The sequence below is a fragment of the Calypte anna genome, chromosome 5, assembly GCF_003957555.1.
Source record: "Calypte anna isolate BGI_N300 chromosome 5, bCalAnn1_v1.p, whole genome shotgun sequence".
In the NCBI taxonomy this organism is placed as follows: Eukaryota; Metazoa; Chordata; class Aves; order Apodiformes; family Trochilidae; genus Calypte; species Calypte anna.
Window position 1 is genome coordinate 5,351,453 of NC_044250.1, and position 144,179 is coordinate 5,495,631.

Genomic DNA, 144,179 nt, shown 5'->3' on the forward strand with positions numbered 1-144,179 from the left:
TTCTCCTCTTACCTCCAGCCACTGCATCAAATCTAAACTTCTCAGGACCCTCTATTTGCCTATCAGCTTTCACTCACTGAAGATATACCTGCTGCCATTAACCAGGTATATTCTTTTTCAGGATGCCTACAGAACCAGAAGGTATGCTACTGCTGGGCTTAACCTGGCCAGCACTGCCTTGCTTCTTGGGAGATGCATGATGCCATCTCACCTCAAAAGCATTTTAGGGTGGTGGTGGGGGTTTCTCGCCATTATTATATTTATACTGGTTTTGTTCTGGCTCTATGTTTAAAGCTCCTAGGGCACTACAATCATATAAAATATATGTAATAACCTTAAATAATTTAAGGGAGTCTACCGTTAAGTAACTGGAGACTTCCAGAACACAAACTGATGCAGTAATGTGATAATAGGTAATGCTCTGTCGTTTACTGGAGGCTGGGGCAGGATGCAGCTCTGATATCATCACTCTGACCCAGAGTGAGCATAAGCAGCTTTATGCAATAATGCTTGTAAATCTTTTAAAATCCTTGTAGAGGGTTCTGTAAAAGCACAAATACTTGGTGCTTACTAAGAAGGGGTAACAGTGGGAAATGATTAGTTTTATGCCTAGAAATCCCCACCCCTTCAGAATGCCAGAGCAGGATATATTGGGCTGCCCTCTCCCTGAGACACCCAAACTCTGCACAGTTGCAGATTCTGTCCAGCAATTACTAATTTGCCAAAATGAATGAACATGGTCGTTAAAACATTCATAATTGTGCCTACAAATCCATAATGAGGTTTTGACACTAAATTATTTTCTAAATGTACATTTAGTGGTTATCCTCCAATGCTTAGAGCATGCCTGTTTTGGCTGAAAGTTTTTCATAAACATTAGAAGGAAAGAAAAATAAAAGAAATCACATTGGTAAAGAAGTGCATGTTTTTGTGACTAGTACAAAGCTGAGAGGCACCAACACTTTCAAATCCTTTAGTTTAAATTTAGTTATGCTTTTACTGGATGGAAATAATCTTATATTTAACACTTTATCATTTTTACCCTTTTTTGATTCTCTGGTGCTCATGAAATTGACTCCATTACTCTGAGTGTTCATTTGAAAAGAAAAAAAAGAAGCAAAAAGAAAAAGTGCAGCACAAAGCTAGAAAAAGCAGAGGGTGAAGTTCTCAAGACTCTGAGGACTCAGGCTCATCTTTAGCTTCTTAGCTTACATTTAGGCTTCAAACATTCACCATAGTTCTGGGTTATTTGAACCCTGGGATTACAATCAGTTAAAATTCTGAAGGATCTGAGAGCAATTTCCCCTTTAAACACATTTACCTCAAGGAGTACTCCCTCCTAGGATGGGATGTTTGGTTGAGCTGCTTTCTTCAGCCTTGCCAAATTGGAACTTGAGCAATGCTGTGATGATATGGAGATGATGCTTTAACTTAAATCCAGTTAGGGTAAATTAAACTTGAAAGGAGAGAACTGTAGGATGCTGAGCCAAGTACTTTGCTGGAGGCACTAAGCAGCTAAATGAAGCACCTGTGAAAAAACTTCTGCATTCTCATCCTTGATTGGTCTTCATGGATGTGCCATTACCTCCCCCACACCCTCAGGTGAAGATACATGCTGTTCAGGGGACAAGGTAAGAAAACTATAGCTCCATTTCATGGAGCAGAACTGTCACCTCACATACTTTATTAAACCACTTCCTACACGAGTGCCCAAATAAGAGCAGATTTTGGGAATCTCGTTAAGCAATGGGAATGCTTGGAACCTGTACCTGCTGCACAAGGTGACAGACACCTGAGGTACGTAGGCTTGTGGGTATTGTGGCAGCTTGAGATGGAGAGGATGTAGTAGACAAGGGGGTACAGAGTGTGCCAGCTCCTGCTGCAGAGAAAACACAATCCTGACCTGGGGCTTCAAGCTCCATCAGGACATGTTAGGCAGAAGGCCAGAATAAGACCCCAGGTCCTGCTAAACAAGAGTCAATCAAATCTCAGACAAAGGCAATGTGTATCCATGCTCCCCTACAGGTGACGAACAAAATTTAATCCCATGCTAGGAAATAAGCTACAGAAGTTTTGTACTAAGAGAATATCAGATTACAGGATAGCAGACACATAGGAGTGAATAACTATGACTATTTTTTGTAATGTTTCTTAAAATGATTATTATATGTGAAGCACAGCATTAAGTCTTGCTTGCACAGAGACTTTTTCCTACACACAAACAGGATTTGCAGAAACACTTTATACTTCCCTAAAATAAGTATCAGTGCAGTCATATTCCCTCATGTTCCATGTCATGAGTTTAGGAATTTGTCAGAAGATGAAATACTTTACAAAGAAGCTATCCAGTGCCTCAGGGCACTGGGCAGATGTTAAACCATGGCCCAGACCATCCATACAGCCTGTGACAGCACTTTCAGCAGTGGGAACTTGCTTAGAAACCCATTTGCCTATGCACCATTTGCCCTGACTGATCACCTAATAATTATTACAAGGAATCTTTTGTCTTGTACTGCTTCATTCATGTTATATTACCTAACTTACTAAATTATTACTTTAACAAAAATCAGGCTTCTCTCCCTTTCATTATTTACAGAAGTCCAATCTACAGGAAAAAAAAACAAACCCAAACACAAAATTTCCTTGAGAATCCCAAGGCCTGAACCTTAAAGAGGACATTAGTGACACCTAATGTAAGGCCCACCTCATCTTAATGTCCCTTCAGATTCATCCTCTATAGGACACAGCCAGAGAGATGCTAGCAGAAAATAGGTAGTACTTCATTATCCCTTTGATGTCCTGTAATTATGTAAACCATAGCAAATGGTCCAGCAGCAGCAGAACTGCAGCAGATGATGTTCAAGGGAAGTCTTTTCTTGGAAGCAGAGGGAAGGGTGACATCCCACAGTGGTATGTTGTCACAGTGCCAGTCCAGCAAGGATGGCAGCAGGTGCAGGGATGAACACATCCCTCCTGCCTGACAGATTATTGTCTTGGGATATGGTGCAAAGCAAAAGGACCATGGGAGTATTTGGAGCACTCCCATCATCGAGCTGTGCTGTGCCTGTGAGTAGCAAAAACAGTGTTTGCTGTTTTGAAACAGTACACCAAGAAGCAGGCATGTCTGTCATTGTAGAGATAACCAGAGCCTCATCCCAGTAATGGGGACCTCAGCTCACTTTCCCTATGCTGGGCAGGGGTGACAGCTAAAAGCTGGTGAGCAAAGCTACTGCACAACCAAGCATGCAGCTTCCACCCACTGCCAAGGTCAACACTTGTGTCCTGGTGACTCCAGGCTCTGATTACAGACACATCTGAGCTCAGAAATGGCAGGTGGGGAAGGGGGGCAGGGGGGAGGGAAGGGAATTTTCAGAGTGTAAACCAGACAGACAGGTTACAGGTTGCCTGAAAGTATTTCATGGACTGAACGTCTCATCTAAACAAGAGTCTAATGTTGAGAAATATTTCTGTCCTCTGCTTTTGTGAAGAACTGCTCTACCACCAGACTCCTACACAGTGGTGCTCTGCTATTATGCATCACTGCTGGAAGAAAAAAAAAACCCATGCCATAAAGTCAGGTATGTCACCATGAAAAGAAGAGAAAAACATTTTTAAGGCATATCCTTGCACAGGAGTTATTTTGAACAAAATCCTCTGATATTTCTCTTACCTGTGTGTGAGTTCTGCCACTTTGCAGGGGTAGGGCCCTATCCATGCTCCCAAGCTGCACAGCTTCCAAGTCCACACTTCCCCCTGTTCCCCCCCACCAAATCAAGACTAGCTCAGAGCCGCTCATCATGGCTTTCCTTCATGACAATAGGGATAAACTGGACAGAAACACTTGCACTGCATGAAAATATGGAATTGAGAACTTCCCTTAAGGCCACCAGGAAGACCACACTCGTCAGGCCAACCAAGGATGTAGCAGGTACCATCAGACACTGGGCTGACCCCAGAGAGACAATCTGTTGGCACAGCAAAATTGGTCTTCACAGGCTGGGGTGTCTACACTGGGGAAGAGTAATTAATCAGCCAGTATTTATTTGAGAGAGTCAGTGCACACAACCATAATTTTAATGGTAAGTATTATTTAAATAATAATAACCTTCTAAAGACAGTCCTTGCACTAGTACCTTATTAAATGTTGCTAGTCAGCACTCCTTCACCTTGCCTGCATTAAAATAGAAAATAAATTTGCTGTTGAATACTAATCCTAAAAGAAATGAGATAGTGCCTCTGTAGCCACCTCGAGAGTGTCAGATGCTAAGGTGCTGTAACTGGCAACCAATACCTGTCATTTGATGAGAGTGAAACTAAATTCTTGCTCATCCTCTGGGGGAAAAGTTTTGAAAATTCTAGAAAAATAAATAACAGTTATTTTCAAAATGGCCAGTCTAGGAACTTCAACTGCAAAATGCTACTACTACATAAGCTTAATTTCTGGCAATTTGTTGCAGATTAACAATATCTTACACAAAGAAAGCAAGAAATAAATGGCTTAACAGAAAATGCCACTTATTAGTAGGAATGCTAACTAGAATGGTTTGCATTGATTAAATTTTAGTAGGAGTGTGTACAGTAATTGAAAACCACTAAGGATTTATTCCACTAATTGTTCTGCATTTGTTTTTTCTCTATTTGATAGGCTATGTTAATTACCTGTGCATGGTTTCAATTAGGCACATAAATTACGTTTTTTTTCAATTCCTGTTGGCCATTCTGCTGGCAAGCAGAGAGCTTCAAATACTGCAACTGTCCTTCCTTTGGCCATTTAATAATACCAGATAAAATGAACATCCCAGAATCTGGGAAACTCAGTCTCCAAATGAGGGAGCCAAGACATTCTCAAGTGAAGAAAGAATGAATCTTTATTTGGCTGTTGAATCTAAGTTAGCAGTAAACTCATACTGGATTAGCACTTCAGAAAGTTTTTTAATAATTAATTAGGACACTGGAAATGAAGGATTACCTGCATTATGCTTTTACACAGACTGCTTGAGAGAAGACTTGGGTTTTACAAATCTCCAAGCTGTATGAGAAATTTAAGGATAAGCAGGCCTGTCTTACCTGTCTTACACAAGTTAGAAAGACTGAATTTATATCATGCCCAAAAGTTAATCATGCCTTTCCCAGCATTGTAAAGGCATTGCAAAAGTTTTCCTCAGCTCAGATGTTTCTCATTTTTGTCTCCAAATTGACAACTAAAGGATACACTAGGTTTTACTTTTGAAGAGCAATATGGGCAATTAATACTTATATAGAGTATTGGCTTAAATAAGAAAAAACATAATAAAAAAATTAAAAAAACATATAACCCTACAATAACCAAGCAGAGTAAATTGTATATTGATGAACACCAAAGATGTCAGAATAATTTTTATAAAACTAGTTCAGGTAACTGCCCACAACAATTGGCAGTATTTACCAAGAAGAGACTGCTTAAAATGACAAATTTGTATAGTTGCTATTCTGGAATGTAGCCTACTTTTGAATACAGGCAAAGAGACTATGGTGGTAAAAGCCAGTATAAATGTGTTGTCTAACCCAAAATGTAAATTTCATTTCCTATGATTTGTAGTGATAGATCTTATCAGAAAATTCATGTTACTGTATGCCCAATTAATAACAGGGAATATTTCAGCTGGTGTAAGTAGTTTGATTGACTGAAAAGCTACTCGTAAAACTGAACATTTCAAAAGGCTTCCTGTCTATGAACATGCTCATGGTAAATGCTGTGGGCAATGCACAATGCATTCTCTTTTATAGGCATACATTATGAGCTGGTCAAAAAAGCAAAAAGTAATTTCTGAAAAGCTATTTAAATTCAAAGCATCCCAAATGTTTGCATTCTATGCTATTTTGGCCTTAATTTTTATGCCCTTACAAAGTTATATTTATAAATATTATAAAATAATTTTATAAATGTTGCCATATTGAAAATATATTTTTGGGAGATTATTTTCATTTGAATAAAAATTTTAGGAATGAGTATTTGAAATACTGACAAATTAGAATTCTACCTTCGTACAAACCATGGAAAAGGCGACCACTAATCTGTACACCCTCCTTTTGTTGTACTTTTTTGAATAGGCCCATATATTATTTAATGGGTTTTGTAGAGATACATTTACATGAGTTATAGATCACATTACAACTGATGAATGCTCAACACACAGGTATGTTATGAAAGGTCATCAGTTACAAGAGAAAATGCATAATGTATGCTTGGTGAACGCATTTGCAAGTTCTGTATGCTCATACAGAGTAGCTACGTGGGCAACACTGAGCACTGAAACTCTGAGCAACCTCCAAACATTATTTAACTTTGTGGAGTTAGTTGAAGGTCTGTTGGATTGGAGTTCCCATTCAGCACAGGCAAGCTGAGGTGTGCCATGCATCTGGGCTCTGCTGGAGAGGACTCCATGAAAAGAAAACCCAGGTATCTTGATGCTGCACCTAAAGAAACCCCTAGGGAAATGCCAAAGGTTTTCACAAATATTTTTAAAACTTCACAATTTCTAAATCTTTCATATTTTCTTAAAATAAAATAAATAAAATAATTAAATAAAATAAATAATAAGAGACCATTTTAGAAGCAAATGAGAATGACAGCCTGCAACTTCTGCTTCACAATTCTGTTCTGCAACAATTTTTTCATATTCAGACTAGGAGAGGCTCAAAGATGTTGGAGGACACTTTATCTTGTTTCTGATATTAGTGACAGTGTCTCTTTAGCTGTCCAACTTTGTTATGAACAAAAAGCCTGTGCCTGTGCCCTCTCCCTTCTTCTTCCTACTGCTAACATTCACCCAAGTGTTTTCCAGTGTGAGTCACTATTTCAAGAAACTCCTGAAACACAAGAGATCACTGGGAGCTGCAGATACTCCTGTTTCAGTTGAGAACTAACTTCCACATGCCAAGAAGCATAAAAATATGCAAGTAAAAACACCTTCCATCATTCAATAGAAGATCATGGCTATGCACACTGTTTAAAGACTGAAATTTGATTCTGAATAAAAGCCTACGTTTTGGAGAATTTTGGATGAGAACAAGTGTTGTGTAAGCTTCTCTCTGTTGTCAGAGTCTATGTGCTTGTGCAGCCCTCCTCAAAGCTGAGGCTGGAGAGTACAAGTGAGGTCAAGCAAGGCTGAGTGTGTGGGGAGAAGGTGAGGTTGTATGGCAAAACCAGCCCGGCTGCCTGAGCTCATCTTACCTGTGAAATTCAGCAGCCCTGGAGGGTGCAAGTTGCTCTTTTTCCAGCCTCTGTAGGCTTCAATCCCATTAGGACTGTGAGAGCCTACTTCATTATCCAGACATCTATTTCATTATGAATATCTGTCTAGACCTAAGAGAGATCAGAATACAGCATTGCTCATGGCCCAACACACACTGTGACAGCAGCAAGCAAAAAGCTGCACAGTGGCCTTAACTAACCTCTGTTAGCTTGTGGCTACAGAGGAAAGCAAGTGAGCAGCAGAGCAGCTGAGGACTCCGAATTCCTCGCATGAAGAAGTTCCCCCCAAGAGGCTGAAATGAGGATTTGACAGCACACCTTTGATTTATTAAGCAAGAGCAGGAATTTAAGATGTTTTCTCCCACTTACAATCAATACGTTTTTCGAACGGAAAAAACTAAAGTCTATTTAAAGAAGAAAGCAGAGTCTGCTGCCACAATATGTCAGAGCCTCCTGTGAATTTCCAAAGGAAGAAGTATGGGTTAATAGTTTAGCATATGCCTGAAAGCATTAACACCTTCTCATAGTAGTATCTGTCACTGGCAGTAACATTGTCAGCATCAGTGTACACTGTGTGGCTGGAGGAACAGTTGTGCAGTTTATCACCTCCATTCTTCCCAGAAGCCCCATCCAACTGTTTGTGTTATTTCTTTGTTTTACCACCCATGCTTTTCAAAAATTGAGCTGAAAAAAAAATATTCAGCGATAGTCTGGCAGTCTTTTTTAATCTCTTGCTTCATTACCTTGTGGATATAATTGAATCAAGTAATTATATACTTACTTCTCTCCCATATGAATTTCAGAAGCAGATTGTCGTTGTTCCAACTCTACTCTTAAAGTTCTAACTAAAGATTTCCAGTAGTGCCTACCTATGGATAGCCACTAATTTATTGCATGTAGTTTCAAACAATACAATTTCATTCTCTGATTGTTATCTCTTACTAAATTTTATTTACTTTTTCAGTTAATTTATCAGGCATTATATTTTGGTGCTTATTTGTTAATCAGACTTTGCACAAATTATGTAAAGACTAATCTTAAAAATAGTCTCTGGGTAACTAAGAAATTGTCTAGTGTGGGGAAACCAGACATTAAAACATTTTTAGAAATGGTGATGATGATGAGAGCAGTACGACTACTTGTGCAAGAGCCTGTAGGGGCAGCCTTACATGATTTTCTTTGTAAAGGCAAACAGCATCTAGAAATCATGTTACTTTTCTGCTCCAAAGTTACCTTAGTAACTAAAAGGGTTAGGAGCTTTTTTTTTTTGACTGGGCTTTTTGTAAAATAAGTTAGCAAAAATTAATTTAAATAAAAATGTAAGCCCCCGACAAGGAATTTAAATTAAAAACTCATTTTGACTCTCAATTCTACTCATCTATTCTATACTCAGCGGTGATTTCTGGCAGGGATGCATTATACAGTTATTATTCTTGCTGAGTATACAATTTAAAAGAACATCTGCTTTGTCTTCACAATAAAAAACTTGAATCTATCAAAAATAAATACTGCAACAACAAAAAACTGCTCTTAGTTTCAAGTTTTTCTTTTTTTTTACAACTCAGTCACAGGAAATTGGCAGATACAAATATCATTCCTCCCAGCCCTTAGTGCCTGCCTTACAGATGAAAAATGTGCTTGTTCTGCCCACAGTATAGCACAGTCCACACAAGATTACTTTTTCTGATGATTCCATGTTCACAAACACACAGAAGTACTTGAATGTCTCAGAATGTGCCCAGTAAATGCATATTTCCTGAATTCTCAAGTCACTTTCAAGCATCTAATTGGATAGATCACCTCAATGTTGTAGTGCAAGAAATTAACCTTAAATTTCTGTTTGAATGACTGTTTTGATGTCTTCATTTCATTGACAAACGAATGGGTGTTTTGGTTTGGTTTTGCTTTGAGATTAATTAGCAATTCCTGCACTTATTCTTGTGTCTTATTCTCTCTTACCTATCTTCCAAAAGACTCCCTGAAGTGCCAGATACTGTGGCATACATTTCATCACCTTTATCCCAGTAAACATATTTTCTTAACAACTCAGCTGGCTTCACGTTACCACCATGGGCTCAAATACAATGTTTTAGGCTCATAAAAGCATAGAGCTGCTTTTAGGACCACATAAACAAGGTTCTCTCAGTGGGTCATGAAGCAGACATTTCTCTATTTTCAGCTGCTTGACAACACGTAGTAACAGAATTCAGTAATTTTTACAAAAAGGGAGTGTCTGAAGGTCAGCTCAAAAGTATGTTTTTAAGGCTGCCTGTGTGACATGAATTATTCTTCAAGCACCAATTCCCCTCTAGTACAGATGCCTTTTCCCCACAGCTTCATTCCTGTTTTCTGCACAGATCCTGGGATGCTGAGTGCCTTGGATGGTCAGCATTCATTGAAGTATCATACTGATACCCTTCTCATCCACTAATATAATCTTCTGTCTTACTAACTTACCACCACCCAAAGCCTACAATAAGTAGAGAATTATTAATTTCCTTGTGGGATATTGTATGGTGCTTCCACTACAGGATCTGAATTCTTTCAAAACATTAATGAACTGATCCTCTCTACACCCTTTTGAAGTAAGAGGATATTTTTATTGCTACTTTACCCAAGGGGAAAGGAGTATAAGATAAAAGCCAAAATTTTCAGAAGTGTCAGCTAATTTTGTTTGCCAATTTGGAAGTCTAAGGACCTAAGTTTTCCAAAAGCTAAGGTTTTTTAGAACATTTTTATATGTTCAGAGCTAAGACCCTGATTATATCAGTTGCTGCTGGGAGTGCAAACCATTGCACATATTCAACAATTTTGAAATCAAGCCTCAGTTGTCTCAAACTGAGCACTAAGAATGTGAAGAGACTTGAAAACACTTGTTTTGAATGACCCACCTATTGTCTTAAAGGAAAAATGAGGCTTAAATATAATACTTACTCCACTCAGGCCAAACAGAAATACAAAACATTGTCTTACTTGATGTCATTCACAAGATCACTTCCACCTTACACAAGAAATGACATTTTCTGTAGAGCTTTATCATCTTCACAGAATGACTTTAGGTCATGACTAACTCCAGCCTGTGCACCAAAAGGTCTCTAGATATTGTAGACAAAATATGTATCATTTGTTTAAAAACTATGGAAGATGCTTTTACTGAGTACCTCCACACCCCCACCTTGTTTCATTATAACCAAAACTGGAAAGCTATTGCACTTCTAAAGACTTCCCCAGTGCCTCAATCTCAGTCTCAGCAGTTTCATTCTCCTCTGGAAAGGTCCTTTCACAGGAGCTATGGCCACTCAGACATGCAAGTGCTGCTACCTACATGGATACACCTACATAGATGCATTAAAATAAACTCCAAAAAGCAAAATTCATTTATCTTTCTACCAGCTAACAATTTACATCTAGTTTCAGTTGTCATTTCTGTGTTTCTTCTTCAACACCTTTAGAGACCTTCCTGAAGAAAATGAGGCAATGATGTTAAGAAGGAAAAGGAAGTGAAAAATTGTACAAGCTCATGGGGCTCATGCCACATGCACAGGCAATATGCAAACAGGGAAAAATACCTTTCCACCTTGCTTGATTGCTACTTTTTCATCTAGAATTCATCAATGAAGCTTCAATAATCTTACTAAGACCAGCACTGCATTGAGCACTCCTTTCAGCTTGCTTGGTCCCTAACCTTTTCCAGAGCTGTTGCTTGCCTTCCCCCATAGGAATGGTCTGCTTCCTTTTCTCTAAATGTAAAGTTTTGTTATGTTTTTAGTGAGTGGGTCCAGGTTACTAAGTAGCCCAGCTTTGTTCTGAACCAGCACAAACCTTAGCTCACCATTTTGCCAGCCCCTGCAGCATCCCCAGTTTGTCAGAAGATTTATGTTTCTCTCTAAACAGACAGAAATTGAACCTTACTAGAAAAACCTTCTGCCATGATCACTTCCCTCTCATGATCATGTGGGATAGAGCTGGTAGGTCAGATTTTAATACTTCAGGTTCTTGTAAGAGATTAGCTTAAAAGCTATGGTTTTTTTTTTAACAACGGAAATAACAAAATCAGGTCTTATCCACGCCAAGGGTAAATCTTCTATTTTTACTAGAGAGAAAATAGCATATAGTCCTTTCCTTAATCTCTCCCTTACTAATCACATCTTCTTTTCTCACACTAGTAACTACACAATCATTGCTTGCCTGAAAAAAATGGATAAAAACATATTTCTATTATTTCCTACTACAAGAAAACACATCAGATATTTCTTCTTTGGACAGAAGGTTCTGGCTAATATGTCAGTTATACAATCACTAATTCTAATTCTACTTCATTATCTCCAGCTCAATCTGAACATTATTCCCTCCCCCACCTTTCTTCACTGGCTTTTCTTTTTATGGACCCAATTGCATAGAATCCACTTGCCTGAGATGCCTCAAGTTTCATGCAGCATGGAAGCTTGTGCATTTGCTGTTTTCCTCCTCCAGAGCAGCTTCCAGCTTGTCCTCAGTGCAACAAATCTCTAATTTAATGAATCTGTAACTTTTTGGTTTTTTGACACAGCAAAGCAAATACTTCACAAAACACTATCTCTTTCTGAAAAGAGGACAGTGGAAGATGAGGTTTGCAGATTTGAGCAGCTGGACTCATCAAGAAACATTACAGGAGATTTCTCTGTTCAAAGCATGAAGTCAGACATGCACCATCCAGAGCAGCCTAGGAGAGAAAACATGAAGGAGAAAGCCCAGATAGTTGAGTTCTAACCTTTGGACTGCCACCAAAATACTGAGTTGCTTTGTACGTGTCTCAACAGGATTTTTCCTATTTATAAATGGAAAGGTAATGGTATTAATCTTTCCAAGTTATTGAAAGTTTTACAGCAGTCCAAGATATGAGTTTAAAAATATATAGGACTAAAGTAATTTAAAATTCATGGACTAAACCTAAAAGCAAAGTTCAGAAAAGTAAGTGCTCTAAGACAAATAAGCAGTCTGTTTGTCCCATTCCTTTCTCCCCACCTCCCAGAACATGAAACTGGACCATTCGCTTTATCTAATATCTTTTTTAAATAGAAGATTAAATACTTGACACTCCAAGAGCCTCTTCCTGCTTCACCATCACAAGTGTATTTGTTACACTCTGTACTCTAGCTACAGCTATCACAATTAAATCCAAGCTCATGATTAGTCATCTCAAACAGAAGGATATTTTCCAATAAACTACTGCAAACAACAAAGTTCTATCTTCATCACAGTCACAACCCACACCATCAAAACCACTCATACTGACAGCCACGTCCCCACCCTACACCACAGGGAACTGGAAAGGGAAAAGCTGAGCTTGGTGAGAGAAGAAAAGCAAATGTGATTGGGTGGCAAAACTTTGCACTGATTTGCATTCTGCATTGGTGCCTCATGCCCAAGCAGAAGGGGCCCATAGGAGCTATTTCTAAGCAACACAACATACGTGGAAAGTGTTTGTATCATACACAGGGAAGATTTGTGCTGTGTCTGGCAACAGCAATCAGATTAGACAGTTTGGTTCTTGGGTGGCTTCTTTTTTTAGACAATTCTTTACAAATTCAACAAGATGGTAAACTAGCCCAGTCCTGCTATCAGAACAGAAAGGAGAAAGTGGGGAAATCTGAGGTTCAGTGCTGGTCAGCCAAAGATGTAAAGGGTAACTTTCATTTATCCAGCCACAGTTTATCTACCCAACAGAGTTTATTTTCTGCTTAGTGTAGAGTTTTGTGATCACTGTTATCCAGAGTGCAAAGAAACAGTGCTAAATTGCAACATTTTTAGAAGGTACAGACAAGGTTTTGTTTTTTTAAAAATACCTCCTGTTTTTTCAAAGTTATAGTAGTATGAAAAAATAGAAAACCCCTTTTATCTACTTTTGCAGCACAATCCTGGGAAGCTTGCAGTCAGCATGTGCCCAGGGGAAGGGTATCACATACATATTTTAAAATAGGTTAACACATAACCAAATGGGGATATTCTGTATTTTAAACAAAATGTGCAGCATAAACAAAATTAATGTACAGCATACAGTGAAGTAGGAGGCCATTAAAAAGCTTTTAACAAGTCATAAAACCATGTTATTCTGACAAGCTCAGGTTGTCAAATCTGCACTGATTCTGACAAAACATTTTGCTCATTGTAAAATTTAGTCATGCTGTTTTGATTTGAAATGGTAAAATCGTGCTTCCTGTGCTGATTTCTCAGTCTTCTGCAAATCCTAATGAAGAACTGAACAGGCATGGTGGAATGCAGCTGGTATTAAGATAAGGCTGTGAGGGTCAAGATTAAAAAAAGGAAAGAAATAGAAAAAAAAAAAAAGTTCATGAACTTAAACAGAGTCAAGATGACAGAAAGGTCTTTAAATGGATTTATATATGGATTTATAAGACCTGGTAGGAATGTTCCTTTTTGAGAAGGGTGAAAAAATTATAAAGCATATGAAGTTTTGGAAGAGTATTCAGATAAAATATTCCTTAACATATTGCAGACTAATTTCAAAGACAAATCTTTTCCCACTTATGATCCAGTTTCCCTGAATGCATGAGTTGATTTATTAAGTTTCATCATTCCAGTATATTTTATCATATTTACTATATCTTTCAGTGAATTTCCAGAGCACCTCTGATTTATGGATGCAAGAACTGTGTGAAGGTAATGCAGTTCTTAGATCTTTCCAGTGGAAATATTTACTGTGTAATTCATTCTTATTTTCTTAATCTTTAACATCCCAGTGAGTCTCAGATTAAGTATCCTAAAGCAATCACAGAATTAATCTCCTTGTATCTTTCAGAGTGTCCAACATACACACTTACTGCTCATGTTCTCTAATACGTGAGCAAGAGCAGAAGAGTGTCACAGAATGCTTAGGAAGGTTAAGAAATACAAGATTTAAAGGTCATCAGGACGGAAGAACAACTCTGTGAACCAGATGAAAAAGCAAAGATGGGCTATGCAATAAGATTATATGAAAATTGCTGTTTCCAAGTTTTATAGAAATGTTGTTTTGGGGGTTTTTTTGGGTGTTGGTGGATGGGGATTTGGCTGGGGATTAGAAACTCAAAACTATAATCTGTTCTTCATTAGTATGTAATTTCATAAATTGACACAGTATCTCAAGAATAAATAGACACTTGACTTGGGAGGAGACATCCAGGGTGTAAAGGTCCTTAGTGCAGGGCAAGTGTATTGCCAAAGGAATTCAAACCATGTTGCCATTCTGAACTGCCTTCTGGAAGAGTCTCTTCCAATCTCTATCTCTGTTGACTACACAGGGTGCCAGGAAGAGAAGTCTCCTAGCACTAAGAACTCAAAATATTAAGGAAAATCTTAGAATAGCCATACTAGAGTTAACAGTCCAGTAAGCCCAGTCTTCTCTTTCTTGCAGCACCCCTTAGGATATACAATTGGAAATATCAGAATGAAACATACTAATGACACTGAACTTCCCTGCTGTCTCCTCATCTGCACATTGCCCTGAGCAGAGCCTGTCTGTGCTCAATAGCTTCTCATAACCATTTCATCCCCAGCTTTGCCTAATCATTTCTGCACTCAAAGCTTTTGGCATCCATCACATTTTAAATTACAGTGCTTGCTGTCATAAAATATGCTTTGCAGGGAAGAGCTTTCATGTGTTTTGAACCTGCCCTTTAGTTCTTGTACAGTAAGAAACAGTGAATAATTGTTGTCAAAGTCCCTTCTTCTGTGACTCATTATTTCATACACCTTTATCATAACTCTTCAATCACCTACTTTCCAGGCTGAAGTGTCCAAGTCTATTTAATCGTTCCTTGTATTTAGACTGTTCAAGATTTAATCACTCCTCTCACCCCTCTTCATAACTTTTGTAGTTCTACTATATTTGAAACGTGTAGGAGAAGACTCCAAGATACAGGCATGCCAAGGATTTACACAATGATTTGTTCTCTATTTGTTTTCTTGCTTATATTGATCACAGAGCTGATGTTTCCATGGTATTTTTACAATAACTCCAAGGTCTCTTTCCTGAGTCATAGTATCTATTTGAGAACCCATCATTATATATGTACAGTTTGGGTTGTTTTTGTTCTTGTGTGTTAGTTTCCATTCATTGACATTATTTCATCTGTTATCATCTACTCATTTCATAGCTGAAATACTCCTGGTATTTCAGCTTATAGTTAGCTTATGTTTCAACTACTTGAATAATTCAGTACCAATAATTTTGACAGATTACATTGGAACCCATAGAAAAAATATTTGTGAAAATATGACATACTATGGGATCTAGCACACTTCAACTGCAACAATAATCTCTCATGAAAACTGACCATTTATTCCTTCTCTTTGTTTTTGACCTTTAAAACACTTATTAACTTTTACAGATTCCTTCCTCTTTGCCCAAAGGCAACTTTTCCTGTAACAGGTACCATGAGATACATTCTTACAGCTTTTTGGGAATTTAAGTGGACTGTACTAAGCAGTCCTATCTTAATTATAAGGTCAGAGTCTGCAAAACAATCTAATTAACATGTGAGACATGACTTCCCTCTACAGAATGATTACATCTGCCCATAGGCTTATTTTTCCCACATCTTGGGAATTTCCTAACAGATTTCCTAACTGATTGCTTATTACATTCTTTAAATTTTTGTGTAGAATGCTAGAGCTTCCAAAAAACCCCAGCAATTTTGGTTTTTTATAAGCCATTGATACTTAGGACAACTGAAGCAATAGTTCTTATGTCCCAGTTATTCAGCTGCTCTATATTCGACCCTCAGTGTCTTTGGCTGGTGAGATTAATTTATTATTATTCCTTTAAATACTCATTTATAAAATACCTTTTATTGGCTCTTCACCTTGAGACAATTAATTCCATTCCTTCAAACTGTATGATCATTCAGGTTGGAAGAAAGGTTGGAAAATCACCTACCTGAAGCCTCCTGCTCAAAGCTTCTTTCAGACCAAGTGGCTCAAGGCCATTTCCAATTCTTTCTTGAGACCTCCAAGGACAGAAATTCCACAGCCATAGAGACAAGTTGTTCCAGTGCTCAGTTATCATTAGAAACACCTCCAGTTCAACTTAGGGGCACTGTTTTCTTGTTATTCCACCATGAACTTCAGATGACAATCTGGCCCTATCTTCTTAAACTCCTCTGATGCACCCAAGGCTTCTCTTAGGCCTTTTCTCCATCATGCTAAAAGCAAATCCTACTCTCTCAGCCTTTGTCTTGTACTCCAACCCCACAACACATTGGCTGTGAAGGTTCCTGTTGGTCACCTCCTTTAGCTCCAGGTGGCAGTCTGGCCCTTGAGGATGCCAGCTGTACCTCCACAGCTTGGTGGCCCTGTAGACTTAGTAGGGGTGCTGATATCTTTTTCTTGATGCTGGTTGGGATGAAGTTTAGCTATTGAATTGCAATCCAAGTATTTTTCATGTTAATCATATGGTTAGTCATCCACTGATTTTCCAGTCTCCTTCAGAATACAGAACTGCTATAATATATAAAATTCATTAATTTGAATATATTTTCTTTTTGAAGACATTTGTAAGTAAATGAACAAGCTGCTTCAATGAAATTCAAAGTACAGTAGTATCTCTAAGTGCATTTGCTAGCAAGATGGGAAAAGTGTTTTCATCATCTTACTGTAATACTTTCGAAATATCACTACAGGTATTCAGTTAAAACCAATGCCACCAATGAAGCAGGCCAAAAATCAAACTACAAAATGAAAACTGTTTTAGTTTAACACTTTTAAAGCTTGATTTACTCTAATGGAGCTTCTGATAAATGTTAGATTTAATCCCTTGCAGAGCTTAGATATACAATAGTCATGCTACATAAAACCTTAAGATCTAATATGTAGAGCACAATTAAACTTAAAGCAACAGGGAAATCAGGAATAATTTTCCCAAGAGCACTACACAGCAGAGAAATAAAACGGGCCATTTACCATTACACATCTACCCTCTATTAAGCCAGCTCTGGAATTTCCTGCAGGGAAGACTACATGTTTTACACTTCTAGTGGATGAATTTTCTAAGAACATTTACTTACTCTGATTGTTAAAATTAATTTCTTCATGCCTGTTTACTGACACTTTTTTCACAAAGTAAAACAAAACTACTGAGGAATGCAAATTATTTTCAAGGTGCATCACTTTGCTAACGTAAATACTAATTTTTGCATTGTCAGTCTTCTTAACAGTACCTGCTGGCTTCTGTGGCCAAAGCACTGGAACTTGCAGGTGCAAGAGACTCAGCTGTCTCAGTAGAGGAGAGCCCCAAATACTTGACCCAGAAAGTAAACACCTCATCACCTTCACCAGCTGCTATAGTAACTTCTCCCACCACCACAATGATTTTTCTTATAACCTAATTAAGCTCTTGTGCATTGCCACTTTGACAGCACAGCAGACATAGTTTGGCCACGTAACCTTAATTTTTCGTATAACTGGAAATCTGCAGTTCTTTCCGGATATAAGGTTGCACAAGTGTTTGTTTAAGGTATCAAAGCTTGTTATAGTTCTACAAAAATAAATGGAGGTGATTGGCTTTCAACATGCCCAGGCACTTGGCACAAATATACTTAGGCATTGCTGTGCAGTCCCAAATGCATGGTGAAAGGTACTTACTTCAAAGGAATGACTAAAATATTTGCTACTTGTGTGAAATTAGTCATGAAAACCATGTTTTGCAAAGTGGGTATGAAGATGTAATGAGTCCATTGTAAACAGCTTAGCCTCTATAGCCTCACTGACAACAACATTATTCTCAATTCTTCTTTATCTCTTTTTTCCTTCTGTAGCTCCATCCCCAGTAACAAATATTCATAGCCTCCCAAGCCCATGCTTCAGAGAGGTCCTATAAATTCACTTTCCTGCAATGACAATAAGCAACTAAATGAGTCACAAGGCAAACTATACAGCCTTTGTATCTTTTCCTAAGACTTTCCCAGTTGAACAAGACCTTTAACATCCTTTTCACACTTGCAACAAATTGCTTTTCAGAAAAGTCTCTGCTTGTTTGGTCATGGGAGATGTCAGCCTCATGGTATAAGTCTGCAACAAGCTTTTTTGAAAAGCTGATAATCACAAGCTGTCCTGGACACCTGGCCAGGGACCAAGAAGATATTACTAGGGGTCCCAGTTTGTACTAACAGGTGTTCAGTCAAATAAACACAGCATCTAGACATAAAACATAACGATCCATGTTGATTGCAATCACTTTCAGAAGTCAGAGTCCAGAAGAGTTAAGGAACATAACCTTTTCTTCAAGTGAATTTACTTTAGTTTTTTTTTTTTTTAACACTAAACAAGACTAAAATGACCCAAATAATTTGAATTCTTGATTCAGTCTGAGTCATGATATGTTGTGCAATATTCCTTTACATCCCAAATGAAATGATTTAACAAACACTGCATGGAACAACAGAGTGAAATCAATTAAATGTATACTTAAGATAAATGCTATTACTTAAATTTGTTTCTGAAAGCAAGCCAACAGGTAAACAGGCAATGTAGATTGGCAAGAAAATGAAATTAGTTGCAACATACCTCCTTCTGCTTCCCAAATACTCTCTGCTTTCTTGTTATGAAGAAACTGGTAACCTGACAAAAAGCTCGTTAGGCACTAAAAAGTTCTGTACCAGCACTGTGTGTGGAATGCGTTCTGAAGTACCTTCTGCTTTTGAAGCCTAGATGTGTTCATAACATGTAAGAACATAAAAATGATCAACAGTGCAGAATATTAATAAACTTTAATCTGAAATATGAAAAATCCTGCTTCAATCTGTTGTAATTTCTGGAAGTGTTTCATTTCTGCTCATTAGAAAATCTAAATACATACCTAGCTAACAAAATTGCAATTGACATATCTGGCTAGCAGATAGGAATGGGAGTCGCATCTGATCTCATCTCCATGTGTTAATTTTATCAACTTTTTTTCCTTTCCTTAAAGTCCCCAGAATTTTTTGCAAGTCATTCGACTCCATACCACTGAGGGGTATGCCAAAAACCCAAACTGAAAAGAAAATATGCCATCAGTTCTATGTTTTGACTAAGTTTAAAAATGCTGCATGCACAGGCTTGTCTGAAAACACTTCCAGGTTGCTGGAGCATTTCTGTGAGTTTTAAATGCCTCATGAGCAGTGCACATTACAACTATTTCTAAGCAAAGCCCAACATGCCTCTTGCAGATGTGAAGCCATATGAAAACATGAGTGTATTTTATATTAAACACCAGGATTTTGAAAGAAATCCCAGAACTCAAAAATGCATCATCTCTACAATTTCAGTTGCTCCATGCATAAAATCCACGGAGTGATAAAATTAATTTTAAAATCTTGCTTATCGCGATAGAGAAATATTAAAATTATTTCCCCTCTCCTTCATTCTACTGAAAGTACTTACTCAACACCTTCCTGAGGAGGCAGAGACTCAATGGGTACCTTCCAGTACCTGAAGGGAGCCTACAAGAAGCCTGGAGAGGGACGTTTAGCAACAGCCTGTATTGATAGGAAAAGGGGCAGTTGTTTTAAATTAGAGAAGAGTAGATTTAGATTGGATGTTAGAATAAAGCTCTTAACCATGAGGGTAGTGGAAAAATTGAACTGGTTGCCCAGGGAGGTAGTTGAGGCCTCATCCCTGCAAGGTGAGGCTTGATAAGGCTCTAAGGAGCTCAATCTAGTTGAGGATGTCCCTGCTTACTGCAGGGGCGTTGGACCAGATGATCCTTATAGGTCCCTTCCAGTCAAAATTATTCTATGATTCCACCATGTGGTCAGTTCCCAAATTCTAGGTTTTCAGCTTTTCTGATGTTTAGAACTTTGTTCATGAAAGCCTCTTCCAATGCCACTACTTTCTCAGTTCTCATCATGACCCCATGTTCACCACAACTCTCACCTCTATTCCCCTTTAGAATGAAAATAGGAGGATTGAAATTTTCTCATTAATTTTAACCAGCAATACCTATTTCTCAGGGAATCGATTCCTTCTTTGAACTTCCCTGATGCAGTCAGCCTCTGCCATGTTGTCTGCTCCTCCCACCAGAGGTTCTGAAAATTTATACAGGCAGTTACTGCTTCTTTCTTCAGAAGCCTTCTGAAAAATTCTCCTTGACTATGTCAAGAATAAATACAACAACATTTATGGAGAGATACATCTCTAGGGTCCCCTTAGTTTGGGGAAATTCAATGTAGATACTTTTGCACAGACCAAACACACTAGAATGACATTGCTAAAGGTGGGCAGGCTGTCAAAGCTACAAACACAACTATATTGTTAGTAATATGTCTTTGAATAATCCTTTATCAAAAGATACCATTTGAACCACACGCACTTATAAAGTACTTGTCAAAATTCTTTCAGACATTTTTCATAATAGAAAACAAAAATATCTAATAAAATTTCAATTCACATTAAATTGCTCTAAAAAAAATTTATTAAAAGCAATTAACACAATTATGCTATTTACAACAGACTTAAAAAACTGAAAAACACCAAGAGGATTTACAACCAAGTAACAGACTAAAAAACTGCTAAAAAACATAAGATACAATTTTTCATTAAAAACACTTATTGCAAATATTTTTTGTCTCCTGGTACTACATTGGTAGTATCTATCCAAGATAACATAGCTAAGAATAAACTGGCACCTTACACCTAATGCATTTTAGTATTAACATCTATCTGAGTTGCTTCCAAATGAAAAACAATGTTAATATTATGAAGTGTCAGTGAAAATAATTTAGCAGGTCAAATCAATTTTTCTAACTTTAGCATCACAAGATTCTCATTAGAAAATTAAGACTGTAGGTAAGTAATTTACACCAGCATCTAAAAATTACACCACCACTGATCCTGTGTTGTGTTGTGGTTCTTTCTAAAATAGTGCATTACTGTGAGACATCTTTAACACAAAACAATTCACTAGAGAGGAACAAGTCACCCAGTTCTGTTTGCCATCAATCCTGCTTGAAATAAGGATTAACTCAGAACTAAATCCTATTTTTTTTCTTACAAACATGAAGTAGGAGATTTTTTGATGTCCTTGAATTAACTCCTGATGTTACATTTCCATCAGAAAGGCTTCTAACTATGTTTCTTGGCACATTCTGTTCTTGCTTCCAGTTCTCTGCTTTAATTCCTAGTGAAGAAAGAAATGTTAATACAAATACAATAAATATAAGCAGAATTTGGCTTACCTGAGTCTTCTTTACAGAACATGTCTAAGAATTTTTAGACATAGTCTTCTAATTGAAAGCCTAATTTTGATGTTTATGAACACATCATCATACAAATTCATATGCACTTGCTCCCTCAACATCACTTTTTACATAAAAACATGCATGTGCTGGAAAACTGGCATATAAAAGTGCTGTAAAACTGGAAAAGTATGGATATTTTTTCTTGATAAACCACACTTGGAAAAGATAAAATTTGTAATAAAGTCCATCAAAGGTCTTAACAAGTATACAGACAATTTTTGGTGGAAGAACTTAATTCCTGGGAAAAGCTTTTCCCAAAAACCTTATAGTGATCTTGACTTTTGATTAGATACCATGTAGATAACCAGTTAGACATTCAGATTTACTTTTAAAAATTAATACTACTGAAACTTAGGCTTAGTCTACTGATCACAGCAACACCTGCTGTTAAACTGACAAAATGTTGAGTATCAGCTTTAATTTTGGACCTCCTATACCAACAGTAAGCCAGTGCAGCAGCATACACTGAGGTTTTGGCACTTACCTGCCATTTTGGGCACTCGCAAAGCTCTGTGGCTTAACAGGAGCTGCTGTCGAATGCGTTTGGCAGGAACATGGTCTTGCTGGTTGCCTATCCCAATATTTGATGTAGAACTGGAAAAATAGCAAGAAAGGAGTTAGATTTCAGTAAAGTGATTAAATTATATTACAGTAGTTTAGACTTCACATTGTACAAATATATCAATTGGAAGTACCCAGCTTTGGTAGCACACAATAAATGAAAAGAATAATATAATTTATGATGTATATATGTGGATATTATCTGTCCTTTCTTGCTGTTTAAAACTTTACCAGAATGTTTCAATCGTGAAAATAAGAACTAATGTTGCTACTTTTGTTAAAACCCACACCAATGTGTCAGTTTTTCTGAAACCACACAAGCCAGTTTGATGGTCATTGCACAAAAATTATACTAAAATTAACACGTGTACGAAATACTTGAAATGTCCAAACTGTGGTTCTTTGAACAAACTGCATTTTTTACTGCTGCAATAATTTTTCTACAGCCTCCAACATAATTGGAGACATTGTCTTTATAGCAGACAATACTTCTTAGCTAAGCTGCAAGAGAGCTGCTATAGCTTCAAATTAATTAAGACAAAACCTCTGCATTTTATAGCCATTTATGTGATGGACTTAAGATCTACAAGTAAAAATAATAACCTCTCTGATCTCACCCTTTTACACTTGCCTTGCTAACTTCTCCATAAGACAGACTCATGAGCAAATTAATTCTATTTATGTCCCAACTTTCTGTGCTTTTCCCATTCCTCCAATTATATTGTATTATTCTCACTTTATGTGCCCCTTACAGTAATCATTTGCCTGAATGAAGATATATAGCAAGCTGTAAAAACCAAGTCCTGCCTTGTGACAATCCTAAGATGTATTCACACACAGCTGGAAGAAAACTTGTCACTAAGAATGTAATGCTATTTAGTGAAAGCAGCCTCTGTATTAATGCCGATTTCTCTCATTCCCTGTCCTAGCAATATGGCTGTTTCAAATTATATTCCTGACCTAGAGAATATGTCAGAAATGTGTATTTTCTATTTTAATGTTAGTATGAGATGAACGATTGAGTGAAGTACTTCACACACGGAAAGCTGTTAGGAGAGAAGAGGAGGAAAGTAAAAAAGAGACAGGAAAGTCTGAAGCTTAAGTTTCTTCTGTGTTCTGTGATCTAACAGCCTTGAAGCATTCTTTAGATCACCTATGGGGTAGCAGCTTCACTCACTATCTAGCAACAGGTGACTAATATTATGATTTAAACAATTTTGTATGAATTTTTTCTTTTAGAAAAAAAACCAAACCCCCAAAAAACCTTTTTCAACAGTACTGATCTACTAGCTGACCTTGAAATACATTAACAGAAAACAAAAAGTAAAATTCCACTTAGTTTCTAGTAGTCTTTGACTGTGTAGTGCTGCTTTGACTAACAAAAGTCTTTTAGGGTCAGAAAAGAGAAGTGACAAAATGGGAGTTCTTCCCAGAGCAAACCACAAGAATGAAGTCATAATAACAGAGACTGGAAATGAATTATCAGAAAAATGAAGGCATTGGCCACATAAGAATTAAGTATTTTCTCTTCTTTCTATTTTGGTAATTTCTAATGTGTTCCAGCAAAGGCATGTAATTTTCAAACAAACAAGATTTTTAATTGATGATGTAATTACTCTTTTCAGAATTGTGTGTCATCTTTCTATTTTGAGTATACGGAATACATGGTATTGGTTTGTACTTAAAACAACACATGTTCCTAAACCAAGAGTAAGAAAGACTCTAGTAATGTTGCCAGAAAAAAAAAAAAATTTAATTGTCGAACAAGATTTGAGTGGAAACATCTTACACGTGAGTCCAGATGATGAGGCTTTCAGATTTCAAACATACATAATATTGAAAATGAAATAAGAACAAAAGAGAACACCAACTCACTTGTGTAAGACCATCTTACCTTAATACCTTTCTTTTTCTCTCAGCAGCAGAAGTCATTGCCATGTATGAGGGCTTCTCAAGTTCTGAAGTAGTATTTTTGGTTTTTAAGGAAGTGAGATCAAGTCTGAAATGAAAAAAATTACACTTTTGTAAAATATATTCCATGTTTAAGTAAAACTGTTCTTAATTGTAAATAAATATGTTAAGTTGAAAACAATACCAGAAGTTTGTTTCAATAATATTACTTGAGGCAACTTGACAGGACTTCACACATACATGGCAGCTTTAACAAACACCTCTCTCTTTGTCAGAAAGACAAAGGTATTAAATCTATAGACAGGAAAAGCAAGGCTTAGAGAAAGTAACTTGCTTGAGGCACCACAAGCAAATTCAAAAGTGTTGCATTTTCTTTTCAGTATGCATCTTGTAAAACAGAAGCTTTCAACTTCATCTGTTGCCACTAACATGCATTGATTTCAAATTATGGCAGAACTGAATCTGATGTTGATTAAAATTCAGTGTTTGATTTTCAGAATGTTGGGATTACAAATGAAATCTACAGCAACCCAAAAATCCAGCTGTGAAGATTAATAGGATTAAGTTGTTTGGGAAATCTACCTTGGGTAATCTACCTACAAATGAAAATACCTTTGTAGAACAGTATTGATGCATGGCTGAGAGTCCTTCGTGGATGAATCAGTAGATGCTACAGTTGTTTCATCTGTCACTTCATAGAGAACTACTGTTGAGTTCATGTCAACTTCATTGCACTCTGGGATAATGTCACATGTAGAGTCCATAATACTCTTCCTTTTCCCTGGCCTAGCTATACTACATGCACTGCCTTCCTGAAGGCCTGCAAGGTGCAAAGCTTTCTTTACCACAGTCTGTGCACAGCAGCTTTGTACTGGCTTTTTGCAAAAAAGTTCTGGTGTATACACAAGAGGTTGGACCTCCTTGGTAAGAGAATCCTCCAGCTGGTGGAGGGTAGAGGGGTCGGATGCAGCAGGACTTTGACACGTGGCTGGAGATTCCATCAGCTTCCTCCTGGTTCTCTTCTGTGGCTGTACTGCATATTCCACTATTTGTGGTGTTTTTTTATAAACTCCTTGTGATGGTGTACCAGAAGTTGTACCTGTGGAACACAGGAAACAATGGTTAATACACATTCACCTATATTTACTACTAAAATTCTCTCCTCTTCCCTATTGAAATATGTTACTTGAAGAAACTACTACAAATATGATTTAATTTACATATTAATTTGGTCACGTAACTGAAATGATTTCTATTGCAGTATTGTCCATATGGTAACATTTGTTCTGTGGCATTGTAAGTATTCAAAATATGCATAGTCTGATAAAGTTAATCCCAGAGACACATGGGTAATCATAAGCAAGATATCACACAGCATGGAATGGAAGACTATTGAAAATGATGGCATTTTCATGATACAGTCCTTCAGTTAATTTAAGATGACACTATCACAGTAATCTACAGCTGCCTAATGAACATGGCCATTTTTTCCCTTGCAAGTATAGTCCACTAGAATGAGAGAGACTGTTGTGAAAAGAAGGATGTACAATCACTCTAGAGGGAGAGATTTCTTTGATATTGCAAATGAGAAAGTAGTGTTCTGAAAAAAGGGAAAGGAAAAAGTTACCAGGATCCTGTCATCTCAATATATTAGCTCTGGAAAATGATTTTTACTAAAAGCCCCACCCTTCAAAATGAGAAGACAAGCAATGGGTCATTCCCATTCATCTTGACTTTTCTTCAAGAGTCATAATATTTTTATTTTCAAGTAGGTGGCAATAAAGGCAATCTCCAAAGTAAGAGAGAAAAGGCCTTACTTTTACTGAATTTTTCAGAAAAGGAGAAAAATTTTAAGACCAAGAACACTGTTCAAACGGCAAGGCTAGTGGTGACTTAAGTAGTTAAGAGAAAAAAACTAAGCACAAGAACCCCACACAGACAAAGAAATTAAATCAAGAGTGGGCTGTTAAAAGCCCAAGTGTTTTGACATTTAATTTTGAGAGCAAGTTTAAGAAAGTAAGACTACCATCCCTAAAAGGTCTACAGATTGCCCTGGCAGCCACACTAACCGTATTATCCCTCTCTGCACTGCCTACTCCATTCCTATGAGCAGCTAAACTGCAAAAAAGAGCTCCTGCTTTTTAAGTTGCCACAAGATACTCAAGGAATTAACTATGGTATTCACATAATAGTGCTGATAAATATTTATTTCTTCTAAAATTCCATTCTTTTTTGCCTCAGAGTAAGAAAATTAGTTTGAACTCTTCAGAGTCAATGCTTCTTTAGTTTGCTCTCATATGTTAACACTTACAGCATTTTAGCTGTTCCATAAACGTTCTTTGAAGAGGAGGAATATTTATTAAAAACACATACTGCAGTATTCCACCCATTTGACTTTTTACAAAAAGTTTAAATTATTATGGTCTTTTCTCTGACTGCTTACAACTTTTCAGCCTCCACTGAACTTTTTCAGTGAGAAGCTTTGAGAATGCCAATTCCCCAAGTACCCTGAGAATTCAGATGTTTTGGGGAAAAGGCCAAAATCAGAGCCTCATTGAAGGAAAGCCTTCAAAACATGAAAAGATGATTACAATGTCATTTTTTTCTACATGCTTTAAAACTAGACATGCCATATGATGAATTCCTCATACCCAGCTACACGAGATAATGCCCAATTAGAAGACACAAATTAGAGCTGGGAAGAGACAGGAAAGCATTGAAAAGCTACCATGAGACCTAGACCTGTAGTATCAACACCTGCACAAGCAGCAAGGAAATTAGATCCCACAAATCTATGTTGCCAGAACTTAATTTAATTATGAAACCATTGGAACAAGAAAAACATTTATTCTTCAATAAGTGCTCAATTTAAGAAAGAAAAATGTTTAAACTGAGGTGGTTTAACAAATATGCAACACCCTTAACCAAGAACACATAAACAACAAGAACAGGTTAATTTAAGCCAAATTGCTTATGGGAAAAGATGTCTGGATAATTACATGAACAATTACAACTCTATTATCTTGTTTTCAGCTTTGCAGAAAAACAAACATCAAAAACTCAGGACTGAGAGGACTGTGCAACATGTAAAAGCAGAACAGTGAATGTCTGTGTGGTTGCATGCCCTTATACTGTATACGTGTAAGGTGTTTTTTTAAAAACACAAAAGACATTATTTCCTCACACATAATCTTAGTTTAATTCATAGTCAACATTCATTAGGTGAAGAGCAGCAAGTTGCTGAGACCCAGTAGCTTGACTGTCATCCAAACATTAAACTAATTCAGAATATTGCCCATAAGCAGAGAAATGGAATGTGTAATAAAACAGGGGTTATGTGTTCCCCAAATAGTTTTTTCCTCCATCAGAACTGATACAAGCCTACTTTAATGAACATATTTGTCTCCAAGATTTGGTAAGATTCTGTTGGTAACAAGCAAGAAACTTATTTATCAACCATTTTCAATACATACACAGTGAGACTACCAGCAGTGCTATGCTTCATTAATGGGCTTGCTCCTTCATTTTGTTTTCATGATTATTATTCCTCTATGTAAAACACTAAAATATATTTTAAAAAAATTTTTTTACTCAACAAAAATCTGAGGTCAAAACTTTCTTTTACAGATTGACAGCTTATATGCTTAAATACATTAATAAGCTTCATATATTCCCAATCAAGTGTTTGAAATAACTAGACACTAAAACTTTCAGGAAATATTTTAAAATATTAATAAATTTTTTCTCCTGCTTAAATGCATTTGAAAGTGTTTGGGGGAAAAATGCTTAGAATTCTCTTTGTCTGTTGATACATTAGGACAGGGAGGTTCCAGTTTCAGAAAGTTTGCTTACGGTAAGGCAGTGAGGTTTTGCTAATGCCCTAAAGTTACTAGGAAGGAAGTCTGATGGAGAAACATTTTGGTGAGAGTGCCAAGTTTTAGAAGCTTCTCCAGCACTAAATACTGGAAGCATTTTTAAATTAACTGTAAATGCAAGCATTTAAACCATGAACTAGATAGGTAAAGAAGACAAAATTATTGCCAACATTAATAATTTGTTGAATTTCATCATAATGAACAGTGTTTCATACTATTATATAGGTACATTAACAAAAAGATGGTTGCAGTGATTCTATATAGGGCAAATATAAGCTGTTAGTAAAAACCTAGACCTATTTTAAAAATCTATTTATTTCTGGAATGAAACTTATTGTAAAATGAAGTTAAAACAAAACTAGCATCTCTTGCCAGTTAGGTATTGGAAAGCATATAAAATATTCAAGAAGTGCTCCTTCTCGAAGCTTTTTGTGAAAGCATTAAGTTGCTCCTAACACAGTAAACAAGAAAGTAAACAAACACATCATTGGCAACATCACATTTAACTTGGTTTCACTAAATAAGTGAAATATGTAATAAAAACCAAGCTCAGTATATAGCTCCAAACAGTTGTGCTCTAAAGTAAACATAAATACCACAAGAAGAGCATTTAAACCCACAAAATAAAGGAATGTCAGTACTTTTACTTGTCTTACTAAAAATGCAAGATACTGAAGCCAGTTACCAATTTTTTGCAGGTGTTTTTAATAGCTGCTACTGAGAAGTTTAAGCAAGAAGGGCTCAGTCAAGAATAGCTGCTACAAAAACACTACTCCTATAGATTTCACATTACTTCAAATGGCCGTGGTATTAAAGGTGTTTCTCTTTAAAAAAGTAAAATATAATTATTTTTTTTTTGTGAGAACCTGTTTTCAAATATTTCAAAGGCTACTCTATGTTATGAAAAACATTGCTATTCAGAGTCCTCCTTTAAGATTAATTTATATAAAAATGCTACTGGAAGAGACAATTTAGGACCACAAGCTGACACAAAAGTAATATGGCTCAAACTGAAACACCGTACCTTGCATTTCCTAAATGCTGAATTCATACAATTTTAGAGTAATTTTGTCTCAACAAACACTGAATATTTCAGCAAATGATTTTAGAAAATTTATTCATGTGTCACTATGGCTTATATTAGTTTGCCTAAATCAGATTCAGAAAGGAAAAAAGAAAAAACTCCAGAACAAGAGACTCAAATATATTCAGTGGCAAATACAGACTTCCAGTATTAAAGCAACAGAGAAAAGACATTAATTTCATAGCAGGTTATGCCTACTAAACCAAAGTATTTGTATGACAATTTTATGCAATGCTTTCTCTCAGGATACTCAATTTTAAAATATTGCTGAGTGCTTGTAATGGGATGTATGCATGTTATATGTTTTAGCACATTCTTTACATTATTGCCTAAATATTCCAATGAGCAAACAGACAATTGAGACAAAAGGATGTTTCTAGCTAGGAACCACTGAAGTAATATATAAAAAAGAAATACAATGCCATAGATGAGGATGAGATTAATGAGGAATTATTTTATTTCTTGTAGTAACAACCAGTCAATACCCCATTCCTACAGCATCCTAACTTTACCACTTACCTGTCACAGAACACTGATACCACTGAATGCCCTGCAGCATGCTGGGGCCAGGCCCAGAAGTACAAATGGGTTACAAAATATTGATTTGACAAACTTAGAAGAGATCTAATGGCAATTATTACATGTGGTTGGTTCAATACGATTTCCAGTTGCATTGGAACTGGAAATTGCAAGTATGGCTATTCCTATTTTCTTAAAGAACAAATCTAAATAGTTCCTGAATGGATATCTAATGATAACTATTACATCTTGTCATGACTTTTCTGCTGAAAGACAAACATGTTCCAACACTAAAGAAAAGCTCCAAATCTGTTCCATAGTAAGGAAGGGAAATTATGTTTATGGTTTTTTTGCTTCACATTTTGTTTTGCATCAGCTGACCATAATGATTCAGTGACATTTAGTTTAAATTTTACTTTTTATGCAAAAATGAAGCACTATATGCTTCAAGAAACATCCACAGTTAACCTGATGGAGTAGCTTAAAAGAGATTTAGAAGTTCTATTTCCTTAGCTAGGGCTTCCAGCTACAGCACTTCTCTAAATATAAGCATTATTCCAAATCTAATTTAGAAAAAAAGATTACATATTTGCTGATCTTTAATTTCAGGCTGGTGATTATAAAAGATACCTGTCAGAATTCTTCTAGATATAATTTTTAAGAGATTCACTTGCAAATTAAAAACAAAAGTCTCCTTCCACTGACCAATAACCTCCATCAAATGGTATAAAGTCGTTCTGGTCATCAGCTTGTTGTATGATCTGTTCCTAAAAACTACCCTGAAGAACTGATTTATCAGAAAATAAACACAGCAATATTTACAGTCCTGTGAATTAATATGAAAAGCAAAAGACAGTATTTGTTAAACATGAGTCACAGTGAAAATGAGTAGAGTTCATGACAAGATGACTCTGATGAATTGGGTTAGTTCTAATTGATGTTTGGGACAAAATAATGGCCCAGACTTTCTTCTGGAAGTCCTGCTAATACATGCATAAGGGGATTATTTCTGGAAACTATGCTAAAATAAGTCTACCAGGTTCTGCTAAAGTGAAATAAAATATTAATATACTCATTTCAATAAACATTTCTGAGCTACCAATGATTGATCCAATTACTATACTAATCATACATTTTGATTCTTTTAACAACTGACTCATGGAATTCCAAATTTCAAATGAGATCTAGTGACTGCATTCCAATTATCTAATATTCATGTGAACAAAAGACACCATTCTGATGGCCAACTTCACAAGTTTTGCAAACAGCTGTGAACTGAAAAGGGATAAAATCTGCAGTTTTGAGAGTCCCTGTGGTCAGGTGTATTATTTTATATGAGTAAAAAAAATAAATTAATGATATATAGGTGTGAAAAAGGTGCTCAAAAGAGCACCTGTATACAAGAGACATGCTTTTCCTACTTCAAATCATCTTTTCCTACATACAAATACACCCTAATTTTTCTGCCATGCAAAATACTAATAAATTGACTTTACTTTCAGACATTTGTGACAAGGGGAGGTAATGGATACCTTTTCTTTCTTTTCCTGTAAATCAATTCCATTCTCTCAATGGTAATATGTACAGTAAGGCTTCCGGAAATGGGATGCCTGAAACAATGCCAAGAACTTCCCCATTCACAGAAATACTTGCAAATACCAGGCAAAGCTCCCCACCCATCACTCCATACTCTGTGATTTCTGTATGGCTTCCACTAACAAACACTGAAGAAAAGGAGCCTGTATGCATTTTACAATTAACTTGTGTTGTTTTCATAGCTTGTGCTTTACTTGATACAAAGACTTGAGCTGCTCAGGAGGTTGCAGTTAAGGCTTCATAAAGCACTCAGTCCACTTTTTAAATATATTTGTAAACAAAAATAATACTGAAAAAACAGCATTTCCTCTACAAAGCAACAACTCTGGTTTATATTTAAAGTCGGAATATATTGTGTGGTTCACAATTAACAATAGTATCTATTGAGAAAAAAAAAAAAATCTTCCCTACTGATACAGAGAAGAAAGTATGGTTAAATTAAGAAAACCCCCTCTGAAGGCTTTGCAGTGAAAGTGAGTAATGAAAGCTCTGTGTTTTCAGTCATACTTTCAACAAAACCTCAAAGAAAAATCCCCACCCTTTTCACCTTTGCTGTTATTCCCTTTATTCTTTTTCAGATGCTTTTCCCAAATCAATTACTTGTTCAACTTTCTTCTTCAGGTTCAGATATTCAAATATATTCAAATACAGCTAATCCCAAATGAAACCATGAGACATTAAGACCCCACTTTCCCAATTCTACAGAAATAATACAGCTACTTGAGCCATTTGGGGACAGTGCTCACAATGAGGAAAGTCATATGATTTAAAGCAATTTAAATTTTATGTGCAAACACTCAGCATTTGCATTTGAACACTGTCATGGCTCTCTCTAGAAGGAACGCCAGCAAACGATTAATGCCTCATGTTTTATGACACAGAATTTAGCAGTTTCCTTTGACTACAGATGCTTTTCAGCAGCACTACCATTTTAAACACAAGGTGAGTAGAGAGTAATTTGTAGTTTGTTTTCCAGGTATTGATAAGGAACAGAAACTATATATATCCTTAGATACTCGAGTTTAACAAAAGGTATGCAATTAACTTCAAAATCTTGCATTGAACAGCAAAATATTTTCCCCCTCAAATTCTGTTTTCTGCATAAATAGTGTCTCATTTTTGCAGAGATTTTATCTCAAATGTTATTTCAAATATATGTTAACATAGTTTGAAAACCATTACATGACATTTGTTACCCTCATACCTAGGACTCTTTCTTCTTCTTAGGTAGTCTAGACTTATGTTTTACAGAAAAAAAGATTACATTGCTTCCAATGAACTTTCCAAACCTCTCCCTCAGATTTCTTAGAAAAGGAATTACTGAGATTGTAACACAGGTGATATATTTATATTAAATAGGAGATTGAAAAAAATTACTGAACTTAGAACATGGAAAATAAGATTCAAACCACAAGAAATGAACTGTATTGCTCTTTTCTGCTGGTCAAGTCCAAGTCCATGCAGTTATATGTGACATAAGGATTTTTATATAAGGAATAATGGCCACTATGCAGTGTGGGGCTTCTTTTTTTATCTTGGTGCAAAATACAATTTTCTTCCCAGCATCTTGAAAAATTATAAATAATAAAATATCAATGCACCAAAGGTGGGAGGAGATCTTTATAAATCTTCCTTTTTTATTTGTTCACTAAGTTCTTAGGGCAGCTCTTGCTAACATTTGCCAAGCATATTTCCGAGATGACTTTAGGGAAAAAGAATTGGATTCTTGCATAATTTATTTCATCTTTAAAGGAAAATAGAAATTACTACATCCTTCCTATTTCTGATAGGGATGTTGGCCTTGTGCAACTTCACATTTTCCCATGCTTATGTATTTTTTCTGATTTATATTTTTCCTTCCTAATAGGTTGTTACATACATTCCATAACATATCAAGAGTTGAACTATTGTTCAATATAATCTAAATGAGAATGCAAACAAACACTAGAAGAGTTATTTCATTGCATTTATTTTGTGTTCAACAGAAAAATATTAAAGTCACTAGGTAAGTGGATTACGTTTTTCTCTCACTTCCCAAGAGGTATGGAAATGACTGTATAAAAACCAGTAGCATTTTAGGTAAGGACACATTAGGATTAAAATAACACTGTAAAAATATTGTTTGAAAAGTTATTTTTTTCCGAGCACAACTGCTTCTGTTCATTTTTATCACCTGTTATGACTGGTTTACCACTTGTTATCTCAGTCTTTGAAAATTAAGTGAATGCCCAATTATATTTGCAGAACTTTTTTTTTAGTTTCTTCCAGTATGCAAAGCCAATTCCCAATTAATTTCAGAATTCATTTCAAATTCAAACGTCTAATGTCAAGTTCTTGTTAATTTAGTACCTAGTAGCATTATATCTTATTCTGTACCATGAAATGTTTAGAAATTATTGCACAATGGCTACCTGCTGTACCATAAGTCTTATGCTAATTATCAGTATTGAGGGGGAAAAAAGCTGTTGAAGAAAACTCATGTTAGCTCATCAACTTATGCTGCCCATGAGCAGCTTGGGAAGATTCAAAGTCTTCAGTAATTTGGGAAAAAATCCTGGCAATATTCCCTAAAAGTATCAACAGATGTATAAAACTAGTCAAAAGCAAGTGGAAGGAGCACACAATCTGATGATGGATGTAAAAAAATTTGAGAAGTGTAAGAAATTATCAGACTTTCCAGTGAAGGTAATATTTGGAAGACAGTTGGTTCTACCATGTTTTCTCCTGCAACTAATAAGATGGGTAAAGGAGTGAAAGTAATGCCTCCTATTTCTTTTCCCAAGAACCACAACTAAACAAAAATAAAAATAGCATAAAAGATCTATATGGACATCTTCAGGAGAAGACACCATTTGCAGCTAAAAATAAGTTCATCTTAACTGAAAAATGTGGTGTCCATTTACTTAGATGAACAAGAGAATATTTGGAAAATCTCTATTTATAAGGCGTGCAAGACAGCCTCTCAAAACGTGTCTAATAATTTTAAGGAAGTGAAGTTTTCTGCCTTAAAACTTAAGTGCAATTTAATTGTTATTTTGGTGTTAATTTCAGCAAAACCCATGACCTCTTACAACACAGGACTTCAAAAAAAGTGGAACAGATGTAGATTAAATAAAAAAATTCCAACAAAATTTAGTTTACTTTCATTTTGTTAGAAAACATATACTGTTTACTGGATCTGTATTTGGGTACTCCTCCCTACTTATTCTGCCAGAAAAAAGTTCCCCTAAAAGGAAAAAAAAAAAAAAAAGTATATTAAAATTATGCCCAATATATAAAATAAATAGCCAGGAGCATGGCTTCATTTTTTCCTTGAACATAGAAACCACAGGTCTCCCAGCAAAAACCCCACTGCATGTGAGTCTTAAATCCTTATTTTACAAGTAGTTTAGAAAAGTCTGTATTTCTTTTCTTCTTCAGTCAGACATAAAAGTTCACAAATCCAATCTTAGCATATCATAAATGCTAATTTTGAGGCATTTCTTTTTTACATGATAAAAACCCCTACAAATATAAAGCAGATAATCACAGTCTAAATGATAAATTAAAATGTAGGCATATATACACACAGAGGAAAGATGATTTGAAAGAAGAATGGGGTGATTTTTGTAATCACACCTGGTAGCACTGGCACTGAAAATAAAGTGTTACAATATTTGAATTCTCAGATGTATTATGCCAGGAAACAACTTCACCTCCAAAACTTTCACTAATTTTCTTTGACGTGACAGTAGAAACAGACTAGAAAGCCAGTTTAAAAAAACAAAACCCTGTATTATTCTTCTGGTTTGAAAATAGAGATGAAACTCAAAAGAAAACCACTAGCTTTTATTTTGTTTCATAAGGCATTGCAGAATATATTTCCATTCTGATAGGACACTAGCATCATGGTTCCTAATGAATGTAATGCCACCAAATGCAGAAATACTTATCACCACAATAACTTTCCAAAAGATTGCCAGCAGCCCATGATCATAAATTTCTTTCTATGTAGGAAATGAGAAAGGAGAAGAGTGGAAGAATGCTGCTGCCTGCTGAGCTCCACTGCCCTCACTCCAAGTGGAAAAGAGAAACAGGAAAGCCAACAACTTCTTTCAACTTTACTGAATCCCTGACTAACCTGGGCAAAATAACCAGTATAATCATGCAGATATGCAGACCTTTTACTCCTCTCAGAAAGCACAGAAATAAACCCATACATAAAAAAACAAACTCCAAAGCAAAACCGACCCAACACCAACCCCTCACTGGCATGATAAACAGTGAAAAACATACACCAAAAAATAATTCACAATTACAACATAGGTAATAAATGTGCAGTATAATTCCCAGCCCCAGAGTGGGCTGGATAGAGGAAGAAAGCTCAAGGAAGCAAGGAACCAATTTCACAGGGCTCCAGGGTAAATGCTCTTCCATGACTAAAAGCTTTTGAGAAGCTTAAGTATATTTGTCTTTCCCTTGTTACCTATGGATGTTTTCCAATGTTAGGGATTATTAGCTGTATTTAGAAAGCTCCAGTGTCTTGAGTGCTGCCTACCCAGAGCAAAAGACAGAAGCATTGGCCCAGAGCAGCACACAAGTAGACTGAGATTTTGCTTGTTACTCCTTAGAACAGTGCCTTCTGTAAGGCTTCTTCACCTCTTTTTACCCAAGCTAGACTCCAACACAATCCACTTGACAGCTAAACAAATCCATCTGTACAGGGCTATGGGGAAAAAAAATGGGGCCATTTGGATACAGTAAAGCAACAAATTCTGTGGTAGAAATGGTGAATCCTTTGATTATTGGAAAAATAAGCTTACAAAATATTGCACTAGATTTCCAGTCAAACTGGAAGTAATGGGAAGCCTCATTCCTCTCAAGACTGCTACTCAAGACTGTGCAAAACTGTAGTAACTGCTGAGCATTTAAAATCACTGACAGAATTACAATGCTGACACTCTTATGCTTTTTAAAATCAGTTCAAGATTCAAACAGAATTATCATCATTCATAGGATTTAGGAAGACTGATACAGGGGGTATGTTACAACAAAAGGAGTCCTGTTGGCCAAGTTGGTTTAGGCATAAAAAAAGTAAACATTCTCTATATCTATGAATGGTATATGGTTTATATTGAAAGTGGATCTGAGGATGAGTTTTACATTTGGCTTCAATGTTTGCAGATGTATGCATCCAGGGTGTATATGGATGACGTGTAGCTTTGTTACAGACATTTAAAACTATTTCCAACAGAGAACAAATTCATTATATACTTACGGCATGGGGTGTTCAGTCTGCTCACAAGTTGAGGGAAGGCACAGAGAGCTGACAAGTCAAACTCATTGCTTTGATTTTGTTCCTTCTCTTCTGTCTGGTCAGCCCAAACTACTGATTTTTGTCTTTGAATCAACTGCTCAATCTCCCCATATTCAGTCTCACTTAAACTATTTGTCAGACCAGCTTCTTTCAATGTCTGGTGTTGTTTGCGAAGAACTGGTAGCAAAGTATTGAGTACTCTGTAAAACAACAACAGGCAAGACAAATATGACCAAATCTCTAATAGTCTGATCCTTACTAATGCTACTACAATATGAGAAGCTTTTTGCCCTTTTCCCTTTTCTGCCCAAATTCCCCTGTGTAATTTATTTTATTTCAGGGAAATACCATGACAATATTCATGACTAAGTAGAGAGATTTTGCACTTTTGCAAAATTTCTATTTCATCCTAAGCATTTACTAAGTATATTTTTTCCTCAGTGTCCAAGATCTTCAGTCCCTCAAACACCAGAGGAATGCAGCCAGTATTTCTTGGCTGAATTTTATCTTTCTAAAATTGTCAGACAAATGAAGAATTTTAGGAATTCTTCCTGAAAACAAAATTTCTTCAGCTGTGGAGACAGTTGAAAGACTAAATGGTAGGTTCAAGCAATAGGGAAAAGGATATGTATCTAAAAACCCAAAGAAACAACTTTGTAAACACAATGTAGCTTTAAAAATTTGCTGTCAGTTTTGCTGGCTTATGTAATATTTTTTGTAATATTTATGGTAACAGCCTTTCATCCAAAGGAGGAAGAAAAGCTGGTTATTTCATTTTGGAATTATTTGGTTACAAATTTTACATACTTATTTACTGAACAGATTTGTGATTATTTCCCATTCCTTGTGTCACACTTTGAAAGCTAGACTCCAACATTTTCAGGAGACTGGTAACAGAAACTGGGCTGATGCTTACCTGCAGATTCATCTTTGTTTCAGTCTGGCTAGCTATGTAAGAGTTTAATAGTTACAACTTTTACTACAGGTAAATCAATATCTATCGTGCAAGAAATTAAAGGAAAAAACCAAACACTTGTAAAAAAATCAATACTGCTGTCAGCACAGAAAAAGAACATAAGATACCCATGTCTACTGAATGATTTGTAAAACCTATGCAAAGAAGAAAGAAATAGAAATGAGAAGTACAGCTGTATACATGCAGTTTGTTAAAAAATGGTAGATAGAGACCAAGATTTATGAAGTGATTATTATTTCACATATCTTCTTCCTTAAAAAAGCACAATTCTGATCTAGAAAAAGTTTGAGAAAAACCTGGCTTCTGTTTCAATTACAATTAAATTCTATAGATACATCCTATTATAAGTTTTATCATATGTGCTATGAAAACATACTTACTTTTCTGTCTGCTTATAATGCTGATCTTGAAGGGACACCAGAAATAACATGTGCTCAATCTGGGCTTTCAGGTCCTTAACTTCTAGGTTTAAATGGCAACACTGCAGTTCTTTAGAGAGTTCCTTGGGAAATTAGCAAGAAATAAAACCACTCTACATCAAACTCATAGTGAGAAACTAAAATTTTAAATATCAATATTTCTTCATCTTATATTAAAAAGTAAAGGTGGAATGGGACCTATATTGTTGTAATAACATCATATGGTAGTGAAGCAGGATTTGTTTGATTTTTATTTAAATGCATAAATATTGCTTTGTAGATTCTTTTGACCAATCATTAATGTGCTCTACTTAGCATTAAGAACCCAAAAGGCACACATGTATGCTTATCTATACATGCTCATAAATATGTTTGCTTCTTTACCTGTGTACTTGTTCCATATCTGAATGTCAGTGACATTGTCTGGGACAAGTCCACACTTTATTCAGTTATCTTCCTGAGATGTCAGTAAATTGTTTGAAATATCTTGAAATTAATTTAGGCATCAAAACATTTCAGTCACCCCAATAGAAGTATTGAAATATATTCCATTTTATGGAATATACATGATCATTTATATCACTCCCTTTCTTTTCCTCTTCTTATTCCAGCACAGACCTTCCACCCTTCCCCTCTGTCAGCTCTGGTGTTTGCCTGAGGCTACCTCTACTTACTCTAACTTGGTAAAGAAATTAATGCAAATTCCTACATTTTAGACCTTTAAACACCTTTCTTAGCACCCTTAAAAAAAAAAAAATGTTTTTTGGCCAGGGTAGTTAGGTTGTAGGATCCCTTGAAGTGAAAGGCACCTTACCTTTGGCATACACCCATCTTGACTCAGGAGACGCATTTCATTTTCAACACGATGCAGCCAATTGGTGTTTTCCTCAAAATGCTCAACTTCTTCTTCTCTTTTCTTCTGCATGTGCACACGGTGGGTTCCAAGCATTGCAAGTTTTTGATCCCGCTTGCAAGTGGCCTAAAAATCAGCATTTAAGGAGAAAAATATCAGAGTACATTCACAGCTATATATAAAAAATCATCTCCATATACAAAATGGTGCAAAAGAACATTTTACCATTATAATGACTGTTAATAAATAAGGTACTGATAGGACAGTGACTCTTCACCCTTAGTAAATCACATCTATAAGCTCTAATATTGGTAAAACCAATATTTGAGTCCAGCACTGCTAACATACAAGATAAAAGTTAAATCAGCTCACTTTTTTTGGTCCAAATTGTTTTGTATAAAAAAGTGTAAGTAGTTATAACTCCTCATTATGAAGAGTAATAGAGCTATACTCCATAGTAAGCAGCATTTAATTCTATAGCACAGATATTACTTCAGAGTTTCTATGACATAGAAGAGAATTCTAGAACACATTAGTCACTTGAAATATCTTCATTAATGACAAGGAAAACTGTGTGATTTATTTTCACTCTGACATTTACTAAGGACCAAGTTTCATGTGAATCACTGGGGAAAAAATAGTCATATGGTAAACTATCATTTTTGGCCAAATACAGATTGTTACTGTGCCTAAGAAAAACCAGCTGCATCCTCAACTTCCTTTCTACATAAAACATATATTTCTTTGAGCTGATTTTTACCAGCAAAATCAAGATACTATCTAGCCAGGTTTTCTTATTTGTACTTGAATTCTTCTAGAAAGACATGAGCTGTTAATGCTGCAAAACAGCAACTGTTTGTAATTAGCCCCCAAATCTCTCTCTTAAAATTCAAGGCAGCTTAACAATTTTCAGTTCACACAACTCTCCTTAAGCAGCCATCCAAACACCTCCCTGGTGACAAGTGGAAACACCAACAATAAGAATCTGTCTTGTTTAGTAAAGTCCTGCTTTTTTACATGGAACAGAAATTACTCAGCTAGATAACAGCTTCAATGGCTGTACCATACATAAATCACCATGCTTCGGTTTTGGTCAGGAGCCCCACAAGTCTCATCAGGTCTTAAGTAACTGACAGCCAAGTCTACATAAGGACAAGAGATTTTTCTTGTCCTTATGAAATTTTTCATAAGGATTTTTCCTTTATTTTTCAGTTAGCAGCACAAAGCACATCAACAGTTTTCAGTGCAGTGTGGAAAAATATAGCACACCTGGCATTACTGTAACATTTTTGTTACCTGAGTGTGTCTCATTTTAATTACATATTTGGTCATTAAGTATATAACTACTTCACCAAAACTCATACATTAGTATGAATGACCACAAATGATATTTTGCATTAAATCACAGAAAACTCACCTTTTCTACCCTTTCTTCAGAGCACATCATCTGGATTTGTTCATGATATTTTTCTGGTAATATGTCTTCAGTGTGTTTTCTTTCAGTCTCATTTCCAGCTTGAGGTATTCTCTTCTGATTTCCTCACGGTTTGCAAACACATTTTTAAGGATTTCTTTGTATCTATTAGGACCAAGGGATTAGAATAAAGAATGGATTACCTAGTGAAGACTTTGTTTTATGACCATCTACTTTAGAAGGGGAACTTTCAATTCCAAGTTAATATAATAGATACAAACAAATTAAAGAGGAAAAAGTAAAGCCTTAGCTGAGGATTAAATAAAAATTTTATGTACTTCGACTGGAAAAGGTATGTGAAATTTTGAAGGGGTCATTATTAATAATAAGCTTTATTGTTCTGATGAAAATGACACTAGGATTCAAATGAAAGACATTTGGAACTTCTTCAAATAAATTTTACATCTACCTCCAAGACACTAAGTACCTGTTTTCTCTACTTACACAATTAATGAAACAAATCAGACTGCTGTTGCCATAGACACACAATCTTCCTTCAAAAAACTTGCTAACTATCTCTCAAAAAAGGCAAACTTCAAGAGTCTTCAGTTGCTCTCTCTTAAATTCTGTCACATAATTTTAATCATTAATGGATGACAAAAATCAGGATACGCCTCATATTTAACACATACTAGGCTAACAGAGGAAAAAATGAACTGGTGGTATTTAGAAATTATTACAAGGAGGCCAATATTTAAATCTCCCAAAGTCTATTCCTTAGCCTGCAATAGAAATCACAGTAACAAGAAAGAAAAGGAAGCCTGGAAGCATTACCCAAAGATACAATATATCTCAATAATGACCAGCCTTTTTCAAAAGCCATTTCAGAACAACCTATTGACTTGTTAAAACTTTACATTTCATAGCCTAAAGTCAGATTAACTCCAAGTTTTTATTCTGGTGTTTTATACTTTACCTGAAACCCAGAATGAATTACTCTACAGTTTTACCTGAAAATCTAGAGAAATATATTTTTTATTGGTTTAAAATGAATATTAAGCACACAGAATTTAGCAAAAATATTTCTTTAAGGAATAAAACAACCAAGCTGCAGGACTATCAAGTTCTTACCCTACACTTATTACCAATGCAACCTGCAGTACTATACTATCTATTGTACAACTGCTTGGAGAAATTTTTCCTCCATAGTATCCATAGAAACATGGTTCTTCCCAGCTGCCTGAGAAACACAGCAGCAAAAAATGAAGGTGAATCCTTCTCTCTGTTTTCCTCAAAGAAAAACCCTGGGTATAATTTAAGAGTGGATGTAGATTCTATTCTCTGTAAAGTCACCATGAGGAACTATTTTCAGTAAAATAGTTCTTTGTGTACTTATAATAATCAGCATCCCAAATACAGCATCAAGTAAGCATAGAAGCTCCTGCCTTGAGCTGGATTCACTTTCAGTAAGCACACCTCTGCTTGGGGACCTGTTGGCAGTACTCCCAAAGTGAGTGTCCACTGTCTAATTCAACAGGCTCAAAGCTTGAAGAGTTGGCAGAGAATGCAGCTCCAAGCTTTAGAAAACAGCAGAAGCAAGAAAAACCTTTCAGTTTGAGGCAGCAAGTGGTGCACTCAGTGAGTCTCTTCCAGGTGAAGGAAATGCCACAGGCAGCTGGACTGAAAAACAAGCCTGTGGATAAGGCTCTCTGTCCTGTCCCAAACAGAAGGGAGAAGACAGCAGAATACCTTCAGAACTTGTATAATAATGGGGGGAAATAAACTCATCACCCACACCATCAGTAGGGTGAACCTTACCCTCCTGAGTAAGAAGGGAACAAAGCAGTGACTTTACTGCTGCAGTCCAGATGGAATGGGATAGGCTGACATCTGTCTCTATGGATATTCCCAAATATTAAAACCCAAGCAATCTGACAAAAAAACCTTGGCATAGAATATGTCCAGCATTTTGAAAAGGCCATTTTAAGGACCCTTGCCCTTGACTGATTCTTCCCACACACATAGAATGAAATAAAGGACAAAACACAGGAAATTAAGTTAACCTTAAAGACTTATATTGCAAAAATAAGAAGGAAAACTGTCAGAACTACCAACATGACTTAGAAACCTACACTTCTTTTGAAAATTAAATTGAAATAACCTGAATGAGGTTTATTGAAACCTCTGGAATGCCAGTAAAATGAAGCTCAGTTAAGAGAGCTTTTTGCTTTGAATGCTTTTTAAACTTTTTTCTCAAAAGGTTTTCCCAGTTAAAAAATACCACACTCAAAGAGGCAATAACAAAAGTTAACTAAATAAGCCTAGATGACAGATCTGCAAAGACTTCCACACCATAACCTAACCTTCTGATGGCATAGATGAACTTGTGCAACAAATTTGTACATCTTCATTTGTTACTTTTTCTGTGCTCTCACAAGAGATGTCACTTCAAAAAAGATTGACAGGAACATCATCGATAAGAGACCAAGAAATATAAAAGCAATAAAAAATAAAAGAACCTAGAAACAAATTAAATTCTTTGTGGAAAGAAGAATGTCAAGCTCTTGCCTGTTGTAAACCTTGCAGAAAAGATATTACTGGAGTAGTATCTCCCACCAGTAGAAGCAGCTGCTGTCATTTATGCAACCCTATTTACCCACAAAGATGACCTGTTAGGTAGGTTTGCTGGGCACTGGCATTCAGTGCCCCTTCCTGCCATATGTGTGCTAATTCCCACTCCCCATCCAGATCACTGAAACAACTAAACTGGACTGTGAGGAGAAATATCACCATTAGGGCAGAGTAAAAAAAAAAAAAAAAAAATTGCCATTTTTGTGTGATGTAAGACAGTCCAGTCTTACATGTTGTTAGGGTTATTCTACTGTCCCTCTACCTTAAATATATAATCTCAGTTTCAAAATTTAAGACCTTTGGGTCTTGCCCAGAGAGGCTGTGGAGTCCCCTTTCTCTGGAGATTTTTAAAAGCTGCCTGGATGCAAGACTGTTAACTGTGCTCTAGGTGATCCTCCACTAGTAGGGGAGGTGGACTCAATGATCTCTAGAGGTCCCTTTCAACTCCAATGCTTTTGTCATTCTCTGAAAAGAGGACTGTTCTCCAAATGTCATTACAAGTTATGAAAACTCCAGTTTTGAAGCAAGACTGTAATTTACCTTTGTATTTCTGCTTCCTGGTTGTTTGAAAGTACTGCAGCATTTTGATTTTCAGGAATTCTTGCTTCCTTTTCTTCGTATTCTTTTAGTTTCTCTTTCAACCTCAGGATCTAAAAAAACCCCAAAACATAACAATGGATCTTCTAGTTGAAATTTAGTTTGTTTGTTTTAAACCCATCTTTCAGTCCTTGAAACCTATACAAATGGCAGTAGGTAACATTCCTCTTAGAAGACAAAACAACTCTCTTACTTCAAAAAGGGATAATTATCATGGTACTCCCTTTTAGGTTCAATCTGATAAACATTTTTCTGTATTCAAAGTAATAACAACCTCACAAACTTTAATAACAGATTTTTTTACATACCTCTTTCTTTTGTTCATTGCAAATTTTAACATACTGGCTTATGTGACTGTCCAAACTAACAACATTGCTCTTCAACTGTTGAAGAAGAGACACAAGTTAGAATTTAAGAAGGCTCCTTCATGTTTTTCTGCATGATAAACATACATTATATAAGTAATACAGAATTACACTTGCACTATATTACAAGGAAAGGGATGAATAAAATCCTGAGTTGCACAACAAAAATGTAATTCTTAACTTCTGCAGTCATCTGTTGCATACCCATGGCCATGTCATTTCTCTCAATAGAACAACAAAGAATAATTCCATTTACATATGCAAGCACATTTTGCATTTATTCAGTCTAGTTTTACTATTTAATATGCATCATGTGTATCTTGCTATAAAAACTATCTTTAAGTATGTAACAAATGGAAACTACAGTTAACCCCATTTTACATAAAAGAAATCAGGATCTGCAGTACAACTGATTATGAAAAAGAAAAGTCAGAGCAATAGAGAGCAGAAGAGAGGATGTCCCAGTAACTTTTTATTTTTCAATATAATCTCATTGTCCTTCTCAGCTCCAGCTGAATTCTATCTGTAACAAACCTAACCTAGCTCTTTTACAGCTACAATCAGATACTTCTTTGATATGCCTCACAGAAAGTAATAGCAAGATACTGAAACTGGCTGTGATTTGTAGCAGCTGAGGAATATTTCTAAAATGGATGTTGACAAAAACTAACTGGCAGCATCATCTCATTAATGAAGCTACATTGCTTTTAGGTCAGCACGAGTATCACTCTATCACCACACATCTGTCACTCAGAAAACAAAGAGCTGACTAAGAAAGAACCAACAACTGAACAAAATTGAGACAAAAGTGAAATAAATCAATCTTCAACAATTAAATCTTCTCTTAATTCTATATTACTATACTTTGGCAAAAGTAATAAATACCAACAGACTCACAGAAGACTTGATATCCTTTGCTCTGTTTGCATACTTCAGAGTGTTGTATGTGTCATCATAGAACATAGAAGATGGACTGACAGCAGCAATCATTATCGTGCGGCAATTTCCTCCAAGGGAGTCCTTCAGTAAACGAGTCAGCTTGCTGTTTCGATAAGGAATGTGCTGTTTCTTCCTCTAGAAAGAGAGTTACATACATTTTAAAGGATTAGTAAACTATATGTTAAATATTCACCTGCCTAAAGTCTGTTTGAATGTCAACAATGCCATAAAACACAAAAATAGCCTTGGGAGCTATTCCTTGACATAAGAAAACTATTTGAAAATAGTAATGTTTTAGAAAAATTAAAGTCTCTTGGAACTGTTTAGTACCATCACATATGTATTAGCCAGGTTACTTTCTGATGTCCAGACGCACAGCTTCTTTTGTGAGGTAACAAAAAAGGTAGACTACATTAAAACACTTTCAGTTCACAGATAATTGAGGTTGGAAAGGACCTCTTAAGATCCAATCCCACTGTTCAAAGCAGGTGATACTTCTCTTAGAAAACATCTCTTTCAGAGTAAGCTGCCAAGGATTATGCCCAGCTGAGTTTTGAATACCTCCAAGGATGGAGATTCTATAAGCTTCCCAGACAACCTGAAGGCTGCTCTGTTAAGATTTTTTTCAGTCACATCTATAGAATCTTCATCTCACAGTAGAAAGTTAGGTCACTGGGACCCCAAGAAAAGCAGATACATTCATCTTTGACATTTTCCTTAGGTAGCTGCACACTATATTTGAGAAGTCTTTGCTATTAGGAATGTATTTCAGCTATCACAGAAAGAATGGTCAAAACCCAAACAAAAACCTTAAAGGGAAAAAACCCATGTGAGAAGCATCAACAACGTAACCCCCATTGCTCAATGAGAGCTCACTAAACGTAAAAATGTTTTCAGAACACGAGGAGGTGAAGACTGCATGGTGAAGCAGCACATACCTTAGGGTCTGCCAAGGCATTAATGACATTCCCAAGAGCCAGCAGGGAGCGGTTGATGTTTGTTCCCTCTCTAAAACGAGCCCCCTTGGCACTCGTGGCGCTGGCCCGTTCGGATCCTGCCAGGTCAATGAGAGACATCTTGGCAATGCGAACGTTCTGACTGATACTGGCTGTTTTGTCTTGCTGCCTCAGGTAAATCTACAACAAAATTTTAGAAGAAATAGAAAAATTAATTAAAAATTATTTTAATAATTAATAATTTTAATATTTTTTATTTTAATAATATAAAATTTATTAAAAAACATTAGAAAGTTACCACTAAGCAGACCGTTGTTACTCTAGGAAGTAAGTTAATTTTACAACTAAAAACTAGCTATACAAATTTTTATTTTAAAATTTTTAATTTTTTTATTAATTTGCTATTCAAGTTAAAGCTTTCAGTACCCATGGAACACCCACAGGCAGCATGGCCTAATGAAAAACAAAACTCCACACAGCAATCTGCCAACACAACAAAATTGACAAGTATTGGGAGTGAATAAAAGTCTTACGACTTGCGCACAAAACATGTCTACATCAAACAGGCGACCTCCTTAAAATAAAAAGCAAGAAAAAAAAAAGCTACTTCCTTTACTTACCTTGATAAAGTAACTAAGTAACTATCTCAGCCTAGTAACTCTATGAGAACCCAGTAACTAACAAAGCAGGGGAAGGTGGAATGACTGCCAAACTATGTTGTATGACTCAAGCTTTTATAAAAATCAAAAGATATAGGAAATGCCCCAAAGCAGAATCTTTTCTATTTCTTTGTCTGTCAGCAGAATACTTGCAATAGAACAGTGGTGCAATTGGGATTTTACTTTCAGATACAGTAATTGCCTGACCTAGATAGAGATTTCAAACTTAGGGCAGATGGTACAGTAAGGCAACTTCTGGTTTATAGAACTGCAATATGCAAGTATCTTCAAAGCTCAAATTATAGTTTTGCAGAAAAGTTACTGCTTCTAAGGAGCATCAGCCCAAACTATTGGAACAAGAGAAATGATTGCTGTTAATCTTTGCATGCTTACAAGGAATAAGAAGTCAACAGAACAGTAAAATGGACAACTTGAACTTCCTCTTAGATAGTTTAAAACACCATTTTAAAAAAAGCACTTTTTTAAAACTCAAACTTAAACACCTACAACACCTTACAACAATGACCACTGTATATCTGCTATATCATCTTACCTGAAAGACAGCATGGGAGCGGGATGAGGAGGAGTTCACATCTGTGGGATGCTGTGTTCTATTTTTATTTCCATAATCCAACATCTGAAGTATTTCCTCTGCTGATTTAGGCTTTAAGGGTAGAACACAAGGTAAACACATATTGGTTTTCTATGTTTTTCATCAACTACAGGAGATTCCATACAGATTTTAAAATATATCATTTACTTTAAAAAAAAAATAATAAAGACATTTATAATTTTAGTTACCTAGAAATAAGAAAAATTTACTGTTGTGGAACTGAAGCACTTCAAACAAATGCTTTCAGTTAAAAAGCAATGAGGTACAGAAAACAAGCACTTAAGTGCAGAAATTTAAACCAGATAATTCTTTTTTTAATTACAGAATTTAAACAAACCTCCAGAGGTTCTTCATATTTAGAAAAACTTTAAGAACAACTGACAATTTTCCTTCTATTCATTTATTAAACAGTGATGTATTAATGTCTTTCCCCACAATACCCAGGCTTTGGGAAGAAAGGTGTTCACAGTGTGAACCAAACTAATGACATTGTTACCTGTTGCCTCATTATCTCATGTACACAAAAGCTGGAAGCTACATAGTTTATAACATACACTAAAAGGCTGCAAGACATTAGGTCTATAAAATTTGAATTTCACATGGAAAAACTAAGTTCTGTCACTGACTGCTACAGAATTGGTATGCTGGCCTGAAAAAGTTGTTAAAGTGAAACTTTTGAGATGTTATTTAAAAATAAAAACCACCCCAAGATGTGGGCATAAGACTTGAAAAGGTGTAGAACACTTCAAAATGGCACTGAAGGCAATATATTTCTTCAAAAGATGTCAAGATATATTAGTCAAACAAAAAATCACCCAGAACCTGAAGATGAACATCAAATCAGTGGCACCCTTTCTCTAAGGGCTGTATGGTTTAATCAATTTCTGTTTAAGTATACTAGCAAATTTTTTGACAACAAGCCTTTGAATAATTAATTAGTTCACAAGTTAGGAAGGTACTGGTGGTCATTGCCAGAAAATAAAGCTTGCTAGGAAATTACCAAATTACATAGAACTTTAATAAATCAGTATGAACTTGACCATTTTTTCAAAGACATTGTGAAGCTTCCTGAAATTCAGTAACTACTCACACACCTGATGTAAAGTTAGCCCATGAACTATCACCCCTTTCTGGGTGTCTTCACGAACAGCAAGAGGTCCAGAGTTGACCAGCAGATCACGGATCTGTTCGTTGTAGACCTTTGAAAGAGAATTCAAAATCTTTTAAGAAAACTACCCTACTATAATTGACAGATTTAAACCTAAGGAAACTGAAATCAGGGTTTTTTTAGCATTTCTTTAAAATGAAGTAAAAAATTTGTTCTGTGGAATTTTTACCAAACAGCTTTACTCTATGGAGTTTGAAATATTAATTCCAATTCACATGAATATTTTATTAATCATTAAGTGGGAGTCAACTCTTTTCTAGTAAAAAAAATACAAATTTACTTTTTTACAAAAAAGATTTTTGCAGCAAGCATGAATCCAAAACATTTATTGTACTCTATTATACTTCATAGTGCACATATATATAGAACTTGCATATAAGAGAACATTTTCATATAGTTGCCTGGTTTCACAGTTCTTACAGGAATTTATTGTAAAGTCCTGAAATATCATCACAAAAGATATTTTCTTACACACATCATCAGATGTTAAGAGGGATGCAACTCCTAAGGCAAGACAGGTATCATTAGAATGTTTAAGTAAACATGCTAGAAAGAGTTTGCTCTTTTGGTCAACCTTTTGTCACATAGTAACAGGTGTCTGAATAACATCCAATTTGTAGAGCACAGTTCAGTTCCTACCAGACACAAAACATCTGTAGTCCCAGAAAGGGTGGGGGAAAGGCAAAACCAGTTTGGGTTTTATTTATCAAAATATGCCTTATTAAAAGCAACGTTGCAATACAGCAAACTGGCTTACCTCTAAATACGAGACAAGCAACATTGCAGATTTTATCTTCTTTTATTTGATCCATGCAATTATAAAGTGCCATCATGGTTAAATACATCACTCCAGGATCTTCAGGGGAACCCAACATTGTGTGAGTTTTCCCAGCTCCCGTTGCACCATACGCAAGCACGAATTTTCAACAAAAAAAAACCCCAAACAAAGCCAAAAGATGTACTTTATACCAGTAAGCTAATCAGGAATGCAAAATTCTAACACACATTCACCCACCTCTGTCATTCTGCACAGCTTCTTTCAGAAATCAATCAAACTGTCTCACAGTTTACATTTTACAGCTATAATCAGAAAGCTAACTTCAAAATCACATTTATTTTTAAATTTTCAGTTCAAAATTCACATAATTTATGTAAAAATATTATATTATTGACAAGTAAAAAACCAATATCTTTAAAGAGAGTTCATAAAGCAGGCTACCACACAACCAGTGACACAACTGCTTCTGATTGAATTATTCTTTCTGGAGGACTTTCCTCATAAGTGTGCATATTTCATATAAAATACTTAACTCCATCCTAAACCTAACATGAAGTAATTTTGACAATTAGTAGAACTATCCTAACTCTTTTTAGCCCTAACTTCTGAGGGCTAAAAGTCAGCCTCTTGTATCCATACATAAACAAAATGACTGATAAATGGCAGAAACTTTGAGGAATTTAGTGAAGTCTTTTAAGTGAAGAAAATTAATTGCAACATTACCTGTGCAGTTATATTCCATTTAAGAAGCCATCAATTATGCTTTTGGTAGTATGCTCAAAAAACTTCCAGCTGTGATGAAACTTTCACCAAACACGGCATCAAACAACAAATTTCAGATCTTTCTTGTTCGTTTATTAATGTCCCTATGGGTCAGTTTCTTCCCGTGAAAGAAGTTGACTTCTTCCTCTTTTGGATCAAAGACCAAGATGTGCTGGTCAACAACATGAACAACTTTGCCTAAAGTTGCCCATCTTTTTTCCTTCTGAGATTCTGGACGGACCCGGACCACCACTTTCACATGGTTACAGACATCTTCTTCCTTTATCAACAGATCATAACGTTCCTTTTGTTCCCTTTCTTTGTTTCCAAGACTTTCAGATCAAGCAGCTGAATCTTTTCTGCAACTGACAGAAAAAGGCTTATATTTCAAGCAATTCACAGTTTTAATTGGGACTATTACCTTGCACCTGTGCTAGATCTGCCCCTCCCCTGATGTTCAGCACCACGGATTGCTAACAGTGACCACACAGCTTCGAAAGGGCTGTAACAGGCCTGAAAAAGGTGACCCAGTTGAGTACAGCTTTAAAGAAAATTAAATATGGCAATTAACCTTAGCAGCTAGCGAAACTTTTTTCAACAATTTTAACTCCAAAATCGTCTGCAGGCTTTCCTTTATTTCAGAGCAAAGCTTGCAAATGAACTACAAAGGTTTCCCCAGACCAGAGCAGGGGGCTTTTCAATCTCCTTCAGCAAACTGAGCAGCAATCTGCTTTCTCTGGGCCATCGCTGCAGTCACATTGCACACAGGTTTAACGAGACATTAAAGTGAGATTCACGTTAAAGGCATTTGGAAACACGGAAACCCATTCCCTAGGTGCCAACCCGCATTTCCCTTTAACCACCCGTCCTTGCCCAAGGCTGAGGGCTGTCCCTTCACCTCTCGACAGACTGCAACCTTCACGCTAAGGACTTCTTGGGGCACTTTCTCAGCTCCGGGACAACCTTGCTCCCACTCGGCCGAGCCGCCTGAGGCCCGCAGAACGGGACCCTAAGGCAGGGGAGCGGACAGCAGCTCAACCTCCCCGCCCACCCATCCCTCTCGCCCCTTACGGGGAGGCCTCATCTAGAGCCCACTGCCCGCCTCAGCCCTACGGCAACAGCTAACAGGCAGAGAGTAGAACCAGAAAACCGGGACCGGACAACCGGACCCCCGCCGGTACCTCACTCACCTCAGCGCCGCGGCCGCGCCAACCGCCGCCTCTACCGACGACGCCGAATTCAAATCCAAGCGGCGCGGACCCCCCCCGCCTTCTCATTGGCCGCCGCCCCCGTGACGCCACCAGAGCGACGGCGCTGACGGTAAGAGCTGAGGCGAGGGGACGCGCGGCTTCGGCAGCTCTGGGACTCAGGGGCCTGGGTCCGGTCCGGTCCAGTCCGGTGCGCTTTGCTTTGGGCGGAGGGGCTGAGCTTTAACCTCAGCCTTCTCTAGAGGGGCCGTAGCTTGTGCTGCTGGGGAGCCCCCGGGGTAGCGGCGCGCTGAAGGTGGAGACTTGTGGGGGGCTCGCGCGGCGCTTCCGGCGTTCTGAGACCCCTCAGGGGGAGAGCGGGTGAGGGATAGGGTGGGGTAGGATAGGATAGGATAGAGTGGGTTGGGTTGTCTGGTCTGGTCTGGTCTGGTCTGTGTTGGGGGGACCGGCCCCTCTCTGGAGGGGGGGGACTGAGGGGCAGTGTCAGAACCCCCCATGAGGGTTTTGGGGCTTCCCCCCCGGGCCTGGGGGTGCGGGCTGGCGGCCTCTCGCGGGTTCTCCTGTTCCCACACCGGCCTGGGCCGGGCAGGTAGCGGGGAAACAGCCCTCGGCCTCTTCCTCTAGGGGACCCCCTTGGGCCTGCCTGGGGTGGGGGTGCGGGTTTTTCCCTTGTCCCCCCTGGAAAAGCGTCCCGGAGTTGTTGTTCCCTGGCTGCCCTCACAATCCGCTTAATTGCGGGTCCAATCTGCAGGCGGCTGCCTTGAACTGCCAAGGTGCCGTTTAGGATGGTGCTGCAAGAAGCTACGTTATTTGCTCGCTTCTGAAAAAAAAAATATTGTTAATTGCATAATATTGAGGACAGCAAAATGTGCTGTGCTCCTGATACTAACAACGTTTCCTGGATTTGTACCTACACAGGGCATTTTGAATTGTATGGGGATTTTGGTCTTTCATTGTGTTCCTAAGTATTTCTGTAGAGGCATTGTGATATATCTCAGGAGTCTGGTATATCTTTGTGAGGTTATAGAAATGAATAAATGCTTCCTATTTAAAGGTAAGGGGAAATACTGCCCAGCTGAGGCTTAAATTGTCAGAAGAATAACTTTCCAGGGTGATGACTCTAGAATGTGCCTATCTATGCAGCCAAAGTTTGAAGCCTCTGGCTACATAAATCAGCAAAGTGTATAATAAAAATCTGATAGTTAAAATAACGTTGCCCTTCTGCTAATGGTATTAATGGATCTTTTTGAATGATTTTATGTCAAGGTGGCAACTTACCTGCCTGGCAGAGAGAGTGTACAGTGGCAGTAACAGTATTACAGAAGGTAACCTCTATAAAACAAGGAGAACCCTTTAAGAAAGCCTTGTGTTTAAACTTTTAATCGATGTTTTTTAATGGAAGTAAAAAATTTGCTTAAGTCCCTGTAGTCTACTAGTAAGTTCCTGGCTTGGTTTGATTGGTATGGACAGGGGTCTGTGTAGTGAGAGACAAGCCATGTAGCTTACCACTCTGTTTCTGGCTTTACAGTATTATTTCTGTTATACTCTGGAAAATTATACTTCTGGCTGTGTTTGAAATACTTGTTATTACAAGTTGTAATGTATGATTGAAAAACATGTACCATCTCTGGGACGTAGTTAACACTTGTGGAGCCCTGGCAATGAAAGGAATACAGTTGTTCCTTCTGAAAAAAACCCCCAAACATTGGTGCTTAAATGTGAGATTGATAGATAACATGGAAAATTCTGAAAGCAAAGCTATGAGATTCTCTCTTTTTTGTTGAAATATCTGGAAAACCACCCACACTGGACTGTGTAATGCTTTATTTACAGCGTTTCCACTTTGTGTTTTAAAACTACTCTTTTAAATATTTGTTTTAAAATAATTTCTGTGATTTACTGTCTTTCTAGGTTGGTCAACCAAAATGTTACCTCAGTGTCTGTGCCAGGTTTACCAATGTTTGTTTCTGCGCAACATAAAACTGAGCTCAATAAATGTGGCTGCTTTGGCCAGATGGATCCAATCTTCAACAAAAAATCTTTCTGACTGTGAGTTAAACAAACAAACTGTCCAGAAATGTGAAACTGAGGAGTTACCTGAAAGTACAGAAAACAGTAACTTTGGAAGATTGCACATACCAGTGATGCTGGAGGAGGTGGTTAATTGTTTATCCCCTGAGCCAGGCCAGGTGAGTTAAATGATTAGTTAACACTTGTGTTAATTAATTTGCAGTTCCCTGCAGAGCTGTTTGGTTAAAGGAGTAGAGGGATGCTCTTTAATAATCAGTTGCACCTTTTAAGGGTTCCAAATTGTTTCACAAATTAAGGGTCTGTATTCAATAAAAATCTGGTGTCTATATGCCTGAATCCCCAGATAAGCTGTATTTGTCACAGCTCCAATAATTTGAACAATGTCTTGCTTTTGTGTTTGTCTGGTTTGTTATTGTGTACTTTTAGGGTTGTGTTAATTACTAATAGTATCGGGCAGTTTCTGCATATGTTTATACCATCAACTGGTGAAGAGCTATCTTCTGCATAAAAGGTAGTAAGTTTTAAAAATCATCACATCATACTTTGTTCTGAGATACTTATTTCCATGGTTTCACATGGTTTTAGGCACTATATTTCCTTAGGGTATGCTTAGACTGCATAATGTGATGTGCCTAAAGGTGTTGTGGTTATAAATGACTGGATATACCAGAAATGGTTTAGTGTTGATCCCGTGGAAGTACTGGCAGTAGATTCCTTTTGGTTTCTGGCTTAGCCCAGGTGTCTCTACACTGTACTGTAGAGTAGTGTAGGTGTGTAGGTGTATCTGCATGGGACTGGTGTATACATTGCACACTCCCTTTACAAAAAATGTACAGTGAAAGAGTTTTCACCAGAGGGATCTCAAACACAATCTTAAGTTGAAAGGTTTTTTTATCTAACTGAAACACTTAAATCATTTTCACGTTTCAGATACTTTCATCTGTGCTTTTTATATAAGCTTCATAGAATCTTGCTAATTTAGGCTTATTCATGTGCAGTTTTACTACAAAGAATGAAATGATGCAATGCATAAAGTTCAAAATAAGTGTTGCATTAAAAAATGCTTGGTTATTCGTTTTGACTTGAAAATAGCATTGTCCAGCAGTGACAAAGCACAAAACAACAAGTTTGAGATGGATTCAGGGATCAAAAAACTGTGATCAAATCTGGATTAATTGGCTCCTGAGAACTTCAGTTTGGAACAGAATTTATCATTCTAAGTGTTTTGGAAACCAGAAAGAATCCAAGTAGCATAATTACTGTAACCTACATGTTGTTGTTGGGTGTGTCCGACTGTGTGTGTCCAAATATACAAAACCTAATGAAACAAATAAAGAACTACAAGTTCAGATTTCAATCTCCTGTCAGTATGATATTTTCACACATTAAATAAATATATGAACCGTGATGCTGTTTGTAAAGTGTTTTTCTGGTTGTGTAAATTTCCACTTAAACAAGAATTAAGAAGCAGCTGATGAGGGGGGCTGTTTGTTAAACTGTGTTGATGAACCTTGACAACAGAACTTGCAAAAAAGTATAATAGTTATAATTTTGGAGAGTAACTATTGTTGTCCTTGAAGGCTTTTTGATAATTTAAGTATTTTTGAATGTAAAGTAGGTTATTGAGGTGTAATTTTGACAGGTCTGTGTGTACATGGGTTTATAGATTCCTTAGCTACTGGTGAACCATCAGTGACAGAGGCAAGTGAGCACATGTGTGTTCCCTTGAACAGAGCATTTATAAGATGGCTAAACTGTTTAGCATAACTGAAAATGAAAACTGCCTTTTTTTTTTTTCTTTCAAAGGCAGAAAAAGTAATTTGCAGGACTTTCTGAAGCCTGAATTTTGAAAATAAGTAGTATGCATAAGGATGCAATGTGTCAGGTGACTTTTGCTGGAATAAGCATCAGTGAAATTCTGAACAAAAATTGAGACTTTCCCACTGACATGAGTGGTGGTACAGTTTCTGTTTACATGGATATAGAACTGGGACTGTCACATCAATTTACAGTTTTGAGGTTTAATAGTCATTGCAAAGAAGTCCATGAGCACTTTATTTTGTGGTCAGGAAGGAAATATTCTGATCTGGGATTTAATTTTTTTTCTGCTTTTTTCCCTCCTGTGCACATTGAAGTTTTCCTTCTCATGGTTTTAGCAAAGTTAAAATTTCTTTGCATGAAAAAGCTATTTTATCTCATGTTAATTTGTGTTTTAAAAATAAAGTAGTTAGTTTTCCCCAAACAGGTCTTGTCTGACATGTCTGAATTATCTGTGACTCCTTGCTGAGGTATTCTCTGATTCTGTATAAAATTATTCAGATTACTTTTCTAGCCAGCTTTCACTGAGGATGGATCCTTGTCTTGAAAAAAAAAGTGATTGATACCTATATTCTAGAAAGAAACAGACATTTCATAAGAACAACCAACTTTGCCTTTCAGTCTTTCAGGTATATGTTATATTGTTCTCAGCACAGCTGCTATTTTCATGCACCCAAATGATTCCAGCTGAGAGAGTATGAGCATGGCCTTCCAAAATAACAAGAGGAAGTTTAAGACATTGACAACAGTCAGACATTTGGTTTTTTGGCACTGAAGTGCTGCTTGAGCTCTGCAGTTAATTTGAAGGCAGTAGCCTTTCACCTCCTGGAGTTCTGTTTCCACTGGTGAGTGTTGTTGATCTGGAGCATAGCTGTTTCTTTCCTGTTCTGCAAAGGTAGTTTGTCAGGTAATAGATGACACTCAAAGGAAGCTGAAGGAGACTGCTGATGTGCAAAACCAGATTCTTTTGTTCTGAAGTTGTTGTCTTAGTTTCTTTATGTCCTTGTCCATATGTCAGTATTACTTTTCTTTTCCTGCTTTATACTGAGTATAAGCTCTCAATGAGAAAAATAACCTTTCTCTCTGAAGCACCCCACAGGGCAGGCTTCTGTTTGGTGAGAAGGGTTTCCAAGTATTGTGCTGTATAAATAGTTGTGTGGTTATGTTTTGACCATGTACATACCACAGTACTTCCAAAGCCACCTGCGAGTCATTTTTAACTGGAACAACCCATTGAAACCAAAGGCTTTTTGTTCCAGGGTGTCCAAGAGAAACAGGTATTGAAAAGGAATCTAGAAAAATTAATTCTGAGTTTTCAAGTTGCATGAGGTATTTTGTAGGATACAACCAAAACACCAAGATTGGCACGCAGCATTAATCACATCACAAGATAAATGCTGAAATACTTCTTTTGGAAAACACAGCACTCCATGGACATAGTAACTGTTATGATTTTAGCCTGTTAGTGTTCTTCATTGTAGAAATAGCTCTATATTGGTGAGGTGTTTTGGGTATTTTTGTAGGAAAATAAGTTTATCCATTATGTGCAGTGTGAAGTAGGAAACTTGTTAAATGGAATCTTACCAGATAGAGAACACTGTTTAAAATGTTTGAATAAAATCATGCTTTAAATGTGTTTCATGAGTTTTTTTGTGGTTAAGTTAGTTTTGAAGTAGTGCATGAAAATGGGAAAAAAATTGGAAAAAAGTTTTTAGAAATTGCAAGGTAGTCCTTTAGGTATCTGTTATTACTTAGACTAATAATATAGTCTGTTGTATGATGGTAGTGTCTACGTGGGGATTTGGAAAAACAGACCCCATTTCCTGAAGTTTCTTATAACCAATTGCTGTCTGCTGTGACAAGCAGTCTAAATGAAAAAGTAACAAGGTTAGGAGTATTATTTATTTAACAATGTGATAGCAGTAGATGTCATGCAAGTTCTACACTATCTGCATCTGTGCGAGTTCCATCATGAGATGAAAGAAGAAAGAAGGACAGAGGTGAAAGCAAGGCAGGAGATGTTTTCCATGAACAGCTTTTCAATTGAGGGGCTGGAGAAAGTCCAGTCACACTGTTTAATTATTTGAAGTTTCTTGTTTTGCTGTCTTCTGTAGTGGGTCCCCCCAAAATAGAGGGATCATAAATAATGACAGATGAATTAAAGTACATATTGAGGGCACTGTACATCTGTTCTCTGTTTTGAAGCTGATGCTGCTGAGTGATCAGACTGTTATCAGGAAATGAAAAAATATTGGATACATGAAAATGTATTGGATGTGAATGATGGCAAGATACAAAGGAGGCATAATAAAGTCCCTTCAGATTTTACCTTTTTATGCTTCCCAAGATTTTGTTCTTTAGAGAGAAAGTAACTAAAGAACTTGTGCAAGGGGGTACAGAATAAGTTGGTGGCTACAGCTGCTCAGGGAAGGTTCTTTTGGTTGTAATTCTTGGACATCTGCCCAACCACCTCTTCTTCCCACCTGCAGCATGGCTCTCAGCAGGCACATCTAAATGTTACCATCAGCAAGAAGACATCTCTCACCAACTTTCTTCTGAATATTTCTCTGGTGCAGTAGAGGAAGGGAAGCCTGCAGCTGCCATCTCCAAAGAGACCAGCAAGGGAAGTTGCTCTGCCTACTGAGAACAGCTCTGCAGATGCACCAGATTTCATTTTATTGTAGTACTGGGCTAGCTTGCTGTTACCACTCTATCGCATAACAAATGATGGTGCTTCAGGAGACTATTTAAGATGTTGTGTTACAATAAAGAAAGATTCAGTGCTTTCGGGTGACTCAGCTTGTAATGACGCTGTATATGCTCTCCTTTTCTGTTGTGACAGCATTAGTCTTTGCACCTCTTGGGGAAAACTAATAAAATTCACCAGAAAGTAATCTAAGCCCTTTAAATTTTAACTTGAGTGAGCCTGTGATCCCAGAAAGGGTGATAATTAATATATGTAGCTACTCATTTCCTCTCCATCTAGTACTGTGCGTATTATTTAGTCACCCTTTTGGCTAAGCTTTCTTATTAAATATTTGAATTTGAGTTTGCAAACAGAAACACAGACATTTTCTACCATACGAATTTTTCCTAGGAGTTTAAGATCACAATTGGAGTATGGAAAATACCTGCAGGTTTTTTTACTTGTCTTCCAAGATAATTATTTTGTTTAAAAACTGACGTGTGATATTGATGGGTATCTATAGTCATCCAAATGTATAGGCTGATTTTTTTTTTAATTATTTTTTTTTCCCCAGAGTTTCTGAGCACATCATCTTCATTCCAGTGGTGTTTACTGTTGCTCAGCAGCTTGGGAAATTGCTTTTATAATAACTGTTTTAAACACTGAAATCCAGTTATACTGTTTCAGGCTTCCTCTTTATAAAATGTTGTATTATCTAGATGTCAAGTTGCTGTAGGCACGTAGCAGCTAAAAATTACCATAACATGTATGGGTCTTTTTTTTGACTTAGCTTACCATAAATATTAAAAAATAGGTTAGATTTTCAGTTGAGCCTTTGTAAAATTTTCATTACATCTTAAATATCTGCTCAGTTCCAAGTGAGGAAGGAAGTTTCTTCTGAGGCAGCAGAGCAAATCAGCTGTTGTGCTAGGTCTAGTGATTAGCTGAAGCCATTCAGACATAGAAATTTTAATTTCCTATGGAAATGTTAATAATGGTGTGCTTGAGTCATAATGTCATTACATCTCACTCCAGACAATGTTACTCTTAGGAAAATGAGTAAAGTAAATAATGGGCACTGAAGTGAGATTTGCTGGAGCTGTTTAAAAGCAGGTGACAAAGGCAGGTGATGGTGGGTTTTGTTTGCTTCCCTTACATCTGATCTGAGAGGGAAGCAGAGAAATGGCTCATCTGTGTTCTGATCCATTGAAGAAACTTGTTGTTTTTCTGGATGTTTCACTTGGTTTCATGAAATGCACTTTTGGCTGACAGGTTTCACTCTGGGCAAGGAACTCCATTTAGCCAATGAGAGAGGTTCTGGGATGTTGCTCCCTTTGCCTCTGGATGTGTGAGGATCAGAGAATGAATTTGCCAGGCTTCTGTGAAGGACCTGCAACTGATGACTGAGAAAGCAGACGTGTATTTTAAGATAAATTGTGGAAGTTTATGAGTGGATGTTCCTGTATGTTCTGTAGACTCAAGATCACAAATTAAGGTATGCAGCTTTAGAAAGTAAGGCAAACCAGTAACAAGGGGAAACTCCTTTTTAAAATGTTGTAATGCAAAAACTGTTCCTAAGTAAGGAAGCGAATATCTTGCCTATAAAATTGCTGTTTCATATTTAACTGTAATGAGAAAATTGAACCCTTATGAAGAGAGTTTATGTGAAATTAATTATGAGGCTTCCGAGTGATGATTGATTGGTGCTTCAAAATATATTCATAACCTCCTTTCCCTCTGTGTGGATTGATAGCGATTGTTGACAGAGAATGCAAGTTACTGAAGTGCTTGAATAGGCAGACCTGTCAGTCATCTTCTAGATACTTCAGCTGTGCACTAATATAATTTAGTAGCATCCTCTTAGTGTAATAAGTGTAATCTTATTTAGATTTCTTTTTGTAATGTAAGTTGTTAAACGTGTAGTGTAAAAAACTTTTTAATCATCTCATATATTCTCTCAAAGATGCTTTTGGAAAAAATTGCAGTCCAGTCGTGTGCCATTTCTTGGTCATGTTTTAAAATTACATGTAATCACTGATTACATGTAGAGCTGATAGGAAATATTTTGTGTTCAACTAAAAGTACATAGCACAAATTATTTGCTTCTTTCTCTTATCCATAGTAGATATCAGAAAAAGTAGCTTGTATGTTGTAGTATATTATTAAAATATAGAATTTTAAGAGATTTTTTTGTAATCTTGATTTTCTGGCAGGTGATACCATAAAACAGGTAGTAGCTATGAAACAATTACGTAAGAATCAAAATAGATACTCTCTAGTTTAAGAACATATGTTGAAGTTACTTTATGAAACTGATAATTTTTTCACAATATTTTAAATTCGTTTAAGAGGGAAGAAAGGGTGTTAGTATGCTAAAGACTAAATGATGTTCCTTAATAAATTGCAAAATATCCTGATAAAAATGCATCAATTTCTTGGACTGGCTTTGACATCTTGATTTTTTTGTTTTTAGTATTTGAGGATAATTTTTTTCTTATTTTCATGGGAATAGCAGCAAAGTGTGTTTAAAGTGTGCACAGTTTCTTAATTTATTTAGAAAAATATTTAAACCCTTCCAGCATCTCTTTAAAGTAGATTTCTCTACTAACAAATCTATGTTGTGATCCCATGAGTAACCAGCTTTTACAGCATGTCTTACTGTGCCAACGTTTTTTAACAATCCATTTTATTTAAAAGAATTTTAAAAGCCCTGCCTTTTGGCAGCCATATAAAACAAGTATGCTCCTTTCTTTTTTGTATATTTAGCAGGAATCAAGGAGAAATCCTTTAATAGTTATGCAAAACCAATTCTTTCTCTTCATGTCCATCTAGGCATATATTAGAACATAGTGATAGGTGTGAAAATGTGTGAAAGTGTTTTCTTTTTTCCTTTTAATCTCGAGATTATTTGTGCAGCTGCCATTCTAAGCACTGGATTATGGTTGATGAGGTATTGTTTGCACATATATAGACATTAAAAAATGGCATTACACAGTGGTCTCTTCTATCCAGTCTTCTATCAAGACAAAGGAGGTTGACTGGAACATCATGCAAGAGTTACAAAAGACTAAATATAAATAAAAATGCACTTAGATGTGACAGATACAATTTATGTCCTGTGTTTTCCAATTAGTAGGGTTTTTAATGCAGTAAAGATTAACTGAGTTGTTGCCACTTAAAATTGTGACATTGAAAGGTTTTCTCGATTGCATCAATATTTTCTGTATTTTGCAAGCTTCCTTTAGAAAATGCTTTTAGATTACTTTTTTTAAAAAAGAACCACATTTAAAAACAATTGCATTTAAATTTATTTTTTATCATTCTCTCTGCTCCCCATCACCCAAAGGCCTTAATTCCATTGTAGAGAGATCCAGCCTCAAATTTTTGAAATCGGTCAAGACTCTAAGCAGCAGAAAACAAGATCTTCCAATGAAAAATTATATATATTTTATTATTAATATATAATAATGCTTGAGCAGATAAAAAATAAAAAAGCAGATTTAAAATCTGCTGCTTCAGCTTCAAACTATACAAAGCTTTACTTGTGTGTGGGTTTTTTGTGGGGTTTTTTTTTTTGGTTGGTTGGGTTTTTTTGAGATGTTTATGTGAAATGGAGTTAAAACAATTCTGTAATTTTTGCCTTAATAAACCACTTTGAGCAGTTGTGTCATATACTTGTGGTCATCTAAATTTAAAACAAGACTTTTGTGAAGAAGGTCAGTGAAACTACTTTCCTTTTGATCTTTCATCCTTGTGGGTGCCTAGATAGTTCTTCTGTTAAAAAAGTTTTGCTGGATGAGTCAGTGCACTGAGTCATAGGCAGCATGAAGCCTGTAGTGCTCTAGACTAACTAATTGGTAACAGTCTCAAATTTAATTAAAGCACAGTTGTCAGCTCTGTGTTACTGATTGACATCCCAATGAAGTATTTTGTTTTTAGCAACTTACATTAATTGTTCTGTGTTGTTAAAATCGGGGTGGTTTAAGACCTTGTTTCTGTTGAACAGACCTGCCATTGCCACTATCTTTTACTGTCCTCTTTACAGTTTTTTTTGTAGTACTTGGATTTTTTTTTCCCCTGTTAGGTCACATATTCTGTAATTATGCTTTTTACCATGCTTGTGGCTTTACAGATGTTTAGAGTCCTTTGAGGATTTTTTTAAAGTTTTCTTAATTAAGAGCTGTCCTATTAGCACTGATGAGTATTTTTTCATTTGTCCTAAACTTTTGTAAGCATGATACAAACTTCCTTAAATTAAACTTTAAAAATACTATAATTTTATTGGTGTTGACTTGCAGATCACATTTTCAGTTTTGCTCGTTTTAATTTTAGATGTTCATCTTGTGTTGATGATGATGTCCTCGGATGATGGCAATGGTTTTCAGTATTGGAGTCTTATTCCCTCCTGTTCCTCAGAAAGAGCTGGATGGTGGGGAGGAGTATGGGGGGAGGAGTAGATGACATGGACAACACAGGCAGGGCTTGTCTTGAAGCTATTTGTTTTTCATTAGGGAAAAACCCCAAGACCTTGACAGTCTTGTGAGAAAAGCAGGTCTTCCTTGTTTGGCTTTTTGTTTATTTATAATTTTATTATTAAATAGAACTTTGCTGGCTCTGTGTAGGACTCCTGCTTTCTCTGGCTAAGAATTGAGAAGTGACAACTTCTGTAGATGGTGGCTGTCTTTGCAGTTGAACTTATCATTATTTTTGAAGTTTCAGAACTATTTCTGTGATTAAAAACTGAAGCTGGAATGATGAATAAAAAAATTGTTTCTACATTCTTCAGGAGGCAGATGGTTTGGGAACATGAATTCTTTTTCTCCCAACCAGTTATTCCTCTTTCCTTAGCTCTTTAGATCCAGAGATCTTGCTAAATCACAAGACCATCAGTAGCACAGCACTGGTTCACATCAGAATTTTACCTGACTGGGTATCCCCCCTCTGGCAGTGCCCAGTGCCCAGCAGCAGTGCCAGTGGTAGCCCAACAGCAGGGAGAAGTAGAGAATTTTGACTTTTCTACCCTGCCTTATCTTTAAAGCAGTAGTTTGAGGACATCCTACGTGAGTGGAAGTTCAGAGTTGGGTTTGTGTAACATCTCTGGGAGTCTTTTTTCCATGTTTGATTGTTCACTCTAAAAGTATTAGCCCTCTCCCTGCAACATGATATCCATAGTTTCAAGATTTGCATGAAAGGCACTTTCTTTTATTTGTTCTAACTTGACGTGTGATAATATCATGAAGTTCCCTGAGCTCTTGTATTTTGAGGTAAGTGAATCATACCATCTGCTACAGCTGTATAAAGGCAATGTTAATAGTCCTCCACAGAAAATTGCTGGAGCCTTTGGATGGTGTATTGGACCACAGAGATGTGCCCTAAGGGACTCCTTTTCCACATTTCCTATCCTCTTGTCCTCAGCTAAGCCCAGCTTTATATAAAGCAGCAGTGGTGGGAAGGTGTTCTGTTCTCTTCTGAAAAGATCATTCACTTAGCTCTGAGTTTGTACTTTGAATGTGATTTCCTAGCAGTTAATTTTTACCTTTCTTCCTTTCTATAGGATTTCCTCCTTCATGCATATTTCATTTTTTTTCTTTACCTTGATTTTATCCAGTTACTCTCCTTTTCAAACAGGAGCTGTTGCTCCAGTTGTGCCCTTATTCTCCATCCAAGTTTCTACTCATTTGGTTTTGCATATATTGTGTTTTAAAAAACTGTATTTTAAAATAGTTCAATGGCTTTTTCACTTAAGTATTTGTTCTGTTTCATCATCTTGTGAAGAGGCCAAGATATTTCAAACATGGTCACCAAAATAATATTTATCTCAGAAACTGGAAATAAAATAAATTATTTAGGAGAAAAATGCAGAGTATTTCAAAATATCTTTTTGACTTGAAAAAAGCAGTAAAGATTTAAAGCAAAGCATCCACTCACAGTCACTGAGAATAAACTTCTACTGATTTCTGATTTCTAGGTAGAATAAAATCAGATAAAATTCAATTTCAGCTAAACTTTTCTTGCTCTTTGCAGATTTAGGAAAAGATTTCTGCTATGGAGACTTGTAGTTTGTACTCAAACCATATTGTCTTGAGGACCATCTTGTGTAACAGCAGTAGCTGTGTGATGTGATTCTTCTGTAAAGTATCAGTGGCTCTTCCTGGACATTGTTGCACATCTACTCTTAGTTACAGAGTTAAAAGTGGCTTTAGTTTCCTACTTGTTCTCATTCTGTTTCCTTTACACCATTTGTACATACATATTTACATGTTTTTTGGTTCTTAGCACTTCAGATTTCCTTGGGCTAGTTTGTCTCTTGGATGGAATCAGTCTGTATTGAGGATGAAGAAATGACATTTCTTCCCTGTCAGTGGCATTTCTGCATCTCGGTACAGAAGCCTGGAACATCCCCAAAGTAGTGGTTTTTTTCTTAGGCAGAGGAAACATTCAGGAATGTTTTCATATACTAATTAATAAACTCACACCTTTTTAATTGTGTGGGACCCAAATCTTAATAACACAAACAAATATCATGGTGACAATAGCTATTATTTTCCCCTCTATAATTTAATGGAACATTTAGGTGGAATAGTACGAGGTTGTCTTCTGTGGATTGACTTTGCCTGTTCCAGACAGTGGTTTTGCCTTCCTATGGTAGGTGGATTGGTTTTACAAATGTTGCAGGAAAGTTCTTCCAGATTAGTTCTTTCAAACAGCTCAGGAAAAAGAAATCATTAAATGACGTCAAGAAGCACCAGTTTTGAAATATTTGTCAGTCTCTCAGCCACTGGTAGAGAGAATAATTAGAGAATTAAGACTTCATTTCAGCAAATGTTATGCAAAAATTCTCTCTTGTTGACCTGACTACTGAGTGGGCAAGAACAAGTGCTGAGAACCTGATGGAGCTGGCATTTAGGAAATCCAGTAGACTGAATTTAACACCTACTGAGGCATGAAGCAATTAAGGTACCAATTTTAGAATAATTTCAGAGGTTATAATAGTTAAAATAATTTAACAAACAGCCCAGTAAGTACTCTTGGAAACATGCTCTTAACCTTGTGATTTTTATGATTTAGTGAAGAACTTTCCTAACTGTTTTATGAATGTCTGTTATTTTCTTCAAGTCGGATTGTTTGCATTAGGATTTTTCTATTTGAGTAATATAATATCTAAATATTAAAAATAAGAGTGGAATACAAGTGACCAAAATCAGCCATTCAGTTATTTTAAACAAGAGGTGAGACTAATGATTTTTACCACAATAAACATATATCCATGTTATTACAGGAGATGGAGCTTGCAATTACCAGTTACCATATCAAACTAAGTTTTCCAGACATTCTCATTACTACTGTTCTGTGAAGCATCTGAGCATGGTGGTTGCATGTACATTCATATCTTGGTCAAGGAGGTTGAAAGGTATAAATGATGGCAGTAAATACACTTCAATTGATTTGACAAATCAGCTTAGATTTGTACATTGACTTTCCTACTAAATAAGTTTTCATCAGTTTACCTCTGCTTTGATCAGTGCAGCTGGGGACAAATTCAGCCCTTGTCTTTGAGTGCAAACTGTATTCCTCGTAGTGGTGTGTTCTAGGAATTATTGATCACATCCTGTTGTTGGGTTTATATTCATTTTACTATAAATGAACTCATGTTCAAAATGGAGTGGGGTTTTTTTCTGTTTTTCAGCTGATGAGTCTCTGTGATATCCTTTCAATATTGGTGACCAATAGTGTTGGTGTTGTGTGGCTAAATACAGTGCATATTCAAGAGAAAGGAATCCTCCCAGTTTTAAAATAATCTTTAATAGCATAAGGAATTATGTAAGATTTCATTAAGTAACTGATAAAGGAAACAATATTTATACTAGTTGTTAATTTTTTATTTTTGTATATTGATTCTCTTTGAACAATTGAATCCCTGATGGCAGGTTGTGATGGGGCCTTGAGCAACCTAGTGTAGTAGGAGGTGTCCCTGCCCGGCAGGGGGGTTGGAATGAGATGTCCTTTAAGGTCCCTTCCAACCCTTCCATTCTCTGATTCTACAATGGAATAAAGGAGATAATGTTCAGACTAACAGGTATCTGATAACATTCTTTTTCAGTGACTTGTGTCACACTGCAGGCACTTTAAAAGATGCTTTTATTACTATAATTACGTGTTGCTGATTAAGACTTCTTATGCTACTATCAAACCAGCGGCAGAGTTGCCACAAGAGGTTGGCAGTTGGGTTTGATGGATGCTCTGAAGGGAGGTTGGTGCCTTCTGTAATCAAAAAGAATTTATAAAAACTTGATAGTTCTGCAGGGTTTCTATGCTCATTATTTTTGCCAGTGGTAAATGACAGGATTTTTCTCAGGATCTGTATAATGTTTTGATTGCTGTATTAATGTAATAAGTAATAAAGTAAAATGATAAGTCATACTGTTTTCACTAGAAGTTTGAACTCATATTTGTGGTAGGAAATTCATCTGGTTTAATTGCCTGTGAGTCTGAAGTATGTTCCTTTTTGTATAGCTGATCTCACATAAATATAAATCAGTAACTGCCTGTTCTTTAATTATGTATTAGTGTATTGTACCTGCATACTAGATGAGAATATGAGCATCTCCCAGTTACTGGGTTGGAGGTCATTAAATCTTCTCTGCTCTATGAAGCTTAGTAAGCACTGCATTTTCTAATTACTGAAAAATGTTGTGTTTGTTGCTTGTGTTGGAGAGGCTGTGTTTAGCTACAGTAAGATTCACTCACTTTGTAAGTAAGTCCATAAGGATTTGTTACAAAATGGAAAACAAATGCTAGAAAACATTGTATGAAATTACAAAAGTATTAAAAAAATGAATCTGTAAATGGCTTTGAGTTATTTTAATGTAAAATAAAAAAATCTCATGTACTTATGAATATTTTTTAGTATTTCATGAACAGATGGGTGACTTTTACGATGGTCCAAAAACATTGTAATAATGTCATGAAAAGATGAATAGTGTAACCTGCATTGTCAGTAGCAGTCTCTCCTCATCCCTTGCCACTTTGCACTTGACCTTTTCCCTCCTCAGGCAGAAATTATTTCTGCTAAAAGTAGTGGAAATTTTCTAGAAAGGACACTTGTATATGTTAGGACCAAGTGATTTGCAGAAAATATTTTTATTTGCCTTTAGATTGTCAGTTTAAGATTGACATGCCATAAAAATTTGCTGCTGTTTAGCAATAACTGCTTTTGTTGATTGTAAGGATGAACTTCACTAATGCTGTTCTTGCCATACAAATACTGCTGTCATAGAAAGTAGGAAATTGAGGCAGCATAGTTACCTCTCTATTTAAAAATCATTGTAAACACGGCTGATCCTCTCAAACCAGGTTGTGATTCCTGGTGAAATTTTATTTTGGCTTTCAATCCATGCTTATGTGTGATATGTTTGGATACTAGGAAATCTTCAAATGACTGGAACTTGGATTGGTTGATAAACACAATATGAAAATGCAACCCGTAAGCAAAAATAGTGCAGTTTTGTGGGATGCCAGATCCTTTAATGTGTGACCATGATAGCAGAGATATTAACATCCAGTGCAAGATGCTGAGCATCAGCCAATTCCTGGGATACCAGAACTAATTTGCCTCTTAGGGGATGCTACTCTACAGCACAAAATTTTGTTGCTACAGTCACTCCACAGTAAATCCTCTGCAGTGGTGTTTGCTGCTAAGTAGAACAACCCTTCTTATGACATGAAGTGTATCCCTGCTTGCAGTATCTGAAGTTGACAACATCAAGCAGGTGTCTGACGTATTGGAGAAGCAAATGCTACTGGATAGGTTAAGGTGATGTGGTCAGTTATAAATCTATTAACCCAGTTGCTTAAACTGCTTCTAATGATCTATTCTACTCATCAACCCAATCATTGCAAAAGAGAAAAACACCTAAATTACAGGCTACTTTTGGTAACTCCATGTGCTATGTTCTGTTCCACATAGCACTGAAACCATTCATATCCTGAGCAGGAAGCAAACAGTTGTCAGGTTTTGACCTTTTCAAAGAAATACTGATGCTAGAGCTGGAGTAAAGTAGCCTGGGTTCTCTCACATCAAGTAACATGGCAATGTTTGGCTGAGCATGCCCCAAGCCCACACTTCTCAAGTCTTGCTGTGTTAGAGACAAGAGGCAGGAAACAGCAGAGCCAGAGAACAAAGTTGAATATGAGCAGTTTTGCAAACATTTTTATTTTAAAAAATGAGAAGGAAAAAAAGCTTTACCATGTAGAATGTTTCATTTTCAAGTCAGCTGTGCTTCAGTATCCTGGTGGAATACTGAATTCTGTTAATCATATTGATTTCCTTTTGCCTGATTCCATGGAGAGGGTGTGTGTTAAAAAATAGGAACTCTCCTAGGAACTTAAATTCTTCAAAACTAAAATAGCTAGAAATGAAAAATGAAAGGAGCAAAGCAGTAGGGCAAGTCTTGTAGTCTTTTCTGAATGTATATTATGGCAAATACTTCAGTGGTAGCATTGTTCAGACTGTGTAAATGTGCATCACATGCTTCATGGTGTTGGGGGCTAACCTTTCCCAGAGATCCCAATGCCATGGTAACTTTGAATTTCTGCACATACAACTTAAAACTTCCACATTTGGATGCTGAGTTTCAGAAATCCTTTTAAAATAAGCTCAGATATGAGTTACAGAGAATGAAATTAAGGAGTAGCTCATAGGAGGAGAGATCTTTCAGAGTTGGTTGTTGGAAAAAAGTGTTAATAGGCCCATTGCATGAATAATGTTAAAAACAAGTGATTTATTATTTTCAGATCAACTGCCTTTTGACTTCATCTTAGAGAAGTATAATAGATTGAGCTGTATTTGAAACATGTCACTTCTTTTGAAAATATCCATTACATATTTAGTAGGGACCATTATATGATAAATATATGATATACTACAAGGGGAAACTAAAGAGTTTGGATGAGTAGAGTTTATGGTGCTCGAGGTTATTTACCTCTCTTAACAACTTTCATCCAGAATGTAGTTGAATTGGTAGCTCTGTACAATTTATGAGCTTGTATTTATGTTTCAGCCAAAGGTGAGCAATAAAAGTACATTATTTTTCAGGGAGACTGTTTTGTTCTCTAGAATGCCATGGGGTTGGTTTGTGGGGGTTTTTGTTTGGAGTTTTTGGTGTGTTTTTTCTGGGTTTTTTAGTTTGGTTTTTTTCATTTCTTATTGTGGCATCCTCTAAACCAAACTGAGCATGTCTTAATATAAAGTTATAGTCATATAATGGTTTAATTAGCAGAAGGGTAGTTATTATCATTTATAATGTTGCAAAGTTATGTAATTATGTACCAGTAGGAAACAATTAGGAGATTTCTACACGCTGTGGGTTTTTAAGCACGTTGGTCTGATCACAGATGTAAGTTGAGTCCAGCCATGAACTTCAGTTGACAGGAAAAGGACTCCATATGTCTTTCAGACGAAAAGTGATCCCACTTCCATTAGTCTCTTTTAAATAGATTGTTTGTTACCATAATAAGATGTTCCAAAGTCAACACCGACATTTTGGATTGTTCTGTGTAACTGAGCTGGTGTAAGTGACTTTACCTGCAGGTGACTTTGCAATGGCACTGCAATTAATAGGTTTGGGGTTTTTATTTGTCTGTGTCAATTTCAATAAGATTTTAAGGAAACATTTTTAATTTTTATTCACACACAGATGTTCACAGTGACTTAAGGAAAACAATTCAGATTCCATTTTAACGATGTTCTTTTATTTGTTGCACACAGTGACCATCTTAATTTGTTCAGAAGTAATTGTAAGAATAATTTAAAATGCAAATTAATACCTGAAATAAACGCTATATAGAGATATGAAATTACTTCCTTTTTGTCTCTGACAGTTATGCCTTCATAGAGCATTTAAGTTATTAAAAATTTAAAGTTTAGCTTCCTACTGGTTATTTTTTTCTTGTCTATATTCAGAACGTGTGTTGAGGCAGTCCTATTTTCTTTTCCCCTAACTCTATTTGGTCATAAACGTGATCTGTCAGAAATACTCTAGCAGATGTCGACATGTGGCTTCAAAAGTGATGAGCTGGACAGCAAAGATGGTCTGTGTGTACCTCAAATAATATATTTGAGGCTCATTGTAGAAGTTTTTCTGTACTTTGGAAAAACTAATCTTAAAATTTCTTTGAGAAAAGTCATAGTCTGCATGGGAAAGATGATGATGTGGTGTTTTGTCCACTTTAGCAGGTAAAAACTATTTACAAAATATATGTCATAGGTTTAAGACAAATGCTGTAAGAAGTGCAGTTGTTGAGGATGGAATAAATGTTGATGAGAAATGTGTTGTTTTTCCTTTTCTATACTGTAAAAAAAATTTACAGAGGAATAGAAAAATATGGTGGGCTTGCCTTTTCATTTGCTGGATTAAGCATAGCAAAAAAGTATTTTTAACATGATAGATTTTTGAGAGCTCTGTGGGATAAGCTGTAATTTTACTCAAAATCACCAGTTTGTAGAAATCTTTATAGTAGGCTTGAGTTGTGTATGAGTTGTATGCTTAGGGGGTGACATGGAGAAAGAGGGTAGGAGAAATGTACTGCTCATGTTCTGTTGGTGAACAATTTCAGCTGCCAGTGAGGTTTGGATCAGATACTGGTGTGAAAAGAAAAACAACCAAAGCCTTCTTACTTCTAAAATGCTTTGCTGCACCGAACAGGGTTGTGGGTTTTTTTGCCATCTGAACTCGAGCATAATTGCATCTCAGAATAATTATATTTTGTGTTGATTTAAAAATGACATAGTGTAAAAGATAAGTGGGTTTGGTAGGGTGTGAATAATTTAAATCAAATTGGCCCTAGAAAGACTTTAACTGGCTTATATGGGATTAACTCATTGCCCCATTAAGGCACTGGACCAAACTACCCCTTGTCCAGCTTCTGCTACCTGAAAAGTTGACATTGTACAGTGTAGAATGCACATACTTTAATGTTAAAAAAAAAAAAAATAAAAAATTAACTTCATCTTTTGGTTTGAACAGAATCACTACTTTTAGATGTCTGGAAGGAAGAGTTCTTTTCCTCTTAGCATAACTTTTTAGATTTTTAACTTCTGATTATGTTTATTGAAACTATAGGTTCAGTGGGCATTAATTTTCACTGTTGTACTTTAGAAGGAAAATACTAAGGAACTAGGAAGCTATTGCCTTTTCCCACTGCAGACCTTAGTATAAATGCTTTATTCAAGAAACATTTGGTACAGGTTTTTTTTTGTTGTTGTTTTTACAAACTGTGTATATAAAATCATGCCTTTGCAGTGACTAGTTACGAAAAATGTGGTAATAAAAGCATACAGCAGATTACCTATTCCTTGGGGAAAAAAAAATCACAACTAGAAAAATATTCCTTTGAAATTCCTTGTTAATTTCCCCCCCCCCTGTTAAGCTTGGTTATCCTCCTTATGTGTATATGAAGCAGTTGAATGTATTATGATGGAATGCTGTGGCAAACTCAAGATGTTTGAGCAAGAGGTCAGTTATATTTATATTTTAATGCACTTAAAATTGATACTTGAAAGATAAGGCAGAGTGGAAGACGAGTTGTGTTGTGACGATGAACAATTTCTTTTGTGAATAACAAGGAAATTCAGTCAACAAGTTTGGAGAACATGACTCATCATAGAAACACCAGGAGAATGAAGAGGGGAAAAAAAAAGTCTTGCAATGTGTTGATTATTTTGTTTATGATATTAGTTTTCTGTTCCCAGTATTTTTTGCCACAAAGCAGTCACAGATACAAATAAAAGCAAGGACTTAAACAGCTTCTATCAGGGCCTGGCAATGCAGTAATAAATTAAATATTTGTTAGCCTTAACAAGCATCTCAATTCCATGCTAGTAGTTAGACCATACTTGCATTTACTGGAAGACACTAGCACTCATTTCAGATGTGGAAACTGTATTACTGTGACAAATGTTAGCTGGCCATGCCACTAAGAAAGATGGGTGAAAAGTACTTAGAAGGGCTTTGACCTAGTCATGGTTGGGTTGGAATACACTAGTAGGTAGCTTTAGTATCACACAAATATATCATTGCTCTTATTGTATAACAGTTTCTTTTTTTGAACTTATTTTTGTTTGAATAACTAGTATAACAGTATGTTAAGAAAAATGCTTTTATTTTGTTGTTTGTCTCAATTACCTGTCTTTCTGCATTTTACTTTTCTTCCTTTGAGCAGTAGAAACTGGGCATTCTTGTGTTCTAAAGAGCTGAAAAGTTAGGTAGCATATTTTGGATTGTGGGTTGTTGTTCTTCCCTTTCCCTTTGCCGAGTTTGTTTCAAATGAAATCTGAATCTGTGGATATATTTCCTTTACATCTCACAGGAAAGTGATTTATTTGTGAGGCTCAGTTTAAGGTGGAAAGTTCTCTGACAGGCATATACCACTGTTAAAATATTACACTCATATGCAGTATTGATATGGTACTGGCAAAGTGTGAATTTTTTCCAAGTTAATTTTTCTTCTGCTTGGATTACAAACTTTGTGTTCATATTGTTTTCTTTTCTGAAAAATAAGTTATCTTGGCTTGCTTTTGGTTTTTTTTTTTTTTCACAGTGGAAAATAAATCTTTCCCATTAACTAAGAGGTGACTAATGAAGTAGGAGTCTTTTCCCTTCATTTGGATTACTGATGAGTAACATTTTTCCTCTTAGAATTACGTCTGAACCAGCTGCAATGTGCTTATTGGAAATGGCAGAGTTTTGTATTGTATTAAGTCCTGCATTGTAATATATGTAACATCAGCCTGCTTTTCCATGTCTGGCCTATGGTTCTGTTTGACTGGCATGATAGCTGTCTTCATTATCTTCTAAGTGATCTGCTCATGCTGTGCTTGATGGGCCTTATGAGCATTTAATTTGAGAGGACGATGCTTCAACAAATGTACTCTGAAGGGTACAGCAAAATCTTCTGCTCAGTGCATTATCCTGCTATACTTGAATTGCTGCCTCTTAAGGAAAATTTCTTCAGACAAGTAGGGAAAATTATGATGCAGCATTATGATACAAGAGCATCAGAGAGGAAGAACTGTATGATTTTTCCCCTCTTTGAGTCTGTGTAAATCTTTTGAGGAAGTACGGAACAGAAGGGTGGAGGAAGGAAATGCATTTCTGGGAAGGTTGATTTGAGATTGAGCTTATCAGTTAATTTGGTGGTAGGTGATGACACTAAAGGCAGAGATGATGGTCACTATTAATGGAGAAGAGATTTTTTTTTAATAGAAAAAAGTGGAAAAAAATAGAAAATTGAATTTTTTTTCATAGATGAAAGAAAATAGAACAGGGCTGGGCTGTTAATATTTTTTTATAAAAAAAAAAATAAACAGTGCAAGATCATTTTTGGGGAACAAAAGGCACTCTTGTTTTTTAGAATAAATTGCTGTTATCTCTTGGAAAGAGCAGCAGAGAATGCCTTGTCTGTACTAGCTAATCATAGCATAACAGTAATCTTCTGGTATCCTGTAAGTGTGAGTGAGGTGAGAACCAATGTTGTCTAGACCAAAGAGAAGTCTGTCATATGGTCCAGGACTGAAAAGAGAGAGATTGCTCCTCAACAACTATTAATTGTGATAGCAGACTGTTAGGCACAATACTTCTTGTACCATACTCCAGTTCAGGGTGTCTGGGATATTTAGTACAGTTTGTCAGTCATGATATCAGGGCTGCAAGAGAAAATAAAAACATTTTTTGAAAGATCAGCTGATTGCCAAGACTTAGGGTTAGTAGCAGAGAATAAAGTTGTACACATAAAGAATCAAATTACTTTAAGAACATGATGAAATTGTTGTTTTTTAAAAGAAAGGATGCAGAGACAAGAAATTACTGGAACCAGTGAGAAAATGTGTATTTTACATTTTGTTAAAATAAGTCTCACGTAGTTTCAACTTCTGTCAATTTTGTATCAATTCTGCCATCTCGTTTTGTCACACAGTAAATGAAAAATAATTGCAAGGCCTATCAGGTATTGTGGAGTAAACTTTATTAGCTGAGGAGTTGCAGATGATTTCAGAGGTAGCAAAATGAAGTGCTTAAAAGGTATTTATTAGGTGATTGCTTGTCAGTGAAAAGCCCTGTATACAAAAATGAAGATGAACTCTGTATTTCTATAACTATCTCAGAGCGAGTTGTAAAATGAAGGCTATAAAGTTTTTGTTTGTTGCTATCTGTATGTCATGAAAGAGCCAAATGGTTTCTAAAAAGTACAGTCAGAAACTGATTATAAAATTCCCGAGAGGAGCTGTGATGGGGCTTTCATAACTTAGCAGTGGAACAGTGAGTCACTGCAGGAGGAGTTCATGTAATAATCTGTTCCGGTATTTATAGGACCAGGAGGATAAAATGTCATTTAATTTTATTTGATTAAAAACTACTAGACAAGACAAATAGGGGAAGGATCTGTCTGTTATTTTAGGCGTGAAAGATGAATGGAATGTATAAAAGCATATTGTGAAGCTGTGTAGTGTTGCAATTAATTTCAGATCTGACCAATGCTCCAAAATAGTTGTGTTCATAATAAAATTAACTGATTTGATAATCTAAGGTGATTTATTTTTTTAGGTTCTACATGAGAAGTATTGCTTTTGAGTGAAACACCTAGGTTATGAGGCATCTGTAGGAGTTCTCTCTTTCTAGTTTAGGCATAGGTATCTGTGCAGTTCTAGGTCTTTATTTACCTTTAAAAGTTACGCCAGAGTACTTAATGCAGCCTTAATTAGGTTTGTTAGGATGCCAAAAGCACTTCAGCCTATTCCATTAATGCTGGTGATGCTTTTTTTTTTTTAATCCTGCTCTGTGTATTTACTCCTGCAGTTACTTCTGCTTGACCAAGAGCTGTAGCCTCTTTTCAGTAGTGCTCCCAATTTACAGATCATGTTACAGCTGTCTACTGTTGCTTAAAGGTTTGGTTGGTTTGTGTTCTTTTCTATTCAGAAAGGGCAGTATGATTTGGTGAGAATGCTGGCATGAATTCTTAATTAAAGCTTTTAGATGCTGTCACAATATTGAGAGCTTATCACAGTGTCATGGTACAATGATCCTTATCCTTTTCTTCTGTTTGTAGTTACAGTATTACTTTTTTGTTTATTTATAAGATCTTCTATTGGGTTCATTAATATTCAGTATATATAAGAGATTTATCAAGCTTAAAGTTTATAAAATTTAAAATTACTTAAAGCAGCCATCTCTGTGTGTGAGGAATGCAAGTGTTGAGCAAACTAACAAATATAAATATTCTTGAATGAGCCACAAGATTGTTTAAAATTCCTTTGAGAAAGAAAACAAACCAAACCACACAACAGTATTAAATATTGCTTAAATAGCAAAATTGTCTGAATACATGCTTGGCCAGAAAGGTCCCTATCTCATCCTTCTATTTATCTGTGGTATAAAACGATGATACTGTAACTTTTAAATTGGTACATAAATCAGCAGCCTTCCAAAAGAAGTGTCTAAAAAAGACTCTCTTACAAAGAAGATGATGCTGATTTACTTCCTGTGGCCCCATGTTCTGTGGTCTCTTTATTCCTTGAGTTGAGCAAGTCCAAACACAGCTGTGAAACAAGTGGCTTTCCTCTACACTCTGAATGTAAGAAAGGGAAGGGCACGAAGCTGCACCTGGGTACCAAATGATTATCCTTTTGATCTGTAGGATTATCGGGGAGAGGTTGGTCACAGCCCCTAAAAAGATTACTCTGGCGTGATTACAATTCTGCACAGAATTTGAAGATTCCAAAAGAGCATTGTGACTACACTGTTGGTTTTTTTTCCCTTCCAGTGTATGAGATAAACAAAAGAAAGCTTTAAATCAATAATAGCTTTGTCACATTTCTCTGCTAAGCTAATGGTGTTGTCTTAATTACTCAACAGGTTTTCCTTGATATGACATTTGGAGCTGGAGGTCACACCAGAGCTCTGTTGGAGAAAGCCAAGGACATCACTGTGTATGCACTGGACAGGGACCCCACAGCTTATAAAATAGCTCAGCAGCTTTCAGAGTCATATCCGTAAGTTGTCTTCTCAGGTCAGAAATATTGTTCGAAGTTGGTACAATTTAATACATTTTTAGTAGTTTTAATATAGAATTTTTAATTGCTTATTGTAGAATAGCATCATATGCTGAATGTACTCCATTAAATAGGAGGTCAAATTCAATTTATTAATGAGTAATTGCAGACAAGTTCTTCTGAGGTTTTGGGAGTTCATATTCTGTGCTCTGATAATTTTGAATATACATCAAGTGGCCAAGCCCATATTTCACAATTTATTTACAAGAGATTGACATACTCTGCTTCCTTTGAGATGATTCTGATGTACAAAACCAGACACTTTGTAGTAAATACTTCACCCAGAAAAGTGGAATAAAGTACTTTAAAATTACATGATAAGGTAATTTTAAATATGGCTTATGAATATTTTAATTTATAAAAACCCCAAAATTAATTGTAATTGTGGTTCAGTATTAGGTTTGATAAATAGTTTGATGCTGCTGCTCATTTGTATTTTTGTATGTAAAAATCATATAAACTCCAGACATGGTGTTGTCTGCCTTAACAAACACAAGCTATTGTTATAATGAAGTGGATTCTTAAATAACATAGTGTTAAATTGCTTGAGGTGAGTGTTAGCCACTGAAGATGACTGCATGCCACTTGAATATAAATTGTAAGATACAGAGCAATATTCTTATTTGTTTCGGTGTTTTCTCCTCATCTCCCATCTTTCCTATTAAAAACTCTAGGTGGGTCCTTTTTCAAAAGGTAAGTAAATACATATTTTTTCATAATAGCGTTGAAAATTATAGTGAAAATATGTTCATAAATGGTATATTATGAATAGATTGATCTCCCTGGGAATTCAGTTGCATAAAGCATTGTTAAATTAAGTGGGGGAAGGAGAAGGTTTATCATTTATAAATAACAGGTAAAGCTAAGGGTTTGCTTACAAATTGGTTGTAAGTATAAAGGATTTACTTGTTTTACAAGATATGGAGCACACATAAATGGAAATTTTCTTTCAGTATTCATTAAAAGATGGCTGATTTACTATAATGGGGTTTCATTACCCATTTTCTGCACTGTTAGAAATAAACATTTTAGCACAATTTATCAGTTCAATTCCAACCTGTGTTGCCATCAAAAGTTCAGGGAATAAATCATCCAGTTCACATCTTTCTCTGGTCACATCTAGTGTCAGATGAAACAGTTCCCTCCCCTGGTCCACGGCTGTGCTGTCTTAAACCCAGCACTGGCAGCAAGCTGAGGGAAACGTAGGTCTGTACCTTCTTTAAGAAGCACAGCCACAGCTGAAACTGACTGAAGAACTTCAGCATGGAAGTATAAGCTTCTCCATTGCTTTTCTGCTCCAGAGTTTTTTTCTTCTATTTAATTCTGCTGTTATGGGAGAGGTTGACTTACTGGAGGCTTCCCTTCCTTTGGAGGTGGCAGGAAGAGGCTGTTATGCAGCTGTAATGAGTGCAGTCTGATTCCCACCATGTCTGAAATTGTGCAATTTGAAAGTCATACATCAAATGGATTTTTTGTTGCCATTTTGTTTCTACTTAAAACAGAATATTGGGCCTATTTAATTTGGGTTGAGAGTGAATTCCAGGATACTGGTCTTGAGTTTTACAGTGCTATTTGAAGTAGTCCTGCCATAACTCTTCCCTTAGAAATATTCAGTGTTAATTGCTCTTGCTTCTTCTGGTTAGGTAGCAGGAATCTTTGTAAAATTTCCAACATTTCCAACTGTTACTCTCTATGAGGCTTCATTTATAAAGCATCCTGTGTCTTATGTCACTGAGTTCCAAGCTCAAGTTGTGGAAATATGCCCAGAGATACAGAAGAGATAAGTATAGCTAAATTAGTGGACTTTTCTATATTCAGAACTAATAAATGAAGTCCTCTTTGTACTTAGACAAAAGCTGAGTAATAAGTAAGTGAATGAGAACACTGAGGAAAAACAGTTTTGATGATTGTATTTTAAGTGTGTTTCTTTGCTTCTTGGTAGTGATTTTGTCAGAATTAAAATCTGAGGAGGGTAGAGTTCCAACTGCAATTCTCGCGTTCATTTAGCTTCTCTGTTTATTTTTTATAATGTGTAGTGCTGCTTTAATAAGGAGAAAATGGGTCAGGGCCTGTTAGATATGCAGTGTGTGGGTGGGAATCCTTTGACGTGCTTTCTGGGGAAGCCTCTAACTTGGGAATTGCTGCTGAGAATCCAGGAGAACAAGATAAAAATCAGTCAGTAGCAATATATATCACAAGTAAACCCTTTCACACCCACTGAAAGGGAGAGGTTAGAGAGGTGGCAATTAACCAATATCATCACAACCTTTTAAGTATGGGAAACCTACACAAAGCCTACACCAAGAAGACAATATGTTTTTGTAATTGTCTGAGCAGAAAAAGAGATTGTGCCCTGAAAGTAAGGATAAAGAGTAGAAAATTCCTCATACACTTTAACTACCATTTTATTATAGTTCTAAAGTAATTCTAAGATGTGATGGTGCTTATGGGTTTTTCTTTCAGAGTTACACTAAGTTTACACAAAAAGTGGCATACAAACATCAGCTGTGCATTGTATATTCTGGATCTGTATATTCTGTATATTCTAGAAGTTGCTATGTTCAGTTCTAGGGGAAAAACCTTTTTTTCAGTTTCAATAATTGTATTTCAAATGTGGTGCACAAGGGATACAATGGACAGTGTGCAATCAAGGAATATTCATGATAATGATGCCTTGACTATATATGTTATTTAGTTACCTATAGCATGATTTCTTTCTAAAGAATTTTCCATCTATGTCAACATTGAGCTGCCTCACAAATACAGGTACGTTATTTGCCTTTAAATATGAAATGGAAAAATGCAATTTGGGGCACTTGAAATACTATTAAGTCAGCTTCAGATATCTTCCAGCATGTTTATTCTTTTCCTCAGAGGTAGATGTGAAAAAGCATACACATCACTTCACAGAGCAGGTATGTATGGGGAAGTTACCACCACATGAGAAGGGCTGAATAGGGTCCTAAAACACTGAGAATGTTTCTCAGTGCCAATATGGGATCTCAAGACTTTGGAACTAGTGCCATGGCAGGAGCTGTAAAGTATTGTATGCATGGGAAGCCAGAAAACAGCTCACTCATATTATATAGTAAGGGCAGAAAAGATGGCAATTTATAGTGATTAAGCATGTTAATATGTATGTTTGGGAGGCTGGAGAAAAGCTTTTTATGCTCAAGATATAGGATGTTAAGGATTGATTAATTGATGAATGTGATCTCAACAGCTTGTATCCCTCCATCACAGAAGTCTTTTAGCACTGTATCATACCAGGATTTTAATACTGAATGACAAGGAAAAGCTCTCTATCTGCTGGATTTAAACACTATAAATTTAATTGAGCACTTCAGAGCTCAGGTTTTTTTTCTGCCTCAGTTGCAATCAAATACTGTCCTGACCTGACTCTTACTTAACTTGTGAGATCTGTCCAGCTCATGCATTGAGGTGGGATGGCTATGGGCCATTTCCAACATTAGTAGCTGAGTTCAAATTTCATACACTGGTTACATAAAAAAGGAGTCCTTATTTGCACTGTTTACACCTTAATGGAGTAAGGAGTCTTTTAAGAATGCAGCTATGCCCAAAATCTGCCTCTAGATATACAGTGGCACAAGTTTCAAGGCAGTGAACATTTCCACTGAAGCTTTTCTTTATTAATAGAAGCATCTGTAGAATTGTTAAATACTGATTAGTCCATCTATACTTATTACTTTAATTTGGCAAAATTACCTGAGAATATCTTAATTTTTTAAATTATTGTCAATGTAAAGTCAAAAATGAGGTCTTGTCTGTCTTCATATATAAAGTCCCATATTCCAGTGCTCATTTTAATATAATTTCCAGTCAGAAGAGTCAGGAGAATCCCTTTTAAATGTTGCCAGTTTAGGAAAACAAATTGCTGTCATTTTCATCTGAGTATTCCTACTATTTTAGTGGGAAAATCTTAGAAGATGTTGGCCAGTTTGAAGCTCTGAAGGAAAGTTAGCAAGCATTAGGCTTAGAAAGTGAACTGGTTTATTTCTATGTTTTTACAGTTATAAAGTCAGTTATGGAATCAGTGCCAAGTGTTAGTTTAACCAGATTTAGATATGTCCATTATATTTGGTTTAATTTAATCCTTCTATGTCAGTGTAGTATAAAAGTTCTCTGAACATCTTTAAAGATTAATGTTATAGCTCCTAAATGCAGAGTGTTTCTGAGGACATTTCTGTGAAGCTTAATTTGGGTTCCAGGGTTGGTTTTTTGTTTTTGTTTTTGTTTCTTTGGTTTTTTTTTCCCTAAAAGGAACAAATGTATTTTTTAAAGTAAATAATTATGATGCTGAAATCAACTTAGGACTTATGTGATCCATAAAGGACACATCAACGTTTCAGCCATTTTTCCATCTTCTTGGTTTTGATGAGAAAGTTTCTTAAAGGTGTTTAAATGACTTAGGTACTTTTATATATTATTTCTGAACACATTTTTTACCAGTATTGAGCTTCACACTTAACTAAGTATGAAATACAGAAATGTGCCCAGAAGTTATTTGGAGTTCACGTTATTTTTCTGATTGAGTCAAATACTGTTATTCTTATCTTAGATACATTAGGATTGTGCATATAAGTGACATAGACAATAAAAATGAATTACTTTGAGTTTGACTATGTAATTCTCTTGTTTTTTCTTGTCATAATAATAAACATAATTTGCATTTTAATTTTATTTTGGCCTTTGTGACTCAGCTGTGCTAAGTGCTGTGCAGAATATTCAAAGGACTGAAAGTAAAATCAGACAGTTAATTGCTGGCTTTGTATTTGGATGCCTGAAAAATACAGCCATTTAGCTTGATCAGGCTTCAAAGATCTGGTCAGAGAGGTTTTTGGATTATTTCTTTGTAAAACTATGGTGAAAAAACCATGTAACTTGAAATTAAAGTTACCAGTGGCCTTGTCACCACTGAATAGTGCAAGTGTTTGTGACCAGGACTGACTCATAATTGACTTTAACACTTGACATGCACAGATCTGTATGAAATAATCCATCATGTCTCAACAGCAGAAAGAATCTGTAACATTGCTGGTGTCTGCTGTACAGTCTTACACTGATCAGGAGGCATTAGAGGCCACTTAAATTTTTAAGTGTGAATCAGGAAAACAGAACTGAATTATTTCTGGTAATGCTGTCCAGAAAGGCTGCTCATCTTCAAGGTGATCTGTGCCACCTGCTACCACCTTCACTTGCTTTGAAGCAGATGGGGAAGGGAAAGAGGAGGTTAAGAAGCTCCCTTCCCCCAACCCACTGCATCTTTATCTCTGGAAAGCAACAATTACTCTTTTTTATTCCATTGGTTGCATGGGTACCTTAAAAAACCTGCGTTTTGCTCCTCAAAAGAATCTAGGAACCTGTTTCCTTTGAAGCTGGAAGAGCAGCTGTTAAAAATCCAACTTTTCTGTTCCCAGGGAAGGCCTAATCAATTCATTTCTGCATTGTCTCTTCCCACCCTTTCCCTGAACGTGCTGCGTGTTGTTGTATTTTCCATCAGCTTAATGTAGTAGCTCATCCCTCTTCACCTCATCCATGACTACCAGCTGTTCCTAATGGACAGAGTTATTTACTTCAAAAGACAATGCAAAAATCTCTTAGTTGACTGAGCAGCAGAATGTTTTGATTTCTTGCAGCATGGTCTGGATTACAGTGGAGTGATCTGTGACCAATTCTGGAGCAAAAGAACATGTTATCCAAGTTCAGCCCTTCCCACAGTCTGCCTTTGCCAAAAGAAGTAGATGTTAGCTCTTGGCAAACCCAATTTTAAGATGCAACCTTCTGGCATTTATGTATATTTAATCCAAGGAACTAATATTAATTAAATTATTTGCTAGAAAATGAGAACTTATGCTAATACCTTTCCATCTTCTAAAAAAAAAATAAAATTGTTTTATAAGAGACTGTGCAGTTTACTACTTTTCCAACTAGGAGCACCAAAAATATCTGTCCATTTTGAGTAATCAGTGGTGTCACTTTGTGAAACTCTATGCTGCAGGAAAGCTCATTTCACCTAGAGGGAGTTTGGAGAACATTGTGTATGCTGGCCCCAGGAATAGAGATGCCAACTTCTTAGTTGGGGTGAAAATTTGTTTGCATATAACATGGAATTTTCCTCTTATGCAGAGAGCTATTATTTCCAAGATGAGTTTATCATCTGTGTCAAAATTCACAGTTAAGGAAAGACTGAATATGAAGACTAATGATGGCATGGTGTGGTATGGTAATGAGAAGAACCCCACAAATAGGATTATTTTCTACAGTATGTTTAAGGCAGAATTTTTGTATTTTGCTTTATGATTTGTGTAGTATAAATAATCTTTTTTCTGAATGTTTGGAAAGTGCACTGTGACATGGAAACAATTAGATCTCTGAAAACCAAATGCATCATTAAAATATTTTTCCCTTCTGCCTCCAAATAACATTTTTGTCATCGTTCATATAGATTAATAACAGCATTATCTAAAATGACCAATTATAATGAGAAATTGCAAGACCAATCATGAAACTGTTTACCAGTTTTTGATCTGTTTTTAAAATTTGCCTGATATTGCAAAGCAGATGAGAGAGAGGTCTCATATTGTTCTTGTCATAAAAAATTTCCATATTGCTGTTACCAGGTATCTGGAGCACTGCAGGTTAGGGGGCAATTTAACAGAATAAGCAGCAGGTATGGAAGAAGCTTGGTCTTGGTCCCATGTGTATTTGCTATTCTTGGTCTCATCTGTTCCTTTTTTTGCATGGTCCTTTAACTGATAGAGAGGACTTCAAAGCTATATCTGAAGAGAACCTTGAATTTTATTTCTTTGGATATTTTGCAAGTGATCAGTGGAGGGAAAAAGAAGCTGCTGCAGGTTTTTCTATACTAAATTGGTGTCCTTTTTTGTCACTGTTTGAGACACTTTTATTGTAAAATCAGATACATTGCAGCAAGAAATATGAATAAAACAAAATTGTAATAAATTTTTAAAACTTTCTGTGCAATGATTTCATGTCTGAGACCTTTAGAATGGCTGGAAATGAGAACTGACTCTGATTGGATAGTCAGGGGACTTTCTTATTTTCAAAGAGGCATGTTTCCATTTTTAGTTCTCATAGTTAGTAAAATATTGAACACTGAGAAATAGATGTGTGCAGAACTAAAAGGATCTTGTTCTCTCCTGTCTAATAATACTTACAGAATCAAAGTCAATATTTGGGTGCCAATCTAGAAGCTTCTCAATGAGTCAGTTTTGCAAGTTTATTAGAAATAGATTAATGAGTAATAAACTTTTGGTACACAAAACCTAACTGTATAATTTCAGCAGTGCTGGAGGTGAGGTTTGCTAACCTGTGGCTCTCTGAACAATCCTTCCTGATGATTTCTTCTTAAGCTATCATGACACTGACCTTTTTCCAGTCATTGGGGACCAGATTGCCAGTGCAATCCATTCAGGAATTCTGCTTTTAGACTCCTTGGCAGATTGTCCAGCCTCTGTCTTTTAGTCATCCTTTTTTTTTTTTTTTTTCCAGGATTATTTAACTAAGATGGTCTCTTGCTGTGGCTGCCTTTCTTTTTTTGTTTTTGTTGGTGTTTTGGTTTGGAGTCTTTTTTTTTTTTGTTTGTGGGTGGTTTTTTTCTGTGTATTTGTTTTTCTGGTTGTTGTTGGGTTTTTTTGTTGTCTCAGATGGACCTGGATTCCCTTGTGCTTTGCTTAGGCAGTTCCTGGGGACTGCCCCACTGTCCTGAGCTATATGGAACTGGTCCAGAAAGTTTTTAGTAAAGCATGTATTTAATTTTTGTGTACTTCTACATTTTTTTTAGTCTTCTTTTTTTTTTCCTTGGAGGACAATTTAATTTAAATAAAGAGTACAGATTCCTACAAAGTGCAAGGATTCAGGTTGTGTCTTAATATATGGAAGACCACTTCTAATAAATTACATGAAGATTTCAATTCAATTTTTCATTTATAGAACTAATGTAATTTCTAATCTTAAATTGCCTTTGAAAAATCTGTGTTGTAATTTATATCTTTGTCTTAAAAAGCTACTGCAGAGGAGAAAAACTACCCTGCATAACACATGAATTACTAAATTACTAAAATGACCTCTTGAGATTAATTAAGTCAACTGTCATTGATGATTTTGCTTCATCTGCCCAAGAAGCATTGTTAGAGGTAAAGTTGGACTCAGCTGAATTCTTCTACTTCTTTTAAAAAAACTTGCTGTACTGTGGCCTTATATGCTGGCAAATCCTCAAATCATTATGCCTAACTTAAAGCTGTTTTGAATATGTCTATAGTAAAAAAAAAAAACAAAACCAGATCTATGCTGTAAATATTAAACAACTGTATAAGTAGAAAATTATTTTTTGAAACGGTGAACTGAAATTATTTTTTTTTCTTTGACATTTTGAGGGATTTATGTAAGTTCCTGTGTAAAAGTGAATTGTGAAGAGAATGGCAGCTTGCTGCTTTGTTACAGTTCAGGGTTCAGTGCTTATGAGTAAGCTTTGCTGTAGTGGGAGACAAAGACCCTCTCTAAAGTTGTTTAGAAGGTTTTCTGTGCTGGCAAGAGAGGACTGGATATTTGCATTTGCCTTTATTTTAGAATGACATTATTTAAAGAAAAAATGGAACTAGACCTTTTGGTTTAGGTCATACCCTAAGTCAACAATATTCAAGATGAGGGAAGGCAGTTTGTAAACTAGTGTTGGGTTGGTTTTACTAAAATTTGAAAAAAAATCTCTTTGAATATATTTTGTTTGTTCTGTACTGCAATGTTCAGTTCAGTCAGAACTTCTCTAAAGAGCATTAGTCAAACTCTGAATACTTTGGCTTGAATGACAATTTCAGTAGAGCTTCATATGAAAAAATGTTTACCCTTAAACTAGAACCAGAATGTTCTCAGTGTTTGGACTTTCTGACGTCTTTCTGTCCCATAATCAACTTTAAGAGGTTCTGCAGGTGGCTTGAAGGGAGAGTGAGTTAACGATTAATAAGCATTTACCAAGCTTTTTGCGTCACTTTTTATTTCCAAATCATTTGCTAACAAGTCACCTAAGGGCTTAACATCGACCAGGACAATAAACAGCAGGAGCCCGTGGTGCAATTGATGCTGATGAACAAAAAATAAATTATAGAAGTCAAATAAGTTTTAATTTATTGGTTGCTCTCAATAGTATAAACATTTTTCTTACTGTAATAAAGCAAAGAACTAATTCAAATAATGATTATTCTGATGTAACTTTATGTAGACAACTTTCCTGTTTATAGTTAATGCAGTGGTTACTCAATTATCAAATGCTTCGTCTCAAGAATATTCACTCAAGTGGTTATTAGCCTTATCATGTAATTTTTTTTTTTAGGATTTTTTCTTCTGTTATTGATAAGTCTCTGGTGGTTGCCATTACTGCTGGAATATATCTTCAGTTATTACAGAATGAGAAGAGTGACAAAACCAGACATTTCCATGAGTGTGCTGAAATTTTCTGTCTAAAGAGTATAGTTTGTGTTCTTACATTCCATTTGAACCTCAGGATCAAATCAAATAAGATTAAGCTTTTTATAAGCATTTATTTAATAATAATAAAGATATATAATAATAAAAAAATGTAGAATGTGAAGCAATGGGGATATATATGAAGATATATATGCACTCATTTAAACATAGGAAGTTTCTGTGTTTATGAACAAGACTTTCACAAACTTTGTCACTCCAAAAGTTTCCTCAAAGATTTCATTTAGTAGTATTTAGATAATTTGATTGCAAATATTGATTTTTTTTTTTTTCTATTGGTGTTGAGTGTCTCCCCCTTCTCCTACAGGCTCTTATAATGCTGAAGTCTTTTCTGCTGAAATTTTTGATTTAGTGTAGTTAACTTTTAGGTCTATCACCAGCCTTTTATCAAGGTGGGATTTTATTTGTGTGAGCTTTTGCTCTACAGTGCTGCAAGCTATTTGAATTTTCTTTTCTTTGGTAGAGACATGTGATAGTATGAATGGCTTAATATTTTTGAACTAAATATTGGAGAGCCTATGGGTCAAAATGACAACTATTGTTATTCCTAAACTAGACTGAAATAAATGTGTTTCCTTCACACTTTTTTTCTGGCAATGCATATTCTAGTTCTGGTTACCTTTAAAGGTCTTTGAAGTCTATACAGTTATTGCAAGATGATGATTTAAATACTAAACCAGGAGGTATTTTGGTTTTATTTTTAGTTAAGGGAAGGAAAAAAGCTGAGACTATAGCAGTTAAATGTCCTCTGATTGCATTCATTAGTTTTCTAAAATTGCTTTTGTGGCTCAAATGGAAGGTGCAAAAATTGTTAATGATAAACTGAAAATATCTAGTAAAGTTTGCATGTTACAATTAGGGATGCAGTTTATATTTTCATGTCACCCCATCTCCTCCATGTATCATGGTGATACATGATGTCATTTTCTAGTAAAAACACATTGCAGCTGGTGTGTTTTCATTATGTTGAATACTTTGGTTTTGTGTTAAGTGAATGTGTAGCAAAGTTAAGCTGCATTCTTACAGTGTTATGCAAAGATGCTGAATATCTATTTAGGAGTTAAAGGGGTTTGTCTTGCTTATTGTCTGAAGGAATTGAACAGGACTTTTGAGCACAAGGTTAGGTCTGTTCATAATTATAAAAATGAATGCTTTCCAGTAGTTTGCTCTAGAAGCTTTCGTTGTGTCTTTATCCCTCACAGATAAGCCTGGTGTGGTAGAGTGTTCTATCACACTTCACATTTATTGGAGGTTAGGAAAGGGGCATTAAACAAGAGCTTATTCGTGTGTATTTCAATGGTTTCAGTGGTCCTAGATGATTTTACACAAGCCTTGAAAATTATATGATTGGCAACTGTGATGTTCACTCAAATTCTGAGCTCCATTAAAGAGAAAGGAAATTATAGGCAGAATGCCTTCCATCTGTAAAAAACAGAACTGTATTTTCCAATTAGAGTTCAAAGTGGTTGTACATCTGGGATGTCCCAGAGAAAGAACTCTTACATTTGTAGTAGAAGGCTAAGCATGTATCACAGGGAAACTTCTGTAAGTTTTCCAGAGGATCTTGTAAGCCCTGCAGACACTAATGGGAAGGTTTTCTTGTTTCATGTATTCAAAATAAACCTTCCTTACATTGAAAAAGTTTGTTCTGAGCAGACTGTCTTTTCTTGAACTTGGGCTGAAGTGGAGGTGCTTGGAGAAGGAATGCCTCTTATTCAGCACATTGGTGTTCTGTGAGATTTTATGCTGGTTATTTGCTGCATGGACTGATTTATGGACTCACCTAGAGGTTTAAGATATTTTTTTGGATGACGAGTGTTTGCTTTGCACTAATGAATCAAGGGTTGTCTCAGGTTGTTACACGCTTTTCTTTGACTTTTGTTGGAAAGTACTGAGGGAGAGTTGAAAGAACAGATTGAAACTGCCAAACTGACTCGAGTCACAATTTTTTAGCAAGAAGTAAAAGTACAGCTTCCTTGCTGGGCTAGATCAGATGACAAGAGGGCAAAACAGGAAGACATAAAAGATGCAAATAACTAAGCAGTGGGAGGATGTGTACTGTGTAGAGCTGCCCACTCAGTCCTTGGCAGGGAAGGAAACCATCAAAGCTGCAGGGACCAAAGTCTTTCCTGCCCTTGTACTTCACTAGAGCTCTTTCCTCTGCCCCCTCTAATGGTAGTTGTATAATGGCTTTTAAACAAATGAAGAATTTGGAATGTTATTAATAGTGATGGGATATTTTGCTGCCTCTGTCATGTAAGAAAGGGTTTTTACTTGTATTTCTCACTGGGGAGACAGGAGGTAAAAATCTCAAGGCAGAGCAAGATTAGAGATAGACATAAATACAGGTATTTAGCCAAGGCAGCCAATGTTCACCCTCCAGCAAGCTCAGACTTAGATTGTCAGCACTCTGGCTTTTCTGCATAAAAACCTGTGGCTGAGGCACTTGTTCATTCTTAGAATGAATTTTCTTTTTCCAGCAAGAGAAGTGCACCAGTTGATACTGGGGGTGGGTTGGTTGTGGTGGAGGTGAAGGGAAGCCAAGGCAAACCAACCCAAACCAACCTAGGTCTGTGGTTTTGACCAATTGGTCTATTAAAAATGTAATGATTATTCTGCAGTGTTAGAAACTTACAGGGGCTGCAAGTTAAATGAATATGGGAAGTAAAAAGGTTGCCTTTATTGAAAGGACTAAAAGCTGCTTGTCTTTAAAAAGGAAATTCAGTGTTCATAGTCCATTGGAATTTAAAAGGGCAGTTGTTGCTTATTACTTTTTGTCTTTTTCTTTTTATCATTGCCTTTTACTCACTAGAGGGAAAAAAAAAAACCACTGGAAAATAGGGCTGTTCTGCAGCTGGAAAAAAACATGCTTGGTCTATAAATATAGTAAAACTTACTGTTAAAAGGTACTTGCAGACTGGTTTTGCTTCCAGTATCTTTTTTCCACTCAGGATCAAGTACTGAAAATGAAGTAGACAACTCAGCAGTGAAAATATTGAAGCATATGTAGTGAGCTATTTTTGCCACACCTTGCTTAACACATGAAAATCAATATGTAAGAATATCTTTTGGTGGGTTTGTTTTTCCAGTTACTTTTTTTTTTTTTTAAAGGAACCAGGTATCAAATCCTAGGTCTGTTATAACTTTTAGTTATTATTAAGTATCAATTGAATTAAAGTCTAAATGATCACATATGTTGGGTCTAAAATTCATTAACTCTAACTTGATAACAAAAAATTGGTTAACTCCACAGGGGCTACGGGATTTATTTGGTCTGCATGTTTTCTTAGAGTAGCATCTTGAGCGGATTTTTTTTTTTAATTGTGAACAAATTTTTATGTATATTTGCAGACAGGCAGAGCATGATGTAAATATTTAAATTACTTAGCTCACATTCTGATCTCTGAAACGGAAGTAATGCCTGGCCTCCCAGGAATACTTAAACAGGTGCTCAAGACAGAAATGATTTGTGATGAACAAGACTTGCTATTCAAGTGAAAGACATTTATTAGTGACTACATGAGCAGTTGACAGGCTCTGCCCAAGCTGCCTGCTGAAGGGAAGAGGGGGAGCACCATTTTGGGGGAATTTCCTCTCAAAAAGACCCAGCCTCCTTACTTCTTTTGGGGGGCACTGTGGACCCCCAACCCCTGTGAGGATGAATGTCAAGAATCTTCACTTCTACATCTGAGCATTCTAGGGGAAGATCAGTGCTCCCTCCCCCTGTTTATGCCCTTTGTAAGCCACAGCTGAACCATCTATGCAGTTAGGAAGCCGTTTCCTGAGGTTTCTAACCTTGATCAGAGGAGGATGACCCTATGTGGCAGCCTTTGCAAAGCACATCTCCAGAGACAAATTGCAGGGCAAGGCTTGGAATACCTGGATCTTCTCCTTACCTATATTCAGGATAATGCACAATTTATACCCAGCTGACAAACCAGATGGTTTTATTGCTGGTGAGCTTTTCCCTCCTTCCAGATCCTCATCACAGGTAAATCTTACACTGGCATCAGACTTCAGGTTCCAGCTCAAGAACTGAGAGCTACTGCATGTGGTCATAAAATTTTGGTAAAACTGCAACTTTCTTTGAACTTCGCTTTTGATCTCTTTTGTGGAAGTCTATCTGCATTTCTGCTATCTTGAAATGGAGAGTTTTACAATTTCTGGTTATATTTTGGGCAGGTTTTATGGTCAGACTTACAATTAGAAAGGAGAAGATGAGTGTCGTTCATTGCTACGTTTGCTTAGGGTGGTTTGGGATCTTGGGTAACAGTTTGGGGAACTTGGTCTCAGATCACTCTTTCTGTTTTTAGCCTTGTGTGTTGCCTTGTGAGCATTCCCTATTCCTGTCCCTGTGGATGCAACCCTGGTTTTTACAGCTAAACCTCTCTTTGTGTGTAGGCATGGATGGAAAGATTCAAGTATTAAGCTCCATGCATGAACCATAGTTTAGTCCATCATCTGGGTGGCTGCAGCACTCAAGCTGGAGACTGGTAGTGATACAAGCATGGCCCTTGATTTAAACCTTTTGCAAGAGAGCATTTTGTTAAATTGATGTTACAGAAGAACCTGAAAAGCAAGGGAAAGCCATTTCCTATTAATGTGTTTATTAGAGAGGGAATCAGAGAACCATCATGGAGCAGATTTTGACAGTTTGATTTTTCTAGACTGTCTTTGGGGTAAAGGTGCTATAAATGCTTTTTAAAATGTCGCTTGCACTTCAGATTGCTTACTCTGGCTTTGGCCATACATTTTGAAAAATGAAAGGGAAACAATATCAGTCTTGTTTCGCCCTCTCAAATACAACTAAGAGGGTATTATGAGATAGAAAATACTATTTTTATACCATCTATCACCTTTGTTAACATTTTATTAGACATAAATCATGTAGTTTCGGGTTGCATAGTGACAATATGGTTCACCATGTATTCTATTTTTATAACTTTATTTAAAACTGGCATGTAACTTGCTGTACCTGAAACCCCAAGTGAGGCAGTTATTGGAGTGTAACAAAGTTTTGACGTCAGAACTGCTATTTATTCCACTGCCAGCCATTAGCCATGCATTACCCCTTGGCACTCGTGTTTTCAGAAACATGGTTAAATTTTTATGACTGGTCCTGGCCTATTAGGATTCTTTCTCAATATAGAAACAAAGGAAGGGACCTTTTTTATAACTTAGTATATGTAGCTTTCCAGAAACAACAGCATAAAAAAAAAAGAAATATTGCACTGAGAGTTCCCAAAACCTACTATGGAGCTACACGTCAGCTTCACTGCTTGCTGTACACGTGTATTTGAGAGGCAGGGGTTAAGCTGAGCTGCCTTGTCAAATGCATGAACCTTTATTAGAATTTAATGTAATTACAGCTGAGTCATGCTTGCAGGTTGGTCTGGTAGCTTCAGGAGAATGTAAAAAGGGGCTGCAGGTAGAGAGAATTGGGGAGATAAAGGGAGTATGGAGGAAAATTGTGGGGGGTGGGCTTGTCAAAAACAAATGTTTTCAAGAGACATTTCAGTAGAGGTTTCTGTTGCTGGCCTTTTCCCAAAAATTTAAACTTCAGCAACACTGGACTGCAGAGTGTGATGGAGCAGCTGCATGAAAGGATGCTGTAGGATCTGGTAGTGTTCCTGGCTCTAGGAAGGATCACTGTCTGTGTTTTGGCCATAATAAATGCCATCGTGTACAAACAGAACCTACACCAGAAACATTTTCCCTTCTGTGTTATTTTTTCATTTGTGTGTGTATGATCTTCTCCTTGGGGGCTTGGTACTAATGTATCCAGCATGCAGTTGGAGTTACCTGTCTTCAGAAGTTACAAAACACTTGTTTGTACATATTGCTTTACTGTAGGTTTGTGTTGGAGGGAATGCTCTTTCACATAAAACTATTTTCCTGTTCCTGAACTTTAGCAATTATTTTGTGGTCTTTAGATCAGTAGTGGGAATTGTCATGGTTGTTTCCTGCAAAAATGCTTCTCTTGAAGTCTCTGATCTTTATTATAACAGGCCCACTTCAATATATTGCATAAGTGATCATGATTGCAAGTAAAGTTTCTTAGCTTTGGCAGTGACATCCTATCTGTCTGAGTAAATAGAAGCTGCTTGATGTTAAAGAATGGAACATCTACACTTGTGTGTAATATAATATGGTTTTTGGGTAATTCTAGGTGAAGAACTTCAAGATCTCTTGAGCATCCAAGAGGGGGAAGATTTTGGATGTTCTGCTTCTAGTTCTTGTTTTCACCGTGTGTGGAGCCTTTGACAGCCCCCACTGCTGTCTCCTGGAGTTTGCATCTTTGTTCTGGGTACTGCAGAATCTGACAGCAGACACAGCACGTCAGAGACTCTGCTGTCTTTTACTAACCTCTGTTTTAACAACCTTACTGTTAATGGAGACAAACCTTCTATTCTTCCAGGGTAGCAACTGAGAAAATTGTTGGAAGATACGGGGTAGAAAAAGGGAGTTGTGAGGACTGACAAAGAAGAGGTTTGTTTGCTCAGGGGGCTGAACAGGAAGAGGTGGTGTGGTTTGGAGACCTTTTTTTTCAAGCAAAAAGGAGAAAAGCTACACTTGATTCTGGAAGAGAAGGCAAACTGTACAGGACATTTTCAATTTCTTTGGGAACAGCAAATGAGCACTGGGAGAAGGAGACAATTTTATTGCCTAAGCAATTGTTTGAAGGACAGTCGAGTTTTCCAGAGGGCTTTGTTGGTTCCTCCTGTGTGCACATTTTGTTTGCATCTGTCTAAATGTTTACCCTCAACTATGTATCTGCTGCCATGCCATAAGAGAACTTGTGCTCTGAAACATCAAGAACCACACTTGTTTTCCTGCAGGATCCTTTTGAAGCGTAAACTAAAGCTGGTCACTTCAGACTTGGCTCTGCTCCACAGCCTGGAGCCTCCTGGAAATTTCTCACACTTTTTTTGGTAACATCTGTATTAAGCTTTGAGCTATATTTTTCAATTTCTGGTTTCAGAGATAGTTTCTTATGTCTAATTACATTAAAGATTTTCTTACCATTATTTTAATTTCCAGGAACTTGTAAATTTCCTGCTATATTTGGCCAGGCAGGATTTTCTGAAAAAGATCCTATGCACTTTTTGTGCACATGGGATAGGAAACAAGGATGATTTAAGGGCTGTGAGCAATGACTTCTGGTTGTCAGGAAGCAGCTTTGCAATATGTGTTGTAACACACAAAAATAAGAAATGTGAATTCTCTGTTACACACTTTAGAAAAGAAAAAATGTAATAATTATTTACATCTTACCATGTTTCTGAGAAGGTTTTTCAAGGATAATTTGACATCCAAGATACTGAAGGAAGGAGAATCAAAGGTGTTGCTTTCATACTCCGGAAATCTTGTCAAGGAACAGAAATTAAATAAAAAATCTGTATTTTGTGTACCTTTATGTATCTTTATACATAAAGAATTTCTCATAATCTGAGAGCTGAGTCATGAAATGTGGGGGAAGAAATTTTGAGAAGACTCTACAATGTTTTTTACTTTATATAAGCCTTTGCCTGAATTGATTTGCACAGCTCCTTCCTTGTAAGAAGAATGATGCAAAATGATCTTAATGAAATGAACATGTCTCTTATCCCCACATGTAATAGAACCAGAACTTTCTGGTCATCTTTTCAGCAGACAGCACCTTCCATAAAATTTTATTAATCTGGATACCGGATAACTCACCAGTTTTGTGGACAAGAGCAGAATGATGTCAGAACAGCTTTACACAGAAAAATCAGTCCAAATGCATGACTTCTGAGAGATCAGCCACACAGAGGAAGTTCTTTGGTCAATACTTTCTGGATTCCTTTGTAATAATAGCTCTGGGATCACTCTTGGATTACTTTGATAAATCAAGCCGAGCTATAGACTTGGTAACAAATCTAATAATCATCCTGTGAATATAGAACAAAAGTCATTGGTATTGCAGGAGGTGTGTGATGGGGATGGAATTTACTGCTCCAGGTTCATGGCAGTATTTTGCAGAGTAAAACTGGAGATACACTTGTCCTAATGTTAATAAGCTCATGTGTTCTGTTTGATTTTATGTGCTTTTTTTTTTTTTTTTTTTTTTTTTTGAAGTACTGTGTCTCTTAAGTTTCTTCTACAGAAGTTTTTCAAATGGAGTTATATATTAAGTATAATATCATGGGATGCCACCTTGGGGAAGAGAATACTCTTGATAATGCATTATACTTCTGAAATGAAATAGTGAGGTATTTCTTGTGGATTTCCCATGGGAGATGTGAAAGGTTTAGCAGAGCCCGGTTTTGGAGCACCAGTGGAGCCATCTAGTGTCTTTTGAAGAGTTTAACAGATTGCACATTTTTGTCATGGCAAAAAGAAATCTATTCCAAAAAAAGGGGTAATTTTTCTCTTGAAGACCTCGTTTTTGTATTTATATTGGTGTTAGTAGTCCAGCTTGTGAACAGGAACACAAATGTGCTTGTGCAGTAATAAAAATGAAATTTTCTTCAAGTGAGGATTATTCTACTCCATAATGAATTATTTCTAAGAATATTGTAGCAAATGGACAGCAATGAAGCTCCATTTATTGACACTTCCAAGGATTAACTTTACCATCACTGTGCAAAAATACCAAGCTGCCAAGAATACAGCATCAGAAACTTTGAGTCTTGTAGTAGCATCCTGATATAGAGAACAAGTCTGCTTGAAATAGAGATGTAAATGATTCAGGACTAATTGTTTAGCTTTCTCTGTGTCAAAAAATCAATGTTAGCAGGGGTTTGTAAAACTGCACTTGCTATAGGTCTGGACTAAAGACAAGCTTAGGGTTGCTTAATTTCTATCTTTATAATTCTGGAAAATAAAATTAAAAGCAGGATTAGCTATCTATAGTGTTCTTGAATACTTAAATAATTTAAAACCCTTTACCAACTTTATGAACAGTATGCATTAAAGCTTTACTCCTGCCTGAAGGTCTGCCATATAGCTGGAGTCCTTTGGAGTTTCTGGGTTGTGAGTTAAAAGGCAGGAAATTCCAATTAGATCTTGGTGGCAAAAGTTGCTGTAAGAGTGAGAGTACTGCTACAGGTTGCCTGGAGAGTTGTGGATTCTCTTTGTAGGTAGTGTTCAAGGCTCAATTTGGCCTTGAGTTATCCCATCTAATTATACCTACACTGAGCAGAGAGTTGGACTAGAAGACCTCCAGAGGTCCCTTTTGACAAATTGTTCTCTGATTTTGTGATTCCTACCTTAGATACCACCTTCAAAAAAAGTTCTTTGTAACTATCTGAACATTTCTGGATTCTATGAATTCCTGCATAATTCCAGTTTTGGGACACTTCAGTTTAAATAAATGCCTAAGTAGACTGTACTTGTCTTCTGAAGCCTGTCAAGATCATGTTCCTGAGTGTTTTTTTAGCACCAGTTTCATGTGGAAATTACCTGTAATTATTTTATTTAAAAGATCCTCATATAAAACTGGTATTACAAAAGACAGTAGTAGTCTAATTGAGGAATCAGCTACTATGTGAAACAGATGGCAAACTGCTCATAAACATAGAGAAATATCAGCCTACAAAGTCACAAGCCATGGAGTAGAATGTTAAAATGTTGTTTTCAGATGGGCCAGTTCTCCTTTATTCTGGTTGGAAATAAATACTGTTAAAATACCACTCGAGTAAATTGGTTTTGTGTGGCTTGGGGTTTTTTGGTTGTTTTTGTTTTGTTTTGTTTTTTTAAATAATTCTGAGCTCTCCTTTTGTATCACATTAAGTTAATGCCTTTCAACTGTTTCATTGCTCTCTCTGGAAAAATAGACACTGTATTTTTTCTTCAGTACTGATAGAAAGTTGTTGACCTTGGGATCCTAATTATCCTTTTGTAGCAGCAAAAGGATTCGTGAGTTGCTTTATCTTTTTCTGAATTTAAAAGGATAAAAATAACTTTATTTGAGAGCAGTGACTTTTCTGAGTTTGCTACCAGAAAATAGAAGATTCCAGTCAACAGTGTTGTTGTATTTGGTTCAAATGTCTCCAGTTGGGGAAAATCCCCATTTTGGGAAAAGTTAAGAAAAAGAAGCCTTTTCAGTACCAATGGTGCATTTCTGTGTTCAGTTTTACTTTTTCTAAAAATAAAATGAATGGTTTATATACCTAAGGGGGAGGTTATTCTTACACTGGAGTACGTTTATACACATGTAAAGGTGTAATGTGTACATGTCTTTAGGTTTAAATAAACATTTTCAGGGTGAACTTCACAATGGAGTAGTACAATAACTGTTCAAAGACTGTAAGAGACTTCTAGATCATTGAATCCAACTGTGTGGTATTACAAGCTGCTGCATTATTTAATCTCCTTCACAATGCTCTATCTTAAAAGTAATTAGGAGTTCTATATGCAGTGCTCCAGCTATTCCAGAGTCTAATTTTTCATTATATGAAACTCTAAATTTCCGGTTAAAGTAGTTGCCTAATTTAATTTCAGTTGAATAAATTTAACTAATAGTTGATTAATATCTTTTAGTTCTTTTCTCTCCCTGGCATTTAAAATGCTTAGTAGAGAATATTAACATCTATTCTTGGCCTTCTTTTTTTTTGGTATGCAAAACAAGTCTGGCTATTTTTTAATACTTTCATCTCATAATAATAGCTCTCATTCCTTCTGGTCATCCTATTAGAGCTTCTCTGTGCCAGTTCCACTTTGAGTTGCTCTCTTTTAGGTAAGTCTCCCATAATGGCATACAGTACTCTGGATGAAGTGTTACCATTAATAATTCTATTTTCCTAATGGAAAAACTTCTCACTTGTACATCCTAGGATTTTCTTTCCCTTTTTATGGCCGTTTACTGTTCAATTTATGGCCAAATAAAGTTCATCTTCCTTTTCCTCTTGGTTATGCCCAGATGATGATCTCAAGCCCATACAAAGTTTTTTCCCAGGTACTTCAGTACATGATTTCACATGTTATCCTGTTTAACTCACCATGTTTCTCTTTGGTCATTTTTTTAATGAGCTTTGTCTTTACTGAGGTACTTGCAACAAACTTTACTAGACTGATGTTACCTCTTAATAGAGGTGAGCAGAAACTTGACCAGAAAATACTTTTTTGCTTATGGCTTTGTAGGGATCATGCTTCATGATAATTTAAATTAATCTATGCAACAGCTTCTGGTCTGGCAGTCACATTTGTATACTTCCATATTATTTCTTCTCTGTGGTATCTGTTCATTTGGGCTGCTAGAAAAAAAATCAGATCTCTTTATTATGTAACTGGTTTGTTACCTTTTACACTTGGCAGAGGTGACTCATTGTTTTGTTTTACTGCTGGATGTCATCTTCTTTCACAAGTGGCACATTTTTTTTCTTTTAATGAATCTCAATTGGATATCTTTTTCCCAGTAGAGAGAAACAGAGCAGTAATTCAAAATTGTGTGTGTACTTTCAGGACCGAACATTCTTCAATTAAATATTCTCTTATTTCTCAAAATACTTACAACTTCAGGCTTTATCTTGTCAACTGCAGTGGCAAGTAATTAGAGTATGCATGTTGCCTTAGTAAATAAAAACACATAGGTGGTTAAAATTGGGATATTTCATAAAAAGCATTATTTTTATTTCCTAGGTTTAGTTAAAAGATAATTTGCACAATTTCTGGATGTTCATTGTGTAGGAGGAAAGTGCCTTTGATCATAACAGCTCCTGACTTGTATAAAGTAAAAACTACAGGAAACACATTGTCAGAAAATTCTCACTCTTGAAATCCTGCTAAATTTGCAAGATTTTATTACAAGATATCTTGTAAATGAGATAATAGAATTAGAATTTGATACAGATTCTGCCTGCAAGATACTACATAGTTGCTAAGCAGGTGATGTCTACAAACAAGAAACAAGATGATTCCTACATGGCTTCTAAAAAACTAGTTTTATGATTGCATTCTGAAATGGAAAATTTTAAATAAGATGCAAGGCCCCTGGGAAAATAAATTGCTGCCAAATTTTGTTTTAAAGGCAGCATTTTAAATCTGAATTATTCTTCCAGTTATTCCATTGTTTTCTTATAACTGCATTACTTTTTCAGAATTTAATGCTTACTGTGAAATGAAGAAATAGTTTATCAAAGTAAATAAAAATCCTGTAGGGCTCTATCAGGCCACTCTGTCAGCTACTGAATTACGAGGAAGAGGAAAAAAAGTCTTTGGCTCAGTTTGTTTTTCCATTTATTATGTCATGGTATTGCCATTGAGTTTCAGGGGCTAGACTCATGTTTTGTTAACAAGGCAAAGGCTATGCAAATATATTCCAAGTACCAGTAGCAGCAGGTCTGTCAAAGCAATAATTATGCACAATCTTGAGTAAGCTCTTTCCATGAATAGAGCACTTTAGAGTGCCAGAATTTATGATGCGGAAAAGTATTGTGTAAATTTGCTTTGTTAGCTAAAGAAAATTGAACAATAGTTTCATTTATTACTCAGTTCTGCAGGGAGGAAAAAGACATACTGTTTGCATGCTCTGTGTCTGGTTTGTTAGAGAAGTCTTACAAAATGTAAATCAAATTGTAATTGGAGTCATATTAAAACACTTGAACACGTGAGTTGAAGCTAGCAGTAGCCTTTTGACAGCTCATCACATGTTGCTTTTTAAATCATCAATGTACTTTCTCTTAACTTCATGTTTTATATGCAGATAACTATGTCAATAAACTAAACCTTTTATTCAGCTGATTAATAAATACTCTTGGAAGTTGGATGGCTGTATTCTAATTCTGGAATATAATTGATGGCAAGATTCTTTCATGCTTCTTCATAATCCTTTGTTTATTAACAGCTTACTGTGTACTTCTGAAATTGAGTTAAGAGGACAAAGCACCAGACATGGTAATTATTTAATTTTCTTTGCTAGAGAAATAGTTTACTTGATCTGAGATTCTGCTACATGTAAAAATTTCTTCTTCAACATCTGTATTATGCATAGAATCATAGAAAAAAAAAAAGAATCATAGAATATTAGGGGTTCTGATTTTTTTACTGATTTAAGAAAAATAGAAAAGTACTTAGTGCCAGCCAACATGTTTCTGGGAGGAAAAGTACACTTTTTCTGTTCATTCAACATACAGGTGAGAAAAGTTCTAGTCTTTTGAAACAGAAATGTGCCCCCTATGGTACTTGATCACTGTAGACAGCTGATCACAACTGGATAGTGATTGATCAGTAAATATGACTGAATGAGAAATCTTTTTGTGTGCCTTGTCCCCAGTCTGAAACCCTGAATATAATATCAGATTCCTCTGAAGTTGGAGGTTAATGCTGGAAAAAAGATGGTGTGTGTCATCTACTCATTCCATGCATGTTAAAAAAAAATAAATCTGTATCAACAACCATTGCAGATACATTTTAGTGTTATATTCATGAGCTGCAAGATATTTATACAGAGCTGTTAAGTTTCTGACATCAGTTTGTACTTTTCAGCTTGCTGATGTATACCCTGAATTTGTTTCTGTATTCTACAGAGGTTTTGCAACTGAATTAAACATATTCTTCCTTCTCCTAAGTCCAGGGCCAACATTTCTTTTGAGTTCAATGAAGCACCACAGTCTTTAATGAAAGTATGAATTTAATTGTGGGCTGTTGGGGGATGGAGAGGGAGATTTTTATAGATGTCTTTTAAGATGCTAGTATAGAAATAATAGGGATTTACCAACTTTAAAGAAAATTTCTTTACTACGTTTTCTTAAAGGGAAAAAAACCCCCAAAACTTAGAACCTGAATAATGAGTATTTGCCCATAAAAAGTGATTGTGCAAACTGCCAGCAGAAATTTGAAAGACCATCAAAACTTCTTTCAGTAATAGTTAAAGTAATAATAATTATTAGGAGATGTGAAATAACAGTTTTATGGATGTACGTAACAGATACTATATATAAAATCCTCCTGTGATTCAGCTCCATTTTTTTCATTTATTCCTCTCATCTCTTTGGTTTCTGTGACAATGGAAAATGAACATTTTTGGAAGTGCATCATTTTTAAAAGTATCAATTTGAAATTTGCCTCAATAATCACTGGTTTTATTCTATTAGTCTTCTATTTGCCCAGAAAGAAATTGCCTCATTAATCTGTAATTTAGCCAGATAGGAGCAGTGTTCATTAGGAACTTAGGACTGGAGTACTTTGTGGTTTGGTTTTAGGTGAGCAAAACTCTCAGCTGTCTCCCAGCTGCTGAGTTACCTGGGTGAAGTGAATCACTGATATCAAACCAGGTCTGTACCAATATCCTCATTACAGCTGGGTGCTAATTGGCAGTGTCAGTGGAGTTACTGAAGCAAAGCAAGCCCCAGACTGGTCTCATTTGGTGTCCATTGGCAAGAGTTAAGTGATAAACTTTTCTTTCTGTTTCTCTCAACGAAACCATTTATTCTGGTTGGTGCTGTTGACGAGGGATCATCACTCCTCCCTTTCTGTGTATTCATACCAAGGGGAGCAATGGTGAAAGATCAAGAGCAAGAATTGTTGTGTACACATAAAAAATACTGCAGCACTGTGAAAGCATAATCATACTTTGCTGTGAAATTGCTTGAATGATTGATGTCACAGCAACCCCTGTGACAATGAAGGGAAACTAGGTAAGGGAAAAGAATTTATCTGTTTTATATAAGCTTTATTCATGCTTTCCTTTCCTGCCTGTGTATCCCTCCTGAGTGAAATGAGAGGGATATTTTTATAAAGCTTTGTAGCATAGCAGAGGTTAACTGAAAGAAGAGCCTGAAATACAGTAGGAGACTTTGAACTCTTTCTCATTCTGCTTATTTACATAATTGAGAAGAGTGGATCTGATGCTGTCTGTCAGAATTACTGTGCTATTTGTCATAGTATAGTATAACAAAATACTGTCTTATGACCTTCACAAAGGGTCCTGAACCCAAGTTTTTGTCTTACTTTTCAACCATAGCAAACAGTACAAAAATTTATGCAAGGTTGTTGCATTATAAAAACTATTAAGCTCCCAACAACATATGTAGCAGCTGAAATAACTTCTTATTATATTTAAAATTGGCTAGGTTGTCTGTGTTCCCAGTGCTCTTTTAAATTCTTGAGTTTTCTGTTTTCTTGGAGAATACAAAAATTAATAAGGAGGGGGTGAGCATGCTGAGTGGTTTGAGAAGTTAAAGGTTGCTTGACTGTAGCAGTTGGGAATTTATCAAAAGTTACCATGCTGTCACCACGCATACAAAAGCCAAATGAAATCTAAATATATCAAACAGGTGTTGTTTGCCTTATTACATCCTCAGGCTATAATCTTTGAAATTCTCTTCACTTTCTACTCCAGCTATCTCCAAGTCATTCAGTATTAAGCCCTGTAAATCTCACTTTTCCATTTATAAGGGAGTGGCTAAAAGCTCTTCATAGTTGTTTTATGTTTCTAAAATATTCTGAATATGTAAAGTGCTGTTTAAGTACTAAATTGAAATATTTTAAAGAAGACAGTTGGATTTAGTTAGATTGTAACCTTCAAAGATCACTTAGAATACTTCCTCTTCAGAGTTTTAACAGCTTTTGATAGTATCCCCCCAAGTCCTATTCACTCCTAGCATGTAATGGCTTGAGATGCTCTCTCTTCTTTTTCAGCTATTAGCTTGGCTGTTCTTTTTGGTATTGAGGGATATTCCCTGGTTTACATTTCCTGCTTTCTCCACTAAGCATTGTTTTTGCAGCATATGAAGACAAAGGGAAATAGGCAGATACCCTAGAACAGTATGGTCATGGAACACCAATCCTCTAATGCCCAAAGAAGACATTGGAACATGGGAAAAGAAAGAAACATTTCTGCATACCTGTGGAGGACAGGAGGCATGTGACTGTAGAAAATAAACATCTATAGCATAGAGTACACAGCTTTTATTTATTTGAGGTTATGCTGGAAAAAAGATTTACAGATGGTGTAAGAAAAAAATCCAGAGGCAGAAGGACCTGAGGCTAAATTAGCCATTTTTAGAGAAAATCATGTTTGCAATAACAGGCAGTTATTATTTGAACGTAAATAAAAGAATAGTAGATAAATAACAAAAAATAGTAGATAAGAGAAGGATTTTATTCTCTTCTAGGAAATTCTTCTCAATGCTTAGTAAAATATTTTTATTTAAATTTGTTTATCTCTTAATTCAATAGATTGGGCCTTGTCATCACTATCATTGTGGTTACTATTGTGTCAAAAAAATACCTGATATTTGAATTCCCCTTGGCAATGTAATACATATTTCATAACTGAGTACTTGGTTTGATTAATTGAAATACCCAAGATGCTTAAAATTTTTTCTTCACTTCCACAAAGAAATAGGAATTCAGAGAACTGATTTGAACATTTAATAATCTCATTGAGATTTATTGAACATTATAATCTCATTAAATACATCTTTTTTATTAGAAATGCTTTATATTCCACACGACACCTTATCCACTATTGCTACACAAAGTGCAGTGTATAGCAGACAGGTTATGTGCAGAAGCTGCAGTTTCACACAGCTGAAAGGCTGACATCAAAATGTCTATCTAATTATTTTTTGATATTTTTGTAATTTTCAAACAGGAAAACATTTTCTAGCTGAAGCATCTCTCTACCCCTGTCCCAGGCATCTTAGCCATCCATATACTTAGGACTTGTTTAAAGAATGAAGTCACATTTCTAGCAAGTTGCTAGAAATAGAGTTCAGAATACTTTTTCCAGATTGGTTGGGCAGCAGAGTACAGCCCTACTTTGTAGCCCCTGGTATGGATTATTGTCTGCTGGGGGAATTAGGCAGTGGCAGACTGTAGTTTTTTCCAGGTTTTATTTGTTTTCATCTCCCACATACAGAATTATGAAGGATTTGCAAATTCTAAAGTTAGCAGCACTGCTCAGATGGACAAAGTAGTACAGATTCCTAAGGAAATTCCTCTTTTTATATTGAGGAGAAATATAATCTCAAAGCTGCAGCTTAAATTGGTTTAAATTCATTAAGTGTTCACTGTGCTTTTCAGGAACTGTCAGTTCTCATCAAGCTGAATAGTTGTATTTAATTGTGTGCTGGACAGTAATCAATTCAAAAGTGCCTATGTGTGATCATGATATCCCTCATGAAATCTGTGCTTTCCAGGTAAATAAGTTGATTCATTCTGTTCTAATGAGGATACCATTGTAAAGCTGAATATTCTTCCATATGGTTACATTCATAATGTCTTCCTTTTAATGGAGTTTTTTTGTCTTTTTTGTTTTGTCTTTTTTTTTTTTCCTTCTCCCTTGGTAGCATTTTCTCACTCCAATTGGATGGGTGCAGGAAAGGTTCTGATTATTGTTCACACACTGTTTTAAAACTGTGTCCACTGGGAGTTGACAAGATTAAGTCATTGGGCCACTTGTCTTGATGTCAAACTGACCTGACAGAAGGATTAGACTTAAGCTAGTATTTTACAAAGTTATTGGTTGGTTGGTTTCAAAAAAACCCAAAACAAAATAAAAAAAAAAAAAAAAAGGTGTTTGTCCCATGCAAAAAACCCAGATTATTTTTCCTGGCAGTCAGTAGTAACCACAGGGCTATTCAGTTGTGTTTTGTCTTATCTCCTTCTCCATGTCCAAGAACTGTTCATTCTTTTATACACTTTGGCCTCACTTGAGGAAGGTCCTGCTGAGCACAGTGCTTACCCTGGTGGTCAGGGTATTCCCATGGGAAGTGGAAGGTGTCCCTTTTAGTTCCTCTGTGTTGAAAAATGAAATTTCAGTCATGTTTTCGTTTCCTTGAGTAAAGAACTAAAGAAGCTTAAATAAGCACTGATGGGTGGGTTGGACAAGTTTTCAATGTTGACATGTGAGAAGTACTGAAATTATTACTTGGGGAATAGCCCTGGTGCTTCTGAGACAAGTCAGCACTAAATTCCTGCTATATAAGAGGAAGTCACTGCACTCTTGCAGCTAAAATTGAGGCTATTTATTTGTGATTTTCTTACAGGAAACAAATTCGAGCTCTTCTAGGAAAGTTTAGCCAGTCAGAGAATTTGTTAATCTCCTCTGGAGTTGAGCCAGGGACTCTGGATGGAGTTCTCTTCGATGTTGGCTGCTCTTCTATGCAATTTGATACACCTGAAAGAGGTTTTTCCCTGCAGAAGGATGGACCTTTGGACATGAGGATGGATAATGACAGGTACCTGTTAATGAAAGTATCTCTTCTTGAAACTGAAAAACTGTGTGCTCAGCAACCCCCATATATTTAATTTCCCCTGAAATCAAAGAATTATCATCATCAAACCACATCTAATTTTGCACACGTAGACTGCCTTTCTTTTCACTAAAACCTTTTTTTTTTAGTCCTAATACTTAGAGCCCACGTCATCTCTTGTCCTTTGAATTAAGAGGAAAGTGATGAGTAATTAAACCTGTAATATTTTTGCTAATTATACCATTGGAATTTTACATTGTTTGAATGTATGGTGTACAGTTTCATGAACATCTCATTTTTAGAGGCTTGTATCCTCCCTGCTATTTCTGCAATTTTTCAGACTATCCTTGATTTCCAGGCTCACAGCCCCTTCATGCAGTCCCTTTCCTTTTCTGCCACAATTACTATTTATGAAACCTTCACTTGAGCACGTTCAGTTGCTCCCTCAGGAAAGGAGCAACTTTTCTCTTTTCTGCAATGGCCATCTGACCCAGTTACTACTCTCTAAAGGAAATGTAATATAAAATAAATAAATACATTTCCATCCATGGGATCTGCCAGTTGAAATCAGATAGCAACATTGCTTTTAACACTGGTATAATGTTGTCTTACACGTCTATAGATTAATTGTAAGCTTTTCTTAGCAATAGCATAAGCTTCCTTTCACATTGTGGAGGAGGCACATCAGGCTTAGCTGTCAAATTAATAATTACTAAACAAATCACCTCTATTTAAATTATTTGAATTGGTGTTTAGTACATTTAAAAGCGTACAAATCAATGGTCAAATGATAAATTCTACTTATTTAGCAGTTTTAATCATCAAACAGCCTAATTTATTTCTGTAGTGTTGTGCTTTTTATGTGAACAACCAAAGATCTTTGTTGTGTAGATGATGGCAGTAATTGCATAATGCATTACGGGGAGGATGGAAATTTTTGCTTTATGTTTTGATGGACCTGTAATCTTAAGAAATGTCATTTGATCTTTCATTGCTCACATAGAGCCAATGGGAAGCCTCAGTTTCTAAGGAACTGTCTTCATGCATTAATGTTAAGTTTTAACACAGGAAATTTCATGGTGCTTGCTTTTTCCAGTTTTGTGTAAAAAGCTTACATGATCCTCCTGGGATTCAGCCCTCAGATTTCAAGGATCTGAACTCCAGGCTTGCATTTGCATCATGAAAATACATACATGGGAGTGGAGTACAAGAACAAAGGATACCTGTGGCACAACAAAAGCTTTACACTATGGTTGTTGCTATGATACTACTTGCCTCTGATTTCTAAGTTTTGTTATCTTTTGTAAGATACTGCAGGAGAGTAATAAATGCCTGAATGATATTCTGCACATTCAGTCTTTGTAGAAGAGAGTAAGTTGTATGTTTTGTCAGATTAGTAAAGCCATAAGTGATGTTCAAAAAATACCCTGAACTATTTCACTAGTGAAGTGACAGATTTAAAAGAAATAAATTTATGGTTCATACTGCTTATATTGTAATCATTCCTGTCATTTCTAATATGAGGTAATTTCTAATATCTCAAAAATATTTTGATATAAATTCTTATGCCTTTTATTGAAAATTAAATTATTTTCATGAGCACTTATTTTCAGAGCTGGAGATGTGAAGGAAAAGATCCCGGAGATCAGTTCTGACTAGAAAACAACATAAAGTGTGAGGTGACTAAGCTAACCCATAAGGGGAAAGCTTATATTCTAAAGCCAGCTAAATAAAAAAGTCACACAGCATTTCCATTCTAACATGATATCAAAATCCATTTATTCTTGTCCACTCATTGAACATAGTTTATGATATTACTTGGTGGTTTCAGCTGTTGCCATTGATGCTCAGGAGCAAAACTCCATTTCAAGCAGCGAGGAAAAAGGATTTAAAAGGTGCAAGCTCTGTTTCCATAAGGTTCCTCTCTCCTATTTGAAAACCTCAAAGGCACTTGCATGCAGTGTGTGTGTGTTTGACTTTATGTCTCAATGCTATGAAGCTTCACCCCTTGTCAATGAAACCTGACGTCAGTGAACTAATTGGCTCTTCTTGTGCGTAGGTGCCCTGAGATGCCCACAGCTGCTGATGTGCTGAATGCTTTGGATCCTCGGGCGCTTGCGTCCATCCTGAGGACGTACGGGGAGGAGAAGCACGCCAGGAAAATCGCCTCAGCCATCGTGCAGGCACGCAGCATCTACCCCATCACCAGAACTCAGCAGCTTGCAAGCATTGTTGCAGGTACCCTCATTAATTCTTCGCGGTGGCTGAGGAGGAAAAAAAAAAAAAAATTAATCCCCAAAGTCCCAGAGGGATCTATTTGTACTTGAAATCATGCAGGATCTAATCCTGCCTATTCTGCTCTGATGTCATCTCTTTTTTTTTTTTTTTTTTTTTTTTTATATTATAGTCTCATTATTAATTTAATAATAGATTTTACACGGAGCATTTTATCATTTTACCAACCAAGTTGAAGCACAGAATGACAGCACCCTAGGGAGTACTTTATCCCAGCTATTGATAACCCTTCAAATATCAGATACATCACGCACCTCTCTGAGTTTTAAATTTCTGCATTTTAATATTTTGAGGGGAAGTACCGTGGCAGTTTCCTATTATGAATGAAATCAGATCGTTTCTGTCTGCTTAAAGATTCAGGAAGCAAAAAGTGAAGCAAAATATAGCTTGCTTCACCTTGTGAATGCCAACTAGATCAGCCTGAAGCCACTATTGAAGCACTTCATCTTACTTTCTTTTCACTGTAAACAACTTGAACAAAATGTAGTTAGGCAGGGACTGTGCTCATATCTTCATGTTTGTGTCCCCAAGTGAAAAATTTCAAAGAAAAATATAAGACACAAATCCTGTTCATTAACATTATATTATGGAATTTACTTTTAACGACTGACAGATTGAGAAGATGGGTTTATATAAGTCAGAATCCTTGAGCAAAAAAATCCAGTCAACTGAGGCCCAAAGTTGGGTGATAGGACTATAGGACCTGAAGGCACTGCTTGGTGTTTTAAGCCCTTGCTGTAAATAAAGTGAATGTGAGGAACAATCAGTCTTAAAATAGTCTCTAAAACAAAGAACACTATACGTTTTTTATACAATTGGAAGAGTTACATTTTTATATAGTGATTGTCATCAACATCACCAATAATTTATACTTTGATCCCATGTATCACAGTTATAGCAAAGCTGTTGATTAAAACACTGTACCATTATTGAGACTGATGCAGCCATATTGCTATGCTAAAGATGTAATGTATTATAGGATTTAAACAAGCAATTCAGTGACTTCTGAAATAATTCTGTGCACTAGCTTGAACTAAGAAAATTCAAATACCAGTGCAAAAAAGACTGTGATTGAAGATCCTTTCATTTTTAATTTATTGCATGTGAGTCATCACTTAATGGTCACTTCCTGTGACCATGAGAAGAATTTTTAATTTTCATTTTGATGTCTCTTCTATATTTGAAGAGCAGCATTATACATGAATCAGGTATGCATCTGGTAGCATAGACACCAAAGATAAACCAGCCTGCATCAGCCATGTATGTTTTGTGGGGGTTTTTTTTGTGTTTGTTTGTTTTTTTTCAAGTATCCCAAGTAGTGAAAACAATTTTAGGACTATTACACTGATTCCTGTTTAGGTAGAACTTCTACCAATTTAAAATTGATTCCTTCAGTAAAGGAGCCCAGTAGTGGATCCTAGGAGGATTTGAACTGATTATATCTTAAGAAAATTTCTGATAACTAGAGTATATTTTTGTTTAATTTATCATCTCTTGGCAATAAATATTCTTATGCAAAATTATATCCATAAAGTTTAAATGCCATAGGCCACAGCTAGATTGGCACAGCACAAAAACCTAATTCCAGACTTTGTGAAAATAAAACATTTGACCTATTATCTAAATGTCATGTCCTTTAAAAATAAAATATTAATTAGATTAATAAATTCTTGCATTTTAGATTTTGTGGACTTTATAAAAGCATATTTATCTCTCCAGAACAGGATCCATTTATTTCCTTAGTATAGGAGTTAGAAAACAAGAAAAAAATCTAGCCAGTGAGGCTGGGTATTTATGTCTCTCTGCTGGTGTCAGTGTTGAGAATTCACGTGTAGACAGACCATATTGCTTTCACTTGTTATAGTTTACCAAGTCTTCAGATTTTCTAGAACTCCAAAGTTTAACTCCAAGTGAAGGTCCATCTGGTAATCTGAATCCCAGTAAATCTAGATACGGAGTACCTGGAAACTGGAAAATTATATTTCAGTTTATAAAGTGCTAGACTTCTGGTCTTTTCTACTACCCCCCAAAAGGTTAGAGCCTGTAATGCTGTAGCTAATTGACTGGGAGATAAGAGTGAAGTATTTAATTAACAAATGAGATAAAAATAAGCTCAACAGCTGAACAATCAGACTTTTGTAAAGTTTGTATTGGCAAGAGTTACAGTCTTTAAGGTATAGCTTGAAAAAATTTTATCAATAGATTTCTATGTCAAGATACCCCCAACAGCTTGGTGCTAACTCAGGTATCCAGGTATTTTTTTTCCTCTCCTTTGTTTTAATTCAAGGAAATAAATCTTTCTATATTTTGGCACGGAGCCTAAAAGTTATCTCTTTACCTATTGTGCCAATGAGTAAGGTCCTATGAAAAAACGCTAAAAATAAAGCTTGGTGCTTTTTTTTGTTTTTCTAAATGTTGTCTAAAAGGCTTCTGATTCATTTAAATCAGGAAGTCTCTGAGCTACAGAGTCTGCAGTTCACCTGGGGAAAAGGAGAAGTTTTCTGTCATGTGAACATCATCTCTTCCTGCAGCACAGTCAAAACTTGACTCACTGTTTGTAATTTTCACACAGGTATATGCAATGCTGAACACTCTGTAACTACTAAAGATGAGTAGTTCTCAACTGAAGGTCTGTGAATAGATGGTGTGGGATTTAATTAAGAAGCATTTCCTCATGGCTTTTCCTGTAGCTCATTGAGTTTTTTGGAAACAATAGGTTTAACTCAATCTGCAGAATAGTGGTCAAAAATATTGACATTCTTATCATGTAATTTAACATGCTTTTTCCATACAATTTTGATCTATTTTTATTTCTTTTCTGTGGGAAATATACCTTGTTATGTATTGAGTTTACTTCAAACTTTATTTTTTTTCTCAGTGCTGTTTAGGTACATAACTAATAACATCATTTTGAAATCATGTAATAATTTGAAATTACCTTTTTTATGACGAGATATTAAACAAATTTGAAAAGTTTGGCTATACCTATTAAAGGTTTTTTTAATCTCATTTGGATTGGTTCACATTTATAGACTTTAATTATCAGTTTGGAATTTGTAATATTGCCTGAATTTCAGATGGGTGAGAATTAAGACTGTACTGAGGAAGCCCAGACAAAAGGACATTCGCTGCGTCACAGAAACTTATTAAATGCAATGCTAATTCAACAGACAAATTCCTGCAAACAGGTGCACAATCTGAATTAATTTTTAAACTCTCCCACTCTCATACACTCTGGGGACTTTAATAGTTCATATTGACAAGCACAACACACTGCTAATTTCATTCACAAGCCTTAAAATTTCAATACATTTCAACATGTGAATCTATTACATTTTTAAAAGTGTAAGTAGCATCAGGGCATCCCAAAACTAAAAATGATAATTTCTCTCACTGGGATTTCAAACTATTCATCTAGCCAGAAGCGTGGTGTTTTTATGAATGAAATTCATTTTACAAGCTTCCCATGCAGACTTTTTGATATTTTTGTACATAGTACAGCCTGTTACCAGGAAGAATTTTCTTTCAGTGTCATGGTAATTGGAGGGGGCTGGGTAAGAGATTTTCTGCCTTAGCAGAAAGCACAGATAGATTTTTATTTAACTGTATCAGAGGAATACCAATGGCATGGGAAATTTTTTTTCACCCCAGGAACATAGATCAAAATCTACTTCCTTACTAAAATGATGAAGTCCAGTACGACAGAAATTACTACCAGAACTAAGTTATTACTTAATCCCAATCTCTGAAGACAGACCAATAAATTCCGGTCCAAAAGATTTGATTTTGGCTTTAGTTTGGGAAGGCTTGGTTGCATAAAGCTGCAAAGCAGCTGCATTTCTTTATGAATGTCTTGAGTATTAGTATTCTGCACCATTTCATATGACCTGCAGTGCTGTTTGTGCATGTTCAACTGAGGCATGTAAGATTGTATTGTACTCACAGAATATATCTGGGTTTTAATTTCTTTTTCTTCAGTGTGTGATAAATTAATTCACAGTAAAAATGTCACAGTTAATCATCACACAAGATTAATGTAGGGAGATAATGACAATTACCATGGCAGGAAAAATGGAAGAACTTTCCTAAGATCCAGTGTCCCATTCATGCTGGTAGCCTGAGGTTCTCACTTCTTCTGTTTATCTATTCTGTGTTGCAATAGCAAAATAGAAGCATTCCTTTTCAGACTATTAAAAAATCTGTGATACAGATATTTTGGTCATTTAGAAGATAAAACTTGCAGTATTTTACTAAAATTCCAGTGAGATTGGCTGTGGAAATATTAACAAAAGATCTAATTCTAAGCTTCTCTTTTTATGGTTAAGTCCCAATCAAGAAACACAGTCAGTTCTGCACCTAAATTACATACTGTACTCTGTGGGGTGGCTTAATTTTTATCTGTGATACTTTTGGAAGCAAGAATAGTCTTAGAATATGAGAAATGCATCATCCTTAGAAAACCAGCAGTATTTTTAGAAAACACATAGGCTGCTAAAATACTTCAGACTGCTAAAATATGGTAGTTAAAAATTCTAAATATGCTTGGTGAGGTGCACACCAGCTCAGGGTAGTAAAAGCAGCTCAAAATTGAAAGAATAAAATTGATGCTCTTCAAGGCAATTTTTCAGGACTACCTAGCCCATCTTCATTTTTTTCCTTATTTTGGTTTCAGTCTTCGTTCACATTTTCATTTTGTGGAACATTTGAGGAAAGAATTTCTACGAAAGATTGTAGAAAAAAAGTAACACCCAGGTGCAAACCAGATCAGTTTGCTTTCAGAAATGAGAATTCAAAGATTAGATATAAAGACTTGTTTTAAAGAAGGAAGCTCTGCATTCAGGGTTCAGGTGTAAGTATGTTTTCCTGTAAAGTCATCATACGTCAATGGATAGCAATGCAGAAATAATAAGGTATTAATATCTACATTTTTAAATTTATGACAGGTGCTTTTCCAGGATCCTCACCGTATGCACGAAAAGATTTGCTTCAGAGACCTGCACACATTGCTACCAAAACTTTTCAAGCCCTGCGAATCTTTGTAAACGATGAGCTCCATGAACTCCTCAGAGGGCTGCAGATAGCTGAGAAATTCCTAAAACCTGGAGGTCGCCTTGTAGCCCTCTCCTTTCATTCCCTAGAAGATCGGATCATCAAACGTTTCCTTCATGGAATAGACATGTCAGAAAAGCACAATCTTAGCTTAAGGCAGAAGATAAGATGGGGTAGGAAAAATCCCTCCAAAGAAGATCCGCAAGAATTTTCCTCTGCCAAACCCGACTCCAAGTGGATTCTTATGCAGAAAAAAGTTCTCACCCCCCAGGCCAAGGATGTTCAAACAAACCCAAGAGGAAGATCAGCCAAGTTAAGAGCTGCTATTAAATGCTAAAATAACATGTGTTTGTGTAGCTGTATCATTGCCTTCGTTTGGTTTCTGGGAAGGCAAACTGGGCAGATACCATCAAACTGAAAAAATAAAATGAGAGCTGTTAAAAAATATTTCTTTCTTACCCTTGTGCTTCTTTTCAGTCAGGATGTAGTGTAGAGATTCAAAAGGTGAAAGGATTGGAAATAAGTGGCTATCACTAATTATACAAAAAAGATATCGTTTGGAAAATAATGTCAAGGCCAAAATTTATAAAAATTGCAGTTTTGCTGTATTTACAATATCTCCTGTAGATGAAATTCAAAAACCTGACATCAACAGTCTAAATTCAATAAATGATTGAGACAAATATTTTTATGGGGGTGGATTTCACAGACTTAAGTCAGATGGATGGTTTAGTCTACAGTATGTTTCAACTAATCTAAAAATTGATTATATATGTAACTTTTTATCTCATTGCATTTGTTGCATAAATGCCTGTGGGACAATATCTAGTTATTAAATAAATTGATAATTTATTACACAGTTCCTAGTGTTCTATCCAGAAATTTACAAATAGGCACTTTTTTTTTTTTTAAGAAATAGAAACTATTTGCAGCTGAGTGATCACCTGGTTGTTTAATGTTTATGGATTGTAAATAATAAATGTGTATTGAGACAAAAGACATCTGTTTGCACTTCGACACTGTGAGCAGCCAGCAAACAGTCAGAAGGTTTGTACTTGGTAATTTTTGACTTCTTCCTGTGACTCTAACAGTAAAACTTATGTGTTGATGAAATTATAATTAACCCATAAAAAGAAAGGTATTATGGGTTATTATTTCTGGTGAAGATTTATGAAGATGTGCTACTTAAATAAGTGTTGAATTATTTTATAAAAGGCCCAGGTAACACGTTTTCTATTTTGATAATGCACTAGGTAAAACATGTAAATGTTTTTTTTTACTAAATTAGTGTGGATGAAGATATTAATATCTGAAAAGACCATTGCTTTGCTGTCTGTATGTTAAAATTTTTCAGAAATTAGTGTCTGTTTCAATTTCCAGAGTCCTGGAATTTTAAACTCTGCTTGCTTGGGAAAAAAACCCACCAATATTCTGGTGTTCCCAGAAAAAACATCTAGCTCTATTTAGTAAAAATATTCTTGTATATTTTATCATTTCATTTTCATTCAGTAGCTGAGGTTGTTTTCTATGAAGTTTCTATTGGGTTTGTGTGGCAAGCCCTGATATTACAGGGGCAGTGGTGGCTTCTGTGAGGAGATGCCAGAACCTTCTTGTGTTCCCCAGAGCCAGTTCCAGCCAGCTCCAAGATGGACCCATCACTGACTAAAGCCAAGCCAGTCAGCAGTGGTGATAACACCTCCATGGTGACATTTGAGAACAGGAAAAAAATTGTGGGAAAACATCAGCTGGAGAGAGGAGTGAGAATATGTGAGAGAAGCAACTCTGCAGACACCAAAGGTCAGTGAAGGAAAGGTGCCTCAGGTGCCCTTAAAAGTTATGTTAAGATTCTGCTGTTAGAAGTACCTACCTGGTGAAGAGATTTGCACAGAATGGTTATTTGGAAATTAGACACAGTTATGCTGGGAATAAGTTTTTATTATAAGAAATTATTTATTGTAAAAATTTATTGTAAAAATGCAGGAATTGAAAAAAATAGAATAGTAAAATTGAATCACAATTAGCTGCTTCTATAGCTGATGAGGGCCTATCAATTACCATTACTTCCCTATTGCTTCCCCATGTTAAAGATATTAATTAGAATTGGTCCTGATGCTGGGTGCTGGGGAACACCACTGGTGATCAGCTGCCAGCTGGATGTAACTCCATTCACCAGCACTTTTTAGGCCCAGCCAACACTTTTTTACCCAGTGAAGAGTTCTCCTGACCAAGCCACGAGCAGCCAGTTAGCAGAATGCTAAGGGAGAATGTGCCAGAGGCAATTAGTAAAGTCTAAGTAGACATCCACAGCTTTTCCCCCATCCACTAAGTGGGGCTGTGCTTTTGTGCAGCTGCATGGATGTGTCTGAGAGATGGGAGAGGATTTGTAATGAGCTGGGAACATTGTGACTTCACTAAAAGCTACTAACAAGTGACTCTGTTCTAGCAGCAAGCATCATGTCAGACTTCTGGCATGCTGCATTCTAGTGTAGTATTGCTCTGATTATTAATGACTCAGATAATTGCTCTAATATTGCTCTATGTACCAGAGAAGACATAATATTAATTGGAGAGTTTATGCTCCTAAGGAGTGTAACAGCACCATGCAGGAGGAAGCATGAGGAGCTGTGCCCTGAGGAAAGGTGATGTGCAGGGGTGGGATGACAGCAATGAGTTTATTGTTGGTGATTTTATTTGATTAATTTTAAAATAGCTTCAATACCAAGCTTGACTCACTCTTTGTCGTATCACTTTACAAAAGTAATGGGGAAAAATTTAGTGGAATTTGAATAAACAGAGAGGTAATGAACTCATGAACTGATGACCATCTTGCTTAGCATCTTTACCTCCAGCTAGAGTAATAAAGGGTCCAGTCCTGCTTTTTATATGCCCCAAAATCTCTCCAGAGAGCCAGTCAGTAGGACTGGGATCATTTACACAAAGATTATAAACACTGTTCAGTGAAGTGTAGGAATGTGTGTTTCTATCTTACACATGTATTTATTTTTTTCCATATAGCAGTTGCTGAAAACTAACCTGTAACTTAGAATAATATGTCATTATATTCTTTCAGGAGTATAATCAAACGTAGAGGCCTTTTTACACCTGAGATATACTGGAATTAAAGCAAGATTTTTGGACTAATTAAGACTGCAGTGCTACAGTGTATCCTTCACATATTTTAAATTAATGTTATTAAATTTTGTGTGTAAATTAACAACTTCTTCCCCTTCTTCTAGGCCCTGTAGAAAATGGAAGAGAAAGATGTATAATTAAAACATAAGAAATAAGCAGTGAAATCAAACACCTTAGAAAAAAATGTAATTTTGAGGACATCCAATTTTAACCAAGTTTCATACATGCAATATTTTGTTACTTTTTCTGTTATTTGCCTAATTTACCTGTTTTGGGTTAAGGAGTAGCAGTGAGATTTCTCTGTACTTGGATTCAGAGCATGGTGTCTAGTGCATATTCAGTGGTGGGTAGGTATATATGCTTCTAAATCCAGCTCTGTTTATTTCTCCTTCTGTCTCCCTTGCAGTTAGAGTTGTGTTTACCTTTCTGAGTCCTCTCTAAGCTTATCCCAGAGTAAATGTGAAAGAAGGGCTTTTTTTTTTCCTTTACCTGTCCAACTATATTAAAATTAATGCTATTTAATACTTTTCTTTTTGCCTACTTTACTGATAACATACCAAGTTTTTCAATATTGCTATTACATCAGTAGGAAAAGGGACAAATATATTTGCTTATGGGAAATCTAGGGTAAAAAAACCCAGAAGTGATTGGTTTCCTGAATGCCTTCCCCTACTGAAATTCATTGTACCTGGATCTTTAGGCAGCTTATATTTTTCCTGTTGCTTTTAAAGCCTATTTTGATTGGTTTTACTTGTCAAAAACAAGCTGGAAGTTGTCTCAATTTCTATGTTTGCAATTTAAGTGACTTGTTGTAAATAGCTGGCTCTTTAAAGAGTAAAACTGGAGATACAGCTCCCTCTATCTGTCCTGGGGATACCTGGGCTTTGTTCTTTTTGGACTGCACCTGCAAATGATTAGACCAGCAGCATGTCTATTGTCAACATGAAGATATAAGATAAAAACATGTGGATAACTTCTTTTACAGTTGTTTTAAGTTATGCTTACTGGAATTTGAAAAGAACAAAGGGGGAGTCATTTTCTTAGCTGAAAATACTTCGGTCACGATACCTGTTTCAAAGGACAGAAACATTCCACAGTAAGGTTCTCAAACATATAATTTATTAGTAGAACAAAATATTTTTGTGTAAAAATTCCAGCTATTCTTTAGTGCCCATGCAGTTTCTAGAGGCATAATGTACTTTATGGTTTGGCTGACAGTCGTTAAAAAAAGTTTTCAGTGCTGGAGGAAAAAATCTGCCTAAACAGGAAAACATTAGGTGATAATACAGCTACTGGAATGACAACAAATTATGCTATAGAAATCACATCTTAGAATAGATACATGCCAAGATACCTGAGTAAAAAGTTAGGTTTTAGTGATCTTAGTGTTATTTGTTCATATGCTATATTAGTTTCATCCTGCAGATGTGATTCTGACAAAGAAAGTGTAATCTGGTTTTCATCTTTAGGTTGTCCTAAAGCTTTATATTTACACTGAATATCTATACTAGAGCTCAGATTAAGTCCCTACAGGACTATTAGCATTTTTCATTAGCTGTAATTGTACTAATTATACTAATAACATTAACAGCAGCATAACATCACCAAGGTTATATCTCAAGTTAGTAACTATGAAAGAAAATCTTCAAGCACCGTGATATAACTTGTACACTAAAATGTGTGGAAGCTTAGTAATATCTTAGTCATCTACAGTTCAGGCTAGAAAAGCTGCTTTTTTTAGTTCAAACTATGTTTTAAGCTCTTTTCTATGCACCTTTCTTGTCAGTTGTACAATTTCTGTTTTTTAATCAGAAGTTTTTTCATACCTAAGAACATCTGTCATAGACTTTGCAAAGAAGTGACAGAAGAAGTATTGACAGCCCTGGCTGATAAGCATCTGAAAATGAAGATATCATAAAAACTGTTTTGTAACACAGTGCAATGACATATCCCTGCCTGTTAATACATGCCCAATTTGAGAGCCTAATCTTGCAACCTTTTTTTTATGGGCACAGCTCTTGTTATACTTTATTTCTGAACCATCCTGTTTCTCAAAGTGGTGATCAACATGAGCTGAAATCTTGGCAGGCAAGGAGAGCTGGCAGGGAGCAGAGGTAAGTCCTGCAGGCTGGTTGGTAAGTCCAGTTGGTGGCTCTCTGGGGAAGCAGAGAGGACTTGACACTGCAGAACAGCCTCCACTGACTGTAGGGTAGCCCAGGCCAACTCGTGTGATAGTAACTAAAGATGATAATGCTGAATTAACAGTGTGCTTGGTGTGGAGGCAAGTCCACTGGTGTACATTACATTGCAATTCACAATAGCATAGTGATGCTATTATTTTCAGAAGACTGAAAATAATAAGTTCAGAAGTTAGAAAAATTGAAAAAAAAAATCCTTGGTATTGAAGCTGGTTTATAACTTTTTTTCTGCCTTTCTAGCCTAGGAGGATGACAAAAATATTTGAGGATTAGTCTCTAGTGTTGCTGTCCCCATTAAAGGCAGTAACCAGATTCCATTGGTTTAACAAATGTGGTCTCAAAACCTAACCTGCAAACACTGTTGTAGTTATCACTACTCATCAGTCTATTAAAACCTAGCAGGTGATGTGAAATTATAAACCAGCAGATTAGTTAAGTGAGCTTGACAAATATCCTGCTTTATACTTGTACTGCACTTAATAATATTTTAAAACCAAAGTAATTAAGGGATGATCTGGGATGTGGCACACTAGTCTTCCCACCAGGACCCTGCCAATTTTTGGATATATGTGTTAAGTAACCAGAGCAGTGTTGGGCTGCAGCCTGCACACCTGGGCAGGAGCACTGCTGGAGCTGATAGGGTGATGACTGACAAACAGATTAATATCTGAGCCTCCCTTGAAAATGTTACAATATCTTTCTTTTTAGAACACTGACTTATTAGCTAATGCTTTATTAATAGAGCTCTAATCATTTGGAAAACAACATATTACAAGCTGAGCATAGGGAGGATTTTCTTGTTGCTGCTTGAATTTTATAACTTTTTTTGTTTTTTCTCGTGGCAAGCTAGCTATTGTTCTTTAAAAATTAAATGAGATTTTCCTGGAAACAGCAGCAGTCAACGTTTTCCTTGAGACAGAAAGTAATTAATGAATGAAATTAATTGCAGTGACTGTTAGGTCTAATTGCATCCCAATGGGAACATGGTCCTCCGTAAATACCGTATTCCCCAATGGCTTAGTAATTCAGCAGCATATTGAAAAAATTCTTTTGCAGATTAGCCACCTCCATAGTTACACTTGGTAAATATTTTTCTCAGCCTATTCAAGTTGCACTTCAGTTTTTCAGGATTTTTTGTAAAAAGAAGTTACGAAGTACTTGGTTCATCTGAGAAGGGCAATTGATTCTTTAAATATAGTTGGGTGCTACCATGTAATTTAAACCCCTTTATCTCTTCCATAAGTATGATAACAAAATGAATTTGTTTTGTTTTGTTTTTGTTTGTTTGGTTTTTTTTTTAGTTTTTATGGCAGTCATATTGGGTTTGGAGCCTGACTTCTGCTTTTTGGATGTTTTCATCCCTTTTCCTTCTCCCCATGCCCTCTGCTTGCTGCTCCAGAAGGTGTATGCTTGTTGGAGCTTGGAAGAGCCAACAGGACTGGGCTCTGTACTTTGCTTTCAGCTGTTGTTCTTTTGTGGTCCAAACATGTAGGCTCTCAGTTACTGTAGGACACTGTTAATTAAGAGTTTATAATGAATTCTTAACAAAGTGAATGTGTAGAACCATTGCACCCCTCACTGCTGTGTGTGTTCCCTGCACAGATCACTGCCTCTCGTCCATTTGAGGTGCTCTTGGTTTTTCATTTATTCACACAATCATTTGGCTGCTGTTGAGAGCTACCTGCTGAAAAGCTACAATTCCAGTTTCTGTCTTAGAGGTACAATAGACAGGGATCAGATATCTTTGTTTCTAAATTCATGCATAGAATTTGAGAACATAATATAACATTTAAGGCTCCTCCTAATTGTCTTCCAAATGGAAATCTGAGCCAAATCATTTATTTTAATTGTCTGTAGTATCTGTGAATCTCAGTGCTGACACAGCTAAGAACATACGATGGCACTGGTTTGAAGTGGGAGAAAAGGAGGTTTATTGCTGCTTCCTGCTTTTGTGGTTTTTTACAGCCAGTCAGGTCATCTTCAACACAAATTTTTATGCTGTGAAGTATAAAAGCCTCCCTTAACCTTGAACCTTTACAAATAGATTCTTAAGTGTTTCTTGCGCTTCATATCCCTGTAAAGGGACAGGTTGTTGAATTAAATTAATGAATGAAAACATATAAAAACAGCTTTGTAACCACAGTATTTCCCAATGAGAAGTTTCCTTCCTCTTGGTAGCCAGAGCTACTCGAATGCCATATGAGGTTCTGAACGATGGGATCACTATGCCAAAATGAGACTGCCAGGGCATCAGGGAGGGAGAGATCTGGGATCCATAGGTTGTTATCTCTCATACCGTCCCTAAAGCAAGTCTGTGTGACACAGTGGGAGGGTGTTAAGATGTGGCTGGGTCTGTCTCTTGACTGAAGTCTGCAAGGATTGTTCAGTGATATGAAGAGGCTGAGGAATACCTCTATCAGAATGTGGTGTACAAATGGTGGTGATTTTATCCAAAGTGGCCTTGGATAATGGTAAACATTGAAAGTTATTGCTGGAGAAAGAATAGTTTTATCATTCTCAAAAACATGACTTAGGCAGGTTAAATTGGTGTGTGTGTGTGTGAGGGGGCAATTTCTGCAATGGGGAGAAGCATTTCATTTGAAAGGCAGTTCTTTGGGACTATCACTCTCAGTGATTAAAGTCAAGATGTAATTCAAATTGCCTGAGTCATGCTTTATTTCCCCCTTCCCCCCCAAATTATGGTACTCTGGTGGGCAGTTAGCAATTATATGGGGTCTGACCCAGTGTTAAATCCAGCAGCTTAAAATGCTCTGAGGCCTTAAAGTGTCATTGTGAGAAAACTTGAGAAATGTTAGGTGCATGACTAGTACCCAGTTGCTGCCATTAATAATTATTATTAGCTCTATTTGCATTCACCACACTCACTGCTACCTTTCCAGAATTCAAGGAATCTGTAGCTGAAGACTTGCTTTGGCAGCAGGTGCCTTAGCACCTTCTTATGGCTAAAAGGGACAACAGCATCAAAAAGGCATTTTCCTTATCTTGGCAGACTTCCTTAGGTAAGATGAGTGCAGACATGAGGAATAGTTAGATGCCTGAATGTTTCATGAAAAGCTCATGATTTGTATTGAAAGGGAATCATGACTTCCTGAATCCATAGCAGCTTAGGTTTCTATTCATACTTTTTCCCTTAATATCATGTTAGCTGACTTGCAAGCATGTTAAACTTCCATGAAGTGCCAGTTCTTGTTACATTTTAAACTGTTTTCTGCAGTTATCTTTTTATAGCCTTTTTTACTATTATTTACAATTTACTATTTAAGCAGTATGTGATTAGCAGCAGTGGAAAACACCAGTAAAACAATGTTAAACTAATTCAGAAAAAGTTGTCCAAGTGGTCTTTTTTTTTTTTTTTTTTTTTTTTTTTTTTGGTCCAAAAAGGTTAAAAATTGGTAGAAGCCTGTTCCCATTTCATGGGAAGTGGCAGCATAGCCAATCTTCAGCAGGATGCCAACAACTAATTGTAATTTCTTTGGAGTTTAATCTACTGGAGGATTTATCATCTGGCAGATGTCTATAAATACACAAGTCTATTGATCTAGGGATCATTTTCTTGCAGAAATGTAACTGGTGAGGATGTTTATTTCTCCTTCATGCTGAATGTAGAACATGTTGCCTTATCTATCTAGAGAGAGAAAACATGAAAGTTAAGGGGGTTGTGGTGCATTATTGAATAGCAGAGGTTAATAGGCTGGGAGCGGATGCTTTCCTTATTACCCTTGGCTTCTTTCCTTTCCTATCATCTGCACTCATCAATAAATAAATAAGTTAATTAAAAAGCTGTTCTAAGGGACAAGTACAGATCCTTAAGATCTCTCAAAATCTCAGTAAAAGATTTACCCTCTGGCTTAAAAAAATACATAAGGTTATGGATAGATGAAAGCCCTCAGCTTCTGTTATTTTATCATTCTAATGAGCTGCACAAGTTGCAATAATTGAAGGGAAGGGCACTGTGCCAGAAGTTGTTTGAGTGGGCCATGACAAGGCCCCCTAAACAGAAAGGGTAAGATGAAAATCCTGTTTACAAAAACGTCAGTATTTTCATCCTTATGTTTAATGATAATATTTTGGAAATTTTTGAAATGTATATGAAAAAAATAATCAGGATCTAATTAAGTGTGCATAGGAAATTCTTTCTGATGCTCAACCAGGAGGTTATGAAATATAAGTAAGCCTGTGTCCACATGCAGAAGTGAACAAATTCTTCAATATTTTAATAAATTATTTAATGTATTTTACCACGCAGTGTTTTATTTTTTTGACCTCTCTCTTTTATGTCGCAGGCTGCCTGTACCTGCACTGCTCACCCAGGCATCTTCTCATCTGTCACCACCGATGTCCTTTGCTGACAGAACTGTTGGGGCAGCTGCTATTCTGAGCCTGCTGTGAGAGTTCAAGTTTCTGAGCAAACAGGTGTATTGGTGCTAAGTGCTCCTTTTGGGAAGATTGTTTTCTGTGTTTGGAGAGTAAGTGGTCAGAAACTGAATTATGCAGGAGGTGAGCTGTGCTTTAAGCTGGAAGCGGCCGGCACTTGCAGTTCTCCAGAGCCAGCCCAAGAGAGCAGACACCGGTCTCTGCTGTGCTCCTACCTTAAGGGGAAGGGGGAGAGTTTTGCATGGTGAAGGGTCATCTTTGCATTCCTTGAGAACAAACGTTAGATGCTTCTAGAAGCAGCTAATTCTGCCTTTTTGCTCACAAAGCACAAGTCGAACTTGAGTGGGTGTTAGGGTCATGGTTGTTCCTTTGAGTTATCTTCAGGACAACAAGCATAAAACTGTCACAGTCAACACAGGTCATAGAAAGGGACTTGTGAAAAAATCTTCATCTTTCTCTGTCTCTGCAGAAATTAATAAGTAAAATAATTTACTGACATCTCTAGGTGCATTTTTAGTATATTCAGTGCTGTTCACAGCCAGAGGCACAGATGAGTAGATGCTCATGTTCAGGTACAGACCAGTACAGTGATGGCTTTAATGAAATAAACTGTCTGTATGTAGCTGGCTACACAAATTAGAAAAGGAAAGAATGTTTATTTCTCAGCAAGCTTTAACGCGTCTAAGAATTACAATACCCAAAAGTTTAAATTTAGTTAAAATATTTTGAGATTAAATGTTTTTTCTCAGACATTCAGTTGGTCATTCAGGATGTTTAAGCCTGTGCAATACATTCAAAATGACTAATCTGAACAGCTGGGGAGAAGTCTTCACTACTCTTTTCACTGGATTCAACACATACTCATTAACAGAAAAGTTTAATTTAGATGCCTAAATCCATATTTTCATAAGTTGCTTGGCTTTGCAGAAAAGCTGCACACCAAAGCTTCAAGTAGTCTGAAAAAGCAAGTGCAGTATTTTTTACTTTCCTCACCTTCCAGTGTTAGTTATGGCCAAGAGGAGACTTCTGTTTCAACTTATCTTCTTAATTAAATTATAGTCATAGTTTTTAGTCACTTCTGACCAGGAAAAAGTGGATCATAAATATGTATAGATTTCCATATGTATATAGCTACTTCTAAATAGTATGTGTATAGAGAACTGAGTGACAACAAAGCTTTTATTAGTATAATTACAATATAATTCCTGCTGCAAAATTGTTATTGCACCAGCACAGTGTCAAAATGGGTTCATAGTTCTAACTCAGTCTTTATTAGCATGCTACTTTGTCTATAAAATAAAACATTCACCACATTTCTAATAAAACTCTGGTTTATGTGAGTATTAAACACGTTCTGTTGAGTGAAGTATCAATTAAGCAATGAATTGCAAACTCATGTAATTTGTTTGAAATGGTGCTAATTACCACTGTTAAGGTCTTTATTGATCCTGAAGTCCTTAGATGTAGACTGAAGGGATAAACACCTCATGTTACACAGATCACCTTTCACATGGTACCATCTTTCAGTTGCTGCTTACCAAGAGCTGAAGTATTTCTTTTCAAGTTCTGTCTTTCCCTATGTAAATCCTATCCCTCTTCTCTCTTCATGTTACTGAAATGTACAGCCTGTTGGAAACTACCTTACACCCAGTGAGAATATTACACCTTTTCATAATGACAACCACTTGAAAATGCAAAGAATTTTCAGTCAAAATGCTGAAGGAAATAGAAAAGCCTGTGGGTCTGAAAACCAGCAGGTATTTCTCCCATTTTAAGTACAAGCAAATACAAATTCTACTTTCTTTTTTACCCCCAACTGAAGATACTGAAGAAATTAATTTATTTTGCCATTTTTTCATCCCAGTTTTATTTTTCTTTAAATTTTGGAGCAGTTTCCATTTTACAGACATATTAATGACAATATGAAGAGCACTGCAAGGGCAAGGAACTCCTGAAGGCTATGAATTGGTTTGCATCAAAGGTCTTGCCACTGTAGGATTCTGCATGAGTTCTACACTTACTTGGTTACCTCAGCACAAAATTAATCAAACTGCACTTCTTTAACCAGATAAATAGTCTGTGTGCAGGTGTATGTTAGGAATGCATATGTAGATATACACATGTGTAAATACAAGCACACATCAAGAAATCATAGGTCATTAATTGGCATGGCCATCCTTAGGGTATGTGATAGACCTGCTACTTCAAGAGGAAGAAGGAAGGCTAATGAAGGGGAGTTCATAAGTAGTTGATAAAGAGCTCACATATTTCTTACATATGTCATCAAGATGCTCGTGTAAATACAACTGTCTTATCCCTACCATTTATCACACATTTTAAAGTTGCATTATCTTCTGGCTCATCAAAATCCCATCTTTGTATCCTGCTGCATTGCTGCTAAATTATACAAAATTCTCAGTTGGAAGCATAACCCAAAAAAGGGTCTAAGTAGACACCTGAAAAGGTAGTGCAGAAGTGAAGTATATTGTTGTAAATGCCACTTCTGCAAGTTTTGTCACCAGATGCTAGATTATAAACTCCTAAATGTGAACAATGATGTTACTGAGCTCCAGTTTCTTCATCTGTGATGCTTAAAGTGTTTATTTTATCTGTGTGAGGGTCATGGATTATCTGGTGCTATGTATCTGGTGTATAGCTTAGGAGAAGTAACAAGGAGGCCTGAGTTATGTTTGAATTTCCTTCTCCAGTGCATAACTCTAATTTCCCTCTGAGCAATGCTGAGAGAGACTTTCTAGGCTGTAGAAAATTGCCAAAGAAAAGCTCCATGTTCTCTTCTTGAAAGACTCTGCTTCTTTTGGACCTGCAAAGAAGTGTTTGTAAGGCTGTTGAAGAGCACATTGAGTCACATATCCCAAGTGCAGGTTTTGTCCTCTCTTGGGCTGACATCAGTTATTTTTTTTCTCCTGTATTACTTAAGGATACACCAGCTCCTTCCACAAAGTGTGCATGACTCAAGGCTTCACCCTGCTGTTACCCCTGAACTATTCTTCCCTTTCTGAATCACAGCTCAAGGGCTTGGAAGGGATTTATTAGGAGAGATGTTTGGGAAGGCCAAATTGCATGCTACTTGTAAGATTAGATTCGATTCTTAAAATGGCAGTTTTGTTTAAACAGCTTTGTTATTAATACATTGAAAGGTTAATCTGGAAAGTTTTAGAGATTCAGCTTTAGAAGGACACCAAAGTTCAAAGTTTCCATTCAACATCTTGGAACCTAAAAACAAGTTTGAGAATTATGAGAGACCTTTTCCTATTCCAGTAATTTGAACGAGTAAAGGAAGACTATGTATGAAGTCTTCCATTCACCATTTTGCAGCATTTCTGAATAAAAACAATAAGTTTAAAAGAAATAAAGGAAGACCTGGATTTTTAAGTGCTTTTTTCTCTATGTATTTACAGAAGTTGAAACAAAATAGTGGGAATTAAACACCCTGAAAATCGCTTCATGCTCTTCATTTTAATAGTGGTTTAGTCTTCTTAAGATTTGTGAGCTTTCAGTTTTATTCTATCAAAAAATAAATTTAGGAAATAATTTCATGTGAATCACAAAGATTTTTAAGTAAGTGATGTAATACTTGTGGCATATGTGGCTTATATGTTACAAATTATTTTCCTGCAGTTTCCTCTTCTCTTGTACTAGAAGGATAGTTTTAATGTCTTAACTTAAGGGGAAAAAAAAGACAAGGGAAAGGAAGGTAGAATTTTGAGGGGTTTCTCTCTCTTTAGAAGCTGAACCCTTCAGCAAAGGGGTTTACAGAAAAGGATGCTGATCAGGTTTTTTATTTTATCCAGCGTGACACTTGATGTTAGGAGACTCAAAACTTCAGTCTAACTTTAGTAATGAAATGCACACAGCCTCGTTCTTCTCTGTCTTTTTAAACTTTTTGAAATGTTAACACACATTTGTAATAAGGATTTGTTATTCAAATCGTAAGAGCCTCTTGTATCTTTGCAAGGAAGTGACAGAACTAGTGTATTGTTGTAGTGAAATGAGGCAACCAGGTGCCACTAATTACCAGGTAGTGGGCATGAGCTTGTGTTAAGCCCACCTGTGCCTGATTAGGGTGGGCCCCAACTGCACATGAGCAGGATTAGGGGGCCAATAAAAGGTGAGGCCTGAGGCACAGGCTCAGCTCAGTCCTGAGCAAGACATCAGAGAGGTCAGCTGCTCTTGGGGCAATAGCACCGATCCAGGCTAGTCAGCCCTGAGGGCTATGGACTCAGAGCACTATTTGTGCGTCTCTGCTGGAACACCTGGTTGGACCTTGGAGCATCGTACCCTAAAAGAGGTTTGTCTTGCTACGTATTGTATTTAAATAGATTTTTAAAGCCGAATTCTTCAGGTTTTACCACCTGGCTTACTGTCAAGACCATCTCTGTAGCAACTCAGCTTTTATGTTTCAGGGTCAAGCACATGAGCAGACTCTATTTTGGAAGTGAGACTATGGCAATGATGAGGCTGTACAGAATCTACTGGATGCTTTGGATCCTGCCTGATTGTGTTTCCACAGACAAGTTGGACCAGAGTCCTTTCTAGGCACTACAGGCAGCTGGAAGCTGGAGTTGTCTGAGAGCAACGTGGCGATAGAGATGTAAACCAGCCTGGGTGTCTTCCAGACCTCTTCCAGAACTAGGCAGCTGTAGTCTGGTGGTGATAAATGCCTATAAATAGAGCATCCCCCTGGGGAGTCATGATGTTTATGAAAATTTCTGTTGGCAGCACTGGGGGAGATTGTGTTTTAGCTGTTTCCTATGGTTGTGTTTCAAGAGATCTTCCTATGGGTATGGTTAAATCATTCTAGAGGTCAACACAGCTGAAGTTGGCATAAAATAATCTAAGATCACCTGCCAGAGGGAAGTATCTGGAATTGCTGGGGAACTCAAGCTGACTTGTTGGACCATGTGCATTATGCTGAAAGCTGAAGAAAATGGGTACACCTCATTGTGCACTGTACATTGAAAAAGCAAACAGCAGAATCTAGTAGTCAAGAAGGTAGCAACTAAAATCCTCTAGATGATGAAGAAAGTCTGATTATGGCATGGATGTTGACAGCAAAACAGTCAAAGAGGAGAATAGGAGGAGTTAGGTATGAAAAAACCTAGCAATAATCTCCACCCTGTACTTAACTTTTGTGTGAACACTATTTTATGCACTGCTTTGGCTGTTATTCCGTGGGCTAACACATCTCCCCTGGGATATGGAGATAACAAGCCAACAGTACCTTGAAATCTACATGTACCCAGAAGGCTGAGAACACTTGGTTGATTTGTGTTGCTTGTATTCAGTAGAGTAAATCTGTACTTTACGATGGTATTTTTGAATCTTTGATATTGTCAGATTTTTGAGACTTTAAATTTCCTTAAATAACGGACACGGGTATTCCTAAGACTTGAGAGACTAACCAGCAAAGGAGTATAAATTAGTTCAGATACACATCTGAGCCTCATTTAATTTTAATCTAAGGCTCTCTAAAATTATTTAGTTACTTCTGGAATGCAAGACTTCTGTGTTTAAAAGAAATCAAATATTGGACAAAAATTTGGCAATATTTGAAACTATCCAGTGCTGAGCAGTACAAATAAAATACCTCAGTTTCTTTATGTCAGTGGTATTTCTAGTCTTATTAACTTTTCTACTACTGTAAAACTTTTACTCTCTTTTATATGTAAGTTAAAAGAGGCCAAAAATCTCACTATGGTGTCTGACAGATGTTGTTATTCATCATATTATGCCCAGGGTCAAGAAGCTCTTTCATCCCATGGAGGGATGTTTAAGTGTACAGCAAGATGCATAGGTATGTAATACTACAATAAAGAATATATTCCACTTTTAATTCAGCCCTCCAGTCAGATCATTATGCAGTCCCTCTGAGGGCTGCAGTAGTGTGTAAGAAAATTGAACCTCCCATTCAGGAACTCTCCAGCCCTAGGCAAGACCAAATCCAGGTAATGGCTTCACAAACACATACCTCATGTGCCCAAAGAGGCTGAAAAAAAGCTGTTTTGTTTTGTTTTTTTAAATGGAGATAGCTGTTTCTGGGTACTTTGAAGATGTGAAGAGTCAGCTGGATCAAGGGCTGCTTGGTGTTCCAGTCCTGGTGGGCTGTTCTAGAGCCTTGTGAGGAAGATTCTAAAGGTACAAAGGATATTCACAGGTTTCTGTGATCCTTTCAAAGAAGGCAACAATTTATTGCATCACAGTAAGGACCTGGCAGCACGTGTGTTTGTGTAATCCTCCTTAGAGCAACTCCTGTAGCAGAGTAGGAGCCTTGCTAATCTGAAATCTCTTGCTTGTGCTCTGTATTTTGCTCTTTACATCACTTCAGTGTTTTGAGTTTTGTTGCATGATGTTGTTCTGTAGCATGAATGTGCTCTCCTCTGAGTGATTTGTTGGTCTAATGTGGGTATCTCATGGCTGGCTACTAAATTGGAACTTTTCCTTTATGCAAGCCTGAAAACCAAAACCACTAAATTATCACAAAAAATGATGTAAGCAGTATGAAAACAATACCCTAAGTGTATGAATGCCTAAGGTTAAGTTCATGCCAGCAATTTGTTCCAGATGTGTAGAAGCTACCTTCTTGTAGACAATCTATAAAAATGTACACGTTTTACCATGGGGCTTCCTTTCCTGTTTGCTTTTAGAATAAGCTGTGTGCTGGTGTTTGGTCTGCTTGCAAAAATTTACCTTATCCAAAGTGGCATTTCATTTGCACAGGTAATGGCAAGCAAACAAGTACCATTCTGGAAGAATTCATTAAATAGGGACATTTTCATTTACTGGTTTAATCCATATGATATTTATTGGCTGTCATACAGGCAATGACAAGGAGCCAACACACTATTCACTGGACTTTTCAACCCATCTGTTTATCCATCTGTTACTTGAAAAATAGATTCTTTTTTTTTTTTTTTTTTTTTCCAAAAAAAGCATTGTTCTAGCAGGCCAGTGAGATCAAGATATGTTGAGGTATAGAACTCGTTGTAATGGGACCATCTGAATCATCCAGAAGTAGTATCTTGATATGAAATAATTCTAGTAGCTGCTGTGCCTCTGATCCCCACACCAATATACTTCTTACTGTATCACTAAAATAAACTTGTAATGGAGAGTTTCAGTTTACTATTTTGTGGGGGAGAGAAGAAAGGAAGTAAATACAAGATTTCAAAGTTTTGCACCTGTAGTCTCAGTTACAGTTACAGACATCAAGATTGCTCTTTTTTTGTCTCCTGTTGGTATTTTACCTCTTTACCCAGTGATTTTATTGGTGTATTTACTGCAATAGTTTTAAAGAGAACTTTACAAAGTGCAGTAATCTTAAGAATCTTTGTAATTCCTCATTGTGTACCAGGTCAAAGAGATCACACAGCAGCTGGGCCATTGCTCCTTATGGGGATTTGCTTCCGTGGTGCTATCTGACACTGTCATTCACATTCATTTAGAGTTCCCTGCCCCATCAGATCTATGAAGTTCCAGAGTTTGGAATTTAAGTAAATTGAGAGGTATGTCTCACAGTCAATAAGGTACCTAACTTAACCCTGGGATCATACTGTTAACTTCCATTGAAAAAATGTAAAATAAAATGTAATGAAATCCAAAAGCAAATGTCAGAGAAGTTCAAGCACGAAGGCTTTTAAAAGTCCAGGAAGCAATCTTTCAGCTTGACTTATGGTTGCGTTTCGTCAGCCAACACATGGATCTCCCCTAGCCCTAAACCTTTATGATATTAATAGTTGGCCTTTGCTCTCTACTTGTTCATTTATTCCACCTGCTGTCTAAGAAAAATGCATACAAACCTTTATCTTGTGTATTAATCTTCAGGGAATTCCAGAAGGGTGTTGGTAAAATTCAAGGAATTCACAAGAACTGTGTTAGGAAACCAATTATATAGTTGCTGAGAGGTGAGTAGTTTTTCAATTGCCAAACGAGGAACTGTTTAGGATTTTTTATCTTTAGTGCTGACAGGTTTTATTTAAAATGGGCTAAGGAGAAATATAAAACGAGCTCCTTACTGCACAGACCTGCTCTATCTTAGAGATATGTTTGCAAAGCAATTTGCCTCCTAGTAGTGACATACCAGCAGATCTGCAAGGTATCATGGATGCTAATTAATCACATACATCATTTCAGTTGCTGCATGTATCTGATTTCTCACACATTCCAGGAGGGTGGAACAGCAGTAAAAAGTAGGTCTACAGCCTGCTCTGGGACTAGGTACATTTTTTTTTTTTCTTTCAGGAAAGAAATTACCTTGGCTTTCACTACTGCCATGAGATTTGACAGTCTTGTGTCTAATTTTCTTAATTTTAAAACATTGGTGAATTATATTTCTCTTCTGGAATTATTCATCAAATTAATATGGTAATAATGGTTTCTTTATTTGATTTTTATCAAACTACTGTTTGCTGAAATAAAAAAAGAGAAGAAAAACTAATACCATTTTTGTCAGTGGCATGTTGGGTGGTTTTTACATGAAGAGGGGAAACAAAGGGGTCTACAGAACAGAGATTTCAACTATTTTGTGGCAGAACAGCATCCACTTAAAGTCATGATGATTCATTGTTTGTAAAAATTCTATTTTTAGTTGGCCTGAATTATATGAGGATTAAAGAGAATCATTAGCATAAAATTCCCCTTGAAGATTCTGCAGTTGTTACTGTATGAAAGAGTTTGATAAGAACTCCTCAGCCTAGATAACTTTGGAGAATCCCTAAGTGTTTGCAAAAGGCAGATTGGTAACCAGAGAAGAGCTTTTGTGGGTTGGTGATCTTGTTTTCTGAGCACAATGCTGTTTTTCATACAAACTGCACTCCGAAACAGTGTTTTTTAGAAATAGGGTCAGAAGAATGAAATGGAGAGATAGAGGAGAAAGGATACACAGAAATATCTTTGGTGGGAAAATTTAAAAGCAGACAATGTTGTGTTTTGTTTGGAAGAAGAAAAGCTTAACAGCAAACCTTGGAAATAATGTCTAAAACCATAAATAAACTACTTCCATAATTATACACACAAATCTGTGAACCTGTATTACATTCCCCTAATATAGTCAAATCTAGTGCCTCAAACTATGCCATTTATGTCTTAATTTGGCCTGCTGGCATACCAGTTAATTGTTAAAAGAAAGTTAAATCATGGTACCAAGTGTTACTCCACAAAAAGTGTTCTCTGGAACAGCTTTATCCTTTTGTCCTGAAAAGACACACACTTCCTTCTAAGATTCTGAAATAAAATACATTTGATATTAGGAGACAGTAATAAAAATGAAAGTGAAATCAAACCCCAATGAGGAAGCGTATGAGAGCATAAGTCTATTTTTTCATTAAAAAAGAGCAGGGATCCATTGGAAATTTATGTATGTGGAAAAAATAATTAGGGAAATAATAAATCTATTGCAGTAATTCTCACTGTTACTGCAGACACTGTGAATGTGTCTTTTCACATTATGCAAAACCAGCAAACAAAAGCAACAGTCACAGCTTTAAGAAGAGTGAGCAAAATGTCACAATATCTAATCTGGAGGGAGCAAACAGACCATTAAATCTTGGCTGACTAAAGCATGTTTTAAAACTGCTGCAGAATTTTGTCCTTTTGGAATCATTACAGCATTGCTTGGGGTTGTGGCTATGATTACGTGGACAATAAGTTTTAGCAGGACTAAAGTTTACCCAGCAGTGCCAGAATGAAGGTCTGGGTTGAAAGCTGCTTTCTGTAAAGAAAGAGACCTACCAGGTGCAGATCAGGTGGTAACACACCAGGAGAAGGCACGTATGAAATCGTGGCTCTTTGTGTGGATTCCAGTGAAAGGAAAAATGAAAGGATAAAAGGTAGAGTAGCTGACTCAGAGGAACAGCCTCCTGAGTTTTTATTAGGACTTCCATAAATGAAATTGTAGTTGGGCTACATGCTGGAATAATGGATTTACCAAATGTTGAATGTTTCATGTGGGCCTCACAACCAGGTGCATGCCAGCTTGATGTGTTAAAAAGATCTCATTGGTGCTAAAATGGCTCTGCATGCTGTATTTATATCTTTTATGTATGTGTGGTTTATACATTCTATATGTGTGTGTTTTATTTCTTTAGTGAAAGGAATTCACACTGTTACTAAACTGAAGGAGCTTGTAGAGTTTGCATCCAGCCCCCAGTGGCTCCATTGTAAAACCTGATGTTGTTGGTCTTTCTGGAGAACTTAGAACTGGAGAATTATCTGCAACAACCTGCCCTGGTGCATCATTTAAAATTCTTTGTTCCTTTGTAATTTGATTAAGCAGATAGCAGCCACAGCCTGATGGTTCTTTCAGGTGGGCTTTTTAAGGTCAGAAGATGTGAGAATAAAGGATTTATGTGAGTTTGCATGGTGCAAGGAAGCAAGTTGTTCAGACAGGTGTTTTAAAATGTCATTAATAACATTGCTAATATATGAGTAATCGTATTTCTTTTATTCCCAAAATTTTAATATGCTTTTGTAGAATTTTCAGGATTGGTGAACTCTCTAGTGTTCTGTAGTTTCAACATAATACATTACCTGCTTCTTTGCAGCATCATGTGGACTCTCTTCCTAAGTTGAGTTACTTTTAAACTATTCCAAAATCCTCAGGTTTGTTTTGTTATGACTTTCTGTAGCTATCTTTTTAAAATGGAAGTAACATCTAGCTTTTGTTTAAAATCTGTTTGTAGGAGATAATGTAAAAATTACCTTGGCCATGAATTTAAAGGAGAAGTGGGGGGGGGGGGAGGCTGGCTGAACAGTAAGCTAATAACTCAGTTTGTTCTCTGTATGAGGGGGAAAAACCCAAGTACTCAATGAAGAGCTTTGAGGGTAGAGTTATTTGAAGTTTTTCTGAATCACACAACTAAGCTCATAAGAGTCAGATCAAATCTTGCTGATGAGCAGAATCAAGAGTCCAGCTGGGAATCTTGCTATTCCCTGACTTACAATAAAGATGTTGATAAAACATCAATCTTCTGAAGTTCAGGTACTCCAGGGGTACATCAGGGAAGGTAAATACAATTTAAATAGAGATGATGAATAAAGGATTTTTTCCCAACTATTAAAGCCTGTTGCTGACAGTAACAAGAGTTTGCTAATAGAATTTGTCGAAAAATTGATTTTCTTGCATCTCCTTTCTTGTGATTTATTTTGTTATTTCTTACTGTTTTATTGAAAATAAACAGTCACCAGCTAAGAATAAAGTCACAAAGGTGTGAAGAACCACTCCCTGCCAAATGAAATCCAAGCATGAGCTGTTGCTGACTTCAGTAGACATTGCATCTTGAGAGGGTAAGGGGGACACTGTTCATATCTCTGGTTTGCTTCAAAGTAATTCTTTGGTAGTGTTTCACCTGTAAGTATCTAAAGCAATATTCTACTGGTATTCTGGAATCTGCATTTATTGCTTCATCCTATTTGCACATAGCTGAGAAAAATCCTTTTTTTTCAGACTGATTTAAAAAAAAAATTAATAAACTCAGCATTTTGAAACAAAATAATGTCTGGTTCTTTCTGTGGCTGATCACTTCAAAACTTCACCAGCTATTGGATGTTTTCTACACTTTGATAGTTAGGCCAGTTTTTCTGGCCCTAGGGGTTATTTCTTCAACATTTGCATTTATCTTTTATTTAAGGGAATAGGAAATGCCTGTTTTCACCTTCACTGTAGTGTAGTATATTACTTGCATATTTTTTGTAGCCCTTTCTTTAGGGAGTTCTTGGTGTGCACATAATAAAGGCAGTCAATGGCCACTGTCTTGTCTGTGCTTTTAGCAGGTCTGTGCTGTAGTTACAATTTCTAATTTGGTTATAGAGCTTGAAGTCAATTAGGGATAGAAATGATACCATCAAGTAACTAATATATTCATTTCTAAGTGTGTAATTAATTGCACTTTAATTCTGTTTGATTATTGGACAGCATTCTGTATCTGAAAGTCATTAAACTCTTTATATGACAAGGTATGCAAGTTTATATCTGAACATATTCTGAGGACAGATCTATTAAATTTTTCTGCCTACTCACATTCTGGCTTTGCAAACTTCTGGTTTTTAAGCCAGAATCAAACCTACAGCTTGTATATAGTAAACTTTTGCAGATACAAATGCTGCATTTTTTAATGGACTCAGAATTGCACACATGCTTTCATAGCCATCTCTTTTTTTGTCCATGGTTAAGCAAAAAATACTATATTTATCAGGTCTGCATTCCACTTTGTTATTTTCTTTCTCAAAACAAATCTTATCCTACTCAAGTTTAGTTCTATGTACTCCTGTTACTACTAGTCCTTTTGTAGTCCAGCTTTTTCAGCCAAGAGTATAGACCAAGACAAAATCCCATCGACTGTAATTTACACAAGTATATAGTAAAATGATAGTAACTCTCTGAGTCTAAAGTACAAAATCTCAGGAGAATAATTTGAGAAGGCAGCAGAAAGGATCACCCTAGCTTTACAGCATGCACATATTACTCTTTCTTCATGATTCAACTCCTGAAAATCAGAGTCACTTTTGCTTTCTGTTCATATTGATTGTTTGAAGAAGCTCTTATGATCCATACTTTTGTGCCTCTTTTAACTTACAGAAGTTTGGATGAGAGGAGGTAGATGCATGATTGCAATTTTAAGTCAGTCTTTGCATTGTTGGCAGGCATAGTTGTAGGAATAATTCTGTTTTCACATCTGGATCTCTAATTCTGAAATTACAAAAGCTTCAGAAAATTTATTTCTCTGTTCCAAAGTTTATTGTCTGTTCAGGATTGAATGTGGGTTGTTTTGTTTTGTTTTTTTTAATACCCAGAAAAATATGCTGGATAGAGTGCTGCTGCCCTGGTGGCCCTTAAATGTTTAGGATGCTCTAAAGGGGAAATGCTAAGATAAAAAAACATTAAAATATGGGGTTTATTCATGTTGACATTAGATCTTTACCCTTTAAACAGCTCCATGCAATCACAGAATCGCAGCATGAGTTCCAGATACTAAGTGCTCTGACAATAGCTATAAAAAGAGGGTCAGATCAGTTTCTTACTAAACTGAGTTGATTCAGCGTAAGGAATGGAAACCATCTGATGTATTTTACTGATCAAAGCTAATTCTCCATCCACACACACACACATGAGTAGGAGCATCTGTGTGACAGCTAAATTATAGGAGAGCTTTACACACACATTATCTTGTCACAACATAAGAACATCCTACTGTGCTAAAATCCCTCTTCCAGAGGAAACATGTAATTTTCCCATTTTTCTGGAGAGCACACTTCTTTCTTTTAAAATACCTTCTATTTTTACCTTCTGCAGAAATAAGATGAGCAAAGTGTTTTAAAGGATTGAAAACTATTAATTTGATTTTATCTGTCTCTTTATCCTTTTCACCTTCTGTGTAATAAAATGTGTTGGTTTCTGTGCCTATGACTGGATGGAAAATGCTGAAGGAAAACAGTGATTTCATATTAGGGTTTACTTGCTTATTTAAAGGGAATGATTATATGGACCTTTTCATTACTTTCTGTATTAAAGAAAGTGAAAAACTTTAGTCTGTGTCACTGGAATGGACATTGTGTTGGTAGGTTTAGGAAAACTCGGTTAATACGTGGCAACAGGTTTGTGGCACAGCTTCCAGACTCCTTAACAGTTCACAGTGCCCAGTTTGAGACCAGGGTTAGGTCAACCCAGGCTTTTGAAATTTAATTTTTATGAAACTAAGGTGCCATAAATTGAGCTCAACTTCTTACAGCCTCTTGTATATGGGATCTGGACTTTTCAGAGTGTTCTGTTAGCTGAACTCAGGCTGAGGCTGTATGCGTCAGGGTTTTTTGGTTTTCAGCCCAGTACAAAGAAAAAAAGGTCAATTGCAAAAGTATAATAAGTCAGTTCAACATCCAGCTCTTGAAAGTTTCCCTGTTTTGTGATGTTCATCCCAGGCTTCTCGCTCTGAAGACAAAAATATAAATGGACAGAACCACATTTCAACGACTGAGTCCTTTGACAGGTAAATATGCCCAGTAAATAACACCCCTAACACATTTTTTTAAACAAAAACCCCATTTTCCTCATTTTTAAATGCACGTATTCCTGTTAAACAGCATTCTTTCATTCCAGCATCTCTTTCTGCTTTGAACGCAATATTCGTTTCACCTCATTTGCTCAATATGCTCATTTTCTGCAGTTCTGGGCAATGCTCTGCCCCAGGTCTGGTGCCAGCAGAGCACACGATGAGCACCGGCTCCAAACACGGCTCGGAGTTCAGCCGTGTTAGGCAGGGAGGTGAAAAGAAGCCTCCATCCATCCACCACCCCCGAGCAGAACCAACCCGGCAGCCTGGAAGCTGCAGGATGGTGAGTGGTGTGTGAGGGGACAGGGAGTGCCGGTGCCGCGGGCCCATTTCCCGAGCAGGTTCCATTTCCTGGTGTGAGGCGCGGCTGCCCGGGCGCCATTTTGTGGGGCCTCAGCGCCAGGTGCTGGTGGCACGGGAGGGAGCTGAGGGCCAGTGCTGCTGGGGAGAGGTTTTCCTGAGGAACCCTTAGAGCACTTCTGTGGTAACATTGTGAGAATAATTCAAGGTACTGTTTTGTTAAACTATTTTTTACTGTTGCTTTCCAACATCCTTTTTCTGGTGGAGAGGCTCGTGGCAGTGTGAGGCAGCACTGGTGCGCTGTGACACGAATGCGAAGAGCCAGTGAATTTCTCTACGTATTTAAAAGCTTGCCAGCCACCTTCCTATTTATTTCCTATTTATTATCATATTACTATTATCTATATTAGTTTATATTTCATATATCTTTCTCATCGATGGTACTGATTTAGCAGTTTTCCTCCAGGTTTATTTTAGGCTGTAGCATTCCTGCCCTCTCACAAAGAGCTCCTTTGTGCTTGAGGTGGTGTCTGTGCTGCCCATGGTTCTCGCAGGGGTTCTAGACTTTATACACCCAGGCAGGCTCTGGATAAATCAAAGTGACTAAAGGAGAAGCATTTCCTTGATGTTCCCTTTTTTTCAGTGTGCCAGGTGAGTCGTGGGTGGGTGTTGTGTGCTCTGGGACACTGCAGTGCTCAGTGACGATGGCTCCACCTGAACCTCTCATGTGACTTCCATGTGTATAAAGTGGGTTTACAGGTGATCTGATTTTTAATACTGACTAAAATGGCACCGCACAAAAGAATATGAGATGTCAAATTTCTTTATATTCTAATATAAACAAGGCAATGTTTGCTGTTTGCATGTATCATATTTTGACTTACTGTTATGTGACTAACGAGCATAAGAAGAAGTTTCTTTTATTTCTCAGACTTCCAAAGCTGCTTTTATACAGAATTTCATGGCATTTTTTGAGTTAGAGGACTAGACCAATCCATATCATCCTCTCCATCTCAACACTAGTAACATTTTTTGTGCCTACTGACCCGTCGTTAAAATCACACATCCTGAAGCTCTCACAAGGTTGCCATGGAAAGAATTGTAGTCCCATAAATGAATATATTATGTGTAAGAAAAAATTAAACATAGGTCTGATACTATTTCAATAACGTGAATACAAACATGAAGAAATGGAATCAAATAATGTAAAACAGCTTATTAATTTCCTATTCAATATTCATATATATTCATCATGTTTATATGGTAATATTATGTCGTGCCTTGTGAATTCTTTGGAACATTAATTATCCAGTCTGCAATAGCAAAGTGTAACACTGCATGTTTGCTAAGAATTTTGAATTATTAATTTATTCAATAGGGGTAGGGTAGTGCATTCTTAACATACTGATTTTATTTTTTTTATATATATGTATTGTAGTCTTGCTTACATGCAATACAAAAATAATTATTCTTTTTTTGCAACAGACTATATATTTTAGTTTTGTTATGACTTAAACTTTGCCCTTATACTGTGCTATAAAGGAATGTATATTCTTTTTCATAAAGCTGGACACACTGAAACTCTTAAAGGAAACTGTTACGTAATAGAATAGTACACAAATGTGCTGAGTTAGGAATGCAAAAAATGTGACACAGTTTTGAGTTTTTTATAGTCTGATGTTTTCACCATTTTCTCAGGCAATTAAATTTTTACTACGTATAAAATTCATAAAAGAAAGATAATAGTAATTTGCTTTACCTATCAAATTAGTGTCATAAGATAATTGATGCACATCAAGGTTGATATTTGACAAGTAATTTCCTTAGGACCTCTGTAAAAATGTCTATTTTATTTTTCCTTAAGTAGACTACTAGCTGAATACATTTAATGATGCTGTGCTCCAAATCCCTACTTGTGCCCTCCATAAATACATAAATATATGTTTATAATTTACCACATGGCTTAGTGGTCGTGTGCCTGGAATCCTGCTGTGGAATGACAGTTCACAGCCAACCACTATGAAGCAGCAGGCTTGACTTCAGAGGAAAGCTCTTTACTTTTTTGCACACCAGGCTAGTGGGCACTCAGAAACTGCAGTAAAGACAGTTTTCTTTTTACTTTTTTTTTTTTCTCTTTTCTTCCTTGCTCTTCTTCCAAATACATTCTTTTCTGTGGATCAGCTCTTCTAGGATTGTCGTTTGCAAGCACAGCAGCACTGTTGCCTTTCACAGGAAACTGGTGGGCAAGATGGAGATTATTCTTGGCATCAAATGAAAGTTCTGGTTTTCTCTCTGGAAATTTAGAGAGCTGGGAGAGGTGTACATTGAGCTTAAAGGAGAAACAATGTGTTTATGGTAGACTACTGTAAGTAGCTTTATTCCAGTACTGGTACAAAACCTTAAATGAATACAAAATAATCCCATGGTGCTATTATCTTGGCTGTGATTTGACTATTGGATCAAGATTAAAGAACATTCACACGTTGCTGAGCTGTTAAATTCCTATTGCTATTTAAGTAACTCTTCAGCTTACTCCCACGCAAGCTTAGAGTCAAAGGTCTCTGCAAAACATTGGATGGTAGAACTGGGAAATCACAAATGTTCTCATCTGTTTGTACCTTTGTAAGGGGAATACCAGGAAACAAACAAATATTTTGACTGTGAAGTCCTTAATTTTAAGCATTTTCAGTTAGTCTCAGATATGCCAGTGCCATTCCTGTACTTATCTATTGTTGAAGATATAGTCTGTCATGGTTAATTTTGGCAGTGAGCTTTGAGAAGTAAGAACAATCCGTCAATAATTAAAGGCAGCATCACAACTGAAGCTTGTGTTCATTGTCTTTCTTTCCATCTTGGCATCCCATGAGTCAAGAAAAGTAATGACAACAGTAACAAGGAGATTATTTTTAGAAATATCTCAAGTAGAATGCACAAATGTTAAAATATAGATTGACTCTCTTTACTACTCCAAAGTCTGTTTTGTCATTTCAGTATTTTCATTGCTAGAATTCTGTGTTAGAGAAGCTTTAAGTGAGTTTGGTGAGTTTGGCCAAAGCTGTTCTTCAAGTGATCAGAATCAGCACTGCCTTAATAGGTGGTGAGTGCTACCCAAAAAACTCCTGGCTTTTTATCTGAATTTGGTAGTGACACATTGATTGGCTTCATAAAGGAGATGCTATTCCCTTTCCTTATCTTGGTTTTCCATCTGACAATGGAATAATAATTCTGACCTACTGAAGAAAAGATCATTAAAGCCATATATGCATTAGTGATTGAGGTTTGAACCTCACTTTGGTGCCATGTAATGCAATATGCCCAGTGAATGTTGTTGACATACTTTCTTTAAGACTGTTCAGTTTGAATACAGGGAGAAGAGGGCTTTGAACAGAAGACAGCTCCTTCTTTGAAGTGAAGGTGCATACACTGCATGCTGAGACAGGGATGTATTGTTCTGTTTTACACAGGAGTTACTCAAGCTCTGCAGCTAGGGTTACACAGGAGAGTAATACAGAACCTAAGACCTAACTAAACATTTAGTTGCTTATAAAATAATCTTCAATATCTAGCTTCTGGTTGAATTCATTTGGGCACATCCTGCATATCATATCTAATAATAAAAAGTATTTGAATTAAGAGAAAAAAAGAAGAAAAAAAGAATGAAACGCCTGGCAAAGACCACACTGGACAATCTATTTTTTTAAGGCAGGTGTCCTTTGCTGGCCAAGTAACATTTCTCCTGAGAGCTCTCTGAAAAGATGAATCTTAAAATTATGAGTGATCTATACCCATTTCTAGATATAAATTCTACCCCAGTGTATTGCATGGAAATGTTATCATAACAGGCAGATTAAGAGACTGGTGACAGTGCTTGCTCTGCTGGTTTTGTGACAGTATTGTTCATGGAGCCACAGTAATTAGAGATATGATTCTGATACAGGTCCTAACAGCAGTCTGTTTAAATGCAGTGACTTGGAATTGCAAGCAGGCCTGCAGAATAGCACTGTACTTCAAAAATATTTCCCCTACCTCTCACTGACATTTATGTCAAGAGTATTTCTAGAACTTCAGAGTGACCAAAATAAATAGATTGGTTTTGAGATGACCATGTAATCAGTATTCAGGCAGTGCACCACTTCTGAAGAGCAGAAGTAAAGCAGGCATTTACAATCCAAACCTCCTGTGCAACATCCAGTTTTAGCTGGCTTGAAATTTCTGGTGATTCCCACAAATAGAAAGAGTCTGAATCTCCTAGAAACTTCATAGTCCTTCACATGTAGTTGCAGAGAATAAGTTATGCAAAGGTATGGTCTTGGACTTCCATTTAGCCACCTTCCATTTATGTTCTTGAAGTAGCCATTACACTAAGGTTTCATATAATTAAATTAAATTTTGCATTTTCTTCTGATAAATATTTATGCTAGCTGGAGTATCATCATTAAAATAATTACTTAAGCACTGATTTATCAGTTTTGGTGGCAAATACACATTTCAGTCCATGTGAATCTGTTTGTATATTTCTTCTATGGTAATTCAGAGTAAATGTCAGTTTTATCATATGTTAAGTATTTGCCCTGTAGGTAGATAATTGTTTATTTCTCTATGAGCTTTCTGACGAATTTGTTTGTAAATACATACAGAAAACAAAGCAAAGCACTCTCTTTTATTAGGTGAGCATGCCTTGAGTTTGGCTAAGTGAGAGTTTCTCCTTTACGTTATATTTTTCAGTATAAAAGTAACAAATATTCATATAAAAATTTATTTCTTCCAGAAAGTTCTCTATGTCTTTAAGTACACAATCACAGAAATCTTCTCTGTGTCTGGTCTTGGACTATATGCTTCCAAAATGGACACAAACTTTCTTAAGACACACTTCCAATGGCAATGAGGGCTTCCTCCTAATCAATGCCAGTTAAACCTATTTTTATGATATGTCGTAGAAGGAACTATCTTGATTATCCAAATGAGCAAAGAAAGTATATGCCCACAGCGTTTGTATAGAAAAATAGTTGCTCCTAAACATATTTATTTGAAGAGAGGGATTACTGTTTTTAATTCCTCTTCCTAAAGATAATATTAGGTCTCATTGAACCACTATAATTTGAAAAACAGAGGAAAAGAGCGAAAACTGAAAACAGCGTTAGGGCTTTTTCCTTTGTATTTAGATAGTTGATTTAGACATCAGATTTTAATCATATAAGACTTCGTTTTAAATTTTTTTAATTGTTCTTTTAAAACTAATTTTGGCACTTAGAAATCTGTTCTGCCACTGGCTAACTTCATTTTTATCTTTTTTTGGTCTTCCCAATGGAGAGCATTTGCATTTGAAAGTGTTTTCTGGGCCTTGCTTTGGAGATTGTTGTGAGGAAGTGTGGGTGTGGGGAGGTTTTACTAATTATTAATTCCTCTCTACTGTTGCAGCTCAGAACACTGCAGAGCTTTCAAAAAACACTGTAAAATATTTTGATGGAAGTACCTTGTGATGAAGACCATGAGAGCACCAAATTTCATCTAACACTAATATAATATTTAAACATTTTTGTTAAAAATGTGGCAGCTGTCATCAAACCTTACATGTAATTACACAGTATATGGAGTATTTTACACATGTCTAGGTGAAAGCAAACATCAAGGTTGAGGTTTAGTCTTTCTGTCACTTATCCCCACACCACTTCCATGGTATATTCATATAGGTCTGTTGATGTCAGTGAATTTACTCACGAGCCAACTGCTCTGTGCCATCATCAATGTTGCAGAGGCATAAAGAAGCTGGAGCATTCATGTCACACAAATCTGCAGGTGTAACACCTAGAGTGAGATGAATTTTAGAGATGTCCTTTGTATCCCACCAACACACTGACTTTCTGATCAGGCTAAAAGGAAAAAAAGAAAAAAAATCCAAACCACACCAAAACAAAAATATCACATCTCTGCAGAGCTTTTATTTTTGGCTGTCTGCATGATCTCTGCTCTTTTCTGGAACTATAATTTTCTGTGATAGAGAAACGTAGTTTCTTACACTCTTTATACTCCAAGGCAGTATAAATTCAGAATAACTGAGGTAGCTCAAAGTAGTCTTTTTTGCTTGAAGTCATGATCTTTTGACACTAAGATTCTGCCATGCTTAGGCTGAACTAGGAATTGGAACTAGGCTGTATTTCCTTAGCATTGTTCTTACTGTACAAAACCTAGCCTAGAGGTCATTCCCATTCCAGGTGAGTGCAGTGACCACATTTAAGAGGTAGGGATAAAACCACAAGTCATGGGGTAAATACCCATGTTACACATCTTAATTCAAATTTTAAATATTGTGTTTGGACCCCGGCATATTGATTACAGAGCATTTTCTGGGTTTTCTAAAGTAAAATTAGGCAAATCTGGTGAAGATTCTTAAAAAGTAGGCATGTTGATCACTAATAAAGTAGATTTTAAGGTAAAGAAATGTAAATTGTTTTTAAGTTTTCTAATAGAATATATGTGAGAGGAAGTCTGTGGTTTTTTTTTTTTTAATTTATGAATAAATGAGTGAATGCAAGTGAACCAAATTCATGAAGCAAAACCTTTTCATAAATGTCTTTATTCTTTGCCAAGTTCGTATTTTATCCTTAGTCCATGAAGAGCTTCTGTACATCTGGAAACCATCCCTAGATTCAGCTTGCAGGTTATGTCAGTAGAGAGGCTTACAGCATGAACTAATGCAGAGAGAGATCCTGTCCCATACTAAGAACAAAAAACTCCCAAGCACTTTGCCAGCTGATCTGAGAAGCCAGTGCTGCTGGTTCTGCTAAACCAGCCTAGAAAGTCCACCTGCCAGGAGACACTTTAATTCATTTTGTCTTCTTATTTATTGGTTATAGCCTTGCTCATTACTTTGTAGCTGTTGTAGGTATGGACCAAGTCATGTGTAACATAGTGTCCATATTATAAATACAAATACCCAGTGAAACACCTAATTGCATCTTAAGAAGTACCCTTCAGAAGTCCAATTCACCAAAGTTAGTATTGGTCAAATAATCCCGAGACTTGTTTTTCTGCCTAACTTGACAATCTACCTCTCTTGTCTCATGCTGTTACAGAGTTTAAAATCAGTTGACAATAGTCTTTTCTGTGGCATTTTTAATTCCTCACTGACCAGCTTGCAGGTATATGTGCAATAGTTCATATGTAAACCAGATGAGAATGCTGTAATGCAGGGAGAGCAATGAGTCAAGAGTGAGGACAAGAGTGTGTTTGGAAAATGCTGGCAGGTCAAATCCAATTGTCCTTCCATGCCAGATATTCAAGACTGAAGTGCCCTGTAAGATCTTAGAGTTAGCTGAAGGGGATGAGAATAATTGACATGAAATGAAAAATTTTTCTATGACCCATCTGCTTTTGTGAAGTTTTGTTCTGGTTATTAATTGGCAGCTTCCTCAACCAGACAAAGCAAAAAGCCCCAAACTTCTTTCAAGAGCAGACTACATCTGCAGAGCCAGGAAAGAACTCACGTTGTTTTCAGATCACTTGTACTTCACAACTGGAACAGAACAAGGATATTTAGAGATGTTTGCCACCGAGAGGGAAAAAGTTGACATTGAAACAGTTTCATGTTGCAATATATTAAAGGCTCCCAGAGAATGCGAGTTGATTCCTACTTCTCAGATAATTAATTAGGTTTATTGTGTGAACAAGACCATTCTATTGGAGAAATATAAGTTTCAAAATATCTTTATTTGCTTAAATAGTAAAATAACTATTATCTCCCTTTAGAAATGTGGTAGACTCCTCATGTTTGGCTTCTTGCTATGCTGCCCCTTCAATTTGTGGCCACTAACATGCTTTGATTGCAAGTCTCCAAAAGGCAAATGGACATTTCCACTTCTTCTTCAGAGACATTGATTGGTGGGTTTTTTGCATGGAGAGGGAGAGAAAAAAAACTTTGTCAAAACAATAACACTAGAGACTAACCTTGTAGACAATAAACAAGGGATGGAAATCGATTCTACATTGAAGAATTTAAATTGCTATGAAGACATTTGTGGCCTAACAAATACCTCTGTATCATCAATGTATTTCCCAGTTCTTTGGCAATTTTGACCTTAGTAAACACCAGGTTGCATTTTGCCATGCAAAACAATCAAGAGCTAGGACTTTGCAGTGCAGCTCCACATTGCAAATTTATATTACTCTTGGCCAAGCTTTCAGCACTGTGTTAGACTTGGAAAGCTTTTTAGAGTAATTATGGTGTTTTTAGAGATAGCAATGGTTAAGATAATAAGGCAAAACATTAAAGGAATTTTAAAGCATTTTTACACGGCTCTTTTGGCTACATGAAGGTTTTTGCATCATGTATAGACAGTTTTAATCTTTGCAATATCCATGACACGACTCCATAGTTCTGAGTCAGCAGCTGCATAAATGCAGCAGTATTTTTATTTGTATGAGATTGTAAACTCACGTTTAACACTAAGTGTGCTGAGGAAGGCCTTAGAAAAGTAGATTTGCACTGGGAGCTCTGACAGGGCATAAATGGCTTTGGTGGTGGTTGTTTTAAGTGCTGTGTCCCAGGGAAAATGAAGAATATTGGGGCAGCCTCAGAGGTTGAATTGGGCTGCTTTTCTACTGTGTAGCTAAAGACAAGGGTCTGGCCAGCCAACACAAAATGCATTGATTAAAAAAGTAATGTTCTTGCAATATCATATCTTGTACTGAATATCTCACAAGTACAGAAATTGCAAAGTTCATGCTAAACAGAGACTACTATAGTATGGTTACTTTCCTCAGAAAGGCTGCTGCTTTTGCCAGCTTTTGTTTTGGTTTGCTGGTGTCATTAAATGCTCAGTAATAATGAAACCAAGCCTAGTAAATGTTTTCCACATTTAGACTGGGATTCAAGCCTCTGAACAATATAAAGACAGAGATGGCCCTTTCTCCTTAATGTCACTGCAGTGGAAAACTTTGTGTCAGACATGGTAAAGTGACTTTGCTGACTTAAATATGGAGAAGTAATCTGTGTATTCTAGTGACCTAATATTAATAAAATAATCCTTATCAAGAGTACTGGTCACATGTTACATTGGTTTCCCACGATAAAGTAGCTTTCTCATTGGAAATAATGTTACAGTTTGGCACAAATTAAATATTTCTAATGTCTTAGGTTCCTCTTACTGCGTGCAAACTGAACACAGATGTGAACTGCAGGAAAGTGGCCAGTTTTTCTGTCAATTTGACAGGCAGCTTATGGAAAGCTTTACAGTAGCTGGCAATTTTGGGGACTGCAAAAAAGTCAGACATACTTTTACTACATAAATGGGTATAGGATTACCCCTAATAAGATTTTTCTCTTTTCTTTTTCCTCCTCAACTGCTGTTTTAATTTGCAGAGAGGAGAGAGTGGAGACTTCTATGTTGTTTTATTCTCTGGGTTTTTTTGTTTTGTTTTGGTTTTTTTGTTGTTGTTTTGGTTTGATTTTTTTTTTGCTTTTTTTGCTTTTTTTCTTTTTTTAATTGTATGCATCACTTTTATTAAGTTACAAATGATGTTTTGCATTGTAATAAAACAAAGGAAAAATCCAATTTTATGCAATTTACTGAGAAGATGTGAACAGAATTGAAATGTAAATTGGCACACAACACTGAGAACTATGCTGAGGACTTTAATGGAATTTATATCCAATAAAACCAAGTCATATGCATAGATTTGCCATGTAGCAAAAGTCTGCACAAATAAGATGCATTCAATGCCATCTGCATGGAGTTATGTATTTGCAAGCCTTTAATAATATTCC

The 144,179-nt window shown here is 36.3% G+C and overlaps 2 protein-coding genes across 6 annotated transcripts; one reads left to right on the forward strand and one right to left on the reverse strand.

The window, feature by feature from the left end:
• Positions 1-16,504: 16,504 nt before the first annotated feature.
• On the reverse strand, positions 16,505-51,589 carry KIF18A (kinesin family member 18A). Its single transcript, XM_030451528.1, is given in 23 exon segments — positions 16,505-16,626; positions 21,240-21,365; positions 21,971-22,080; positions 23,942-24,046; positions 24,571-25,057; positions 36,290-36,528; positions 37,685-37,806; positions 38,538-38,702; positions 39,994-40,040; positions 40,043-40,155; positions 43,162-43,271; positions 43,527-43,601; positions 44,481-44,657; positions 45,461-45,658; positions 46,691-46,801; positions 47,845-47,949; positions 48,676-48,690; positions 48,692-48,836; positions 49,422-49,432; positions 49,434-49,484; positions 49,487-49,790; positions 51,239-51,486; positions 51,581-51,589. Coding segments are annotated over 23 exon segments (3,195 nt in total).
• Positions 50,748-110,776, forward strand: METTL15 (methyltransferase like 15). Of its 5 annotated transcripts, none has more exons than XM_030451135.1 (6): positions 50,748-50,778; positions 52,578-52,855; positions 75,108-75,244; positions 102,781-102,972; positions 105,047-105,225; positions 110,226-110,776. In XM_030451135.1, exons 2-6 carry the CDS (start codon positions 52,592-52,594, stop codon positions 110,666-110,668), a joined length of 1,215 nt encoding a protein of 404 aa, XP_030306995.1. In that variant the 5' UTR covers positions 50,748-50,778; positions 52,578-52,591; the 3' UTR covers positions 110,669-110,776. The 5 variants fall into 5 exon arrangements, with proteins under 5 accessions (XP_030306995.1, XP_030306994.1, XP_030306993.1 ...); XM_030451134.1 differs by lacking the exon at positions 50,748-50,778 and adding an exon at positions 50,805-50,846; XM_030451133.1 differs by lacking the exon at positions 50,748-50,778 and adding an exon at positions 50,886-51,026.
• Positions 110,777-144,179: the final 33,403 nt, after the last annotated feature.

Excerpts from the sequence above, each read along its gene's own strand:
- METTL15 (XM_030451135.1), top strand. The coding sequence starts at position 52,592 with ATGTTACCTCAGTGTCTGTGCCAGGTTTACCAATGTTTGTTTCTGCGC. Across the intron at positions 102,973-105,046 it reads ATGAGGATGGATAATGACAG|GTGCCCTGAGATGCCCACAG; the intron begins GTACCTGTTAAT and ends TCTTGTGCGTAG. Across the intron at positions 105,226-110,225 it reads GCTTGCAAGCATTGTTGCAG|GTGCTTTTCCAGGATCCTCA; the intron begins GTACCCTCATTA and ends AATTTATGACAG.